The following is a 144,179-nucleotide window of genomic DNA, read 5'->3' on the forward strand; positions in this document are numbered from 1 at the left end:
GTTTTTATAAAAAACGTAATGAATGAATGAATAAATAATTTAAAGTTTATCTACGATTATAATCAACACTTGAATTAATATTTCAATGATAATATGACAATCTTGTTGATTTTTCCCAGCATTAATTGATGATAATAAATTTTTATAAAAATGTACATAAAATCTGTATGAAACAATATTTAATGCTGGTCCTTGTCCAGACAATATTGTAAATACAGTTTGTATACAATGTAATTGTTCACGTAAACCCAAATTTTTTCTTCCATCAGTGTATTTATGATATTAACTAAATCTTGATAAAATTTAAGATTAATACAATGTGCAAATTTAGCTAGACCCTCTAAACATTATAGGTAAAACTTGACTATTCGGTGCTTGTTTTAACATTCTAAAATATATTGTAAATACAATACTTGTTATTTCAGTTAATATTTTTTGTTCTTCAACTTTATTCCAATAGCTCTTTTTCAACAGCTTCTAATTTTTTACTTTTTTCACGTTTACTCAATGAAAGTATACGTTGTTGATGGCTCATTAATTTTTTTTGTGTCATTTCATCATCACGTTCTTTATCAAGATCAATATCTTTTATTCTCAATGACAATAATACTTTAACAAGTTCAGTATGAACCAAGTGACCACGTAATTTAATATATTGGTTTAGTTTACGAATAATAACAAGTGATAATTTACCACGTTTATTATCTTTAAATATATTTTTTACACAATTAAATACTTTTTCACGAACTGATGGACGTTTATTGTCAAAAAATGATACCAAAAAATTAGCTAAATTTGTTGGATAGTTAAAATAAAATATGGATGTGTTACTAAAAGATCACTAATACTTGTTTATGTTATTTCTGGTAATGTAAATTTTCTTCTGTCACCTTTTTTTTTCTCAGCTTATGACATGTTACTCAATTTAATTGACGTATTCTATTTTGTATAATTAAATCTTTTTCTTAATCATTTGTTGTTTGTGGACTCATGTAGATAGATTAAATATGATAAATTTGATTTACTTTTAGTACTTGTGTTACTTGTCCAGATGGTAATGTAATATTGCTTGACGGTGGCAATACTTGTAATTGAAATATCTGCATTAAACTAAATTAAATTAAAAAATATATTTCACCAATAATAATGTAAAATTTAATAAATTAAAACATACTCTTGCAACAGCAGCTTGAAATAAAAAATAAGTTAATGTTGTATCATTTGAATCAACTACCAACATATTGACTTCCAATGTATTTGGTGTTTCAAATGGTTTTTTCCAAAAATTACTCAAATAGTATATATTTTCCAAATGATATTTACAAAATTAATTTATGATCCAGTAATTGCAAAAAGATTTTTATCTGTAGACACATTAACTAGTAAATCATCTTGAATACAATTGAGCTCTTCATGTAATTCTTGATTAAGTCCAAAGTATTCTTTAAACCATGCTCAAGTGTTTCTTTTAATCCTGGAACTCCAGCTGAAAATACTTTTCCCAACAACTATCTTTTTTTTTGCTCAACATTACCACTAAGATTTGATGCAACTTGTCGTGCTGCAATTTGAATATTTTCTTCTAATGTACGGATATTTTTTTTTGGTACAACAAAATCAATATAGCTTTTGTAACTAATTTTTCCTATAAATTAACAAAACATTAAATAACTGTTATTATTTTATTAGTATTATAAGAAAGTTATTTTATTTAATTTATTACCATCCAATTGATTATTACCAGTTGATTGAAATAATTGTGGTGTTTGAATTTGTCCAGTATGTCTAGTATTATTATCATTTGTTATACCAAGATCAAGACCACCCAATAAATCAAGTAAATCATTACTACTTGATGTATTTATAAAATATTATTATTGTGAATATTGTTGATTTATTTAAATTTTTATTCTAATAATCAATATATATATATTTTTTTTTTAATTATCAACAATATTTAGTTATTTATTTATTTATATTTATAATTGTTTTTATTTTTTTTTTTGACGTTTGACGTGAGAGAGTCAACGTATTCTGGAGGTTATGTATGATTAGAAATAATAACAAATTTCTGCAGTGCAGCCAATATAGTAAAGTTTTATGTGGTTTGATACCAACTGAACGAACAAAATGATTTGAGAAAAACGAAAAGACCGTAAATATCAGTTATGCTTTGAATATATATATATTAACGCAATGGAAAAATCTGATTTTTTTTTTTAAAAAAAGCTTGACATCGATTTATGGGATCATTACCAAACCTCAGCATCCTCATTCAACTCTATCATATTTTAATTAAATTTCTAATAGATTCGCGACGGAAGGGGACAAAATATTTGATGTATAATAAGGCACGGTAGTAGTAGTTAATCTCGTCTCACACATATTCTCATCAACACACATACATTTCTTTCTCATACTTGACTCGAGGCACTACCGTGTCTCTTGATCACTAGTGCAAGGCTCTGTGTAGGGTCAAAACTAGTCAAAACTATTACATATGACATCAATGGGGTGCCTGTTTGATGTTTATACCTTCATTACCTTATCGCGGCGAATGCCCCACTCCTCCATCAAAGAGATGAACTCACCGAAGGCTGCGTATGAAGCCCGATCGTAAACCTATCGAACTGTGGGCTAGGAAAGCGTGCTGCGCATGTCCGGGGGCGATAGGTAGGAGAGTGCTACTGAGTGGGGTGAGAGCTCACAGCAGCTAAGCACTGAACGTCGTCGTTAGACGACACAACTTGTCTGGCTCTCGAACTGATCACTACCTTCTCTTGACTGGCTCTCTTGGTTCACTACTGGTTCTCCCGACATCGTTTGGATCTCTCGTAAAGGTTCTCTAGGTATCAGAAGTTAAGTCCTGGTGAAACTCTGTCCGAATTTCCAATGACGGACTAATACTAATGATCACGCTATATGGTTCTCTTATTATAATAATAATTATTATATTCTCGCTACATAATGTGTATGTGTGAGTTCGCGAATGGATCGCTGTAAATAATAACAATAATAATAATATTGAGATATATTATTATTGCAATGGCAACGTATGTGTAAGACCTGGTCACGGATGGATCGCTGTATGGTTCCCTATTCAAAATACATATCTCACGTGTAGACTATTTGCTCCCACACTTACGATACTTGTGACGTAAGTATTTTACTATAGTATAGTCGCAATGTAATATAGGCGTATGTAAGACACAATGCTTGGTCCACGATAGTTCCTTCAGGTTTGGTTGCGTATTTCATAATCCAATCAGGTGGACCGCGCCCCTCTACCATTTCTAAGACTGAGTTAGGCACCCGAAATAGTTCTCGTGACTCCCACGGTTGTTGGCTTCCGAGATAACCAACATGGCTCCCCCCGGTGATTTTGAGGAGGATGGTGAGAAATCCTCGTTGTTAACCTTGGCCGATAGTTCTCGCCGCGCAGGTCAGAAAATCGGTTACACTATATAATACGATTGATGTCACATATTAGTGTTGTTGTGCAACTAAAAAAAAAAAAATCAAAAATAGATACATCCCAGCAGTACCCTGGTGGAAATATTTTTTCGCCGTTTGTCTAATTTTTTCACTTTTTTCTGAAAATGACCCAAGGATGGAGAAATGACTGAAAAATTACTGTGTCATTTCTCCAACCAAAAATTTTATTGCTTTTGAAAAAAATAAAAATTCAGACACTTTTTTTTTCAAAAAAGTTAATATACCTCAGGTGCTTGGTCTACAAAACTCTCGTGATCGTATCATGATGGAAAAAAGTTCGTTTAAATTTCAGGTAGAAAAAAGTTGGAGTAAATTCCAGGTGGAGAAAGGTTAGTAATTGTAAAAGAAATCAAGGAATTATTTTTAGATAAATAAATGGCCGAAAAGTTTAGAAAAATGGCAAGATTACGATATCCGTGGCGACAAAATGTTATGACTGAAATTAGAACGTCTTTTCGAGAGAAAAATAATGGCCGCGACAGAATTTCGATATCTCGAATACTTTTTGAGATATCGAGAGCCCAAGATATCGAACTTTTTTTTCTTGTTATTTTTTTTTAAAATAAATGGTATATAAAATAATTACTTTCAAGATCGTTTTTGGTAGTATTTTTCACGAGGAATAAGATGAATTAAACAGCAATATCGTATCTTTAATATTTTTCGAGATATTGAGCTTTAAAAGTGAAAAATATCGAAATTTGTTACTAATTTTTTATCATTTTGCTATTTTTCACTATAAATAAATTTAAAAAAAAATAAATTTATGAATGATTTTAGTAGTATTTTTTACGAGGAAAACAATGGTGATAATAGAAATTCAAGTGAAAAATTAAGCTGGTAAAATTATGTAGGTATTGTATGTTTGGCTGAAATTGAGACTACGTGAAATATCTAGCTAAGGAAAAGATGTAGCTAAGGAAAAGATGTAGCTAAGGAAAAGATGTAGCTAAGGAAAAGAGGTAGCTAAGTAAAATATTTTGCTAAGTAAAATATTTAGCTAAGTGAAAAATTAAGCTGGTAAAATTATGTAGGTATTGTGTGTTTGGCTAAAATTGAGACTACGTGAAATATCTAGCTAAGGAAAAAATGTAGCTAAGTAAAATATTTAGCTGAGTAAAAAATTAAGCTGGTAAAATTATGTAGGTATTGTGTGTTTGGCTAAAATTGAGACTACGTGAAATATCTAGCTAAGGAAATAATGTAGCTAAGTAAAATATTTAGCTGAGTGAAAAATTAAGCTGGTAAAATTATGTAGGTATTGTGTGTTTGGCTAAAATTGAGACTACGTAAAATATCTAGCTAAGTGAAATATTTAGCTAAGTAAAAGATGTAGCTAAGTAAAATTTTAAGCTACGTAAAAAATGTAGCACTTAATCATTTTTCTTTATCCAAGTCCAAATATAACTATGAAATCTAGTTTTTTCTGGTGACATTTCGTTATTTTATAAATATATCGATATTTTGAATTTTCAATAATTTATATTTCAAAATTATTAAAGATATTGAATTTCTATTATCACCATTATTTTCCTCGTAAAAAATACTACTAAAATCATTCATAAATTTATTTTTTTTTAAATTTATTTATAGTGAAAAATAGCAAAATAATAAAAAATTAGTACAAAATTTCGATATTTTTCACCTTTAAAGCTTAATATCTCGAAAAATATTGAAGATACGATAAACAGCAGTTCAATCCATATTATTCCTCGTAAAAAATACTACTAAAATCGATCTTAAAGTTAATTTTTTTATATACCATTTATTTATAAAAAAAATAACAAAAAAAAAAATTTCGATATCTTGGGCCCTCGATATCTCAAAAAGTATTCGAGATATCGAAATTCTGTCGCGGCCATTATTTTTCTCTCGAAAAGACGTTCTAATTTCAGCTGTCATATTTTGTCGCCACGGATATCGTAATATTGCCAGAAAAATGGTGGAGAATGGTTGGAAAAAAGTTGGAATAAATTTTCGGTATTGAAAGCTTGGTTGAAGGGTGAAGATACGGTGGGAAAAGTTAAAATAAAGTTTAGGTGGAGAACAGTTGAGAAAAGATCGGATAGATGGAGGGAAATAGTCGGAATAAATTTTAGGTGGAAAGAGGTTGGGAAATATTTCCACCGTTTCTCCAACTATCGGTCATTTTCGAAAAAAGTGGAGAAAAGGCAGGAAATCATGGTAGAAATGACGGACAAACAGTAGAGGAATATTTTTTCCAGGGTATGCTATATGGCAGCAAGTTAATCGGTTGCCTTTATGTTCATAAATCAAAACGATTTCAAAAATTGTCCAGAAGTTTAAATTTGTAAGTCGTTGCGTACGCTGTTTATTATCCAGTTCTAGTCTTCAAAAACGTCTGAAAATTTATGATTAAAAAGAAAACGCACCAATCGAGAATTTTCGGAAACTTTACTTGAAAAAAAACAATTACGGAGGCTAGGAGCCGAAAGGCTCAGCCGCAGTATTGGATTGATCCCTCAAAAAAAGAAAACGTTTATAACTTTTAAACTAATTGTCGTAAAGACTTCGGATTTGGCTTAGAAGGAATCGAGCGATTTGGAATTGCTTTCTTCTAACTTTTTAAATTCTCTGTTTTTACTCATTTTGTTGTACCATGATTTTAGACTGTCAATGTCAAATATTTATTTATGAAATAGTCGAATTCGATTTTATTTATTTGATTTACTTTTTTCCCTCGGTTAAATCAGGATTTAACGTTTTAGTTGTTGTTGAAGTCATATTATATTTTTTTTTTTTGCCAAAATAATTTTACCTGCAAATGAATTAATTGGTAGATGTATGATTTCTTGTATTTTTTTAAACTCGAAATTAATTTTTGGTATATTTTCATTTTCCTCATCGTCTCCGAATTTTATATTAGCTTCTACTGGTATCATTATTTCTTTATTATTTATTAATGAGTATTGTTTATTAACTTTTCTCACTGATTCTCCCATAATCGTATATATTTTGTTTAACTTGAATATTTAATAATTTATCATGTAAATTATTTTTTTTTCTGAAACCTTTTTGTTTTATACACATATTATTGATAACGGTACCTCAATCGATCTTCGATATTTATTCGCAGCTTTTTCAAAAAAAATACATCTTATTTTGTCACTTTCATCACATATATCCATCGTAAATTTTTTACCAGTTCTTCGTTCGTTTTTCCATTCCTTTATTTCACTTTTATGTATAATTCATGCCCGAATTGTATCACTGTATTGAATTTTTAATTTAATTTTTCATGTAAATTCTATTCATTTCTAATGAATGATATTTTCTATATTGATCGTACTTTTTTTCATATTCAGTAATTTTTCCTTGATATTTTCCTATATTTTTCTATATTACGTAGGCGGAAGCCTACTAGTATTGTTTTCACTATATGAATTTAGAAAAATGTTCATATCTTCTGAAATAATATAGATAGAATGTTCGTATTCGAACCAAATTAAAGCCTAGAAGAAATATTACAACCGAGAATAGAAAAAAAAATATTCTCATTGTTAATAAATTAGTTGTCAACAAAAAATGTTTTTGCAAAAATTTTGAAATCAAAATATTAAGAAAACTAAAAACAAATCGTGGATGCGATTTTTTTCCTAGGCATTTAAAATTGCAAAATCTATATAATTAAGAGGTAGTTTTTTTTTTGCTATTGTTATAAATTTGTTAATTAACAAAAAAACAAAATTTACGTGTTTTTATACCTCGCATAACTTTTTAAAAAATTAACTTATATACTTCCATTTAGTCTCAAATTGTTGGCCTTTTAAATACCGAGAGCCACACTATCTTGATAAAAAACGCTCCGAGCTCGCGTTAATTAGTTATCAACAATTGTTTATAATAATAAGTAGTGTCTGGTATGTTCTGATAAAAAAATAGACATGAAGGATTGCTTTTAACGATTTTTTAGAAGAGAGTGTGGCTCTCAGAAATTTAAACCGGAATTTTTTGGGCTTTACAAATTTTTTTTATGTTTATTTGTTCAAAAGTTATTGAAAGTATAAACAACTAATAATTTAAATTTTAACACTGTTTTTTGACAAAAAAAGGATGCGCGCATGCGTAAAAGTTTCTTTGCTGTGGTTATAATCTGCTTGATCGATAAAATAGTCATTTAAATTATCACGTTATTAAAAAAAAAAAAAAAAATTGCCACGGAAAAATTTTTATAAATAAAAGTATTAAACAAAATGATTTGAAAAAAAAAATTTGTTTAGTTAAAAAAAAAGTAAATTGAACGATTTATTTTTTAGATATTTGTATTGATTTATTTCTTGAACAAATCTAATAGAATCATTGATGTCAATACCTACATGAAGTATAACCTCAAATTTGTTTTATATATCTGTATTTTGATTTGTGTACATAAATTAAACTGTAATGAATTTGGAATAATCGAGATAAACCACACGGGCTTTCGCCGGAGTTTTGAAAATTTTCAATTTTCAATAGAACGAATTCGTTACTAAAAATTTTTTTTCCTTTATATTTACTGATATTTTCCTGTAATTATAGTATTTTTCTTTATATTCAGTGATTTTTCCATCATATTTACTGTTATTTTCTATATTTATCGTACTTTTCTTTATATTCAGTAATTTTTCCTTGATATTTTCCTATATTTTTCTATATTTCCCTTTATATTCACCGATATCTTCCTGATATTTTCCATATTTATTGTATTAAGATTAAAGGACTTAGAAAGGGGGGGAGGTGTCTACCATGGTTGAGGGGAGGGGGGGGGGGGGTCCAGAAGAAAAGCGAAAACAATAGGAAATTAAAATTCCCTAAAAAATGTACTATTATTGTATTGTTACTTTCAAAAATCATTCAACAGATAAAATTTAACACGGCCCTAGCCGGAGTATTGAAAATTTTCAATTTTCAACGGTAACGCGGGCCACATGCCCCAAAAAACGTTACTCGATCTTTTTTATGAATATATTTTTTCCATTTATAATGAACATTGAATGGAATACTCATTGAACAATAATATTGAGGATGTGTTTGATTGCGTTTTCTTATTTGTACTCTGATAATAATTTAAAAAAAAGATGCTTTAAAAATTATCAATTAACAATCGCATGTCACCGGAAAAAAATGAATATTTTCCAATAGTTTTTTTTATCTTGAAGAAACACATGGGTAATTTGGACTTATAAAATTAAAATGAGGCCTGGAATAGTTAAGTAAGAAAAACGTATTTAAAAAAAATTATTAATTAACAATTGCATAATGCATGTAACAATTAAAATTTTCGAATATTTTTTTTTGTTTCTCCCAGAAAATCACCAGGGATAATTTTTACTGATAAAATTGAAATTTGAATTTTAATAATAACAAAAAGCATTGTAAATTAAAAGTTTGGAATAAACTGTTTTTTTTTTTTAACATCAGAGTACCAATTTCACTTTTATCACTATTAATCTACTAACCTGGTTTTTTTTGAAATGAGGAAAAATGTTCGAAAATCTTTATTTTTTTTTAGCACCATAAAATTGTTAATGATAAATTGTTAATTAAAATTGAATGAATCTTTGAAAAATGAATATTTTTATTCTGAAAAAAAAACGTGGGCTCAATCTTACTACTAAAATTTTTCTTCAACTCGTAATAGTCTAATAGAATGAAATCTTCTGCATTAGAATTTTATGCCTTGAAAAATGAATATTATCGAATAGTTTTATTTATATCTTTAATAAAATCGGGTGGGTTTATTTATACCGATCCATTATTCTAATAATAAAAAAAAAAAAAAAAAAATGGTTTACTCGAAACCTTAAATACGCAATACTATGTTAAAATGGCTCAAGTACTCGTTCTTTTTTCATTGATATAAATTACCTGATATAAGTTTCTGGTTTTTTTAAAAAAGTGAATTGACGGATAGAAGGACGTCGGAGTAAACTTGATGGAACTTTGAAAAAATAAGAAGCCCTGTGGTCTAAAAGTCAAGGCGTTTGCCCGGTAAGCAAAAAACCCGGGTTCGATTCCCGGTGGGGGAACTTCTTTATTTTTTCTAAGTTTCTGGTTTTTTTCAAACATCAGTGATTGTAAGATCATAAAAAAAAAAAAACCTAGTTTTTTTTACAGAAAGAAGCGTCAAGTATTGGAAATCATTTAGCTATTTTATTTTTTTAATACAAAAAGATGTGGTACCAAAAAAAGTCAAGAATTAAATATATTTTTACCGCATATAATTAAGTCTCAACTGTTGACAGAATTTTAAACTTGACCCCACCTGGTTCAATATATATTATATATAAATATGGAATTCAAATTGGGAGAAAAAGGTGGGGTCAAGCTTAAAATTTTGTCAACAGTTAAGACTTAATCATACGCATCAAAAATATATTTAATTCTTGACTTTTTTTGGTACCACATCTCTTTGCATTAAAAAAATAAAATAGCTAAACGATTTCGAATACTTGACGCTTTTTTTTGTAAAAAAAACTAGGTTTCTTTTTCGTTATGATATCACATCTTTTTGTAAAGTTGTAATAATAATATTTTTTTTTTGTCATACGTTAATTTATTATTTATTCTCTCAACCAGTGCGTATTATCACCAGTAACGGCGCTAGTAAGTCGAATGCACAAAGTCACATGTTGTTTTTGTTTATTTTTTTTCCATCAAGTTCAATGAGTTTTTTTTTTTTTTTTTTTGTGTTCATATATACAATTAACTATAGTTGAATCAATTCATTGATAAATTTTAATTTTTAAGTGTGAATTATTTTTTTAATTGTCAGTCAATAATTATTTCTATTTTCTAATAAAATGTAGGCCAAAATGTCAACGATTTATTGATGTAACATCCGGAAAATCTAAATGTCGTATTTTTATCATTACAATCATCATCATCTTGATTTTTAGGACAGTTGAATGTTGAGTTTGGAGATAGTTCTAAATGAATACTGTCATTAATGTTTTGATTTTCTTCTAAATAATAATATGAGTCTGAATCTTGTTACAATGCATAGCGTAGATGATTGGGCAAATTAGTATCATATGTAGCATTAGAAATTAATGATTTTCTAACTGATGGTGTTGATAATGCACTTTTAAATTCACTTGATGTGAATGTTTCATTATTTTTATTTTTTTTTTTGACATACTATCTAATGATTCCGTGAATATCTCATTATTGTCTATTGACATATTATTTGATAAACATGTATCAACAATTTTGTTATATTTTGTTGATATAACATCAACTAGTTCAGTGAATGTGCCATAATTTGTTTTTTTAAATGAAGTTAAAGTCTCAAATTTTTACTATTAGAAACATTTAATGATTCAGTAAAAGTATTATTATTTTTTCTTGCCGAATACATTTAACGCTTTAGACGTAAAAGTATTATTTGTACACGGAGAGAAATCCGCAGCAAATAATGCTGTAGAGTATCAAACAAATTTTACTGTAGTCTACTGGAAATTGAGAAGTTGCGTGGGGAGGCCACCAGGATCGACTAGAATTTCCTACTACACTACAGTAATTTTAATCAAAACGAAACAAAAAAACAACACAAAAAATTAAATAAAACCTTATTGTTTAAACATCAAAATAAAAATGTAACGTGTTTATTAATTTAAAAAAAAATAAACCATTTTATAATTTTCATGTGTTTCACCGCATTTTTATTTAGATTCAATAATAAAATAAAAACATTAATAAATTATTAATAAACTTTATTAGAAGAGGTTAGGAACACACTTGATTTCCAATAAATATTCGTGTCATCTGGCGGGAAAACTTGCTGTACACTACAGTAATTTCTGGCATAAAGTATACCATTAACTCAAGATTTCCAAAAATTCCGGTAGACTACAGTAAAAAATTTAGATGAAATATAATAATAATCATTATAATAAGTGGGAATTAGTCGCTTTAATGACGTCAGCTATGATTTTTACGATACCACTACAGTAATATTTGCTGCGGATTTCTCTCCGTGTATTAGTAAGAGTTTTACTGTGAAAACTATCCTCAATTTTACCATTTAAATTATCCAAATAATCTTTTGAAAATAGATTACTTCCAGAAACATCACTAAACATACTTATTTGCATCATTGATTCAGTTGAAATTTGTGAAACAGCCATTGCTAAACAATCACCAATGTCATCGTTACATTGTGAATATTTTAATCCATTGTAAATTTATTATTGTTAATTTCGTTTTCATTAATTTTATCAATATCTGTTGTTGATGTATCTAAAAAAAATTGGTCTTGATGTGTTCATAATTGTTGCATCCTCAAAATCAGTTGTTAAATTGATAAAAGAATAAATACCATTTGGTTGTGACACATTTAAAAATACAACAAGACTTTCTTGACCATTTGATAATGACGATAATATTAATAACGTGCCTGACACTGATGGTCTCAACATTGCTGACACATGTTCTTTGTCTTTTTGATTTTTATTATCATTTTCATTATTTATTTTTATTGATGATTCTTGTTGATAATTTAATTTCCAAACATTATTACTTGTTGGCGATGTTATTTCCATTATTAATTCCAAACTCATTCTTCCATTTTTTTCGGTCTCGTAAAAGTCCTCATATCAATCGTTTTTGTTGTATCATTTGACAAATCATTAAGTGAACTTACTGTTAAATTTTTTCTTAACCAAGCTTGAAGATCTTCGACACTTGATAATGATGTTCTGTCACTCACTGACAGCAGTGCCGTAACAAGGGGTGGGCAAGAGGGGCAACTGCCCAGGGCGCAGTGTAAAGAGGGGCGCACTTAGAAGCGCGTGACAAGAAAAAAAATATTCTTTTTAAAACAATTGAAAAAAAAATTTTATTTTCAGGAAATAAATTGACTACAGTCATTTATGATTATTCGGGTATTACATAAACATGATTGTCTTTCTAAATTTGAAGGTAATCGTCCTTATTATTGCCATTGTTCGTTTAGAGACAATCGTCCAAAAACAATATTAAAAATGCAAAATACGACGTAAAATAAAAAATACTTAATAATTTCGATTGAAATTTTTTTTTGTTTCTTCTGACAACGGCCAAGACACGATCCTCTATACTTTAAAATTCTACCTAATTCTACCTATCACTAACATCGTACTTTAACAGACTTAACCACGAACGCAGGTTAAATGATGGACCGATTTTTATTCTACTTGTATTGACTATATGCCGAAGGTTTGCTTATCATTTTTTTATTGACATAAATTGAGATGATTATGGCAAATGGCTGAGAAATTAATTCAGATTACGAATTTTTTTATTTGGTCACATCCTTTTCTTAGCAACATTTGCCATAATTAATTAATAAAAAAGCTATTGCCAAATATTGCTGAGGAAAGAATGTGTAACCAAATATATTATTTCCTAGTCTAAATAAATTCTTTAGCTATTTTAGACAATAATTTCAATTTATGATAGGAGATATTGCTAAAAAATCAATTTAGACTAGGAATTAATATATTTAGTTACATTCTTTCCCTAGATACATTTGCCATAATTAATTAATCAAAAAGAGCTATTGGCAACTTTTGCTAAGAATTGGATGTAACCAAATAAATTATTTCATAATCTAGATCAATTTCTCTGCAATTTTTTCTATAATAAAATAGAATCATTGTGCCAAATTGATTGTATCTTCAATAGACTTCGATGACATCATGATAGATGAATACAAATGAAACACAAAACAATTGAAACACCTCACAGGAGGCACCATAGATGAATTTTCCAGCGACAATGCTAGAAGACAAAAACTGTTTTGATTTCGTGATGATTCATTCTTCATCTACATCACCCTGGTAGAAATAATCTCTCCGGATTTTCTCCAGATTATCTACGGCTTTCTACGGATTTCTCCGGATCTCTCTGGATTTTGTCTGGATTTCTCCGGATTTTCTACGCAATTGGGACTTCCGGAGATATTATTCAGGAGTTTTTTCGGGTTTTCTCCGGATTTTTTCAGAAAAAATTTCTTTTTTATTTTTCGTATGTAAACTCTTATTTCTACTTTTTCTTATTAATTTTTCCATTTTTTTGTGTTTGTTTTTCTAAGTCAATATTCCGGAAAAAATCCGGAGATATTATAGAAATAGTCTGGAGATTACTCCGTAAATATCTCCGAAAGTCTCAATTACGTAGGAAATCCGGAGAGATCCGGAGAAATCATGAGAAATCCGAAGAGATTATTTCTACCAGGGTACACCTAACAAATGATTTTTTTTTATATATTACATCGATAAAAATAGGGCGCAAAATATAATTTTGCCCAGGGCGCGAAAATTCTTTGTTACGGCACTGACTGACAGCAACCATCTTTCATTGACATCATCAAAATTAACATGTGATATATCAATTATAGGGTTCTGACCTATTCGCCATGGCATCTGGTGGCGCACAGTGAACTATTTTCAAATGATTGAATTCACATTGAAAATTTTATATGGTATAGTTTGTTGACCATAGCATACTATAGTAAAATCGTTGGGAATGCGCCATATTGCCTCACAGATAAGCTTTGACACAATAAATGTGTGTGTGACCGGTCAAACCCCGCCCATAGGTCAGATCCCTATACCATCGAGAAACTCATTGATAATGATGTCTTGGGCATCATCGTTTTGAATATTATTCACTTTATCTGACATTTTATTATTATTAATATTTGTTACTCAAACTTACTAAATAGTTGTGCATCACAAAAAAATATACAAGTCAAAAATAGTATTTACAAATATGATAGCTTTTTTGTTCTATAGAGGCAGATGCTTCTGGCAGCTGATTTAGATATTCAAAAATAAATCCTTTTACATACAACTTAATGTAAAAACAAAAACTCATTAAACTTGATGAAAAGAAAAATAAACAATAACAACAACATGTGACTTAGAAACATAGCTTAAAGCAGCTTACAGTATCATTATTGAATTCGCACCATTGCAAATATTGCTGAGAAATCAATGAAGATTACAAATTCATTTATTTGGCTACATCCATTCCTGAGAAACATTTGCCAATAGCTTATTAATTAATTAATTATGGCAAATGTTGCTAAGGAAAGAATGTTGTTCAAACGAAGAACATGCTCTAGAATGTAGCTCAACTAGGTTACACCAGAGCTGACTATTCAATTTTACGATCGAGTTTTTGGATGATGATCCACAATCAATTCTTATAAATTTGTGAAAATTATTTTTTGGTAGGTATACACTGAAAAATCAAAAAAATATGTAATATTATATATATATAATGAGAAAAAGTTGTACTTCACGTGAGAATTCCGTGAATATAATCAAGCTTTTTCTGTTAAAGTTTAAACTATATAAAATTTTAATAAATGTTTATTTCAATTTCATTTAAATTAACAAATTAATAATGATTTAATATTTGTTAAATATATATAAATATATATGTAACTGTATATAAATAAATAATATTTTTATAGGTTTTTTTTATTATCGATAAGATGCTCCGAGCAGTGAAATTTATTTTTTTTCTTCGGGGAAAAGAATATGATTATAAACATTAATAGTGTTTCGTATGAATTTCCTTGAGTAGAAGAAAAACTTGCATATGATGTCAGTATTGCTTGATTATCGAGATACAGCAGGATCGATTCCACTCTTTTTTTCAGTGGAATAATGTGCTTTGTAAATATTATCTCGATCACTTTTTTATGCAATAATAGAATAAACTAGGTTAAAAAAAAACAATAAATAAATATATACGAATTCTGACGCCTTACTGAGTGAACAAACGAGGCGTTATTTTCAGTTATCAAATAGATCTACGATCTCTGACATTTCCATATTTGCGAATGGCTTCTTCAATATTTGGATTAGTATTTTCCAATGATCTTCCATATCCCGAGTGAGGAGGTGTTGGATGAACTTCTTCGGTGCTGTATGTATGAGGAGCTGTGTAAACTGGCTTGCTTACAATTTCATAAGTCGTTTTTTTTTCTGCTCCGCCTGTTAATGTTTTAAGTCCGACAATAGCTGACAACATCAATGCCATCAAACCAGTCATAAGAGCTTTTCCAGCAAGCATTGCAAGTGCACCGAAACTAATAGCACCCAAAGTACCTTTCATCATCATGAGCCCAGCCATCAAAGTTCCTCCATATCCATTTTTGTCTTTTTTACGACCTGTTTAAAAGTTCATTCACATAATTACACACTGTATTATTATCTATATAGATGATAGTAGCAGTTTACATCGGAATATTAAGATAAAAGAGTATACCGGCTCTCAAGTAAGTAGATTCTATATAGTTTATATTACTACAAAGTCAAAATTCTAAAAACAACATGATAAATAATGAATAAAGAAAAAGAAATTCATTTCACCTATTTTCAGTACATAATTATTCTAATATAATATGAAAGACGCTAAAAGAATCCCATAGTCTATGTTGAGAATGCCATGAAAGAAAATTAATGAATTACAAAAATAAAATAAAAACTTGATTATGTTAAATTTTCAACATTCATAAAATTATAATGTCACAAAAAATTTCAATTTATGAACTTTTTTATTCATTTGTCATTTTTTAAAATTTCAGACATAAATATATTGATAATCGGTAAAATTGAAAAATATGTTGACCCAAAAAAAAAATGGATAGGAATATAAAAAACAATATTCATAAAAACAAATATAAACTTAATAAAATAATAAATTATAAATTATAGGGTGGTTATTTATCGTCACAATTAGGGTGCAACGAACTTTACAATCAATCATTTATATATATATATATATATACGAAATGTAAAAATATTATTAATATTTACCACTTTCAGTATTTGAATTTCCGTATAATCCAAAATGACCTGATAAATCATTATTTAAATTTCTAGCAGCTTCGAATGTTTTTTCGTCAAATAATTTTATTGATATCGAATGGGTACTTAGATAAGTGCCAATTTTATGCAAAATAAAAGCATCTAATCTTTTGTCCATGTCATTTGGAAAACTTCTTGCTAGATTAGCAACCACATCAGACGAGGATGATTCACTAGATATATTTTCTTTGACAACCAAGACACCAGGAAGTACACCCAGATATTTTTCCTCAGATATTTTATCAACAAACGATACGATATCAAGTTTGAAACACGTGAAATTATATGATTTGCTACAATCTTTTTTTATCGCTTCATCGAAATTACCATGTGTTTCTTGAATGATTTGACTGCTTTTTCTGTAGTTAATTTCACTATTCACAACTTCAATAATTAGAAATAAAAATATAATAGAAACTGTATAATTACGAGTTTGTAATGGTTTTGAATTTATAAAATTCATAATGATAATTTTTTAAAAACGAAAAATACACTGAAGCGTGATCGAGTGAACTGATCGCATTTTGTATTTGTTGCTGTATATATAGCCACAACGAATGTTGTCAGGTCCTTTTCCTTTTTTTTTGTTTTGTTTTCAAAGTACTTTTTTCCTTTTTTGTTTTTTTTTTTTTAAATTTTTTTTCTACAGTCATACATTCTAGAAGCTAGAGCAATTGAACAGAGAGATGCTAATGTGACTTGGTTCCACCTTAGTGGTCTGACATTCGTTTCATCTTTCTCGCGTGATTGAAAAAGTCGCTAGATTGCCATTTCTGTGTTAGGTAGGGGACATTAAATAGAGCGAAGAACACCACAGTCAAATTAACAAAAACCCCGTCATGGTTTTGTTGATCATAAAAAAAAAGCAAAAAAAAAACAAATGGTGTTTAAACGGTGAGTGGGACTAGGATGAGTGAATGGCTTGCTTTTACTAGCGTTTTATTACTTACTTGTCATTGTCTTCTTTAGTTTCTAATTTAAATACAGAAAAATACTAAGGTATCAAAATTGGAACAATATTTTTTTATTTCACTCAATTTCTTTTAACCTGAAAATAAATTCTGTTTTGTCTACCGATACTTTCATTTTCGTTTTATGTTCCATCCGTTTATATATATTATTATATTGGAAAAGTTTCGCGTCAATTATCCAAGAAAGTAAAAATTGAAATATATCTAATTATTCTATCAGTACTTCAATAAAATTTGACATCATGCCGACATACTTGTTTTGAATTAATACCATTTGGTTGTGACATGCATGAAGGAGTTTTCGTAAAAGTATAAAGGAGATTCTGTCGAATATGGTACATTATTATTCACTATTATAAATAGTTTATAAAATTATTTTAAAATTCAGTTGACTTTTGTGACAATTTATCGAAATTAATTTTTATTATTATTATTATTTGATATGTTTTACCTGAATGTTGCATACAATTGAGAACTTTTTTGAATATCTGAAAGGTAATAAATGCTTTTTTTAACTTTAGTGACAAGTTTTCTCCAAAGAAGCATGTGATCGTTGTAATCAAACGTTTTTAACTGTTTTTAAATGACTGTTATCCGAACATTTGTCACTTTTTTTTTAGTTTAGTATATTTTTGAGGTTTATTTTTTGTTTTAGTTTTTATAATACTGTTTTAGGGTATAATTTTTAATTTCCTCTTTCTACGTCCATTCGACCTGAAAAGAATTTGAACCATACGATTTTATATCTGCTTACTAACAAAAGTCATCGCTGTCGATACCATTAATGTTTGAATTTAAAGAGTGTAAAAGCTTGTCATAGAGGTAAAAATAATTTAGTCTCTCCAAGAGTTTCCCGACTGGAATTCTGTTCAGGCTAGCCTGATTTGACTTAATCAAACAGGTTAACAGGCTTAACAAGTCTCGATCAATACTTTATCAATGCTGCCTTAACTCAGGAAGCCTAATCAAGTTTCGATCAAGATGCTTGACTAACGATAACCTATTCAAGCACAGCATCAAAAAAACTAACTTATCCTGAATAAACTTGGTGAAATCAACCTTTCCTGATTTCCGCCGGACTTCTACGTCATTAAGACTTCCGGAAATAAAGTTTTCTAATAAAAAAATTACGGAGATATTTACGGAGTAATCTCGTAAAAAACCAAAGGAAAAAATATGGAAAAATTCATAAAAAAAGTCTACCCTGGTGGAAATCATTTCTCCGTAAAACTCCGGAAAAACTCCGTAAAATTCCGGAAAAACTCCTTAAAATTCCGGAAAACTCCGTATCACTCCGGAATTGACCCGTTAAAATTTTTCGGTCATTTTTTTTCCTTCATTTTACACAGGAATTTGAGTATTTTGGAATTGCAACCGATTTTTCGTATTTTTTCGAATTTTTTCTGAGTGAGCCAATTCCGGAATAATCCGGAGCAATCCGGAGGAATTCCGGAGAAATATTTCCACCAGGGTACATAGGAAACATAAATAGAGAATTTCTTTTAAAACCAAAAAAACTCCGGAAAAAATGTCTCTGGAAGGCTCAATTGCGTAGAAATCCGTAAAAAATCGAGAGATTTTTTTTTACCAGGGAAGGCCAGCTTGATCCAAACTTAATCGAAAGATTGGTTTATTCTCGCCGTTAATGTTGTATGAATTTCAGAATTATATTAAAAATTATAATTTTACTTTTAGAATAAAATTCTTTTTTTTCATCAGAAGAATTATTTTATATTCTTTGTATCATTACGATTATTTTATTTTTAAACAGTGATAAAATAGTTTCAATTGATAAAAAAGACGCTATATGTGGCCTACTAATGTCTCAAGACTGATCTAAATATATAAGGTTCGAAAAATTACCGTGTGCATTATTTCCCTCCGTGGCCGAGTGGTCTACAGAGTTCGTTCATCAAGATCATTATCAACATATTTATTAAAAAATAAAAAGGATAAGTTAAGGTTATCGTGATGCTATCCGGATCAGGCAAATTGTATTTTAAAAATTAAATTATCAGATAATTTTTACCTGATCGAATCTGGCTCCAGATTGGATCATCATGTCTCTGTTAGGGATAAGTTAAGGTTATCCTGATGCTATCCGGATCAGGCAACTTCTATTTTAAAAAATTAATTATTTGATAATTCTTACTTGATCGAATCTGGATCCAAGCTTTGTGATCAAGCTAACCAAAACGAGCAGTATTTCGAATTGCAAGGACGTTGAAAATCTTGCGTACACCATTTGTCGGTAAGTTCCGGTCATCGAAATCATAAAAATTTAAAGAGTAACTACAAAAATACCAGTAGAAAATGATACGGAAATTCAAAATGTAACTAACTTCATTAGCAACGTAACTTTAGTTTAAAATCAGAGTTATTATTTCATTATTGAGTTAAGGTTGTTTTTAAATCGCATGACCGGGCGACGTTTTGGGTTCACAGGGGTACTTACAAACGTATGTTAAATAAAAAAATTATAGCGCCCCCTCATGCCTAAAATCTTTTCACTTTACTGATGCGTCATAAGTAGTGTGAGTGTTGCCAGCTTATATTTACAGACACTAATACTACTCTAGCAATAAACATTCAGGGGGAAGTTCCAAAACCGTACAGTTCTTGTAAGAGAAGGATAGAAGAAGAGATGGAAGATTGAGCCAGAAGAGATAGAGAGAAGGATAGAGCTAGAAGAATAAAACCGAACGGCGGTATTGGAACGTACCGCAAATTTTCAATGTAATTCAGCCGGCTGAAACTCGTAAATTTAAAAAGTAATTAGCCAATATCTTTTAAACGGCACTGAGGAAATGGATAATTTTTTTTTCATTGATTTCGTATTTGTAAAGTGTACAAATCTGTAGAAAAAAATCAAAATTTAAATTAAGAGTTTTAAAAGTACAAGCGCAAACGTACCTATACTCCCTATGCTTGCGTGTTAAAGTTGTCAACTTTGACACTATTTATCTGGATTTTGACCCAGAGGAAAATTACGAAAAAATTCCACCAAATAGATAATTATTTCATTTAAACATTAAAAAAAAAAAATCGAAAATTAAATTACGGGAATTTCATTTGAAAACAACCTTAATTCCATATCCCGAGTAGAAATTTGTTCAGGATAGCCTGAACACTGATCCGGGCCAGATCAGGATATCGTAAGACTATCCCTATTCAAGTAACTCTTTCACATCCTGATCAAGTCTGGATCAGGCACCTCCATCTTTTTCTTAATAGGGATAGCCTGATCCAGTCCGGAACAGGACTTGATCAAGATAAAAGTATTAACTTTATTTATTTTTCGAATAATTTCATCTTGATCAAGTCCTGATCCAAACTGGATCAGGCTATCCCTATTAAAAATGAAGTAGAAATGGCCTGATCAAGACAGCATCCGTCTATCTCTATTACATCCTTAATAAAGATAGCCTGATTTATTCTGGATCGAAACTTGATCAAGGTAGAAGTATTAAATTTTATTTTTTTTTAAACAATTTTTTCTTGATCACGTCTTGTTCTAAAAAAGATCAGGCTATCTTTATTACGGATGGAGTAAGGCTAACCGGATCTAACATGGATGCAGAAAAAACTAAAAAAGTATTGAAGTTATTTCTATAAATTTTACAAATTGCCTGATCAGGATAGCATCAGGCCATCTCTATTTTAACCTCAATGGGTTGCCTGATCTATTCTGGATCAAGACTCGATCAAGAAAAAAATATTTAAAAAAAATTAAATTTAATACTTTTACCTCAGTCAAGTCTTGATCCAAAATGGATCAGGCTATCCCTATTGCGGATAAAGTAGAGATATCCTGATGCTATCCTGACCGGGCAATTTGTAAAATTTAAAGAAATGAATTTGATACTTTTGTCTTCATCCATTTTGGATCGGGCTAGCTTTACCACGTCTTCAATAGAGATATCCTGATTCATTATCAAGACTTGATCTACATAAAAGTATTGAATTTATTTTTTTTTCAAATGATTTTTTTCTTGATCAAGTCTTGATCCAGAATGAATCAGGCTATCCCTATTAGGGATGGAGTAAGGCTAGCTGGATCCAAAATGGATGATGATAAAAGTATTGCATTTATTCATATAAATTTTACAAACTGCCTGGTCAGGAAAGCATCAAGCTATCTCTACGTTATCGTTAATAAGGATAGCTTGATCTATTCTGGATCAAGACTTGACCAAGGTAAAAGTATTAAATTTATTTTTTTTTGGCCGAGCGGGCTGGAATTGCCCGTTTGTCAAACGGGTGTTTCTCGCCCGCTCGGCCAAAAAATTGTATGTGTCACGCGGACGCCATGTGAGTGATCCTCTCTCGCACTCTCTTGTTGCACAATATACTATTCTTGATCAAGTCTTGATTTACCGTGTTTGTACTAGTACTAGCGTTGTAATCCTGTGTCGAAGGGTTCAAACCCAGTCGTAGCAATATTTAGTTAGGTAGGTAGGATTATCGGTTAGGTCAGTTTGTATTGGTGAAGGTTTATCCGTTTTCTATTAAACGTTAGTATTCAAATTAAAAAAAATAAATTTGAAAATTTTATTTTTTTTTATTTTTGAAAAAATCATGTATCCCAATCAAGTTAGGATCCAGAATCTGGATCCATTGTGGATCATGTTCTTTACCACAGCCTGATCAGGTATCCTGATCCAATCCAGATCCAAACCTTACGAAAAAGCGTTACATCCTGATCAAGTTTGAATCCAGAATCTGAATCCAAGCTGGATTTTTTTTCAGGCAAGCCTGATCAGGTCCCGATCCGAACCTGACCTGAATTACTACTCAGGTATATTTATTCATATATTTGCTATACAAGTTCTGAAGATATACACTGACAGAATTCAGTAATACGCGTCAGAACGTAATACGCAACGTGAAAACGGAGATGTATCTTTAGATAATATTTCGGATCGGGGCGACGTAAAAATTAGTCGACAGTGTAAAAAAACGAGCAGACTTTCACCTCGCGGAGATCCGTTCAGAGATGATTATTAATTAGGATCTTCAAGATGGTGGACGTCAGTGCTTATCTAAGTTGCTGGGTTAAATCGCCACCATCTTGAAGATCTGAATCAATGATAATTTCTGAACAGACCCCAGAGCGGTTGAAAAAGCTGCGCGCCCTATATGTAGAACTACTCGAGAAAAATATGTTTGACTGCGATCTGACATACTGCATGCATACTTACTGTTAACGAAAATAAAAAGAAAAAGAATGTGATACAGTGTAAAAAAAGCGTTCAGTTGTTATCAATAGTCCCGTTGAAAGTCGGTTGAGCACTTGTACGCAAACGTTAGGAAAAAAACATGGGTATAGATGAGAAAATAGGCATTCGGTTGGGATAGATGGAAAATCGCGAAAAAATTAAAAATTATAAAATAATTTGATGAAAATATTGACAATAAAATAATAGAAAAATTTTTTTTTCATTTATTTAAATTAATTATTTTTTGAAAGTTTATAACCATTAAAATAATTGTTTAAAAAAAAACTCGTGGTAGGTTGTCGATTCGTTTTTTGTTGAGATCATTTGATCTGTGGTCATTTTTGTGATTTAACCCCTTTTACTTCGTACAATGACTCGACCTCGGAAAAAATAAAGAAAATAAGTATTCAAAAAATTTATAACTTTTGAAATAATTGTTTAAAAAAAAATTCATGATAAGCTGTCTATTCGTTTTTTTATGTAGATCATTTCATGTCAAGTAAATTTCGCGATTTACCCCCCCCCCCCCCTACAATGACTCGAACTCGGAAAAATAAAAAAAAATTATTATTTAAAAAATTCAAAAATTTATAATTTTCAAAATAATTGTTAAAAAAAAGATCGTGATAGGCTGTCAGTTCGTTTTTTTATTTAGATAATTTGATCTAAGTCATTTTCGTGATTTAATCCCTTTTTTCCCCGTATAATTGCTCCAACTTGGAGAAAAAAAAAACCGTTTTATATTTAATAATTTGACCGTTAAATGCAATTATAAAATGAAAAAAAAAAATGGTATTCTTTTATTATTTTATTTATTTATTTATTTATTTATTTTAAATTTAATTGTTTATACCCAAAAAAAAAAAAGTTTTCTTTTATTCTATTGTCAATATTTTCATCGAATTATTATAAATCTATAAATATTTTTAGTAACAATTAAAAATATTATGAACAATATATTATTCAAACAATAAAATACTTGGTAAATTTAAAAATCTTGAAATTAAAATACTTCAAACGTTGAATGAAACACAGTATACATATAGCATAGGCAACGCAACATGAAGCATTGCATGAAACGTAAAATGAAACACAGTTTACATATAGCATAGGCAACGCAACATAAAAAAATTACATATCACAAAGTATATCTTGAATTCCTAACATAATTACCGTATTAACTTAATATATAAATTTTACTAGTTAATAAAATGAACAATAATATGAATACCGACCGTAATATAAATTGTCAAAAACAACGGAAAAATCAACAATTTGCTACAATTACAGCTAAGTAAAAAATTTAGTTTAGCCTTGGCTACGACAAGAGCGTTTTTTGAGAGTTGCGTGGTGACACAAACTAGACCAAGACCAAGTTGCGGGGTGACACAAGCTATCCAAGACCCAAGATCCAATTAAACCGCGTGGTGACACAGGTTAATCCAACAACCCATATCAATTGCGTGGTGACACAGATTGCACCAAATTTAGACGTGAAGTTAGGGAGAGGGTTATTGAACGCGTCACGTATTTTATCATTTTTCTTTGTAATAAATTTTATATTCGTTTTTGCTATTAATAACTTGTGTTGTCTAATTGATTTAACCAGTAAAGACCTTGGACCACTTACTTATACTGAGCCAGGCAATAATATAATAACTTTTTGTACGAACCTATCCATGATCTACGATTTCAAGAGAAATGGTAGTGTACTGTAGTTATAATTATTAGTAGAGTCATTATTTATAATAAAACTATTATAAATAAATTGAAAAATAACAATTTTAGGTATTTTTTATCTTTTTTTAGAAAGAAACCTTGGGTCAACCTTGTTTTGACGTCAAATAGCGTATAACATTTCGACATAGAATCGAGCTCGGCTTTCGCTGTAAATGTATGTAATTGTTAATGTTACGTAATTGCATGGTGCCCCGAAAAATAAAGATTTTCGAATAATTTTTTTTACCTAGGATAATTGTGACCGATAAAATTAAAATTTGTACTTTAATAATAGTAACAAAGTATTGGAAAATCAAACTTCAGAATAACATTTTTTTTTCAATATTAGAATACTGACTTCACTTAAACAACCGTTAACTTACCCGAGTAGATATGTGTTCAGGATAGACTGGACACTAATTCAGGCCAGATCAGGATATCGTAAGACTATCCCTTTTCAAAGAACTCTATCACATCCTGATCAAGTCTGGATCAGGCACCTACATCTTTTCCTCAATAGGGATAGCCTGATTCAGTCCGAAACAGAACTTGATCAAGATAAAAGTATTAAATTTTTTTTTTTTTTTCAAATATTCTTTTCTTGATCAAGTTTTCATCCAGAATGGATCAGGCTATCTGTATTAAGGATGAAGTAGAAATAGACTGATGCTGTCCTGACCAGGCACTTTGTAAAATTTATAGAAATAACTATGATACTTCTTTCTTCATCCATTTTGGATCTAGCTAGCCTTACTCCATCCCTAATAAGGATATCCTGATCCATTCTGGATCGAGACTCGATCAAGAAAAAAATATTCGAAAAAAAAATCAAGTTCATACTTTTACCTTGATCAAGAGTCGATCCAGAATCGATCAGGGTATCCCTATTAAGGATAAAGTAGAGATAGCCTGATGCTATCTTGACTAGGCAATACCAAATTATAATATTGACTAGCCTCCGTTGGTCCGGATCACCATGTCTCATTTTTTTCAATTCAATTTTCGATAATGATTTATGTATTTATTCTCCTTTATTTGTTGATATCATATATTTTTTTTTAATACCGGAAAACATATGAGAACAAACACTTAGTACCGAATATCGAATGCCTTAATGGCCGAGGGTGTCGAGTACTAGCGTTTTAATCCCATGTCGAAGGGTTTGAATCTCAGTCGTAGCAAAATTTAGTTCGGTAGATTATCGGTTAGGTTAGTTTGTATTGATGAAGGTTATCCATGATTCATTAGACATTAGTAGAATGAAAGAATTATGTTGTATTCAAATTGGAAAGTTCGGATCGAGGATCTGGATCTATTATGGATCATGTATCTTTACTACAGCCTGATCAGGAATCCTGATCCAATCTGGATTCAAACCTTACGAAAAAGCGTTACATCCTAATCAAGTTTGAATCCAGTATCTGGATCCAGGCTGGATTTTTTCAGGCAAGCCTGATCAGGTCCTGATCGTAACCTGACCTGAATTTCTACTCGGGAACTTCACAGTCACAAGCATGCATATAGAAACTTTTTGACGATACGATACGAGACAATACGGCTCATAAAAATTACGATACTTATCGCGGCATCATTAATGACTTTCAGATTAATCAATAGTTTAAGAGATATTGAATATTAAAATACAAAACTAAAAAATTCTGTCATAAACACTCCTAATGATTTGAATGTGTCAATCGTAATAATAAAGTACTATTAATATAAAATTAACAATAATTGAGGGTCTGGATGCAAGAACAAGCTTTTGTGGTCCCTATACGTCTGAGATCAAATATTTATTAAATTTATTAAATTATATATTAATAATACTTTATTTATGTAAAAACATTCAATTTATACTTTTTTTTATTTTTTTTTTTTTAATTTAAAAACGCCAAAATTATAAATAGTTTTAATAAATAGGAAAAAATAAGTAATAAAATATAGTGAAAGAAAAAAAATAGTTTATAGTTTTTTTTTCATTTTTTAAACAACAAAATTTAAAGTGTCAAACCTCAATATTTTTTTTTCTTAAATTATGTAACAACATAAATACCGATTTTACCGATCGAGCAAGCAAGGTAAAGAAGGTTTGCAGCATAAACGCGAGTCGTTCTAAAAAAATATAAAAAACCGAATTGACAATGTTGTTTAGGCATTGAATAACTTTTGAACAAATAAACGTAGAAAAATTTTATAAAGCTGAAAAATTCTTTGAGAGCCACACCGTTTTCAAACAAACCGTTAAAATCAATCCTTCATGGTTATTTTTTCATTATAAGATGGTGCATAGTACTTATTGTTATAAACAATTGATAATAGCTCATTAATTTGAGCTCGGAGTGATTTTTATCAAAAGAGTGTGGCTCTCGTTATTCGAAAAACTAACAATTTGAGACTTAATTGAAGTTTTGAAGTTCAATTTTTCAAAAGTTATACAAAATCTAAAAAAACGTTTAATGAGTATGATTATTTCTTAATTAAATAGATTTTTTGATTTCAAGAATTCTGGAAAAAATCGCATGCATGATTTGTTTTTAGTTTTCTTAATAATTTTTCTTAAAAATTCATCAACAATCTTCTTTTGTTAATAATAAATTAATAATGAATTAAGCGAACTTCTATCATATCCTTGGTTATAGTATTTTGTCTAAGGTTTGATTTGTTGCTAGTACGAACTTTCAATCTACTTTACTTTAGGAGATATGATCATTTTTTCATTTGGTCGTACAAAAAACAATACTAGTACGCTTACGCCTACGTAAAACGAAAAAAAAAATGTGTGTGTTAGCAGTACGCGCGAGGGAAGTGAAACTTCTTTCGCAGTCTGTCAAGTATTTGTAACATTTTTAAAAATATCAACAATCAATCAATTAATGATGATAATAATAATATTATTGATGATATTAATAATATTGATAATGTTCATAAAGTAAATGATGATATTAATATGATATTTCTAATAACAATATCAATCATATTAATAATATTATCAATATTATATCGTTATTAATATTATTATTATTATCAATACCATTGATATTATAAATTTTTAATATTATTAAAATTGTTGTTATGATCATTATTTATATATATTCATAGTATAAATGATAATAATAACAACAATTATATCAGCTATTGCTCGTAAATAATCTTCAATATCAAAGTGATTGAAAGACTTGACAATATTTTTAATCCGTGCATTATGATCAACGTATACAGCTCGTTTTTAGCAGCAATACATTGACCACTTTTAAATTGAGCAATTTGTAATTCAACTAAACTCTGTTAGTAGTATACATAGGAGAGTTCTGGCTCAGCCCCCCGCTGTGCCCCCCCTTCCCCCGCGATCCGCGGTTGATTTCGCGGAATCCGCAATTAACCCTTTGATCACCGCAGGGGTCCTTGAATTAATTAATTATGTCAGTCAATTAATTAATTTGGTCAAATCGCCGCGGGGGTCCTTGAATTAATTAATTAGATCAATGTCGCCATGAGGGGTCCGATTTTTCCGTAAGACGCCATATTGGTTTTTTTCCGTAAGTCGCCATATTGGATTTTTTGACGTCATATCGGTTCTTTATTTAGTATGACGTCGCATCACATCATTATTATTATTATCCAGAAGATGTCATAATGTTTTTTTGGAAGACGCCATATTGCATTTCGCAAAGGTAATTATTGTTGTTATTGTTCATTTATTTTTTTGTTAATAAATTTAAGTAACTTTTAAATAATGTTTTTTTATTATTATTATATTATATATTATTATTATATTATATATTATTATTATATTATAATATATTATTATTTTTCATCAATAACAATAATAATAATAATAATTTAATAATTGAATAACTTCCAAAATGTTAATATTTTCAAAATTCCCGCAAAATGTAGGTAATGTATTTCCCGTTTTTATCTTTGAGTTCATATGATATGTTTAGTAAGGTGCTGCAGTCTCGTTTTGTCAGCGCTCTATGTTTTGCGAATATCCACGATTTTCTTAAAGTTTGGTTCGTCAAGGGATGCGGTTTTTTGAGAATAATTTTAAAGGAAAATACAAAATGAGTGGAAAAGTTACTAGAAAGGTAAGTCATTCATTTTATTATACAATTAATTGGTTTTCTTTTAATTCATTTTATTTTATTTATTTTTATTTAATAAATTAGTTGTGTGGCTTTTTTATTATATATTTTTTCTTTGCTGAACGTGTGTGCAATCAAGAGATTTACCCCCGTGTTTTGCAAAGAAAAAAATATATAATATAAAAAAAAAAAAAAAAAAAGCCACACCACTAATTTATTAAATGAAAATAATTAAATTTTTTATTCAAAAGAAATTATAATAAACATGAAAATTAATATGAAAAAACAAAAAAAGAATGGTTAGAACGCATGCTTGAAAAATTGCATCACGCAAGCACGTTTTCTAACCTTTTTTGTTTTTCTTATCAATTTTAATGCATTTTCTTTTAATTTATTTTGTTCTATGAATTTTATTTTATTTATTTATTTTTATTTAATAAATGAACAGTTTTTCTATTATATTTTTTCTTTACGCTGTACACGTGTGCAATCTCTTTTACGCACGTGTTTTGCAAAGAGAAAAATATAATAGAAAAACTGCTTATTAATTTAATAAAAATAAATTAAATTAAATTAATGGAATAAAATAAAATAAAAGAAAATACAATAAAATTGATAAGAAAAACAAAAAAGGTTGGTTAGAATGCATGCTTGAAAAATTGCATCACGCAAGCACGTGTTCTCATCAATCCTTTTTGTTTTTATTATTAATTTTATTGTATTTTATTCTAATTTATTTTATTCTTCCAATTAATATCATATCATTTTTATTTATTTTTATTTCCAGCGTGTAGGTCTATGGAGAAGACTTCTAGAACGAAATTTGAGGGTCCGATGTAATGCAATGTCCAGGTCGGAGCAAGATAAGCTGGACCAGGTGTCATCCGGACAAGCCACTGTCCCAGTTCTTACTAACGAAGGTAATTTTTTATATTTTTATATTTTTATTTTCAATTATTTTATTAATTTCATTGACTAATTTTTATATATGTATATATATTTTTTTTTGTTGCAGATGACACTGGATATGATGGTGGTGATGAGGCAGCAATGGATCATGAGGTAATTATTTCTTTTCTAATTCATTTATATTTTTATTTTTTTAAATTTTATTTCATAATTTTATTTCATAATTTTTTTTCTTTTTCTGAATAGAATTCAACATAACCAGGAGGTATCAACAAGAAAAAAATAAATAAAAAAATTGAATAATTGAAAAATTAAAAATCAAATCAGGTTCTCGATTTTATTTGCTTGCACGGTTTTAACTTTTTTAAATTTTCTAAGCTTTAAACTGTCAATATATTCATTATAATTTTTTTTAGTAATATTCCACACTTTCAAAAAATCTGTAGTAGCTATATTTTTACATTCAACTCTCAAACATATTTCAGGCAATAATCCTTTAATAAATTGGCGTATAGTTTTTTCCTCAATTTTAGATTTACTCATTGTTCCAAAACCATCATTATCACCCTCATTGCAATCAATTAAATCATTATATAATTTCAACACTCTACTTCCATACTCATCAACATTCTCATTATCATTCATTAATACAATAGATATTTCATTCCAAAGTGACTCAAAACTTTTTCCCGTGTATGTAACTGTACGGAGCAATCTTTCTAGCTCATCAAGAGATGAAAATTCTATGTTAGCAATTAGACTGATTTTAGGATCTGTAATTTTATTTTTGATTGAAAGTATAAAAGCTTTTGTCCATTGTGGATCCAAAAGTTCCAAAGCTGAACGGCAACTACTAATATATCCACGAATAGGATTTGTTTTACCGTCGTATTTAGGAATTACATCAAGAGCGTCCCGTAAAGAACATTTACCGACAGTAATTATCTCGACTGGCTCTACTAAATTTTTGTCTGATTTTTTATGATTAATTAAAAAATATAATGGTTCATTTAACTGTGAACTTGGACGTTCTGTTTTGAAAGTAGAATTTACTTGTGTATCATTGTTATCATTGAAAAACTTTGGGTTGCAATTGTCTTTACTTTGTTGATTAAAATGTTTAGTAAATGAAATTCAGTCATCTTCAATTTGTAAATCTTTTTTCAAGGTCTCATTCTCACATTGCAGCTGATTAATTGTCTCACTTAAAACATTTTCTCTCTCACTTGTCATCATATGGTTATATGTTTCACGGTCATTCATTAATTTCTCAAGTTGCTGACGACAATCATTCTTTTCCTCACTCAAAGTACTATTTCTATCTCTTAAAATTTTATTTTCCTGAATCAATTCAATCCCTCTCTTTTTTTCACCACAACATTTTTTTGTTAGATTTTCAATAGTTTCTTTAGTATTTGCATATTCGATCCCATCAATATTTTTTTCTAAATCGACCTCCCCGAGGGTAAGAATAATTTGAACAAAATCATTTGCACATATTTGTAATTCAGTAATTAACGTTTTTATCTTTTCCGCATCTACTTTTCTCCTCCTCATTGCTTTAGCGTGTCAGGTCTATCTCTTCATAAATATGAGAGATCGGTGATCTCGTTTCCGACCGATATGATGGCATTTTTTGCTAAGTATTATTTCCGACGGACAAAAGAAATGATAAAAAAAAAATTTAATTCAATAAAATATTTTTAAAAATTAATGCATATTAAATTTAACGCAATTGAATATAAAATTTAAGTTTGTTTGTTTATGTAAAAAATAAAAATATAAAAGATACATATTTATATTGATAATAATAAAAAAATTCAGTGACTCCTGCGACGAAGTAAAAAAAAAATTTAATAAAATTTATAGATATATATATGAATATTTTTATTTTCTTTATGTAAAAAAAAATTATGTAAGTGTATAGTGTACCCAAAATATTTTATAGCAAAAAATTTTTATCTACACTGAGTTTAAGAATCTACCCTACACATTACAAGAATCACACTTCTGACACCAATTTTGTTACGTACCAAGTCGAAAAATTAAAATTAAACTATGAAATAACAAAAAAAAGAAAGAATATGTAAAACCAAAATTAGATAGGCAAATAATCATAGAATAATTAAAATAAATCAACTTGGTATTTCACGTTAATATTATAAAATCCTCTTATTTTGTTATTCCCTACAGGGTAACGGGTTAGGAGGGAATGTGTATAAATGTAGATCTACTTTTGTTGTAAGAATAATCCGAAACAATTGTTGTTGAGAGCGTGTCAATCTGGATGGTCGCCTTTTGATGTTGGTAGTCTCAAATAATCCAAACGGTAAAATAAACTCGAAGCACAGAAAACAACACCCCGGAGAAATGTCACAGTCAATTATTTTATAGTGTTAGGAACAGTCAATTTATAAAGGAAAAACAATAATTTTATCACACAGATTATTTAATTTGAATTCACTTAAAGTCAGAGACTCGAAAATTTGATCTCGAGCTTTCTATCAGGAAAAATCACGTATATATAGAGTAGTAAATGTTACAACTTAGTGGAGGATATTATCAATGTAATTAAAATAAGTAAAAAAATTGAAGATGTAGCGAAGGAAAAATTAGCAATATATATTTAGAAATTGGTCTTAGAACCGACGTCATTAATATTTTTTACTACTGGACTTCAGTAATTTTTACTCACAACTTCTCTCCTTGTACCAGTTGTTAATACAACAAATATGTGTTTACTGATCGAACAATCAAATTCAATATCATGCTTCGGATACATTACAGATAACCATAAGTTAGATGAGAACGCGGAAAATTAAAAAAATTAACTATTATTAATGGATTTGGTTGGAAACTGCTTGAAACTCTTCATCTTAAAATCCAAATAAATGATTACATACTACTGCAAGGTGGTAATTTATCATTCGTTGAAATGCCATCATGGATACTGAAAACACACTCAGCTGTAAACGTAAAAAATTCTGATAATTTTTGTTTCGTATGGTCAGTTTTAGCATGTTTATAAAAAGTGCAAAAAATAGTGAGCGTGTGAGTCATTATATGAAACATCGTGATAAAATAAATTGTAGCGGACTAATTTTCCCGATAACATGGGAAAAAAGTTTTCGAAAAACAAAATATTAATATTTATGGTATAGATGATGATGATGATGATGATGATGATGATGATGATGATGATGATGATGATGATGATGATGATGATGATGATGATGATGATGATGATGATAATGATGATACGGGTTGTACCATATTATATAAGCAAAAAAGAATCAGATCATGAAACGATTCATCTTTTATCGGTTGAAAGAGAAGTAGAAGCGGAAGACGATGATGATGATGATGTTGTTGTTAATGATTTCAATTCACGAAAAAATTTGTCACAATATCATTTTCCATGGATCAAAAACTTATCGAGATTAGTGAGCTCACAAATTTCTAAACATAATGGGAAGAAATCAATTTGTGATCGCTGCTTATGTCATTTTCAATCTCAAAAATCACGGGATAATCATGAAAAACTTTGTAGCGAAAAATGTAAAAGTGCAATGAGATTACCGACTGCAAAAAATAATATTTTACAATTTAAAAGTTATAAACATCAATTAAGGGTACCGTTTATAATTTATGGTGATTTGGAATTTTTATTGGAAAAAGTGCAGAGTAAAGAACTTGAAAAAAACATGTTCCAAGTAGTGCAGCATATTATTTAAAGTGTAGTTATGATGACTCACTTTCCAAGTTTAATCTTCATAGAGGTAAAAATTCAATTGAATGGTTTATTACAGAGCTTGAACAAATTGCTCATCAAGTCAATAAAATTCTGTTCCTTGATCCACATGAAGATTTTTGCATATTCGACCTTTTTTTAATATTGATTTCATTGCTGCTGATAACTCTTTTCCAGTTTTATTTTCAAGTCCAACAGCCCAGCTGAATTTTGAAAAAATATCAATGGCTGTTAAAATATAATTGAATCTAGAATTGACGTTTGAATGTTCAATCATTTCTACAAGATCAGCTTGCCATGTTTCATCCTTATCACGAATGTCAACTTCACGTCGTAAAAAATTTTTTCTTGCTGGAGCATGTAACTCACGCACAACGTCTCTTTTATAATCAGTCATAGTTCACTGACGGATGTATATAGACTGATTTTTTATATTAATACAATACAATTATAATACAATTATAATAAGTACAAGCAGCAAAACAAGCAATAAAGGGATCAAATAATTCATCAGTTGCAATTAAATCAGCAATAAACGTTGCGAGAGCAGCTATTACAACGAATGGTGGCAAGAAAGCTAAGACAGTACCTAGAGTTTTACCAGTTGCTAAACATATCGGTGGCGCACTACCACTTTTAATCCCGATTTTCTCAGCTATATCAGCATTAGGAAGGTAAGTTGGTGGAGCATCTGGTGTTGTCAAAGCTATCAATGCAGTAAAGACGAGTAAAGAACAATTAAATGAAAATAAGCGACATAATAAAATGATGGAATCGATTGCCATCGGGAAAGGACTTTATTTAACACCACATAAAAGTGGTATGGGACTTTATCTGTCTCCAAAAAACTTCAACTGATGCGACCACAAAAAGCTTTAACTGACACTGATTTATTAAAATTTGCTAAACAATCAAAAATTGCTAATTTCCGTGGAGTTTTTATGCGAAATGATATGCCAAAAGATGGACTATGGAAACAGAATGTGGGATCATTAATTTAGATGATAAAAGTAATCCTCAAACACATTGGGTAGCATATAAAAAAACTCAATAAAAATTCAGCAATATACTTTGATAGTTTTGGTAACTTACAACCACCGAAAGATCCTGTCAGTTTTGTTATGTTGGTAGCATCAATTATAATCATAAACGTTATCAAGATTGGAATATGTATAATTGTGGACATTTAAGTCTCGCATTTCTCACTGGAAAACTATACAAGCAGAGGAAAAAAAAATTTTCAATTAGTTATTTATCGACCTTGAGAATGAACGATACATTTACTTTAACTCCCACCAGTAAATCTTCGGTCTTAGAAACTGATTACTTTCCACTAATACAATTATCAAGTGAAAAAAATTATTCATCAGCACTAATTTCATTTCTATCCTTCAATTCATTACCAAATGATGATCATGAAAATAATATAATTTCATATTTTAACAGTTATGATACAATTGAAATACCAACTGGAAGTAATGAAATAGATGATCTAGCTGCTTACTTAGGAGAATATCAAATCAAAATTGCATATAATAAAAATACTCTACATTCATATATTACGAGTGAAAGAGACATTGATTTTGTAAAACCAAAATCACCAGCACGTTTATTGTGATTTACACCGAGACTATTGAGAGCTAATATAAAACATGAATCAAATGACCCGATTAATATTTTAAAAGTGAATTGACATTGAGAATCGAGTGCAACATTACAACATGAGCTTACGTAAATCAACAAAAAGTTCCTACAATATATAACTTTTTTCCTGCTGTACCACCTGGTTATAAAATAATTGAAGTACCAGCTAATCCAATTTATTTACCAATTATTGTTAAAACCATTGATCATTTGCAATTAAAGATTGTTGATCAAAACGGTAAATTAGTAAATTTCCGGGGTGAAACAATAACCATTACGTTACATGGAAAATCATAGGAATGGGAATTTGCTTCAATTCACGAGCTATAAAACGTGGGTCATCGTATAAAAGCAACACATCATGGACACCTCCAGTCAGTCTGAATCGAGCAGTCAAGAAGTTGACACCTCAGAATATAAATTACCTGCAGAGTCTAGGTCTAAAAGTAAAAAAAATTTTGGAACTTTAATTGGATAAATATAACTTGTCTTAATTGTTTTACACGTCAAAATGAGTGATGAAAATATTTTCGATATAAACGCGCCAGTCCAATTTAACAATGAAATATCCAACTATGAGCTACATGCTCATCAGTCATTTGAATCAACCAGTTTCGATAATAGTGATGGAATAAGAATATCAATACAGAATCGAGACTTGTTTGTTCTACCATCAAAAAGCTATATACGTATGAGTGGAAAATTAACGCAACAACGTGCTGCTGCTGCAGATGCAGAAGATCCACTTGCTAATATTTTATCTTTAACATTAGTAAATAATGCTATGTGTTTTTTGTTTGATGAAATGCGTTATGAATTAAATTGAACTTTAATTGATAAATCAAAGAATGTTGGTATAACATCTACAATGAAAAATTATTTGTCATTAAGTTCAAGAATGAACTATGAAAATGCAGGGTGGATAAATCAAAATGGTATGAAATTAATAAATGATGATGGATATTTTGATATATGCGTTCCATTAAATATGATTTTTGGCTTTGCTGAAATTTATCGAATAATAATTGTCAATGCGAAACATAAACTCATTATGATACAATCACGTTCAAATATTAATGCGATCGTACGAGATAATGAGACAGTTCCTGATATGCCAGAATTTGATTTAAAACTTACGAAAATTGAATGGCTTGTACCGTATATAATGTTATCGAACAAAAATAAAATTGATATAATGAAATATATACAAAAAGATCCTGTCATTTCTATTGGATTTAGAAGTTGGGATTTATATGAATATCCGTTGCTGTCACAAACAACTCATCATATATAGACAGTGAAAACTGCAACTCAACTGGAAAAGCCACGTTATGTTATGTTATTCTTGGTTTTCAATCAAATAGAAAAAATGATTGGCAAAAAGATGTAACACATTTTGATCATTGTAAAATAACAAATGCTAAACTTTATCTTAATTCTCATATTTTTCCATATGGTAATTTAAATCTTGATATTGAAAAAAATCAATTTGATTTATTATACGATATGTATGCTAATTTTGCAGAGTCTTACTATGGCTCAATAATAGATTTAGCGTCAAAACATTAGTGAAGAAAGTTTTATTAAAAAATCTTCATTAATTGTTATTGATTGTAGTAAACAAAATGAGTTTTTAAAGACTGGTGCTGTAGAGGTACGTTTAGAATTTAAACCAAAAGAAAACTTCCCTCAAGGAACGACAGCAAATTGCTTAATTTTACATGATAAAATAATTGAATATAGACCAATAAGTGAAATAGTAGATAAGTTAATATAAATTGATTGTAACTAATGATTTTTAATAAATAAAAAAACAATTGAAAATAATTTGGTTTTACTGTATTTGTTTATTTAATTTATTCACATTTCCTCATCATCATCATCGAAATCGCGTAGATTATATGTACACAGTAAAAAAAAGTTGGTAATTCGTTTGTAATTTGTAGACTTCAGTCGTTTGTCAAATTTTTGTTTGTTAATTTAACAAAAAAAAATTTGTAAAATCTTTTGACAAATTTTATTTGTTAATTTTACAAACAAAAAATTTGTAAAATATTTTTACAAACTCCGTTTGTTAATTTTACAAACTCTGTTTGTTAATTTTACAAACAAAAAATTTGTAAAATGTTTTTACAAACTCCGTTTGCTAATTTTACCAACAAAAAATTTGTAAAATGTTTTTACAAACTCCGTTTGTTGATTTTACAAATTTCGTTTGTTAATTTTACAAATTTTTTTTTGTAAAATTAACTCGTAACATATAAATGAAGATTTAATGTAAAAATAAGAAGAATATCTGAAAAAATGTTGCATACGGTCGGATTGAGTCGGACGATGTGTGTTTTTATAAGCAGCTGATAATAGACAACACGTGAAGTATTTTTTTTCTTCAAAAACAAATAAATAATTATTAAATTATAATTATAATAAATCAATAATTCGTGTTTTCAATGACTTTATCAAGTAAGTTAATTTAAAGTGATTTATAAATCCCTTTAAGATTATTTATAAATGTTATTTTATATTTTTAATTAATTCTTAATCAATAATATAATAACAATATGCTTGTTGACAATATTTTCGAAGCTACTTAGTTGATAATTAATTAATTGTTAAATATCAGGTAATATTGTAAGAATATGAATGGATTAGAAGAATTTCCTGATCGATGTCAATTCTCGAATGAGCAAATGTGTTTTTATTATTGTTCAGTATAAAAATGAAAAAAAATGGGTACAGCTGTCAGAGCATTTTACATATGCTGATATCATCCACAAAGGTTTATTACTTATTTATTTTGTTTAATTCACTTAAGAATTTGTTTGATTCATAAATACTTTTTTCAATTTCAAAGTATATGAAATATTTGCATTACCTAAGAAGCAAGATATTGAGATGACTGATCTAAATGATGTTTTAATTGATAAAGATATATCGTGTAATTTTATACGTTCAAGTGGTCATAGCTTGACATCTGAACTTAGACAGAAAATAGTCAATTTGTTAGATATATGTAAGATTTTTTTGCTTTTTTATTTTATTGAAATGATTAACTAAAAAATTGATTATTTGTTGACATTATCATATTATGTGATGTTTTTCAGCTAAAAATATAGTTGCTAATGTTACACAAACTCATGGATTGAAGCATGCTGATAGTAGTACAAGTGCGATGTTATACCAGTACCATCAGATAAACCAATTGATCTCAATAATGACAAAGAGCCTTTACCAAAAAAAACCAAAATTAAAAAAAAAAATAACTGGTGACGTGGTTTCAGCTAAAGTTAGTTTATAAGAAAAAATTTGAATTGTATTTTTTTATCTTTACTTTACTGAATATTTAGATATTTTTTTATTTTATCAAGCAATTGAAAGAACTTCTTATAATCACACTAATATGGAGATGAAATATTTGAATCATACAATGATTTAGGATATTTAACAAAAAAAAATGTAGAAAAGTTATTGTCAATATTGTAGCAAGTGAACTTTTAAAACATAAAAAAATAACCCAGAGATGTGGTTTTATTTCAAGATAAATTTCATCAACAATGTTTGACTAAAAAATTTTCTGATAATAATTATTAAGTACAAAACGTATACAAAAGTTACATAGATGGTAGTGTATTTAAAAATAATACATTTTTTCAAATAAATAAAATTTCAATTCATCTACAAATTTATTATGACGAGTTTGAGGTTTGCAACCCTTCGAGTCCGAAAGCAGGTATACACAAAATTGGTGCTTTTTATTTTTCCATTTTAAATTTACCTTAACATATGCTTTCAAAATTAGACAATTTTCGTTTACTTGCCCTCGGTTATGATTTTGATATTTAAAGTTTTGGTATAAATCCAGTTTTAAAATAATAGTTAATGATTCAAAAATTTTCGAAACAGATGATTGTCACCGAGATATAAAATATGTACTTAAATATTTGATCAAGATAGGTATTGTCGATCTGTCTAATTTAAATAATAAAATATCAACTTTTGATTATGGCTTACATAAAAGATCTAACCATCCATGTCCAATAGATTTAAATAAAAACGCAAATTTAGTAGGTCAGCGTGGTGCTCAAATGTTTTATTTGATAACTTATTTACCACTTCTTTTAACTGATGAAATAACGAAATTGATTCATGAGGGCACAAAAAAATGGAGAGTTATTTTATTGTTAATAGAAATTATGAAAATTGTATTTGCTCCAACAATAAGCTATGATATGTTAGATAGACTAACAGTTTTAATTAAAGACCATCATAGTCTTATTATTAATGAATTTAATTTATCATTGATAATGAAAGATCATTTGATAACACATCTTCCAATGATTATAAATAAAATGGGATCACCAAGAATTCATTGGACCATGAAATACGAAAGTAAAAATGGATTTTTAAAAAGTTTCGTATACAAGTTGAAAAATTTCAAAGACATAGCACATACACTGGCTAATCGTAATCAAAAATGTATGCTACAATCATGGAATAATAGAAAACTATATTCTGAAGACGAACCACAAATTAAAAACCGAAAATAATAAGTTTAAAGTCAAGTGAATTTTGTGATATTATTAACAAAACGTTAAATATAAATTCATATTCTATAGGTAATAGTGTTGATATTCGAGGTGAACATTTGATAATACAAAAATTTATTTGTACATCAAATACAAAAAGTTTTCCAACTTTCGGAAAAATCCTTTTGATTTTTTCACATAATTTAAAGTTTTATATCATTTGTCAAAGTTGGAAGACAGAAGGTATTTCACCATCATGCTTAGGATATATTGTAGAAAATACTTTTGAATTATGTATACATGAAGTTATCAATCTATACCTCATACAAAAAGTTAGAATATGAACGAGTCCACAGATAAAAGATTAGTTATTGTAACAGATTATTTTTTGTAAATTTTGTAATTGATAAAATAATATTGTATAAATATTCATATGTACAGAGTGAATCATTTCATTGTTTAGTTATATGAAAAATAATAAAATTTACGTATCAAAAAATATTATATAAATGAATATACATTTTTTTTTTTTGCTTAAAAAAAAAAAAAAAATTTAACAAAAAGTATTTGTTAAATTAACAAACAGCTGTTTGTAAATTTCATTTTACAAACAAAAATTTGTAAAATCAACAAACGGCTGTTTGTAAAATTCATTTTACAAACAAAAATTTGTAAAATTAACAAACAGCTGTTTGTAAATTTTATTTTACAAACAAATATTTGTAAAATTAACAAACAATTATTTGTAGACCTAATTTAACAAATAAAATGTTTGTTAAATTAACAAACGTTTTGTTGGTGGACCTAAATTAACAAACTGAATTTGTTAATTTTACCAACTATTTTTTACTGTGTACTATCATCTAATAATACATCTTGATTATTTTCGCCATCGAGAACCATGGTTAGTGTTCCTTTCTTGACAGCATTTTTTAGCTCCTTAAATTTTTGATCATCTTTATTGAAATGTGTAGCAAATCTTTTTGGTAGATATGCATAATTTTCATTCTCGATTTCAACTGTCAGCGCTGGACCATACTCTGACGTCGGAAATCTCGCTACTTTAGTAATTCTCATACTTTTCTCTTCAAATCTGTCAATGATTTGCGTTCGTTAGCTTTCTGAAGTTTCTTTGCTTAATTATAGCTTGTGCCGTTTTCATTTTTTAGGCAAACAATAACTCGTGATGAAATGGTATTAGAGACTTCATATTAGGCTTAAAACATGCGTACTCGAAAAATCTATTGCCTTTCCGAGAAAATTTTGATCTATGAATTACATTTTCATAAAAAATTTTAAAAAATCGATTTTTTTTTTTTTTTAATTGAGTTTTTTTTTTTTAAAAAAAAAGTTACTAAGCACATAATGCTCTTTCTCATGACGGGCGATGGAGTTTCAGAAGACGCGTCATTTGAGCCTAATACGAAGTCTCTATTACAATTTTATCAAAAGTTATTGCTTTCCTAGTATTCGAGTAATTTTTGAAAAACGCTCTAACTTTCGACAAAATCGTCCTAGATACTTTGTATAAGACTCAAAAAGCTTGTGTGGTAAAATCCTACAACTTTTACTCGAAACTTTTTTCAAAAAATATTAGAGTTTTTATAAAATTTTAAAAATTAGAATTTTTGAAATATTTTCGTAATTTTTTTTTCAAAAATAAAAAAAAATTGACCATTGGAATCAGGATAAACCCCTTGAGGGGCGATAGAGATTTGAAAACCACGTTTTTTGAGTCTCATTTGAAGTCATTCCGTTGACCCTAACAAAAGTTATAGCTTGCCTTAACTCTACGTAATTTGAGGGAAAAAAAAAAAAAAAAAAAAAATTGATTTTGAAAAAATTTAAAAAAAATGTACTATTATTGTATTGCTACCTTCAAAAATCATTTTACAGATAAAATTTAACACGGCCCTAGCCGGAGTATTGAAAATTTTTAATTTTTAACGGTAACGCGGGCCACACGCCCCAACAAACGTTACCAGATCTTTTTAAACAATCTTTTTCTAGTACATAATAGGATATTCCAGCTTCATCTTCCCAATCTTTTTGTATTGGATGTTTTTCGCATCGTTTTAATTTTGAAATTGTTGGATTTGAACGTTGTTCTACAGTGTAAGATGACTAAATTTATTTTTTGAGATATTAATAAATTTTGTCTTTTACGTTTGAATTATTTGAAACATTTATACACAATTTTACTTTTTAAAAAAACGAAGTAATCAATATGATGCAAACTATTAAAATACAAGACGACAAAATATATATTATTATTTGTGAGTTTGTAAGGTGGCAAAGCCACATCACCAATACAACTTTTACAAGATAGTTCGGACGCACCGTTTAGCTTGGTGGCCGGACTCGAAGAGACGAGAGAGAACTCTCAAGCGACAAGAAAAGAGAGATTTCCCTCTGACATACATATATATATACACACAAGTAACACCTCATTGACGATGTCACATGACAGGTCAATGTGGTGAGAGACATCAAATATGCGCAGGATAATTCTATCTCGCTACAACAGATGATTTTTTCCAAATTTCATCAATTTGATGTGATGTAAATTTTATGATAGCCATCACTGGAAGTGCAGCAATATCTTTTTGTGTCAATTCAGTTATATTTTCAACTGCACAAAAATGTAAAATGGATTTTTTCATGTTGGCTCTTGTTGAAAATTTTTTAATATACCAATATTGTATCTTTGTGCATTTTCATATGCACATTTGTAAGAACTGCATAAGGGATGTGAATTTATATGTCGTATTGCTGGATGTTCCGTCTCTAATATTTTTATATCTGGACAACCCAGGTCTTCCAAATTAAAAATTGTCATCGAATTAAAACGTAAAATAAATGTTAACCATTTTTTTCTATCTTCACCGTTGACAAATAAATAATTAAACTTTCCAACTAATTCTTCGATGATTATTGTTGATACGTTATTATATTGATCATGACCAGTCCCAAGATATCCCATGATAATTTTTTTTACAATTATTTACAGTTTTTTTATATTCTTCTGTTAGATGTGATTTTTCACAAGGTGGTTTGAATATCTTTATAGTTGGTGAAGATCTTGAATTTATAGGTTGGATAACCAACTCTTTTACAACAAATAAACCTTGAGGTTCTTGAAATCCTTGAAAATCAATGAATGCTGACATTTTGTTTCAATATATGTCAACTCAACTCAACTCAACTGTATAGTGACCAGTTCTGAACTGATGATATTCCTTTCATACCTCTGGATATCCACTCCCCTCTTTTTCCATCCCTTTCACTTCCTATTTACCCCTACCATTTTTACCCCCTCCACAACTTATTTCATAAACATCAAATAGATGATGAAATAATGGAATTATTCAGTTCGAACCATCATCAAGACAAATTTTTTTTTTTAATTCCATCAACATTGTTTTTATATAAAATAGAATAAAAATATATTCCTTCGGGCCGGATTCGGACCAGCAAACTCTGGATATCTCTCATATTTTAATCAAACCAATTACAGTCCATTGCTTCTACCAACTCAGCTATCGAAGGCAATTTAGTTTTTCATTATATAATTTTAGAAGGAATATTCTTTTACCGATAAGATATATCATAATCTCTTGTTTGTTCCAGAGGATAGCGTACCAAACTCTCATGCCAAAGGTCCGAGTTCAAATCTCGGTCGTGAAAAATATTTTTTTTTTCCATTAATAATAATAATAATAATAATAATAATAATAATAATAATAATAACACAAGATGGCGTCTTTCGAAAAACCAAAGATGTCGAAAAAAAATCCAATATGGCGTCTTACGAAAAAACCAATATGGCAACTTACGGAAAAAACCAATATGGCCTCGACCTCCCATGGCGACATTGCTCTATATAATTCAAGGACCTCCCGCGGCGATTTGACTTAATTAATTAATTAACTGACCCAATTAATTCAAGGACCCCTGCGGTGATCAAAAGGTTAATTTATTAGCGGACCTCCTATAGTGATATCCGCGGATTCTGCGAAATCAACCACGGATCTCTGCGGAGGGTCGCGGGTTTCGGGGGGCACAGCGGGGGTGAGCTAGAACTCTCCTATATATACTACTTCTGTTCATTTTTTAAGCAATCAATAAATTTGCCAATATCAGCATGATATCGTCCAATACGATTATTAAAACCATGGTGCCACCCCTCCATACCATTGTTGGAACGTGGAATATTATTTACCACTGTCGAATAGTAATACCAACATTCTTATTGGTATCGTGGTGGACGACGTCCATTTTTAGATACAGAGCCTATCCAAGTCGACTTAAAATAATCAAAAAATTTTGTGAGCCATCTAGACTCGCGGGTTTATCATGTGTAAACATCTTCGGCGTGTTTCTACGAAAAATTCCTACAAATGCGCAAAGTAGTTAAAAATGGAGTTGAAATATGAAAAAAAACGGCTATTTATCGGTTATATGTCGTATAGTGATTGAAATACGATTAATTCTCAAATTCAATAATGGTAATCAATAGAGATCGTCAGGAAGAAGAATATGTCTTTAAAAAAATTTCAATATCTCGAATAAGTAGTGTACCTAATAGAGTTCTATGACAGAGGGTGGTCGAAAAAAGGTAGATCGGCGAGAGGACAGGGGACTGCAACTCGGTCGGTAAAACAGAGATGGTAAAGAAATTTGTCATTTGAATTCCCAGTTGTCGGTAATGCAGAGATGGTAAAGAAATTTATCATTCTTACCCTGGGTCGGTAATACAGATTTGACCGGGAAAATTATATTTTGTCATTTTAAAGTGCAATTTCTCATGTCCTATGTCTTATGTTCCCAATCCGTATGAACCCATGTCTTATGCCCTGTCTCATTAAATAACAAAAAAAAACATTCCTTCGAGCCGGGTTTCAACCAACGACCAATGGATAACTTTTTAAATTGTTTATAACAATATGCAATTACAGTCCAGTGCTCTACCAACTGAGCTATCGAAGGTTATTTGTAGGACTTCTCACGTTTCATGTCCCATACATAAATATTTTTAAAATACAATTTTGCGAAAAAAAAATTGCTGACTCTCCATACGTGTTATTTTTTTTTCAAATCGACCATTGTATATATAAATACAACTTTGCAAAAAAATTAGCTGACTCTTGATACGTGGAATTTTCGAATATAAACTAATAAAATGCTGTCGTAGTATTTAATTGTTTATGATAAAAAATAAATATTAATTAATATGCACGTGAGAATTTGCTGACTGTAAATACGTGTCATTTGAATAGGTACTCCTTCTACTATTCTATTGTATTTATCCCTATATAAATATTTCTGAAATTTTATCATTCGAATATCAAGACTGTAAGGAAAGGTAAGAAAGCAATTTAATAATATACATATATACATTGATAATTAGTATTATATTTTATACATATTTATTTGCTTGAAATTAAAATGTTTGTAGAAAAACAGCATTCAATAGAAATGGAACAACAATTAAATAATGTTGCTAAAATGGAAAGCAAATTGGATGTCAAAAAAATGTCTGAGTTGGAGGTTAATAGAGAGTACAAAGTAACAGCTCTACAGAAGATTCATAATGAATACAATGGAGTTATGGCTACATTAAATGATGAATTTAATGTCTTTCTACCCAGCAGAATCGCCAAGTTTATGAAAAATAATGATTATTTTACAAAAATCGAGAAAGCAGCGATCGATGGATGCTTGGATCTTCTTTTTTTGGGAGGAAAATACAACAAATGTGAGTTCATTTTCTCATAAAACGAAAAAAATTAGAAAAAGTTTGTGAGCTCTTCTTCAAATGTAATTATTATTATCTAGACAAAAAAAATGATTATAATATAAAACTGATAAACACCAAGACTAAGCGACTTTCAAAAAATTGTAAATTATTGAAAGATTTGACAAAAGATGTTTACTATGCTGTAACAAAAATTCAAAGTTACTGTGGAAAAAAGTCTGGTGCAAGACTATCAGTCGAAATAAATAATAAATATACTGTTTTCTTACCGAAAAATAATGCTGAATATTATTTTTATAATAAAAAAAAGTTCCTTGAATTAGAGGATGGTATTAAAAGAAGAGTTTTAACATTACAATGTATTGGAGAAAATAATCAAGTTGTATTATTAGAAAATTGGCCTAAGCCTATACACACAATATTCAATAAATAAATTACATTTGAAAAAATTTATTTTGTTATAATTTTTTATTAAAAAATTCTTATACCTATATACATTGTAAATATAATTATTCATAATTCTGATTCATTTTCCCATGTATCATGTTCAGAATCGAAACCTAACCATCTTACAAGTACTTTATTTTTACGTTTTTTTAAAATTTTTTCAACAAGATATATATCTGGATAGCGTACTGGACTCAGTTCTTCTTGATAAAAACATCCTTCAACATTGTTATCTTGATAGTCAGCAAGCTTGTAAGTTATCGGTATTGTATTCAATACTTTTGTGATTGTAAAAACTTCAGTTGTCCAATTGGGAGTGTAGCCTTTTTCGAAAATTTTTTTATATTTACTTATTCGCACTTTATCACCAATTTTAAATTTTTTTTTCAACTTTGATGTGACACAAAACATTGGATTTTGATTATGATATATTTCCCTCAATATATCCTTTTCATTGTTTTTAGTTACATTTTTTGGTTTCATTTTTATAGTTCTGTGCTTTGTATTATTATAATTTCTAATCAATTCAGGAAGTATAGTCAACCATTTATAACTGCCTTGGAATGTAAATCTTTCCCACATTTGATTTTTCAGGGTTCTATTAAACCTTTCGACTATACTTGCTTTTAAAGTACTATATGTTGAGTACATATTTATATTATATTTTTTCATGAGATTCTTAAATTCACTGTTGTAAAATTCTTTGCCTTGATCGACATGTGAATGTTTTTTTGGATATCGACCTTTCAGGAAAACAGATTTCATCGCTGCAGTAACATCTTTTGCACTTTTTGTCTTGAGTGGTACAGCAATTGCATATTTGGAAAAATTATCAATTATTGCAAGTACAAACTTGTAATTTTCATTTACGGAAGCATATGCACTCATGTCGACAAGATCACATTGCCATGTTTCATCGAGAGCTCTAATGTCGACATGTCTACGTTGATAATATCTGCGAGCAGGCTTGTGTAGCTCATGTGCCACAACGCTTCTCAAATAGTTATTGTCTTCTTTTTTATTATTTTTTTTTGTTTTATTCATTTTTATTTTTGATTTTCTAAACGTACTCCCAAATTTTCTGTCAAATAGTGAGATATACTTGCAACTTCTGTGCTCAGCTCATCTACGTGATTTTTCAACACTTTTTTGCAATGTGTCCACTTTGATTGTCAGTTTACTAATGACTTCAGTGATATATTTTTGACTATCTTGCATTATTCTAAGTAGATTATTAGTTTTATTTTTAATTAGAATCAGTGCTACTTTTTTTGAGACAGCATCATTCATGTCTTGATCATCGGCAATGTGACATAATTTTTTTTCTGCAATGTCATAATTTCCGTCTTCTGTAAATTTGAAACCTTCTCCAGGTGGTCCTCTTATTGTATCGCCATCACTTTTTCCTCCGATAGAATATTTTCGTTTATTTGATAATTGACGTCCGAATATATCAACACTAGACATTATTCCACTCCAATGTCCTTTTAATGACTGTACATTAAAGACTGAATGAACATATATATTAACAAATAATACCAGCTTCTCTTAATTCTTCAATAATTGAAAGAATTTCATTAGCGTGACTATTATTGCCAGCTTTTTCTGAAGCTACAAGTAATTGAAGACGATTGACAAGCTCATTGGGATCATCCCAATATATATAATTTGTATTATTTATTTTCTTATTTTTTTGTAGTGTTTTGTATTTTGGTAATACAAGTGCTGAACCTTTTTTGCTCTCTAATTTTTGTTTTCTTCAAGACTTCACAAACAGTGATACATAATTTTTATATTTTTGTGTCCTGTTTGTCAGAAATGCACCATCAGGTTTGAAATTTTTACGATGTGCATTTGTTAATTTTATAATTTCAATAAAAATTTCTCGATCAACTTTCCGAATAATAGATGCATTAGGTGATTGTTGAAATAATAACTCCAAGAGACCTTGAGTAGCCGGATAAATTTTATCTTTCACATAAATATGATGATTTTTTATTTCAATCATTGAATTACCAAACAATAATTTATTGTTTTTTAATTTTTGAATGGTGTACATTGTATTTTGAGCCTTGTCATGAGAATTTATTGATTTTTGCCTTTCAAGGTGCTTCTTCATCATCCAAATTTTTTTTTTTTTCTCCGTTATATCTTCGTCTGTGTCATCATCATCAGCATCACTAACATTATTCTTATGAAAAGTTAACGGATCAATATCAATTTTTTCGTCATTATTTTATATATATATATATCATATATCGTATAATATTACTCTAAATTATCTGATATTTTTTTAGATAGTAGATGTACCAGTGGTGGTAGCAGAGGGAGAAACTGTATTTTCAGCAGAATCGTTTGTAATGTTAATATAACAATCAAAACCTCTCCTGTATCGGCCATTATTAATGTCACTATCTTTGTCAATCACAAGGAATCCATATTTATCTTTATTCCAACATGTCGAGCATATATTGCGGAATTTTACAAATTCCATGTCAGTATTTACATGATCATTGTATATATGCTTTAAATTTCTTTCATCTTGACGAAAAAGTACAAAAAAATTGGCATTATCTCTCACCAAATGTTTGGGTATGTGAGCATAGGTCTGAGATAAATAAAAACTATCAACTGCTTGATGTCTACCCATGCAGAAAAATGCTCGAACATTATCTTGTTTTTCTGTAGATATATCATCGAAAATCATCAGTGAATTTGGTCTAGCCTCTTCAGGTTGAATAACTTTCTCATGTTCATTGAATGGAAAATAACCAATTTCTTCAACATTATTAATAATTTTTTCGAGAAATTTGTACTTTGGCTGATTCAGCGATTTGGAATACACATAAACATTCTCAAATCTTAATCCATTTGGGTGAATTATTATTGCAAAAAGAGCGTTTGTTTTGCCAGAATTTGAAGGTCCACAAAATACACCTCTCACACTATTCGGTAATAAACTTCCATGTCTTTTTTCAGATGGTTTTTTTGGAGCAGTTTTTTGCACAATTTGATCAAAATTGATGACTGGCAACTTTAATGGTTGTTCTTGAAATTCCATGTTTTATTTTTACAACTGAACAAGCTGCTAGCTTAATCTGTACTAACGTGAAAACATATAAATACTCGGGATTTTATTGAATGCAGTTAGTTCTTCAAAGACAATGATTGAGCATCAACGTGCAAAAAAAAAAATAAAAAAAAAAAGGAAGGGGTCTGTTGAACAGTATCATCAATAGCCTGCCATTTGAATTACACGTTCCACAGTATAATTATTGTGGTCCGGGTACAAAGCTCGATAAAAGATTAGCTCGTGGTGATCGCGGTGTTAATCCGTTGGATGAACATTGTCGTGAGCATGATATAAGCTACTCAAAAAATCCTGACAATCTCGAAGAACGACATAAAGCTGATAAAATACTTGCCGATAAAGCTTGGCAACGTGTATTTGCCAAAGATTCGTCACTTGGTGAAAGAGCCGTAGCTTGGGGTGTGACAACTGCAATGAATTTGAAAACGAAACTTGGTATGGGTTTAAATAGAAGCAAAAAGAATAAAAAAATTCATCATAAAATCAAGAAAATACAAACAACTGAAAAGAATGATAAAAAAGTTAAAATCATCCCAAAACAAAAATATAAAAAGTATTTAACAAGTCTCAACAGGATTATAGATATATCAAAACAATCTATAAAGCCTGGAATCACTGATCCAATAAAGACGGTTCTGGAAAGTGCACGTGTTGCTGTCAAAAAAGTTGGTGGAAAAAAAAAAATTCGTTTACCACGAATTTTACCTCTTCCATTAAATAAAGAAAATAACAGTGATGGTAGTATACTACCATTTTTAATACCACTTAAGTTATCTGGTGGACGGGTGGTGCAGCAGCAATTTCAAAGACAATAAATGTTGTACATGCAGCAAAAAAATTACTACGAGAAAATCAACGTCATAATAAAAAAATGGAATCAATTGTATTGGGCAAAGGATTATTATTATCTCCCTACAAAAGAGGACTAGGTCTCTTTTTAAAGCCTGCAAAAAAAGTAAATAAGAAAAAAAACTTGTAATGCTACCACATCGAGCTCTCACAAATATTGATATCATCAAATACGCCAAAGCTTTTAAAATTCCTTATTTCCGAGGAGTTTTCATGAGAAATGATTTACCAATAACTGGTCCTCGTAAAAATGAATCAGCAATTGTAAATCTTGATGATAAAGATGGTGCTGGTACACATTGGGTTGCATACAAAAAACGGCAAAATGATGTCATTTATTTCGATAGCTTTGGTGATTTGAAGCCTCCACAAGAACTGATTAATTATCTCGGTGTTGGTAGCATTAAATATAATTATGAAAAATATCAAAATTATAATACAATTGTTTGCGGTCATTTATGTCTCAAATTTCTGGCTGGCAAGAGACTATAAATAATCATGACACATGCTAAAATAATCATTAGTCATGGATGATTCATTTACGTTGACATTGTCGGGCAGGTCATCGACTCTTGAAACACAATACTTCCCGCCGATTGAGTTGTCAGCAAATAAAAATTATGTTGCTGGGCTTGTCGAGTTTACAACATCTAATTCTATACCGAATATTGACGTTGGTAACAATAAAGTCTACATTGAAGGTTGTAAACTAATCACAATTCCAACAGGAAGTTATGAAATTGAGGATATTGAAAGTTATATCCAAAAAGCAATATGTCAGAATGACGTTACTATAAGTATTAAACCAAATAACAATGAACTACATAGTGAGGTTAAATGTAACAAACGTATTCATTTTGAAATAGAAGACTCGATTGGAAAATTGTTGGGCTTTACAAAACGAATCCTCGAAGCTGATATTCTACATAAATCTGACTTGCCTGTTGCCATATTAAAGGTCAATACACTCCAAATTCAGTGTAACATAACAACTGGTGCATATATGAATCAGCACAAAGTTCACACAATACATGAATTTTTCCCAGTTGTGCCTCCTGGATATAAGATTGTTGAAGTACCATCTCATGTCATTTATCTGCCAGTCACAGTGCAAGCAATACATCAATTGCAATTAAAAATTGTCGATCAGGATGGTGAAATTGTGAATTTCCGTGGAGAAACGATTACAATTCGACTACACATTAAAAGTGTCAAATAGGACAAAAAAATATGGGCATCGTTTTTAAAAAAAAAAAAGAAAAAAAGAATAAACATAATAATAAAATAATTGGGCAAAGCTATAAATGCGAGACATTATGCCAAAAAAAAATCAGTCAAAAGCAAGGAAGCAAAGCGATAACACATCAGAGTATTCAGTTTCTCAAGAGTCTCGGTCTCAGTCCACGTCAACAACATCTACGGAAATAAAAGTGTCATTTTGTTGCTTTTTTTGTATTATACCATGGATGAAATTTTAAGTATACAAGAACCGATCATTTTCGATGAATCGATTGCCCATTGTGAGTTACATGCTCATCAGCCTTATGGCTCTTCAACATTCAATAACAACGATGAAATCCGGATTGGAATTCAACATCAAGATTTATGTGTACTACCAAGTAAAAGTTCACTACATATTACTGGACGATTTCTTACAAGTGACAAAAAATCTGTGCCAAAAACAACTTCATTGGTACGAATGGCAATAGCACACATGTTTAAAGAAATTCGCTATGAGATAAATGCAATTGAAATTGGTCGGAGCAAAAATGTTGGTCTTACGACTCTTATGAAAGGATATATTTCCTCAAGTCTAAATCAAAAATCATTATTGGAGAATGCCGGATGGTTAATGTCTGATGAAGAATCATTATTCGATTCGAGTGGTTATTTCGATATATCAATACCATTGAGCCTGCTGCTAGGATTTGCTGAAGATTATAAAAAAATAATTATCAATGCAAAACATGAACTCATCCTAATAAGAGCAAATAGTGATGTGAATGCCTGTCTACAAGAACAACCTGCGGAAGGAAAAAGTGGCGAAAAAATACAAATTAAACTTCAAAAAGTGGAATGGATTGTTCCATATATCAAAGTGTCTGATAAGCAGAAAATACAACTTTTAAATTACATTGCCAAGGATCCATCCATAGCAATCAGTTTTCGTACATGGGAATTGTACGAGTATCCACTATAACCTGCAACTACAAAGTAAAATTGGAGTGTGAAAACATCAACACAATTGGAAAAACCGAGATACATAATTTTAGGCTTCCAAACAGGACGAAAAAACTCTGTAACAAACAATTCAAGTGTTTTTGATCATTGTAACTTGCGTGATGTTAAGCTGTTTTTAAATTCACAATCATATCCTTATGGAAATTTAAATATTGATTTTACTCATAATCAATTCTCATTATTATATGATATGTTTGCATATTTCCAAGCTTCCTACTATTACACAGAAACACCACAACCATTATTTACAAGACAAAAATTTTTGGAAGAAGCTCCACTTATTGTCATAGATTGTTCAAAGCAAAATGAATTTTTAAAATCTGGACCAGTAGATATTCGACTCGAATTTGAATCAACAACACAATTTCTAGCTCAAACATCAGCTTATTGTTTGATTTTACATGATCGAATTGTTGAATATAATCCAATTAGTGGTTCAGTACGCAAGCTCGTTTAATATATGCCTGTAAACTTACCAATCCTATATTTATAATAATAATAATATGTAAAAGAAAAAAAAAATAAATAAATCAAATAATGTACATGAAAAATTGTTGTATATATTATTTTCTCCTTACTGAAAATCATAAATTGTTATTATAATAAATGAACCAACAATGTATGTTAAAAATTTTTTTTTCATTTATTTTTATTTTGACATAATGTACAATCTTTTATCATGGGTGATGGCCCGTCAAATTCATCTGATTTTTCGTCTTGATGATGATAATGTTCAATGCAGCGTTTATATTGAAAAAAATCTTTTTTTGTTTTAAAGTTTTCTGGCAATTTGTCCCATACAGCATCAATTGAGTTTGGTGTAAGCAGAAAAATATATCTCTCTGGTAAATTTGCAATATCTTCTGTTGCCATTTTTTCCAGACTCTCAAGATGACAAAATAGCTGAATCGATTTTTTCAATGATGAAACTGATCCCCAGGTAGTTCGGAACCATGCTCTCAATTTTTGTACATTATCCAATGCACAAGTAAGAGTCCATAAATTGAGATGATAACTCAGATGGTGAACATAGTTTTTTTGACATACCTTAGTTGGTAGTTTGCCATGCGCTGGACAATCCATATCAATCAAATCAATAATAGTTTTATCGTCTTTTAAAATATTGCTGAGCCATTTTTTTTTCTCATGACCTTTTACATATACGTAAATTAAAGACTCAAGACTATCATTTATAATTTTTCCATGTTCAGCATAATCAACATCTCCTGAGTTCCATAACAGTCCATGATGATTGTTTGTTAACCAATTATTTGTCAGTTTGCAAGCAGATGATAATGTACTCATGGCACATGGAGGCTTGAATACTACCGACTTGATATCATCTTCTTGATTCAAATTTGCTATTGCAAATTCTTTCACAATAAAACTTTGATCAGTATCATAAAATCCTTGAACATCAACAATATATTCAACCATTATGACTGAAATCTTATTCAAGACTGAAATATTTTTTTTCTTTGGTACTCATATACAAAAGAGTAAAGACGCGCGCACTTTGGTATCAAATTTCTAATTTTGTTTATAAAATAGTTTAAAAAAAAATAAAACGTCAGCACTTTCTACTTCAAATTCTATGAAATATAAACAATATAACTCTCAACTTAGTATCAAATTTCTAATTTTGTTTATAAAATAGTTTAAAAAAAAATAAAACGTCAGCACTTTCTACTTCAAATTCTATGAAATATAAACAATATAACTCGCAACTTAGTATCAAATTTCCATTTTTGTTTATAAAATAATTTGAAAAATAAAACGTCAGCACTTTTTTATATATATATATATATATTATAACTATTATTTATAATAAATATATTTATTATTTATGATTATTCGGGGTCATAGCCCCAAGGTAAGGTATCAGTTCCACCATTTTGATCAAGAGCTCGTTTGTCATCAGCCCAGCTGAGTGCAATTTTACTCTGCACAATTGTCTTCACTTGATGGTCTTTACTTCTGATTAAATGTTGATTTTTTTTCAATATTTGATGATCAAAAAGACATGACATGTAATTATTAAAATTTATGTCTTTTAAAACTGAACCCTTGACACCTTTGGCTTTTTTGTAAGTTTTATCATCATCATTGTTCATGACTTTATAACTATACAATTTGGCTCTTAAACCAGCAAATTCAGTCATAATTTTGCCATTATTTTCGTCTTTCATAAGACCAATAACTTTTTTGTTGACTCTTGGCATGTTATAAATATTATTTGTTGAATAATGTGATGTGTCAAATCTTTCCAAATTTTCTTTCATTTTTTCATAAATATCAGGAACTTTAAAATTTAAAATGAGTGAATCAGTATCCATGTAAAGTGCTTTGACATCATTGTGATTGAATTTTTTCTTGATATAATTATAATAAAAATCATAGATCCAGATTTTTGAAAGATCCAACATTGTAAATCCAGAATAAATTGGCTTATTGAAAATTATTTTCACTCGTGACATTTCAATAATTGCAATGTCATCTTTATAAATTGAACAACTGTGAAAATTCGGTTTTGCAATCAATGATCTAGCTCCATAGCGACCTTCCCATTTTGTCACTATTTTAACATCTTTTTCTTTCCTTACATTTTGCATCGTTTTACCATATACACTGTTGTTCATTAATTTGAAAAAATTTTTACCAAAATCTGTGGTCGCTTGCTGACGCATACCAGTATTGAGATCAATATATTTTTTCAACCATGAGCTTTGTTTAAATTTTAATACTCGATGAATTTTGTTCAACTTCATGCCAAGACCCAAATATAGTTTTAAATTTCTATAATGTATGACATAATTTTTTTTCGGATATAATGTTGTCATTAATTTTGATTGTGTTGAATTTGGTGCTGTGAATTGCTCTGGACACAACGGTAAATCTTTATGCTATTCATGTAAATATTTTGGATAATCCAAGTCAACCTCTAAGATATATCCAATATCAGCTTCATCTGATATATTTGTCACATCAATATTTAAATTGTCTTCCCATTAGAAAACTTCCATAAGGCAAATATTGACTCATGCCAGCACCATATAAATTATTTACATCAAAATACATGATGTATGATTCTTCTTCTTTTGGATTGTATTTTTCACCCATATATCGGTTGTTGGCTTTGGCATATCTATTCATACATTCTGCTACACCACCTCGAATTCCTTTCTCAATGAAGAGATGCATTGCTGGATCTGTCAAAAGTTCAAGTTTCACTCCTGTATACTTTAACATTGCATCAAATGCTAGACCTGATGCAGTAAAATAATGAAGTGCATCTAGGCTGTATGTTGATAAACAGCTCAAACGAAAATTTTCAAAGATATCTGCCAACAAAAGCACATCAGTTTTCAAATATAAATCAGAATATTCACCCAATGTATTTATTTGAAATTTTTCCCAAATATTTTTGGCATGTTCATAGTCTGCATCTGATATATCAGAATTATTCAATTTTGAGAAAAATTCTTTTTTCGGTGGCAGAGTTGTTTCAGCTAATTTTTCCCATGAGTCAATAAATTCATAGGGAAATACTCCTTTTCTACACAATAAATCAAAGTATTCGCTATTGCATTCACTACGTGTTATAATTTTTTGATCATTGCTCAAATCAGATGATAATCTATCAATACTACTAGACATAAATCTAAATGAGTCAATGAATCTTAAACTTACAACAGTATTATCCACTTTTTTTGTGAATGAAATGTATTTTTCTTTGTTTATTGGTAGTATATGTATGCGACCATCGAATGCCTTGCAAAGTTCTTGTATTAAAAAGTGTGAGTCGTATCCCGATAAATTGTGCATGACTATAGGTATGTTGTGAGACTTTGTATAATTAATATTGCATCTAGCATGAGCTGGACCTCGATATGTTCCCCGGAAATGGTCGTGATCATGGTGCTTAACGTCTTGCTCCAGGAAAATCTCCTCACATATATGACATATTGTTGCATTTTGAAATTCTTGCTCCTGTTGCCCAGTCAATTTTTCCATTGGTATTGGATTTAAGAGTATATCATTGACCTGGTGAGCTAATTTTTCCAATTCTCCAATAAACCATTCAATACAATTCTCACTACGATTCATTCTGTAGAATGATAATGTATTATCATAGGTACATTTAACATAGTACGCAGCACTATGTGGAATATGTTCTTCAGAGTCAGTATTATCAATTGGTTTTAAAAAACACTCCAAATCAGCATAGACGACAAAAGGTACAAGTTCTCTGTATCGATGATTTTTAAATTTCAGTATATTGGCATCTATTCTTGGCATAATCATCCGTGCATGATTAATTTGACAACAGTCAGCTAAATGTTTTTCCAAATAAAGCTCTGACGAGAAATGATTTAGACATCTGTCACATATGTATAAACGACCATTACCTTGTCTGGCTTGTGAACTGACGAGACGTGATAAATTTTTAATTAATGCAAAATGGAAAATTTTTTTTCCTTTTTTCTGCTTTTGAACATAATTTTCATATTCGTCATCAACTTCCATTTTATTGTCATCATCGTCATCATCATCTTCATCATCGTCGTCAGCCGAAAAACATTCATCATCAAAAATACTGTCATTAGTATTGGTAACTTTTTTTTTTTTATCATTTTCATTTTTATCCACCGCCAACAGATGAATCGTTTGACTGTCACAAATATTATCACTCAAAAATATAGGAGCAATAATACTTTTTTTCGGATTGCTGGAAACTATTGCGTAAATATTTATTTTCAAATTGTTGAGTTTTTCAAATTTTTGTATGTCTCGCAACTTTATTGGAAAAGATATTTCATCATATGATGACACTGTACTAAAATGTGGATATGATGCAACACGACACACATTTTCTTGTGCAGGATGCAAAGCTGCAGTCACACACCACAAAAAACAAAAATTATCTCTATTTTCTATATTCAAAACTGCTCTTTTTTTTTTGATGTCATCAGGCATTTCAACAAACGTAGAATCACCACCACGCAACGGTTGATATTTGCATACAGTGAAGATAATGCTCTGAATTTTTTTCAAGCTCCAGCCGGAAATACGAAGATTAAACTCCTCAATTTTCTTTAATAATGGATCGAAAAAATGTTCATTAAACCACTCATCCAGGTCTGTTGTTGGAAGTATAACAGCATTTTTTGTAATAAAAGATTTGATTTCTCTCACTTCTGTATCATCTTTTAAAACTTCATATTCACAATGTAAACATGAATTGATCTTGAGATTAATTTTTTTTTTCAAAAAAGCTTTTAGTTTTTTGCTGACAACAGTTTGAGCATCTCTCAAAAAATTTTCAATTCCTATATGATAAAGATTTGTTACACTTCCGGTTATGATATTTCCTTTAAAAATATTCTCCAAGTCATTCCATTTTACTCTGTCATGCAATGTTGGTTCATCATGATGAGTACTCATACCAGCACCATGATGTAATGTCTTTTCTCTTTTCACTTGCAGCTTTTCAATTATTGTTGTAAGTCTAACAACTACTAATTGGATTCTTTTTTTTGTACCGACTGAATCAGCTGAATTTTTCAAAAATTTATTCAATAGTTTTACATTTACACTACCCCATTTGATCCATCGATCAATATTTTCAATAGTATTTGCAGATGAATAACCCGCACTTAAAATGTTAACAAGCTTCTCACACCTTTCGATAGAATACATTTTTAAATATATAATTTTTTTTTAATAATCAGGAGGAAGTAGTTGCCGCGAGATCAACTGACCACTGACTAATGAAAGATGAATAATTTACCGTGCAATCAACATAAAATATATTTAATAAATAAAAAGAACAATACATTTGTCTTGAAAAGAAAAATAAAAATGTGCAAAGTAAGCAAAAAATAAAAAGCGATGCATGATTAAGACAATCTACAATGACCGCGCGTGCTTGTTGTACGTCATGGATCATGTTTCGATGCCCCGTTCAAATCATTGTCTTCACGTTGGACGTGATTTATATTATTTTAGAAAAATAAAAAATATAGTTGACTTTACTTTTTTGATGACTCTTCATTTTTTTATCTTTGAATACATTCTACGAGAATCATTTTTTTGTAATTTCATGTTGAATTGATATTCAAGTTAAAAAACTGAATGATGACGTCAGCTTACAATCCTATGATAGTATTGAAAAATGAATGAATAATAATAAAAAATTAATATTTCGAGTAAATTTATTGCTGACAAGGAAAATTTTTAGGAGTCGATCTAAAATAAAGAATATTTTTGGATAATTTCCAAAATTTTTTTTGAAATTTCTGAAAAAATTTTATTACATATTTGGTTGACTCTCGAAGCTTGGTCAAATCTACTTTACCATCGGTCGGTGAAGAAGGAATCTTCATTACCGACCGCGGTGAAAGTTTCATGTGTCATCCAAAAATACAATAAAATTTTTTTAATTTTCATTTTAACTTTTCTTTGATACAGCAACATTCAATATAAAAATATATATGGGGCATTCCAGGTCAAAACACCGAGTCATCGGCCTGACCTCTACCAATTCACTTGAAAATTTTTTTGCTAGGTGTATTTTGGACCGAAAAAAAACCTTTTTTTTTTCAATTTTTCTCCACCATTTTTACACCATAAAATAATTTTTTTTTTCCTACTATCGAGTATTTCTCAAATTAGACCAGGTTTAAAATTCTGAAATTTTTCTTATATTATCTCGAGGTAAAAACAAGTCACCCATAAAAATTTGGGAATGGGCCGAGAATAATTACTAATTTTTTTATAACTGATTAAAAAAAAATTTTTTTACCAATTTTAAGATAATCTAATTTTAGAATAATCGAATAATGGTTTCTTGTAGAGAAAAAAAAATAAAAATAAATGATATCCGGGCAAATTTTGGTTCTTTCCATATTTCGAGGGTAAAAGCTTCAAAAATTGAATTTTAATCATCGCAGTTTTCCTATCTTTCCATCCTTAAATATAGGGAAAAACAAAATTCATCGAGATATCATTTATTTTTGATTTCTCTACAAGAAACCATTATTAAGTTTTTCTATTTTTAAAATTCGTAAAAAAATTTTTTTTCAATCAGTTATAAAAAAATTAGTAATTATTATCGGCCCATTCCCAAAATTTTATGGGTGACTTGTTTTTACCTCGAGATGATATGGGAAAAATTTCAGAATTTTAAACCTGGTCTAATTTGAGAAATACTCGATAGTAGGAAAAAAAAATTATTTTATGGTGTAAAAATGGTGGAAAAAAATTGAAAAAAAATAAGTTCGTTTTTTGGTCCAAAATACACCTAGAAAAAAATTTCCAAGTGAATCGGTAGGAGTCAGGCCGATGACTCGGTGATTTGACTTGGAATGCCCCATATGTACAATATGAACTTTACTTCGCCTAACAAATGCAAGTATAACTAATAAATACAAATAAAATACTTGTATATTAATATATACAACGGCGCATATAATAAATAAATTAAATATAAAAATACGCGCATTTAAATTCATCTATACTACAGAACACCTGATGGTAACGGTTACCGACCGATTACCATGGCGCTGCAAGGCGCAATGTAGACTGACAGAAAATGGATTCCTGCCCAGATCCGTTACCGGATCTGACGTCTAAACTCTATGTTTTTTCCTTTTACTCATACCCAACCCGCGCCTAAAGATGTTTACACATCAAAAATTTGGAAATTTCATTTCCTCCATATACAATGGCATCAGTTGCACATATAATATCATAACCTGCGACAACATCCCGAGTAGAAATTTAAGTCAGGTCCTGATCAGGACCTGATCAGGATATCCTGATTTCAAATCCATTCCGGATCCAGATTCTGGATCCGAAATGGATCAGGATGGTAATGTTTTTTGGTAAGGTTCGGATCCGGATTGGATCAGGTATACCTGATGTCGTCTTCAGGATAACGTACGGATACATGATCCAAAACGGATCCGGGATCTGGATCCCATCCTGATCAGGATACATGATCCGGAATGGACCAGGGAACATTTGCATTTTCGAGAGAAAAAAAAATTTTTTTTTTCATATTTTTTCTTATAACATATAGTGGTTAATATATGACGGATGTATGAACGTTACATTATGGAACTAAACCTAAACCTAAAGCTAAAGATTCTGCTCTTAAACTTGATCCAAATCAATTTACAGTGACCGGGTCTCGAACCCTCGTACGCGGAATTGAAAATATGCGGGTGACGCTCTACCCACTGAGCCATTCTGACAAACGATACTCGAGAAAATTTTTTCATTCTTATGAATTAATAAATAATAAATAAATAAGTTAGTAGATGAATAAACAAAAAATATAAATAAATAATAATTAACTATTAAAAATATAAAGAAAAAATCAAAATATAAAATAATTATTTTTTTTGTACGTGTTCAGTCCGAAATATATAAATTACTCTATCAGTTTGAGATAAAGACATAGTTACAATAAAAATACGGAATTCAGCCAATTTTTGAATACATAATTACATATATATACATAAATAAAACGTTATGTTTATGTATAATAAATGTATATGTTAAGGGTGTAATAAGTTATCCTGATACTATTTTTAACAAGAACATGGTGAAAAATTAACTTATTCTTTCAATATTTTTACTTCAGCAAGTCTGGATCAAGATTGGATCGATATATCCTTAGTAAGGATAAGTTAAGGTTATCCTGATCTAGAATGAATCAAGCAAATAGTATTGAAAGATATAAGTTACGTGATCACTTTTACCTGATCAAGACTGGATCCAGATTGGATCAAGATATCCTTATTAAGGATAAGGTAAGGTTATCCTGATGCTATCCGGATCAGGCAAATTGTACTTTAAAAAATGAATTATGTTTTAATTTTTACTTGATCAAATCTGGATCCAGATTGGATCAAGATGTCTCTGTTAAGGATAAGTTAAGGTTATCCAGGTGCTATCCGGATGAGGCAAATTGTACTTTAAAAAATGAATTATGTCTTAATTTTTACTTGATCAAATCTGGATCCAGATTGGATCAAGATGTCTCTGTTAAGGATAAGTTAAGGTTATCCTGATGCTATCCGGATTAGGCAAATTGTACTTTAAAAAATGAATTATGTGATAATTTTTACTTGATCAAATCTGGATCTAGATTTGATCAAGATGTCCCTATTAAGGATAAGTTAAGGTTATCCAGATGCTATCCGGATTAGGCAAATTGTACTTTAAAAAATGAATTATGTCTTAATTTTTACTTGATCAAATCTGGATCCAGATTGGATCAAGATGTCTCTGTTAAGGATAAGTTAAGGTTATCCTGATGCTATCCGGATCAGGCAAATTGTATTTTAAAAAATAAATTGTGTGGTAATTTTTACCTGATCAAGACTGGATCCAGATTGGGTCAAGATGTCCCTGTCAACTCGTATACGAAACTTTTTAAAAAGCCATTTTTACTTTCGATGTGTTATCAAATGATCTTTCATTATCAATGATGAATTAAATTCATTAATATCAAGACTATGATGATCTTTAATTAAAACTGTTAGTCTATCTAACATATCATAGCTTTATTTTGGAGCAAAAACAATTTTCATAATTTCTAATAAAATAACTCTCCATATTTTTGTACCCGCATGATTTATTACGTTATTTCATCAGTTGAAAGAAGTGGTAAATAAGTTATCAAACAAAAAATTTGAGCACCACGCTGACCTACTAAATTTGCGTTTTTATTTTAATCTATTGGACATGGATGGTTAGATCTATTATGTAAGCCATAATCAAAAGTTGATATTTTATTATTTAAATTTGACAGATCTTGATAAAATATTTAAATACATATTTTATATCTCAACTATCAACGAAATCATAAAATTTCAACTCTACCCAAAATTTTTTTTCTTTTATACCATAAAAATTAAATGTATTATTATTACAATATTCTAACTGATGATATAATGAAATGATTAAGTTCACAACAGACTCATTTAATGAAACACTTTTTTTTAGCTTTTTTTATAGTTATTTTACAAATTCTACAAGAATACGTGTCTACGAAAGATTCATTCATACCTATTATGTTTGCTCCTCCCAAATTATCACAACTTACAGATATTAAACTACCTTTGACAAAAGAATTAAGTCCTTCTATAAATATATCATCTGTTTCTAAAATTTTTGAATCATTAACTATTATTTTTAAAACTGGATTTATACCAAAACTTTATATATCAAAATCATAACCGAGGGCAAGTAAACAAATATTGTCTAATTTTGAAAGCATATGTAAAGGTACATTCAAAATGGAAAAATAAAAAGCACCAATTTTGTGTATACCTGCTTTCGGACTCGAAGGGTTGCAAACCTCAAACTCGTCATAATAAATTTGTAGATGAATTAAAATTTTATTTATTTGGAAAAATATATTATTTTTTAATACACTACCATCTTTGTAACTTTTGTATACGTTTTGTACTTAATAATTATTATCAGAAAATTTTTTAGTCAAACATTGTTGATGAAATTTATCTTGAAATAAAACCACATCTCTGAGTTATTTTTTTATGTTTTAAAAGTTCATTCGCCACAATATTGACAATAACTTTTCTACATTTTTTTTTGTTAAATATCCTAAATCATTGTATGATTCAAATATTCCATCTCCATATTAGTGTGATTATAGGAAGTTCTTTCAATTGCTTGATAAAATAAAAAAATACCTAAATAATCAGTAAAGTGAAAAAAAAAAATACAATTCAAATTCTTTCTTAACAACTAACTTTAGCTGAAACCACGTCACCAGTTATTTTTTTTTTTTAATTTTGGTTCTTTTGGTAAAGGCTCTTTGTCATCATTGAGATCAATTGGTTTATCTGATGGTACTGGTATAACATCAGCAGTTGTACTACCACAGCATGCTTTAATCCATGAGTTTGTGTAACATTAGCAACTATATTTTTAGCTGAAAAAACATCACATAATATGATAATGTCAACAAATAATCAATTTTTCAGTAAATAATTTCAATAGAATAAAAAAGCAAAAAAATCTTACATATATCTAACAAATTGACTATTTTCTGTCTAAGTTTAGATGTCAAGCTATGACCACTTGAACGTATAAAATTACACGATATATCTTTATCAATTAAAACATCATTTAGATCAGTCATCTCAATATCTTGCTTCTCAGGTAATGCAAATATTTCATATACTTTGAAATTGAAAAAAATATTCATAAATCAAACAAATTCTTAAGTGAATTAAACAAAATAAATAAGTAATAAACCTTTGTGAATGATATCAGCATATGTAAAATGCTCTGATAGCTGTACCCATTTTTTTTCATTTTTATACTGAACAATGATAAAAACGGATGGAGATGACATTTGCTAATTCGAGAATTGACATTGATCAGGAAATTCTTCTAATCCATTCATATTCATACAATATTACCTGATATTTAACAATTAAATTATCGAGTAAGTAGCTTCGAAAATAATGTCAAAAAGCATATTGTTATTAAGTTATTAATTAAGAATTAATTAAAAATATAAAATAACATTTATAAATAATCTTGAAGGGATTTATAAATCGCTTTAAATTAACTTACTTGATGAAGTTATCGGAAACACGAATTATTTATTTATTATTATTTAATTAATTATTTATTTGTTTTTGAAGAAAAAAAATACTTCACGTGTTGTCTATTATCAGCTGCTTATAAAAACACACATCGTCCGACTCAATCCGACCGTATGCGAGATTTTTTCAGATATTCTTCTTATTTTCACATTAAATCTTCATTTATATGTTACGAGTTAATTTAACACAAAAAAATTTGTAAAATTAACAAACAGAGTTTGTAAAAGCATTTTACAAATTTTTTGTTGGTAAAATTAACAAACGGAGTTGGTAAAAACATTTTACAAATTTTTTGTTTGTAAAATTAACAAATAAAATTTGTCAAAAGATTTTACAAATTTTTTTTTGTTAAATTAACAAACAAAAATTTGACAAACGACTGAAGTCTACAAATTACAAACAAATTATCAACTTTTTTTTACTGTGCAAAATACAAGAAATTTTTGAGCAAATTATGAGTTTAGCATTTTCATAACTTTTTGAGATACGAATAAGTAAAGAGTGAAAAACACGGTCCTGCGTGCCGCTCGACTATATATAGATATACACTTCCATGAGAGACAGCGCGCAGACCGTGTTTTTCACTCTTTATTTATTCGTATCTCAAAAAGTTATGAAAATGCTAAACTCATAATTTGCTCAAAAATTTCTTGTATTTTAAGGATTATTTATTGATAAAAAAAAAAAAAATAAAAAAGGGGCCAAGTTTGAGAAAAATCGATTTCAATCGTTTACTTAATAAATAATGGTAGAAAAATTGTTTAAACAATTTTATAAAGTTTTTATTTGTAAACTATAAATAAAAGTTAAACTTTTTTGTCTTTATAATTTTTTTGATTCAGTCAATAGTTTTTGAGTAAAAAGCATGCAAAATCTGGTATATTTCTTAAAAAGTCCTCAAAAATCAAAACTAAAAAAATCACAAGTCAAAATTTTTTGGAAAAAAAAAAAAAACACGTATTGTTTATTTTTCGCTAAAAAATAATAAAAAAAATATTTTGGACGAATCTATTTTTTAAATTTAAATAACACGTGGAACTAGCCATACATATAGCACAGGCAACGCAACATGAAACGTTTCATGAAACACAGTATACATATAAACTGTGAAATATTTCTTCTGAATTTTAGAAGAAAACTTCCTTAGCAAAAAATGGTTCAAAATAAAAAAAAAATTATTTATTTTATTAAATGTTTGTTTGAAGATACAAAAAATTCTCGTTTTAAATAATAAATTGTTTACAATATTGAGATAGAGTCTTATTAAAAACGATAGATGGTTCGCGTCAAGAAGAAAAACTTCTAAACGTAATCCCCACTACTCCTTGACAGAAGCACTGTTATGGCTAATATATTCATAAGGTTCTCGTTTCAAACGGCAGAGAGATTTTTTTAAGAAGAAAACTTCTGAAGTTATGCCACATGATGTTTGACGTAAACGTTGGCTGTTTCTAAAAAGACAATTGTCATTTGTTTAAAACGATATACTGTTTGTTTCAAATGACAGATGACTCAATAAAAACAATCAAAGTAATGAATTAAAGTTGTATGTAAATCGCATGATCGGGCGACTTTTTGGGTCCACAAGGGTGCTTATAAACTCATATTAAAAAAAAAAAATTATAGCGCCCTCTCATGCCTAAAATCTTTTCACTTTACTGATGCGTCATAAGTAGTGTGAGTGTTGCCGGCTTATATTTACAGACACTAATACTACTCCAGCAATAAACATGCAGGGGGAAGTTCCAAAACCGTAGATTTCTTCTAAGAGAAGGATAGAAGAAGAGATGGAAGATTGAGCCAGAAGAGATAGAGAGAAGGATAGAGCTAGAAGAATAAAACCGAACGGTGGTATTGGAACGTACCCCAAATTTTCAATGTAATTCAGCCGGCTGAAACCCGTAAATTTCAAAAGTAATTAGCCAATATCTTTGAAACGGTGTTGAGGAAATGAATAATTTTTTTTTCATAACTTTTGGAATTCTACAAAGTACAAATCTGTAGAAAAAAATCAAAATTTAAATTAAGAGTTTTAAAAATACAAGCGCAAACGTACCTATACTCCCTATGCTTGCGTGTTAAAGTTGCCAACTTTGACACTAATTATCTGGATTTTCGCGATAGAGGAAAATTACGAAAAAATTCCACCAAATAGATAATTATTTCCTTTAAACATTAAAAAAAAAAATCGAAAATTAAATTCAGGGAAATCCATTTACATACAACCTTAAGATAAATTGAATTTTGTTATAAACAAAAAGGGTTTTGGAGGAATCAATGTTTGGTTTGATACAAACTGATACATATGTTGAAAATGTGAAAAAAAAAAAAATTAAAAATTTTATTTTTTTTTTTATACTGAATTATTTATATTATTATTAATTTTATCCAACTCTAAGATTGATTTTCTTTTTTTTTTCCTAAATTGAACGACTTATACGGGGATCGAACCGGGATCCTTTGAGGCGGAAAGCGAGCGCGTTATCCGATCGACTGCGAGATCGAATGTAGAATCCAAATTTCAATTCTGTCACATAGAGAACTTTGAAATTGCCGGGAATAATAACTTTTTTTTTTGAATAACATCTCAATTAATTAATTCCAAATTGATTGATTATAGTTAAAATATTGTAAAATGACGGAAAAATTGTTTGTATCATCAGAAATCTCTGATGAATCTAAAATGGATAATGATCCCAACAAATTGAATGTTGATCAAAATAATGAAAACATATAAATGGTAATATTAATACTTATTCTTCAACACTTGATTCAAATTGTAATTCAAAAATATTATTAATATAATAGGTATTCTTGAAAAAACAAAAACCGATCTAACTCTATTACTCGTTGAAGCTCAAGTTTCCCATCCTGATTGAACTGATCAAAAACCCCAGGAAAATCCTGCGAAAAAATCAAGACCATTAAGTACTGAACGTGTACGACAATATCGTAATAGACAACGTTAAAAAAAATTACAGGAAAACCCTTATGCTCTATTAGCTTCAACATCTTCACCTGTTTCAAGCACTTAACGTTTACGACAATACCGTGCTAGACAACGTGAAAAAAAAATTACAGGTAAATCCTATTGCCATATCAGCCCTAACACCTACCATTTTATCAAGTACTGAACGTTCACGGCGATATCCTTCTAGACAACGATAATTTATAACAAAAAAATTTATAATAAATAGTTAATAAAAAGAACAATAATATGAATACTGACCGTAATATAAATTGTCAAAAACAACGAAAAAATCAATAAAATAAACTTATAGAGTCATAACCGCAATCACTCCAAAAGAAGTTTCACTTCAACCGCGCGTACTCGCAACACGCATAATTTTTTTTTAATCATATAACTCAAGACAACTTCTTTAAAAATTAATAAATTGACTTGAAAATTTAACTGTAGCTTTATTATTAGCTAGCGATTGCATCAGTATCATCAAAAAACTCATTTATTAATATTGTTTGATTTTTATTATATGATTATTTAATGTCGATGAAAAAATTCAATATGTTCAACAGTATATTAAGAAGTTTTATACGAATTTTTAGATATTTTTGAAGTGAAACTTCTTTACGGAGGGTAGCGAAAAAATTTGAGGCCCTGCTAGCATCACGCTGAGTGTCACACGCTCTCTCACACACTCGGTCACACATGCTGCGTTACACTCTATGTCGCAAGCGGATAAAGAGGGGAGAATTATATATAGATTGATTGATTGATTGATTGATGAAAAATTTTATTGTCTAAATTTTAAACAAAATTTTCGAGTTGTTACATATTAGAGTGTATAGTGTATGTGTAGAGCTATTTTTGTGAGTGTGTGAGTATAGTATTGAGTATATATATATAGTTTATTATTAAGATTTACATATAATGTTTTTATTGTTGTTGTTCTTTTGAAGATGTTACAGGTTTGATTTTCATGTTGCCGATATATTGATATTTTAAGTGAGTTGTGATGATTAGTGTGAGTAAGTTTGTGTGAATATGAGTATGAATTGTTGTGATCGACTTAATATCAGCAAGATAACGAGAGAGTGTGATTGTTTGATATTTTGCTTCAATTTTACTGCAATCATATATTTGTCCATTAGAATGATTGTATTGTGAGAGTAAGTGAGAGAGACTGAGTGAGCGTGTTTGTGCTAGTGTGTTTGTGATAAGAAGTGGATGTAAGTGATTGAGACAACATAGTTAAGGTAGTTTGAAGAGAGTCCATTGAGAGAGCGTGTATTTGAGAGTTGATTTTTACCTTAACTATGCTGAATGACAGACTATTTATGTTTGTGTGGGTGAGAATGTTTATATGTGTGCGAGTGTGTGTTTGTAAAAAGTGATGTTGATAGTGATTAATGATGATGGTGAGGTGGCGCCGCTGGTGGTCGAAACTGCAAGCTAGCATCCATGGTTGACTATCCAGATGGCAGTGTAGTCAGATGAATTGTAATAAGAATAACCTCAAAATTACCACGATGCTTTTTTTGGACACTTTTAATCGATGTAATTAACAATTTGCGTAACTTCACCAGTTGTTATTATGATTACCACTTAAAGTTCGCAAATAGGCGCTTGCGATAAACCCAAAGTGTAAATGCCCGAGGGCAGATTACTGCAGAAACTTGTTTTCAAGCTGGACGTGACAGAATTGATGTGTACTATACTCACAGGTCAGAGAGAGAGAGAGAAAGGAAGCCGGCAAGCATACAACATGTACTATATATATACTACCATAGCGTATGATAGCGTACAAATTCAGAGCGTCAGCTGGTTTGTGTGTATGCGTGTGCGACTTGAAACTTTTTCCTTTTATATTAATATTATTGAACAGTATAACTGAGTATTGATCATATTCAAAATATTAATATTGATAATATTATCAATATTATATCGTAATTAATATTACGGAGGCTAGGAGCCATAAGGCTCAGCCGCAGTATTGAAATCATCGGCAAAAAAAAAACCGTTATAACTTATAAAATAATTGTCCTAGAGAGTTCGTTTAGGGCTCAAAGGATGCGTCTCTGAGAACACTATCGCACGTGATAGAAAACATTTCTTCATTATTTTTTTTTTTTTAAGAAAACTTAAGAAAACTTAAAACTAGATGATTTTTTTCATCATTCAAAAAATTATAGAGTGAAAACTAATGAAGTTAGACTATCAATCATGTGATGTTTTTTCTTCCAGAGATTCAGCTGTATAAGAATAAGTTCATAAAAGATATTTTTGGGCAGGAATGGATGCAATAATGACGGTTTTAAGGCAATTTTAGGGAATTCTTAAAAACAGGAACCTCGATAACTCTTGATAGAATTGTCGTAGAGTTTTCGTATATAGCTTAAAAAATGCGTCTTTCGAATACCATATATTTTTCTACAAAATTTTTTCTTTTTTAGTTATAGTTTTCGAGAAAAAAAAAAAAAACTGTTTTTTTCGATTTTTAGTTTTTTTTTTTTTTTCACTAAAAAGTATAAATAATTAAAAAGTAATTTTGTAGGTAGGTGAAAGGTATTGAAAGTACGCTTCTTTTAGGCCTAACATAACCTCCCTAGGATTATGTTATTGAGACGATATCGTGTAAAAACGTCATATTGCAAAAATTATAAATTCGATAACTCTCGATAGGATCATCGTAGAGACTTCATCTTAGACTCAAAAAAAGCGTTTTCAAAAACTCTAGAGCCGCATCGAAAAACTATCCCTCCAGGCAAAATAGTTTTTGAGAAAAAAAAAAAAAAAAAAATTTCACGTTTTATTTTTTATTATTTTCGCGAAAAACAATAATGCCTAGGAGAGTGGTTCTTAAACGCGGCTCTAGAGTTTTTGAAGACGCTTTTTTTAAGCCTAGAATGAAGTCTTTCCGATAATCCTATCGAGAGTTATCGAATTTATAGTTTTTTCGCTATTCGATTTTCGTACGATATTACATGATATCTCTGGATAGCATAATCGTAGCAAGGTCATGTTAGGCTTCCAGGAAGCGTCTTTCCAATACCTTTTACCTACCTACAAAATTACTTTTTAATTATTTATACTTTTTAGTGAAAAAAAAAAAAAACTAAAAATCGAAAAAAACAGTTTTTTTTTTTTTTTTCTCGAAAACTATAATTCAAAAAAAAAAAATTTTGTATAAAAATATATGGTATTCAAAAGACGCATTCTTTGAGCTATATACGAAAACCCTACGACAATTCTATCAAGAGTTATCGAGGTTCCCGTTGTTATTACATGGTTAGCGTAACGTTACTCAATCGATAACTCTCGAATAAATAATCGCAGTGACTTCATGTAGGGCCCGAAAGATACGTCTTTCAAATACTCATCACTTGTATATAAAATTATTTTTCTATGATTTATAATTTTTCATTTTTCGATTTCGATGTATTTTACTTGGAAAAAAAAAATTAATAACGAGTTGGATCTGTTAGACCGTGATAGAGTTTTAAATGACGCTGACTTAAAGCCTAATATTTTTTCTTTTTTTTTTTTCAAAAAAAATATTATTCATTAGCACTAATTTTTTTAATCTAATTTTTATTTTTTATCTGAAAAACAGGATAAATTCTTTATCTTCAGGATTTGATATCGTCATTTTAATATAAGGAATGATTCTAAGTAATAACAACAGTAGAACTGATGAAGACCGATAATCGAAAACTCAATCGTTACAAAAAAAAAAAAAATTAATATATAAATATTTATGTACTTGTTGCTTTTTATTTATTATTTTTTTTCTTATGGTATTATTGTACATATATTAACAAACATTTTAAAACTAATAAAATATTTTTTAACGATTGGAAAACTAAATAAAAAAGTTTTAAATGAATTTATAATTTTGGAAGTTATTTGTCTATTTTCTTTATTTTTTAGTATTTAATGTCTAGCAGCAATAGCCATTATAGAACGTAAGCATTTTAATAAATTTATTGAAAAAAATTTTATTTACAAAATCGCGTAACACGGCCACGCAATGGCCCTAGCCGGAGTATTGAAAATTTTCAATTTTCAATGGGTAACGCGGGCCACCAGCCCCAACACACGTTACCAGATCTTTTTATTATTATTATTAATACCATTGATATTATAGTTTTTAATATTATTGAAACTATTATTATTATTATTATTTATGAAATTATTGTTATTATTATTATTCATACTATAAATATATATAAATGATGATAATTATCACAACAATAATTTCGATTATATTATCAATTATTCACAATAGTATTGATATTAATAATAATATCTATAATAACAATATTTTAAGTATAAATACTAATAATTATCAATATTTATATATGAATGTTATCGTCAATATTATTATTAATATTATTAATATTACTGATATCATTAGAAATCGATTTTTTTAGATATTTTTATTAATTATTTACAGAGTTATTAATTTAACAACAAAATTGCACGTATACTGTTTGTATTTATATAGATATACAAACGCGCGAACATAGGCGTTCGCGAGAGAGGGGGCTGACGATCACAGCAGCTCGCATTTTGTTGTTAAATTAATAACTCTGTAAATAATTCATAAAAATATCTAAAAATTTGTATAAAACTTCTTTATATACTGCTCAAGAATATTGCCACTGACAAGTTACTCAATTTTTCGACTCTTTTTTCATTTAAAGTTAGACAAATTGAATTTTTCATCGACATTAAACAATCATATAATAAAAATTGAATAATATTAATGAATGAGATTTTTGATAATACTGATGAAATTGCTAGCTAATAATAAAGCTATACAGTTATTAATTTTCAAGTCAATTTATTAATTTTTAAAGAAGTTGTTTCGAGTTATGTGATTAAAAAAAAAGTATTTTTTTCAAAAAAAAAAACGAAATCGTTATTGGCACTCATACGGGGAAATTTACGGGAAATACGGGGACATTTACGGGTTTCACACACAATGTAATCAGTCCTACACATACAACGGTGGCTATGTTTACCGTAAATTTTCTCGTAACCTGCATAAATGTCCCCGTAAATTTCCCCGTATTGAGTGCCAATAGCTTTACCGAAAAAAAAAACTTTGTTTTTATTTTTCATCGCGTCAACTAATTATCATAAAAAAAAATCTATTTGGAGAAAAATATGTATTTTTCAATTCTATCAACGACTGTATCTTTATTTTTTTTTATTTTCAATTTCAATTTTTCTTATTGTCCACCCACAGCATAACATAGCGTTTTCTTGTCTTTGAGCGCTCGACTTGTTATTCCATCCGGACCCTCAATTATTATTATTTATAGGCATACTAATTAATACAACTAAAAGAAAGAAAATGAAAGCTCAATGGGTTATCTGCTTGCATCATGGGTTGATAAAATTTCCTCGCAGAATCGATTGCCTCATGGTTTTTATAATTTCTATAATTTCTAATCAAAAGAAATTATTTGAAATTTCAAACATTTCATTGATTGTGAAGATTTCTCAGAGATTTCACGTTCATTTCTCACAATCATAAAAATTATTGATTTCTCGTATTAATAAAAATAAAAAGAACTTTTTTTTTATTTTTATCGTGAAAAAACACACCTATATGAAGTTAACATCAAAATAAGTTTTTTGTGAATTCTGTTAAATTTGACAGATGTTATAGTAACAATTGATGAATTTTAAAAAAGATGTCAAATGATTTTTGACTGAGCGGACAAAAAATTACCTAAATCGATAGCTTCACGTAAAGATTCATTTCTAAAAACATATTGTTTATTAATCTTATTCAAAATAGAGAATTATTTATAAATGTATGTATATACTTTATTTAAATTTAAAGAAAAAGTTAGAAAATTTACAAATTGATATAGCTTTAGCTAACAAAATAGAGTTCAATATTCTCAGAATAGAGAGTTCAATGCTCCCGAGGGAGGTCTCATATAAGTTGTTGGACTGGGAATGCCATTCACTTCCGCGTAACCGGGGAATATATATCCAAACAGACATCAACATGAGCTCCTACCACCGGAGCAAACTATCTCTTTGTTGATCACAACCGATGCCGTTGTCTGTGCCTTTTCTCCCTTCTACTCTTTGGTTCTCGAATGCGATCGGAATGTAAAAAATACTTAAGTGGGAGCTGAGTTACCTTGCTATTACTTTAGTACCTCGCTCACTAAGCAGCAAGCTTTATTAGTGGGCGTCATCATCGATGAAATTTTTATTTTCCTGAGTTCGAGAATCAGGCCACAAAGGTAATGACACACTGACCTTGATATACACGCGACAGCACTCGGAGTAAGGAAAGAGTGACGGAAGAATTTTTATGACCATCTCTTCAGGCCTACAAAAAAGAGGGGAAGGACAATGGTAGTGTCGAAGTTATTTCCTACTTCTTGTAATCTACTGACCCAGTTTCATTCTTCCACCGACATTTTTTCTACCTTTATGATCTTTTATTAATAAATAAATGAATATCAAAATGAAAAAAAAATTAAATTAAATTAATTAACCATACTTAATGACAATAATAATGCAGGTTCTAGTATAGCGATAAATGAAATATTTGAAAATAAAAAAAATTAAATTACAAGAATTTTTAAATATTCAATAAATATATATATATTAAAATAATACAATAATTTAAAAATAAATAACCAAACAATTTCAATGACGTTGGAATTTCATTTGAAACATAACTTTTTTTTACTTTATAGATCTGGATAGAAATAAGGATCAGTATTGTATTCTGGTGGCAAATTTCTGAAAGGTTGATTAATTTCTTCTTGTATTCGATGCCAGTGATCATGATGGACTTCTGGCTTTAAAATTCCATAGCTCACTCGTGCTGGATACTGTGGACGTGGTGATGTCAACAATGATTTAAGGGCAATCGATCCTGATAATAGTAATGATAACATTCCAGCTGTTAGCCCTTTTAATCCCACAATAGCTATAATAGTTATAATAATAGGAAAGATGATTGAAGTCTTCAATTTAAGAGCCAACAGTAGTGGAAGAAAGATTTTTTTTATTTTTGTCCTGGCTGAAACAATTAATTATATCATTTTCAATCATTAAAAATATTCAATCAAAATTTATTCATTTATTCGATATAAAATTGAATATTTTCATATTAAAAAATGAAAGAAAGAAAATTTATAAAAATTGCAACAGGTTATTTGTTTTACATTTTTCGATCAACACGACACTCTCGTTCAAGGACACACGTCAAGCATCGCTTAATTAAATTCAATGTTATTTATTTGTTTCCCCTGCAACCCATATAAAATGGTTGTTCTACAAACCTAGAATTTTTATCGATATCTATGACTCTTTCTCCGTGTCATAAATGATTTCTATCTGTAGTTTCTATATATATATATATATACGTATAGTATATACATACTCCTTTCATTTCGTCACACAATCATAAAAAATCCATGTGGTATAATGTCCAAAATTCTTTTCAAATTTAATATACTCTCTATGTATTCTAATGATTCTTTTTGAATAAAATTTAAAGTTCGTATTTTTTATTTGAATTTGTAATTTATAAAAAATCAAACAATTAAATGTTATTTTATGGGTTCAATTAGGAACGAATATTATTTAAATATTATCCAAAGATGCGTAAAAAAGTTTGCCTTCATGAAAAGCAGTTACTTAACCTACTTATCGTCCAATAACAGTTTCATGTAGTTAACCTCCTTTTTGCTTATTGGCGGCTCGTCATCAGCTTATAGACTATATAAGAATTTGCCATGGTGACGCTTCTCTTATTTCAAGTTGAGATGTCGAATAAGAAGTTGATTCATATTCAACCATAAATAAAGTTCATCAAACATTTGAGTATCATATTATACTTGGAATTCGTTGTAATTCTAATTGATATATTAGGTTTTTTTTATTCTTTATTTTTAATCATGCTATAGATTATTCATTTTTTCAAAGCGATTGAATAATAAACGGTACCGTTTATGGTGAAAAAAAATTTTTTTAATCAATTTGTTATGTATATATACATTAATTATTTGTATATAAATACATAATTTTTTGGTTGATCTATTGTTATAATCCTGTATTCATAAAATTATGTGTTCAACTTGAATTTCATTTCGAGAATTAGCATGATCATTTATGTTTGGGATACTTCATAATTTTTCGATAATACATCTATGTATAATTAATTATATACATAGTATATAATTTCTATATAATAATATGATCTGCAGAAAATTTTGTTTAAAATTATCTTTATCGTGAAATAATAATGATTAGCAATAGTTATCTGTATTTTCTCCGTTTTTTATACTGATAGCCTAAATAGAAAAAAAAATTATCTAGATATGAGCGAAGGCTATTGTGGCAGTCATATGGCAGTCAGTGATGCAGTGCCGTAACAAGGAATTTTTGTGCCGTGGGCAAAATTATATTTTGCGCCCTATTTTTATTGATATAATATATAAAAAAGACATCATTTGTTAGGTGTATTTAACAATAATAAATATAACAAGCAAAACTGCCAGAATATATTGAAATTATTTTTTTTTTTTTACATAAAAATTGTTGTGAATAATAATATTAAAGACAAAATATTTTAAAAGTGATATAGATGAAGAATGAATCATTACAAAACCAAAACGGTTTTTGTCTTCTGGCGTTGTCACTGAAAAATTCATCTATGATATTATCGAAGTCTATTGAAGATACAATCAATTTGGCTCAATGATTTTATTTTATTATAAAAATATTGCAGAGAAATTAATCTAGATTATGAAATGATTTATTTGGTTACATCCATTCCTTAGCAACAGTTGCCAATAGCTTTTTGATTAATAAATTATGGCAAAGGTTTCTAAGGAAAGGATGTAACCAAATAAATTAATTTGAAATCTAGATTAATTTCTCAGCAATATTTTTTATATTAAATAAAAACTTCTGTGTCAAATGGCTGAGGAATAAATCTAAACTAATAGTCATTTTATTTTGTTTCATTCTTTCCCTTAGAAACATTTGCCATAATTAATTCATTGAAAAGCTTTTGACAAATATTGCTGAAGAAAGGATGTAACTAAATAAATTAATTGAAAATCCAGATCAATTCCTCAGCCATTTAGCACAATAGGTTTAATTTAATATAGAAAATATTGCTGAGAATTAATTTAGACTGAGAATTAATTTATTTGGTTACATTATTCCCTTAGCAACATTTGCCAATAGCTTTTCAATGAAATAATTACGGCAAAATTAGCTGCGGAAAGTATGTCACCAAATAAGTTAATTCATAATCTAGATTATTTCCCCAGCATTATTTTATATATCAAATCAAAATTATTGTGTCAAATGGCTGTGGAATTAATCTAGATTATAAATCATTTTATTTGGTTACATCCTTTCCTTAGCAACATTTGCCAACAGCTTTTTCAGTAATCAATTGTGAGAAATGTTAATAAGAAAAGGATGTGACCAAATAAATAAATTCGTAATCTGAATTAATTTCTTAGCCACATCATCTAAATTTATGTCAATAAAAAAATGATAGGCAAACCTTTAGCATATAGTCAATACAAGTAGAATAAAAATCGGTCCATTATTTTAACTTGCGTTCGTGATTAAGTCGGTTAAAATACGATGTTAGTAATAGGTAAAATTAGGTAGAATTTTAGAGTATAGAGGATCGTGTGTTGGCCGTTGTCAGATGAAACAGAAAAAAAATTTCAATCGAAATTATTAAGTATTTTTTATTTTACGTTTTATTTTGCATTTTAAATATTGTTTTAGGACGAGTGTCTCTAAACGAAAAATAACAATTATAAGGACGATTATCTTCAAATTTAGAAAGACAATCATGTTTATGTAATATCCGAATGATCATAAATGACAGTAGTCAATTTATTTCCTGAAAATATAATTTTTTTTTTTTTAATTGTTTTAAAAAAAATATTTTTTTTCTCGTAACGCGCCTCTAAGTGCGCCCCCCATTACACTGCGCCCTGGGCAGTTGCCCCTCTTGCCCACCCCTTGTTACGGCACTGCAGTGATGAAAAAGTGGAAGTCGACAGTTTGGCAGTTATGGTGTCACTTAAAACCACAATAAATAGACAGTAAAAAAATAATGTAAAATAAATGTTGAAAACTCCCTGGTAGAATTCTGTCCAGTTTGGTGAGATTGAATCTCGTGACTAGCTATTTGTGATAGCTAAAAAATGTATACAGTTTCGATGGACAATAACTGGCCAGTGAATATCTATTTTACCTACAAATTAAATATATAATTTTTATAAAAACAAAATCAGATCAATCATAATTTTTTCATACAAATTTTATAATAAAATATAATATGAACAGAAGCAAAAATACTTTGCGTATTGAAAGACATCGCACGTTAAACGAAATCCGAGATTGGTAGAGTTCCGTCTATAGTTCGGTTAGATTGAATCTTGTAACTAGCTATTAACAAGCTATAAAATGTATACTAGAAAAAAGGATTTGTTGCCAGAAAATAATTAAACAATAAACGATTCAAAATAAAAAAAAAGACCTGGTAACGTTTGTTAGGGCATGTGGCCCGCGTTACCCGTTGAAAATATTGAAAACTTTCAATACTCCGGCTAGGGCCATGGTTATCTTAATTTTTCAGATATAATAAAATTATGGTTTTTAAATAATTTTATGGTTTATTAAAATAAATTTTTATGTTTACTGTTTTTTTTTTCAAAAAATTGAATAGAAAAAACTCACAATGCGGGCGATGGAGTTTTTTGAGACGCAAAATATAAATCTATTACGGAGTCTCTACTCCAATTTTATTTTGAGTTATTCAATATCTAATTTTTTTATATTTGTTTAAAACCGTTATAACTTTATTGGGATAATAAAGATAGACCCCAGGTAGGAATTCTCGGGCTTGACGACCGTGTCAGGCTTGTGCAAGGGCTGTGTATCAAGCCTTGGTAGCCATAGCGGAAAAAACCCACAATGTGGGCGATAGAGTTTTTTGAGACTCAAAATTAGAGCCTATTACGAAGTCTTCAATTCAATTCTACACGGAAAAAAATTTATAGTTTTTATTACTATACTTATAGTAAATTCGGACAGCGACAAAAGTATGGTTGAATTTACTATACCGTATAGTAATAAAAACTATAAATACAATTTTGGTCACTATACCAGTATAGTAATACTTACTATACTGGTATAGTATATACATGAAAAACGTTAAAAAGTACAGTTACTATTACTATACTGTATCGTAAATATTACCATACTGTATGGTAAATATTATTGTACTGTATTGTAATCATTATTATACTGGTACAGTTCTTTATTTATATGAATAAATTTATTTAATAAAAAAGAAAATTTTTACCAAATAAATCATTTGAATAAGTTGCTTAAAGAAAACAAAAAATAAATTTAAGGCAAGACATTCAAAAATATTTAATAAAATTTAAATTTATTTATAATAAAAAATAAAAAAAAACTATAACGAATAATTACTCGAATTTGTAGTTTTTTTTTTTTTTCTTCAATTTTCTTAGTTTTATTTATAATTTAGCTCAATTTATTATTTGATTACGTAAAAAATTACAAGTGAATTTAGAATTCCGTGTCTCAAAAATTCAACAATATTATTTCATATAAAAACACTTTGTAAATAGGAGAAATTGTTCAAGTGGGCTGAATTAAATTGCAATAAAATATATTGGTCACATCGTAGTTTTGAAAGACATCGACTGAGTGATCATGACACTGATCAACATGTTGAAAATATAAATAGCCATATATAAAATCTGTTTCAATAAAAAATTTATCAATATAGATACTGATAAATTAGAAGAGGATAGCTCTGATGAAAGATGTGCTGAATCATTAGAAAATTTTCTATTTAGATTTAGATAAACAAGCAACCTTATTCGTTTCTAAATTATATAATCTTTATGAATTACCACGAGTCAAAATTACTGAAATTATTATTGAAGTGAAAAAATTATTAAAACTGGAAGCTACTAATATTTGAAATCAGTTAACTAATGAAATATCAAAAACTGATTCTCTATGGAAAAAAAAATTTAAAATTTATATATTTTTTGACGTATATCTGAATTACTCAATTACAAAAAAATAAAATAAATCATTTCCGTGCTGGAGGCAATAACTTCTGAATTTATTAACAATATTCATGACAATTGGTTTATTCACCACTGGACAAATTTGAAACTGAACAACGTGCTTTTGAATTTCGTGAACAAAATAATATATAAGTATTTTCCTCGTAAGGATTTCGTTTCAATTATTCCATCAGAAAAAGGACCATGTTTTTATTTGGTATACATTGTATATCATATTAAAAATTGAAAATAAAATTTGTATTGTAGTAAAAAAAATCAATTGATATTGAATGAGATGAAATTAAATGAGATTTTGTCAGGTAATGCAGTTATTACGTACGTAATAACCGTAAACAATCAGAAAAATTTTATACCTAAGCTGTAGTTATACTTGTATAAAATGTATAGTTTTTTAATGAATATTTTTTATTTTAAAAAGTAAATAAAAAATATATATTTTTTAGATTTGATTTAAAAATTTATCAAATCCCATATATTATTAACATTGTTTTTTCTGAATATTAATATTTATTGAATTTTATCTTCATTATTATTTAACTATTAATATTGATTATAAATTTTTTTTTTTTCAATCAACTATAATGTTTTACTTAGTTAAAATATTTTTTTATTTTTTAATTAATTTTTTTAAAAAAAAAACATAAATTTACTATACTGTATGGTAAAATATACTATAAGTACAGTTAAATTTACTATACCAGTATAGTAAATCTGTATAAAATTTTCTTTTTGTTTTACTATACCGGTATAGTTTTAATTACCATACCAGTATAGTAACCTTAACTATACTTTCTAGTAAATCTAATTATACTTTTGCCATTGTCCAACTTTACTATAAGTATAGTAAATTTAATCATAAAACATAGTAATAAAAACTATAAATTTTTTTCCGTGTACGTTGAGTTATTTATTGCCTAATTTTTCAAAATTGTTAAAAAAATTAGAGATGCCGCGATAATCGATATTATCGCAAGACGATACGATAATCCGATTTTTTGTCGAATTTTTAGACGATACAATACAATAATCAGCCAATTATCGTATCGTATCGCGGCATCTCTAAAAAAATTGATTAAAAATGCTATAACTATTTGAAATTGCGCCCTGTAGAAAAATGGCACTATCACAACTGATAAGGGCCAAAAATTGAAAATAAATATGATGATTGCTTTTGGGAAAAAAATGGAACCTAATGGGCTTCATAGAAGCCAATTCGATTGATAACTTTTATTTTTATCGCGAAATAACAAAAAGTCACACGAAAAGTGAAAACATAAGTGTCCTACGGAACACTAATAATCATAAATTCTACCGACATTGCCAAAGTTATATTATCATTGCCCAACAAAAATTTAAATGGACTAGACAATTTATCATCAAACATAATTAAAATATGTCCTGATGCATTATTGTGTCCTTTAGAATATATATTCAATCTTGCCATCAATCAAGGAGTATACCCCAGTTGTTTTAAAAATTCACTTGTTATACCACTACCTAAATAGGGTGACCAACAACTGATAGCAAATAATAGGTAAATATCAATCTTACCAGTATGTTCAAAAATATTTGAGAAGTTACTTTACAACATAATTTTCTCACATTTTAGCCAATATTTATCAAAAACACAACATGGGTTCACCCTGCGCCGTAGTACCTGTTCCAACTTTGTGGAATTTACTGAGTTTGTAATGTCTAGAGTCAGGAATAAATATCAGGTATACGTGATCTACACTGATATGTCAAAAGCTTTTAATAAGTTAGATTGGCTCATTTTAATTCGCAAACTTATGTACATTCAATTTCCAAATGGTATAATCAAACTAATCTGGTCTTACTTAAACGAACGTAAATGCTTTGTAAACGTAAATGGTACATTGTCATTTTCATAAACGCCTTCGTCTGGAGTTCCACAAGGTTCGAACCTAGGTCCTCTGTTATTTAATATATATATAAATAATCTAGCTGAATATGTAAACTGTTATTCATTGATGTATGCCGATGATGTTAAATTATTCATGACTATAAATAATGTTAATGACTGCCATTACCTTCAATATAATATTAATAAATTTTCATATTGTTGTGATCAAAATAAATTAACAGTCAACACAAGTAAATGCTATATAGTAAATTATGTTAGAACAAGAAAAGTTATCAAATACAATTATAATATCAATAACACAATTATAAATAATGTTAATGAGACCACAGATTTAGGGGTAATATTTGATAATAAACTGCTGTTTGACAGACATATTGAATACACCGTTAAAAGAGCAATGTGTGCTTTGTCATTTATCATAAAAATAACACAAAACTTCACAAAAATGTCAATAATTGACATGTTATATTGCTCCCTGGTCAGGAGTAAAATCTAATACTGTCTTAACACTTACTTGATTAGAAATAAAAAACAATTAAAACTCATCAACTCAGTACAACGTAGGTATCTCAAGCAATTGTTATTTAAGAAAGAAGGTGTCTACCCACCAAATGGTATTGATGATGAAATTCTTATTAATAAAACTGGAATTACTCCATTAGCATTAAGACGTGAGGCAGCAATGCTGATGTTCTTCATCAAACTTTTAAATGGCCTGATAGACTGTCCTGAACTAATTACTAATATTAAAATTGTGACTACAGCCAGAAATTTACGATCTACAACACCATTTGTTTTAGCCTCACCTCTTAATACTGTCCAATCATCATTACCAATGAAAAATATTGTTAACTTAATGAACAAAGTGTGTAATAAAACAAACTTATTAGACAGAGTATGTGAGTTTAATAATGTACAATACAAATACTTGCTCAAATGCATACGCATATCACACCAATAGTTAAATCATATAAGATAAGAGGAAAAAAAAAAAATAATAATAAATAAAAAAAATATATTATGTTAACTTTAATTAATTATTTTTAAGTACAATTTGTTAAATTTATATACATAAATTATATAAATTTTACCCTACAACCCTGTTACTGGTCTTGTACTGTTGGGTTGAAGAAAATAAATTAATAAAGAAATAAATGAATTCTTTTTTTATTTGTTTCTTATCTATTTCTAAGAAAATAGCAAAGGCTATAATTTGCATCAATAAAATAAAAAAATTATACCTCAATAACAATAACATAAATTGTAAAGTAAAATCATGTAGCTCATGTCTTTCTCATCAAAAATATTCACATCAAAAATAATAGGCACCATGCAATTGTTGATAAATAATTTTCGTTCAACAATTTTTTTTCTATCTATTGTCTGCCATTGCCTGCTAATAAATTCTGTTATTATCGGTACATAAATAAATTAGCAAACGTCTTTTTCTTTGAGAAAACAAAAAGAATATGTACTTCTATAAAAAATCAAAAAGAAATAGCTTACTCCAAATTTAATATCGTGTTATTATTATTGATGTACGAATCCCGATTTCATGAGTGAAAATTAACTTCTGCTATTTTCTTGAAAATAGATAAGCTTGTAATTTAAAAAATCCCACGCGTTTGTATATAAACATTTTGGAGTAAATATACATATATTTTTTTTTCGTTGTTTATAGGGAAAAAATTCAATGTTTGTAGAACAAATTAGTACAAAATATTCTGATCATTTAAGATCTAATGATTCCAAGTTACCCTAGCAAAAATGCCGATAGTCGGATTGTGCACTGATCTCATACAAAAACGACACAAAACCGACACACGACTATAAGAATTTCTAAGTCACAAAAATAAATAGTAAGAAGCATTTAAAAAATAAAATATTATGTCTAAAAATTTCTAAATAATATTTTTATAATTTAAGACACATTAGAATTTTTTTTAAATAATTTTTTTATTGAAAAAACTCAATTCTGTTTATGTATTAACAGTGAGGTTAGCTGTCAGAATCATCTATACACGACTGTGAGATTTAACAATTCTCACACAATTCCAACACAATTCCGACACACCACTGTGAGAATTGTAAATCCGACACGATTCCGACACAAATCCGACAGTATATTTTTATTTTGTATTTAATATAAAAAAAGAGCATTTTATTAATAAAAATTTTTGTTCAATATTAAAGTTATAATATTTTAATAATTTTAGGCATATTAGATTTTTTTTTTTTGAATAAATTTTGATAAAAAAAATAATTGGAACCGTCTGTGAGAATTTGCGATTTGCAAAAATTTTTGTTTAATAATAAAATTATAATCTTTTAATAATTATAGGCATATTAGATTTTTTTTAAATTATTTTATTAGAGAATTATCACTTTTGGTTTTTTATGAGGTTAATTGTGTCGGATTTACAATTATTCTCACAGTCGTGTGTCGGAATTGTGTGAGAATTGTAAAATCTCACAGTCGTGTACAGATGATTCTGACAGCTAACCTCGCTTATAATACATAAACAGAATTAAGTTTTTTCAATAAAAAAATTATTTTAAAAAAATTCTAATGTGTCTTAAATTATAAGAATATTATTTAGAAATTTTTAGACATACTATTTTATTTTTTAAATGCTTTTTACTCTTTGTTTTTGTGACTTAGAAATTCTTATAGTCGTGTGTCGGTTTTGTGTCGTTTTTGTATGAGATCAGTGCACAAACTGACTGTCGGATTGGTGTCGGATCGGTGTCGCCATTTTCGCTAGGGTAATGAAAAAAAATATGAATGTTAATCTTTTTTCACTCATTAATTTCAAGGTAAAAAAATTAATAATTGTAGTACCAATTAAAACAATCCAAAAGTCTTCCAATGATTATTTTATAAAACTTTCGCGACTGCAGATAACATGGCTTACATGAAAATTAATCTATTTTTTTTTCTTTATATTTCTTTAATTATTATTTGTTTAATTTTTTTATGGTTAACAAATCTATCGAATCATAATAAAGAATTTGTAGGTTATATTCATTAACATTTTTTTACAGATAAAACGATAATATGATTTACATATGCCACAGTCGGGGTGATACACTCGCTTCTAAAAACTAAGTTCAGATAGGTAGCTAGGTAAATAGGTTCGATCCCGGAATTTTAGTTGCTAAAATTGAGCGACATTTAATTTAATATAATGGTTAAGTCGTTTAAATTGAGGACAATATTGATTGAATTAATAGAAAATTGTTTTTATACAAAAGAAAAATGAATTAATTCAAAAAAATTATGAATCAATTTAAAACAAAAAGCGATCTAGTAAAGACACAAGTTGCTAAAATTAAGCGACACTTAATTCTAATGTGTAAAAGATCCAAGACGATAGTTGCTAAAATTGAGCGACATTTCATTTAATTTAATGGTTAAGTCGTTTAATTTAGGGAAGTTATAGATCAAATTAATAGAAAATTGTTTTTATTTTTGATTAAAAGAAATGAAAATAAAAAAAAAAAATTTTTTTATTATTTTCCCTTTTTTTTCAGGACTTATTGAATTTTACACTTGAAGAATTAATTGTAATTTTTTTTTTTTTTTTTTTTGTCCTAACCGAGCTTCGAACCTCTGCCTAATCTAAACCTATCCGAACCTATACTTTTAATAGCCAGTGCGTTACCCCCTGAACCATCGCGCGTTAACGTATCAGAGACAAAATTATGAAGTCTTTGTATCAAAAGTTTCATCATATCCCGATAAGCTGGTTGGTTTTATTTTCGTTACATGTAATTGTTTGAATTTTTATTAATACATTTTTCTGTCACTTTATTTAACTGGCTTAAAGAGAAACAAAAAAAGTACCCATCTTACTATAGGCTTTTCGTTATTTTATTTCAGATGTCTCCTTAAAATATTCCATACATATATTGTGAAATTTTTTTTTTTAAAAAACCAGTTGAATATTTATATGAAAAAATAGAGTATTAATAAAACTTTAAACAATTACATGTAACGAAAATAAAACCAACCAGCTTATCAGGATGTGATGAAACTTTTGATAGAAGGACTTCGTAATTTTGTCTCTGATACGTTAACACGCGATGGTTCAGGGGGTAACGCACTGGCTTTTAAAAGTATAGGTTTGGATAGGTTTAGATTAGGCAGAGGTTCGAAGCTTGGTTAGGACAAAAAAAAAAAAAAAAAAAAATTACAATTAATTCTTCAAGTGTAAAATTCAATAAGTCCTGAAAAAAAAGGAAAAATAAAAAAAAAAAATTTTTTTTTTTTATTTTCATTTCTTCTAATCAAAAATAAAAACAATTTTCCATTATTGAATCTATAACTTCCTCAAATTAAACGACTTAACCATTAAATTAAATGAAATGTCGCTCAATTTTAGCAACTATCGTCTTGATTAGATCGCTTTTCTGCTTTAAATTGATTCATAATTTTTTGAAATTAATCGATAATTTCCTCAAGTTAAACGACTTACACATTGAATTAAATTGAATGTCGCTTAATTTTAGCAACTTGTGTCTTTACTAGATCGCTTTTTGTTTTAAATTGATCCATAATTTTTTTGAATCAATTCATTTTTCTTTTGTATAAACACAATTTTCTATTAATTCAATCAATATTGTCCTCAATTTAAACGACTTAACCATTAAATAAAATCAATTGTCACTCAATTTTAGCAACTTTTGTCTTAACTAGACCGCGTATTTGCTTGATTTAAGGGATATTTTTGCTTCCTTTTTAGTAGAGTTTCTCTTAAATTAGTTCTCTTTTCTCTTAAATAAAAAAAAAACAGTCTCAATTTAAAGCAAATAAATTGTTTTAATTAAAAAATATTTTGCTCAAATTGATACATTTTTTTTTTAAATCAAAGCCTGAAACTTTCAAGCAAAATTTTGCTATATTTTAGCAACTTTTTCTCTCAGTGTGTATCGTGTTCTAACGTGATTTTTAATTTGTGCTTGTCTTTAGTATTTTAATTCATAAAAATAAATAGCATGTAAATGATTTGTTAAATAAATAAACGACTAAGGACAAGCAGTAGCTAAGGAAAAGATGGAGCTAAGGAGTTGATGTTGCTAAAAAAATTATGTTTTTAGCAACATTAATTCCTTAGCTACATCTCTTTCTTAGCTACCCGAGTGGAAAAATGTTCAGGATGCCCTATTTGACATCAAACCCTGATCAGAAACGGATCAGGATTCCTTATTCAGGAAACCTGACTCATTCCTGACCCGAACCTGGTCAGGACACCTTACGATTTCCTTAAGTCAGGTAACCTTATCCAATCCTGGAATAATATATAATTTAATTTTTTTTATTCAGTTTTCCTGTTCAGGAAAGGAACAGGAAACCTGAACGTATCCTGAATAAGGTTTCCTGAACAGATTCTGACCAGGATACTATCAGGAAAAATTTATCAAATAAATTAAATTTTTTTATTCAGTTTTCCTGTTGAGGAAAGGAACAGGAAACCTGAACATATCTTGAATAAGGTTTCCTGAACAGATTCTGACCAGGATACTATCAGGAAAAATTTATCAAATAAATTAATTTTTTTTATTCAGTTTTCCTGTTCAGGAAAGGAACAGGAAACCTGAACGTATCCTGAATAAGGTTTCCTGAACAGATTCTGACCAGGATACTATCAGGAAAAATTTATCAAATAAATTAATTTTTTTTATTCAGTTTTTCTGTTCAGGAAAGGAACAGGAAACCTGAACGTATCCTGAATAAGGTTTCCTGAACAGATTCTGGCCAGAATATTATCAGAAAAAATATTTTTTGGATTTAATTTTAATTTTAATTCTAAAACAAAATGTCAAGGGACAATTTAACAAATTGTCATATTTTATTTTAACGTTAAATTTACTTACGTCGCAAATTCTAATTTAAGTTTTTTTTAGTTGATGTAATTTATGAAAGCAAAAAATCACATCCGATCATCGATAGACAGCATGGCCGCGCGTGTTAAGGCCCGTAGTTGTAATCTGAACGATCCGAGTTCGCGTTCCGCTAGTGGTTAGGTAATTTAAGTTATGTTAGGTATATAAAATCTTATCATTCAACCTGTTTCATCATTAACATTGCTATAGTAAATTAGTTAGCCGATTTACAAATTATCAAATAATAAAAATTAATTTTTTTTTAGAATTACTTGATCCGTTTCAGATCAGGAATCCTGTTCCATTCCTGATCAGGTATCCTGGTCAGGTTTCCTGATCCGATTCTGATCAGAATCCTAAAAAAGAGCGTTACATTCTGATCCGTTCCTGAACAGGATTCCTGGTTATATTATAGTCAGGAATCCTGATCCATTCCTGTTCAGGTATCCTGGCTCTAACCCTACAATCTGGCCAGGTTTCCTGATCCGGTTCTGATCAGAATCCTAAAAAAGAGCGTTACATTCTGATCCGTTCCTGAACAGGCTTCCTGATCCGGTTCTGATTTGAAATCAGGTTCCCTGATCCGGTTCTGTTCAGAACCTTAACTAAATTTCCACTCGGGTACTGCTTTTTCTTGCTATTTTATTTTTCTGACAAACGTAGCTAAATAAAGTAATTACTCATCGTCATTAATTTTTCAGCCATATTTCTCAAAAGAAAATAAAAGGATTTTCGCAAATAGTAGAGGATCTCATTTGAATTTCATTATAATTCATTCAGTTTTATCCTTTTCTGAGACATTTGCCGAAACAAATTCAAATAAATCAATTCGATTTCGATTTTTAATATTTGATATTTGATTCTTTAATATGTTTAACTTTTTATTTATATGTCAATTTTTCAATGTATAATTTATCATTAAGAAAACTCATTTCTGTGTTTATTAAAGGTCATTCTTAATAAGGATGAAAATTTTCCACTTTCAACGTTAACGCGCGATGGCTTAGGGGATAGGGTATACTGGTTTAAGAAGATAGGTTTTTTATAGGTTTAGGTAGAGACTAGAGACGTAGGTTTGAATCCCGGTCAGTGCACATATCAACAAAAAAAAAAAAAAATACACAATTGTTTCATCGTGTAAAAATAAAAATAATATTTTTTTCTGTCATATTAAAAAATTTATTTTTACTCTGTCCCGAGTGGAAATTGAATCCGGCTTGGCCGGATCCTGATCCGAATCGGATCCAGATTGCCGGACTTTAATCGGACCTTATTTTTTTTTTCAAAGTTATCTCCGGGTTCAGTCAGGTTTGGCTAAGGCTAACCGGATCCGGCTTTCCTCACTCTTTCCTGATCCGAATCGGATCCAGGTTGCCGGACTTTAATCGGACCTTATTTTTTTTTTCAAAGTTATCTCCGGGTTCAGTCAGGTTTGGCTAAGGCTAACCGGATCTGGCTTTCCTTACTCTTTCCTGATATGAATCGGATCCAGATTGCCGGACTTTAATCGGACTTTATTTTTTTTTTCAAAGTTATCTCCGGGTTCGGTCAGGTTTGGCTAAGGCTAACCGGATCTGGTTTTCCTTACTCTATCCTGATCCGAATCGGATCCGGATTGCCGGAGTTTAATCGGACCTTATTTTTTTTTTCAAAGTTATCTCCGGGTTTAGTCAGGTTTGGCTAAGGCTAACCGGATCCGGTTTTCCTTACTCTATCCTGATCCGAATCGGATCTGGAATGCCGGACTTTAATTGAAGTTTGTTTTTTTTGTCAAAGTTAACTTCCGGATTCGGTAAGGCTTGGCTAAGGTAAGCCGGATCCGGTTTCCCTGATTTGAAAAAGTATTTGAAAAAAAAAAAAAAAAAAATTAATTTCAGAATGTCATTTTATTTTTTGATAATAATAAATACATTGTTGCATATATATAGTATTAATCATATCAAGTTTTTCTATTGTAATTTTGAAATAACTTTCTACACTTGTAAAGGACTTTTGATTTTATCGATTCCACGTACGCCGCCGTGGTCAATAGGATAGAGTTGCCGACTTTGAACAGAATAGCCCCGAGATCGATCCCCGCAAAATCCGGAATTTTAGTTAAGTTTAGGTTGAATTTTCTAAGATAAAAATATTGTTAATAATGATTGTTAAAAAAAATAATTGAAAAAAGCAAATATATTTTTTTTTTAAATCAAAATTTTTTTAAAACAAAATTCAGATCCGGTTTAAATATAAAATCGGATCCGATTTGGATGTAAAATCGGATCCGATTTGAATGTAAAATCGGATCCGTTTTGGATGTAAAATCGGATCCGTTTTGGATGTAAAATCGAATCCGATTTAAATGTAATTTCGGATACATAATTTGGTATCCGATTTAGCCACAGTGTCCTTATTGTAACCAGATCCGGTTCACCGGATCCGATTCGGAGCCTAGCCGGCGTTACATTTTCAGTCCGAATCGGATCCGGCCAGCCTGATCCGATTCGGATATGTAATCAGGTAAACCGGATCCGTCCTGGATCCGAATCGGACTGAAATTTCCACTCGGGGTGCCCCCGTATTATTTCACGTGAAGCTCATTTCATAACAGAGTAAAATTTGGGTTGTGTGCATTTAGGTACACTTTAGCGTTGTAACAGAGTGATTATAAAATGTGATGTTGGCCAACTTGAGTCATATGTTTGAACTATATAACGACTGTCATATACTATAATACGTCAAAATTCCTATTTTTCACGTCTACCTTTAATTATTCAAAAAAAACTAGTGTCCAAACTTTTTTTCTATATAGCTTAAAATTTTTGTCTTTTTTTCATTTCATAATATATCAGTTTTTTAGAACAGTCTCTGTATTTTTTGGTCAAGTTTCTAATCAGGTTTATGTGGAGTGTACTCGGCTGGCCATAAGAGCCTATGTATAACCTCTCGAAAAGTGTCAACTTTATTAATTAATTTAAATAAAACTAGTGTCCAAAAAATTATAAAAAAATTAGGGATCGTGTATTATTATTTAAATAATCTACTGTTGAAATTTCATAACTTCCTTTGTATTTTTACGTTTTGTTTGACATCCCTTAAATTATATCGAGAGACTCAGTAGAGACAGCTCACCTCCATTTTTGAAAACGTGAGTGAGCTTACGTTATCATTTTTAATTTATTCAATATCTTTTTAATTATTTCTTCAAAAAAAAAAAACTTGAAATAGTTTCACTATATATATTGATGCCTCTTTTTCCAATAAGCCTACTCTCACTTTTTTCCATCGAAAAACAAAAAAGATATAAGCCTGGAACAAAATCTTATTAAAAAATAAAACTTCCAAGCCAAAATGTTTACTGGATAGGTCGCGCCGTACACCCCACCTATTCTTTCTCATGAATTTTTCTCTCCATGGATATACGTATGTGTACGCAGCCACATGTGTTGGTTATTCTACCATTGATGGGGGATCTGACCTATATGGGGAGGGTTTGTTTTCCTCCCTTTGTTTTTTTTTCTTTTCTTCAAAGCATACTCGTTTTAATTATTGTATTTAAGGAAATTAGTATTTTATTGTTATTTATTATTTATCACGGTGTTCACGGTTAATTTAAAGTAGACGGATTACAAATATAAATTATTATTAGTTTCAAAAAATCGAGTGAAATAAAAACAAAACATAAATTTACGATTTATTTCCCGGAAAAACCTCAATTTTTAATTAACTGTTTATTTATAATACCTTGTATAATCAAAAGACGTAAAATATCTAAGAAAAACAGTCAAAATTTTGAAGTATAAAGTTGAACAATTTGCAGAATAGAAAAAAAAAAAAATTTCACGATAACGATTTCGATATATGTTGATAGTATTATAATAAAAGCCGCCTAATATTTTTTTTTTTTATCCAGCAAGTTATTCAACTTTATACTTTAAAATTTTGACAATTTTTTGGATTTCTTACACGGAGAGAAATCCGCAGCAAGTATTACTGTAGTGGTATCGTAAAAATCATAGCTGACGCCATTAAAGCGACTAATTCCCACTTATTATAATGATTATTATTATATTTCATCTAGATTTTTTACTGTAGTCTACCGGAATTTTTGGAAGTCTTGATTTGATGGTATACTTTACGCCAGAAATTACTGTAGTGTACAGCAGGTTTTCCCGCCAGATGACACGAATATTTATTGGAAATCAAGTGTGTTCTTCTAAAAAAGTTTATTGTTTTTATTTTAGTTATGAATCTAAATAAAAATGCGGTGTAACACATGAAAATTATAAAATGGGTTATTTTTTGAAAATTAATAAACACGTTACATTTTTATTTTGATGTTTAAACAATAAGGTTTTATTGAATTTTTTGTGTTGTTTTTTTGTTTTGTTTTGATTAAAATTACTGTAGTGTAGTAGGAAATTCTAGTCGATCCTGGTGGCCTCCCCACGCAACTTCTCAATTTCCAGTAGACTACAGTAAAATTTGTTTGATACTCTACAGCATTATTTGCTGCGGATTTCTCTCCGTATACGTCTTTTGATTATACAAGGTATGATAAATAAACGGTTAATTAAAAATTGAGGTTTTTTGGGGACATAATTATACGTAAATTTATGTTTTGTTTATATTTATAGTGTTCTATTGCGTTTATGTGTGGCAAAAAATTTTGAAATAATAGCTATTATTTTTTTATATATTAAATTTTTTATCAGCAGCCGAGAACTTTTAATTATTTTATAAACGGTATTCTTTCACTGCCTTTCGCCTATTTTTTGAATATCTATTTCTCTTTTAGGTTGATTCCAAGTCCCATCGCCGTACCAATATTTATGCCACAAAGGGCCCGTATATTAATAACGCTATTTTTTATTCCCCGTATCCTGAAATTTTTGTGGCGCCACTGATGAAAAAACCAAGTTCTTTAGTAGTATGTGTGTGCGCGGCAACACACTAGCAAACAAAGTTTACGTCGTACGCCAAAACCATGCTTGTGTTCATGTCTGTGTGCCGCGCATCTAGCAAAATTTCGAAGTTTAAAAGTTAAATATTTATTAAAAGAAAAAGAAGAAAAAATTGAAATAATTATCAAAATTTCGTCTTGTCCAGGGCTACAATCTGATAGTAAATGTACAGTTTTGAATCAACACAAAAAAAAGTTATTCGTAAAAACATGAGGTAACGCGTATACCTTGTGTGTTAAAGTTGTCAACTTTGACAGTAAATATCTCGAAAAAAGCAAACAAGAAAAAATTCAAAAAAATTCACAATATAGATAATTATTTCATTTAGAAAATAAGCCGAAAAAATCGAAAGTCTATCAGAAATTCAGATATTCGGAATCAACCTTAACACAAAGTATCGCCTTGGTAGAACTTTGTGAGCGCCGCCCGACTTAACCTGTATATATGCTTATCTAAACAAAAAAAGAAACACAGTTTTATTTACAAAAAGGAGCGTCAAGTATTTGAAATCCCCACTAATTATATAATTATAGTAATTTTATTTTATACTAGCGGCAATACCCGGCTTCGCCCGGGAGTGGTATTTTACAGAAAATTTGATTTTTTTTATTTAAAAACAATTGAAAAAAAAAAAACAAAATAATAAATGTAAATCTGACATTAGTTCATAGGGCAGTATGTTCCCTTTTTTGACAGCAGCAAGATGAGTATTCTTGATCTTTCATATGAAGTCATGCATTATATTTTTTCTTTTTTATCTTTTGAAGAAAGGATAAATTGCAATTATGGTAAGTTTTTTTTTTTATTTTTTTTTGGTTTTGGGGGTTTCTTATAAATATGATGGTTAGAAATGAATCTGCACCAAGACTCATGTCTATATCATAATTTTAAAACAAATCTCATATTTATTTTAATTATAAATGCATAAAATTTTATTTTATCCAATGATGTAATGAATATTTTTAATAAAAAATGAACCTATAAATTAAAGTACGAACATAATTTTCATTGAGATAAAAATATTAAATATCTTACATATTAACTTATTCCAAAGCGAAGAAAATATCAATAGTAATTTATATATTTTTTTGTAATTAAATTATTTGACAAAATTGAAATTTCTTTTTTATATTGTTATTATTATTATTTATCTACCTATTATAAGACCAAGTGAATCTGATTTTATTCTACATTACCATCATGATTTCTTCATGCTAATATAAAGCCAGCATTTGATTACATATCATATGTTTTAATTTATTTTTTGTTTTTATTTAAATTTTATTCGGTATTTTTTTTTTTTAAACTCTTGAATGTAACAAGTTGTGACATTATAAATTATTTATATTAAATGTATAATAATAAATTTATAAAATGCTTTTCCAGTTTGCAAATCATGGCACCAAGTTAATCAATTGAAATGGACTGACATAAAATGTTCGAATTTACTTGATTTCAATCGCAAACAGCACATATATTTATTGAAGAAATGTCCCAATTTATATTCTATGAAAACTATTAAAAGAATATATTTGCTAAAAGAATATACTTATAATAAACAATATCTACATAAAAAATATATTTACGATTTTACCTCTGGTATATCAGGATTTATTTTTATGATTGATGTCGGTATTAGTGACAAATTTTTCAACTATTGATATTCGTTAATTTTGACTCTTTGTATCACTATATCATTTATTTTTCCTTTAAAATCTTCGATATTCTCATTCAACAAATTTAAAACGATCTATTGTTGTTTAAAAAATATTTTTAAATTAATGATATATAATATATTCAAACATCATTAATTTACCTTATTGTCTTTATTATCTTGTAATATTATTTCTTTTTTTTCATATTGTTTTTTGTAAATACTTTCAATTTTTTCGGTTTCCTTAATTTCAAATATTTTTGCAATAATATCTATTTTGTTGAAATGTTGAAATTTTATTATTATCTAGTCAATGTTTGATGATAAAAAATTGAAAAAAAAGTATTTATGAATTATAGTATTTATTTTAGTATTATAAATTGTTCGAAATTTTGTAAAATTATAAGAATTTGTATCTGAACGATAAAATTTAAATTCTTTTTCATCCATTGTTTTTCCTATCTGTCCATACCATTTTTGAAGTCTTTAAATATAGTTAAATATAGATATATTATATAATTATTAGTGGTATAATTATATAATTACAAATACTTACTTAATAGCTTCCGATATATCAGGATTCATTATTGTAATTGATGTTTTTATGGAAATCAAATTGAGATCACTATTAAAATTGTTAATTTTAACATTTTTTATAGCAATTATATCATTCATTTATCCTTCAAATTCGTCGAATTGATTCGACCAAAGCATCAAAGTTATCTGTCAACATTAATATATATTTGTAATAATTATATTGTTTTTTAAAAATTTATAATTACTTTTGCTTTTGAATCATCATTTAGGATTTTTTCTTGTCTTTTCAACTGTTTACCATTTTTCTTGTCTTGTATATATTCATGCATATGCCTTGGACTACCGATGAAACTTGCTGGTAAAATAAATGTTTGCCCTATACTATTTACATTTTAATCATTTTCGAATGCATCTTTTAAATGAATGTATTGTTCTACTTTAAGAGTTTTTTGATTACATCGAATATAACGTAAACGTTCACTTTCAATTTTTGCATACATATCAACGACAAACTGATTTAACAATTGAGTGTCTGGATGCAATAACACGTTGAGCGCTCGAAGACAAGAAAACGCGACGTTGTTTGGGTGAAAGCTTAAAATTGAAAAATAAAAATAAAAAAAAAAAAATAGTCATCTATAAAATTTAGGATCATACATTTCCTTTCAAATGAATGTTTTTTTATAATAATTAGTTTTTATAATAAAAAATAAAAACAAAAATTTTTTTTTTGGAAAAAATACTTTTTGTAAACATATAACTTGTGACAACGTCTTTAAAAATTAATGAATTGTCTTGAAAATTGAATCATAGCTTTACTATAGGCTAGCGATGGTAACAGTGATATTAGAAAACTCATTTATTTATATTGTTCAATTTTTTTTATTTATTGTATTATTCCGATGAAAAATTCAATTTGTCTAACTTCAAATGAAAAAAGAGTCGGAGAAATTTCAAACTTGAGTATTTTGTCAGTGGCAATATTGTTGAGTAGGATATCAAGAAGTTTCATAAAAATTTTTAGATATTTTTGTTAATTATTTACTGAGTTATTAATTTATTAACAAATAGCGCGTATACCGTTTGTATTTATATGGATATACGAACGCACGAACATAGGCGTTCGCGAGAGAGCGGGCTAACAATCATACATATATAGCCTTATCGGTGGCTCTCAATTTGTTGTTTTCTAATATCACTGTTACCATCGCTAGCCTATAATAAAGCTATGATTAAATTTTCAGGACAATTTATTAATTTTTAAAGACGTTGTCACAAGTTATATGTTTACAAAAAAAATTTTTGTTTTTATTTTTTATTATAAAAATTAATTATTATGAAAAAACATTTATTTGAAAGAAAATGTATGATTTTGAATTTTATAGATGACTGTATTTTTTTTATTTTTATTTTTCAATTTAATTTTTTCACCCAAACAACGTCGCGTTCTCTGATCTTCGAGCGCTTAACGTGTTATTGCATCCAGACCCTCAATTGCTTATAACATAATAAATAATTTTTTGGATTATTACGTATCATAAGTTTTTGTGCATAAAAATTCATTGCTGAAACTTTTTTATTTGTAGTTAATCCAGTATTAGGGTTTATTTGCTTCAACTCAAAACGATATCCATCTTCTCCTTGCCAAAAGATTAGTGGATATTGTAGAGCATCATATGAGTTTCTTGAACGATTTCGAATTCGTTACTACGTTTTCGTAATATATAATATCACGTTTTATAAATTCATTTCCATTGATTATTGCAGCTACTTCTTGAACAACAGGTAAATTGAAACGTCGTTTATGTTCATTTGAAGGGATTTTATCAGCTCGGAGTACTATTTTGCATTCATCTATTGGCATATTTTCTAATGAGATTTTGAATAATTTTATCAATAAATTATGTTTATGCAAATAGTTTTGTAAAGAATCGATAATTTCTTGTTGAACATTTGGGACAATTGAGCACCTACGTTCTGACTTTATCTGATCATCACCAATAAAATATATTTGCAAAAAAGCAGATTCATCGCCATCATCAGGAACAAGGGACCCTATTCTATGATAAATTTGTCCTTTAATTTCGAAGGTAGTTTGATAACCTGACTCTTTTTTTCCATTTGCACCAAATGAAGTCATGACTGTTAAAACATGAATTATATTTTCTTATATTATCTAAATAATGCTTCGAATAATCTGTTAAACCAGATAAGAAGTGAATAAAGGCTCTTCAGGCTCACTTAAAAAAGGCAATGTTATTTTTCCGTTTGCACAACACATACTATCAGATTCATCTTTAAATCTCAAAGCATGGCAATGTTTACATTCAACATCCATATTACCAATAGAAATACGACAATCATCATCATATATATCGCTATAAGTATAGTTAAATGCTTTCATGTCCAGAATTATTTTAGATTTTTTTTTGTTGTGTATTATGAGGTTCTTTAAATTTTTTCAATCTTTTTGCCAACAAAGATTTTCGTCCAATATTCTTTTTCCTTTTAGGCATAATAAGAATATTATTTGTATACTACTGATAGTTTTGTTCAAATTAAATTCATTGATACGGTTAGTTTGTTGCTATTGAACTTTCGTAAACTTGTATGAGTTTTAATATAGGTTAATCTTATTGACAGCTTATACTTTTTAAAATCGATCGTTTTTTATCTTATATTGTATACATATCTGAAGTAGGCTGTATACTTGAAAAAACAGTTATCCGAAGTTCCCAAATAAAATATCATATCTTCTAATAAACCATAAAAAAAAATATCATATCTGTTAATAGACCAGAAAAAAAAAACAAATTATATATTATCAAATTGAAAAAACCCTGAGGATGATAAGAAAATCAGTTTTCACCTCCTGGTGATCACAAATCTTATTGATGGTTATTTTTTTTTTGGTCATCTACATGATCATACAACCAAACAGCATATACATATGTTATTTTAAATCAATCGGAAATAAAAAAAATGTGAATAATTATTATTTTTTCTATACCATAAAGCAATAATCAAAAACTCATGAATAAAATATCATATCTTCCAATAGACCAGGAAAATTATATCATCTTTGAGTAAACCAGAAAAAAAAATAGATAATATACTATCAAATTGAGAAAATCCTGAAGATGATGGAAAAATAAGTTTTTGACTCCTGGTGATTGCAAAAAGTCGCCAGGGTAATTTTATTTGTCATCTGAACAATCAGATAGCCAAACTGAATAACTATGTTAAATCTCAAGTAAATCGGACGAGTAGTCTGCATAAAACTGCGTTTCCAAGAAATTGGTCCCTTTTTTATTGTATAGATTGATATTTATTAATTTTTTAGATACAAAAAGATATAATACCAAAATAAGTCAAGAAGGAAATATTTAACGCATATAATTAAGTCTTAATCTTTGACAAAATTTTATACTTGACCCCGCCCGGTTCTTCCCAAATAAAATTTGAAGCCGACACACGTCTCGACAACAGAGTTAATGGTATTTTCCAATTATCCATTATTAAATATATATACCTTTATATACCTTGTTACCTTGCCGGTGTGTTTAAAAAAATATATATACACAATGTATATATATACCTCTATACATATATATATATATACTTATTTCGTCAATCAACAATTCAATAATGAATGCGTATGACACAATATTACACGAGCGCCGAATATATATTTTACAGTGTAAAAGGTGGTGTCCACTATGCAATTTTCCCAGATATCAGCAAAAAATCTAAATGAATTCAGTTACAATGCTAATAAGCTAAGGGTTTAAACTCACGATAAGCCTAGTTTCGCTTGTAAAGCGCACTGAGCACGCGCAACGAGTTGGGTTGTGTCGAACTTGTAAACATGGCCGTCCTAATTCCCATGAAACTAGTAATATGTCCCCAGCCATCGTGGTTTTTCTAGTAATTTTACGTGTTGCGCATGCTTAGATCACTCAGAATTACGTCAGCCATGTTTACAAGCAAAAGTTAGCTTGTCGTGCATTTGAGCTCTAAGACATTAATTTAATATAATTCAAATACTTTTCATAGATTTTCAAAAAAATCACACTTGTCACGCTCTATTCTCGTCTTTTTTATATGAAACTACTATAATAAAGTTGCAAGGTTGTGACTGCGCATACATTTATGTTGAAAGTGAACGACTACTAAATTTCAGTAGATCTGCATTAGTGTGAAAGTCTTTAAATTTTATTTGGGAAGAACCGGGCGGGGTCAAGTATAAAATTTTGTCAAAGATTAAGACTTAATTATATGCGTTAAATATTTCCTTCTTGACTTATTTTGGTATTATATCTTTTTGTATCTAAAAAATTAATAAATATCAATATAAAATAAAATTACTATAATCATATAATTAGTGGGGATTTCGAATACTTGACGCTCCTTTTTGTAAAAAAAACTGTGTTTCTTTTTTTGTTTAGATATCACATCTTTTTGTAAAGTCCTTCAATCATTCGATAGAAAAAACTATAATATTAAGAAGTATATAAAATTACTTGGTACCATCCGTATTAATTTTTGTTCGTTCTAAAAAAAAAAATATGTAAGCATTTTTTGCATTACTTCACCAGTTTTTGCTAGCAACGAACAAATTATCAATTTTTATCCAGCTAGTATTTTTGCGGAAATAACTGACAAAATAACTAACATTATACGTAGAACCCAATCAGCGCCAAATTGGCAAATTTAAGAAGCTCGAGGTACAGGACATATTTTGTCCCATTTCCAATGTACGGAGTTGACTCTTCTTCTTTCTAGTCTTCTTGGTAGAACCACAAATGTGAATTTTAGAAGTGGGTATTCCTTTGATTAAGCAATTATCATTTTTACTTGACCATTTAAATTTATTGATGTAGAGTAGACTTAAAACAATGATATCATTAATTTTGAGGACTTCAATCTTTCTTAGAATTTTCGTTGATCTAAAACAATCGACACATGTACCAACCCCTTCGTGCCACAATGATAGTGATTGATCGATAAGTTTCTTGTAAAGTGGATGTGTTATTTTTATTTGGTATTAAAAGATTTATCATAAATTCGTGTGACAAGGAAACATTTGCATATGAACACGACTCACATTTTTCTAAATACTTTTGTTCGTAGCTACAATTGTAGATTGCTAATGAAAAATGAATAACACCATAGAGCTGTGAAGTTGTAGAGACCGAGCGGAGACTCGATTCGTCAGTGAGCGAGAAAACTTACCGATGAGATCACTCATTCATGAAGCATAAAGCATTGCAGCAAAAACTTGCGTGTGAACACACAGCTCTAAAATTGAATACACTTGACAACAATGGAAAAATATATAAAATATCGATAATTGATAAAACAATAATAAAAAAATATTAATAAGCCAAAAATAACAAAATATAAAATACACTTTATTTAACATGGAAATATTTCAAAAACAGTTTTTTTTCGAAAATTAAGGGTTTTCTACAATCAAATAACCAATACTTGACATCAATTTTAGGGTGCGAACTCATGACAAGCTAAAATTTCCGCTTGTAAACATGGTGGCTATAAAAATCACCAAAAAGTAACTAAATTTACTAAATTTATCGCGAATCCGTGATTTTAGAACAAGCTTGGTGGTGTCAAGCTTGTTCTGCAGTCACGGCGAGACACCACGGATTTGCAGTCAATTCAGTAAATAGTAGTTAATTCAGTGATAATTTAGTGAATTTAATTACTTTTTGGTTATTTTTATAGCCGCCATGTTTATAAGTGGAAATTTTAGCTTGTCGTGAGTTCGCACCCTTACTTTGATTATTATTGTCAGGATCTTTAACACCTGTAACATCCATCATAGATGGACATACAGTGGTTTTGAATTTTTTAAAGTTGCAGTTGCAGATGTATTGTCTTTTGGTGTTGGAATTACTAAAACTCTGCTTTTCGTATCTTTTATTATAAAGGTGCAGCCTTTTTAGTTTTAACTCTACCCTTCCAATCCATGAAATCTGTATAAATAATATATTTTACAATGAATAAATATAATTTATATTAAAAAATATCACACTAATTATTATTAATGAAATGAATAAATGAACAAATAACATTGTAATCACTATTATCATTAAGAAAAGCGAATTCTTCCATCTTCACTGGATAATGATGCTTGTTTCAAATGTGTTTTCTCAGTTTTAAATAAGTATACTCATATATATTCACAGATTCATCACAACCTACGAATGGACAATTTATAGTTTGATACTCTGAGACTTGATGACAATGTGAATAGTGATAATACAAGTTTGTTTTATTTGCATATTCTTCATCACAGTATACACAAGTTTCGTTTTCAGTTATTGTCTTAACCAGCTCAATTTTATGAATTCAACTTGTATAAGCATGAAGACTTCTTTTTCCACTAAAAATTTTATTGCACTGGTTACATTTAATTTCATTCTTTTCTTCTATTGTTTTTCATTTGTAAATGTAAATGAATTGTCACCAAAATATCACACAATTGCACACAATACAAATTTATAAAATTTACTTAATTACTATATGCATCAATCTATATTGATATTATTTATTTATTGTATTATTATAATATTAATTACCTTGACAATTAATATCCAAATTCAAATCAAATAAATATATAATTATGAATATTTTTTATATAATAACATAATAATATATATATATTCCCAAAAGCACAATAAATACGAAAAGATATATAAACAAAAGGTTACGTTCATCAGGAAACATGTGTATGTTGTATATATTAGCATAATTAGCATGACAGGATTTGCAGGTATGTGAAGTTAGCACAATCGAACCGGGCTATATCAGGAGTTACGTGCGAATTATATGCGTTTTTTGTGCGGAATCCGCAATTTTTGTGCGTTTTTTTTTTTTTATATTAATGTATGTGCTAACTTTACAGACCTGGGATTCGCGCCTATATCCCAACAACATATGGCGCACGCACCATCGATGCGATATTAAATACTATACTGACATAAAGGATTTTTTACACCATCTAAATATGTTAGTTTTTTTGCTCTATAGACAGATGCTTTTAGCAGCTGATTTTGATATTGAAAAATAAATCCTTTCGTAAATAATTTCGTAAATAAAAATATTTCATATTTCTATTTACATATCCTGTAAAAAAAAAAACTCATTAAACTTGACGGAAAGAAAAATAAACAATAACAACATGAGACTTGGGAACATAGGTTGAAATATCATTATTTGATTCGCGCCATCGATGCGATATTGAATACTATACTGACATATATAAAGGTTTTTTCACACCATCTAAATATGTTAGCTTTCTTGCTCTATAGACCGATGCTTCTGGCAGCTGATTTAGATAATCGAAAATAAATCCTTTCGTAAATAAAAATATTTTATATTTTTGTTTACACATGATGTAAAAAAAAAAACTCATTAAACTTAATGGAAAAAAAAATAAACAATAACATGTGACTTGGGAACATAGCTTAACTTATCATTATTTAATTTGCGCCATCGATGCGATATTGGATACTGTGGTAAATATAAAGGTTTCCCACACCATCTACTACTACCTTGCACAATTTCATTTTTATAATGTTGTCAAATTGCTCTGGACTTGGAAACCATATTGCTTTGATCTGATTTGGTTTTATAATATTTGTCAGAGTGCAGTAAAGTTTTAAATAATCTTCAAGAAAAACGCAATTTCTAAAAATGATTTTAAAGTTTAAAAAAAAGGTATACATCTCAAAAATCTGTTTTTATTTTTATTAAAAAGATTCAATTAATTTATAAGATGATCAGAAAACAGAATATTTTTCACATCAATCAAATAATATATTCCAAAAGGCACAAGAAACAAGGGCACGATAAAGACAAAAAAGTGTATAAACAAAAGGTTACGTTTATCAGCTGATGTAAGCATGTGTATGTTGTATATTAGCACACATTAGCACTCCTGATGAGTAGGATTCGCGCCTATATCCCAACGGCATATGGCGCGCGCACCATCGCTGCGATATTGAATACTGTAGCACCAACGATGCGATATTGAATACTGTATATGATATAAATAAAGGTTCTTTCACACCATTCTACTATTCTTGCTCAATTTTTATTTTATAAGGTTGTGAATTGCTCTGGACTTGGCAGCCATAATGCTTTGATCTGATTTTGGTTTTATAATGTTTGTCAGAGTGCGGTAAGGTTTTATAAGAATTTCAAGAAAAGCGCAATTTCTAAAAATGATTTTGAAGTTTAAAAGAAAAGTATACATCTAAAAAATCTGTTTTTTTTTTATAAAAAAGTGTGATATTAATTTAATAAAATGATCAGAAGACATAATATATTTATCTGATCAATCATATTTTAAAATAATTTCCCGAGGAATTGGAGGGTTAGGGTTAGCTTTGTGTCGATAATATATAGGCACGGTAGTTAAATCTCGTTTCTCCCACTTTTTTTTTTTTCTCATACTTGACGCGAGGCACTACCGTGCCTCTTGATACATGTAAAGTCGGGCCAATAAGTCGGGCCGACGGAACTTTTCTACCAGGGCGTACTTTCTGAAAATTCGATTAAGCAGATCACTCACCTTCAAATGAACCCTCAGTCAAATTTCTAAGTTCAATGTCCATTTTTTGTTCTTCTAGTGCCCTTCCGAATGAATCAGCTACTGAGCCATCGTTCGGCAATTTTATTCGAATTTTTCTAGTTTTAAAGAAATCATCAACTTTTGCAATAAATAAATCTTCATCGAAGCTACTTTCATTTTCATCAACTGTTTTTTTTTAATTAATTATTTTGTCACTATCTGACGTTTCAATTGTCACAATGTCTCCAAAAACATGTATATTATGTGTTTTACATAGCTCATCAATTTTTTTAATCATTTCTGTTTCAATTGAGTCAACTTCGATAAATTGGTTATTTTTAATTGGACTTAAATTACTTGTAGCCACACCAATCAGGCACAGTAACAAAATTACGAGTTTCATATTAAAAGCAAAATTTTCGTAAATGACTGTATTTTCGTTAACCTTGATCAAGGCTTTGTACTTTAACTGTTTGCCACTGATCATTTCTTCGCTTTTATATAAGCTGATACTTCATATGGTGGGGTAGTCTGGACTGAACTATTTGGCAAACAAATGCAACGACCACGTTCTTCAAGAATTTAAATATATTTTTCTTTATGAATACCTATCACGTATCTTTACAAATACGTGAGATATCGTCAAGCACGTGACTTTATTCTATTATTTGATGTCCCAGGTAGAAATCTGATGTGCTGCAGACGTCAAAAGACGTCCGATTTTTACATTAAAACGTCAGGTGGACGTCTGCTCAGATGTCATACAGACGTCAAAGTGTTACGCTTTAGGACGTCAAATAGACGGCAAAAAAATAAAATATACCTCATTGTTAGATTAGATGGTTAATTTATACATTGTAAACTACTTTATGAGTAAACAATAGGTTTCATTAACATTTTGAAAGATATTATGATTGTGAGATATAAGCGTTATTGTTTCAAGATAGTTTTTTCAGAAAATTTAAGCATGATAAGTGGTTCTCAAATGCATGTTAAAGACAAAAAAAAATTTCCTATAAACATATTTTATCATTATATTATACAGTTAATAATGCGAATATGTGAATGTCGATTTATAATTATTATTATGATTATTTTAACCACACTTTTGCAATTTTAAATCAGTCCGAAACCAAAAAAGGCAAAGATTACAAAAGCCAATCACCGTTTATGCAGGTGATATCAGATAGTTTAATTTATCTTTAATGATAAAGTAATAATAAATTATTATTGATTTGTGAATAAATTTATTAATTAATCTATTTATTATTATTTATACTTATTAAATGGTTATTATTTGTATAAGACTGATTAATAAGTGTATTCGATTAAATCATTTATAAAAATTTTTTTCTTTTGCATTTTAATTTTTCACAATCCATCTTTTCCTTAGCTACTGCTTTTCCTTGGGCATTTTTACTTTTTCTAAATAAAAATACATGTATTTCATCTATTTAATAAATTAAAATGTCCAGGGAAAAGCAGTAGCTAAGGAAAAAATGTAGCTAAGGAATTACAGTCGCCAAAAAAATTATATTTCAAGCTACATAATTTTCTTAAAACATAATTCTTTGGCAACATTAATTCCTCAGCTACATATTTTCCATAGCTACTGCTTTTCCTTGAACATTTTTATTTTTTTTAAATAAAAATACATGTATTTTATATATTTAATAAATTAAAATGTCCAAGGAAAAGCAGTAGCTAAAGAAAAAATAGAGCTTAGGAATTACAGTTGCCAAAAAAATTATGTTTTAAGCTACAATAATTAGCTGTTGCTTGTCTTTGACGACTTTATCTAAATTTATTTTTGATAAAATAATAGGTATATATTAATTATAGTATATAATAATAATAATATTCTATAATCATAATTAATAATAATATTATAATTTTCTTATAAACTATAAAATGTTGCTCAATGAAGAACCCCTTGTCTCTCAATCTTTCTCAAAGAATTATATCAGGGCTCCCTCTGGATTGACGTCGAATTGACCTCTTCTATCAGACCTCAGTTTTCGACATCTGGTGCACGTTGACTGTCGAAACTTGACTCTTATTTCTACCTGGGGTATTCGATATTATTATTTGTATTTTTCATTATTAAAAAAAGACAATCAAAAGAAACAACGAGTGAAAAAAAAAATTTCCATTTATTTTTTATATCTTTTGAATATTTGAAAATACATATTATACACGGAGAGAAATCCGCAGCATATATTACTGTAGTGGTATCGTAAAAATCATAGCCGACGTCATTAAAGCGACTAATTCACACTTATTATAATGATTATTATTTTATTTTATCTAAATTTTTTACTGTAGTCTACCGGAATTTTTGGAAGTCTTTGAGTTCATGGTATACTTTACGCCAGAAATTACTGTAATGTACAGCAGGTTTTCCCGCCAGATGACACGAATATTTATTGGAAATCAAGTGTGTTCTTCTAAAAAAGTTTATTGTTTTTATTTTATTTATGAATCTAAATAAAAATGCGGTGAAACACATGAAAATTATAAAATGGGTTATTTTTTAAAAATTAATAAACACGTTACATTTTTATTTTGATGTTCAAACAATAAAGTTTTATTTAATTTTTTGTGTTGTTTTTTTGTTTTGTTTTGATTAAAATTACTGTAGTGTAGTAGGAAATTTTAGTCGATCCTGGTGGCCTCCCCGCGCAACTTCTCAATTTTCAGTAGACTACAGTAAAATTTGTTTGATACTCTACAGCATTGTTTGCTGCGTATTTCTCTCCGTGTAAAAACAAGTTTTAATTGATTGTATGGGGAAATAGTACATTTCGATACTAGGGCGTTTTGGAGGTTTTATTGTGACGAGGACGATGTTTTCAACACGAACCGTAATTGAGGCAGAAGAGCTACCCCTCCTCTGTTGCCGAGCTGGAGGTGTGTGTTGACAACATCGTCTGAGTTGCAATAATCTCCAATGCCCATGTGTTGAACTTTATTTTTCTTTAGGTAGGTATGAAAAAGAGCCAAAATAAAGAAAACAATCAAGTTGCTATGTCGGAAAATACCACGTGTTTTACCACAGGAAGTGGTCGACCTATTAATTATTCTTTTGAATCATTATTACAAGCACAAAAAACATTCACAGAAGTAAGCACTGAATGAGAGGTTAGCAATGAATTAAAAAAAACACTGAAACAATAGAAAAAAAAAATTTATTAAATTGTGAAACAGAAGAAATAAAATTGTGTTGCCAATCATTTGAAAATGACGAAAAATGTTGCAATGAAATGTCAAAAATTAATTCAACTGATACATGTGGTAAGTACAATTAACTTTGTTTTTGTTTTTGTGTAACTTGAAAAAAAAAAAAATAGAAAAAAAATTGATTGTCAAGGACATGACTATAATCACTTAACTATGTTTTGATATGATGATAATTTTTATTTTTTTAATTTAGAGGTAATCACACATTTACTGGTGAAGAACTTCAGGATGTATTCAAAAATCAATGCAAAAATTATGCTGTTGAAAATGACAGTGATTGGGGCCACCCATGAAAACTTTTTCTACTGGTCTTGGTAATAAACTGTCATGCATTACTAAAACTAATCAAGCAAATAACAAAAAAAAAAAATTTGGATTAAATTATTTTAATTGGTCTCCAAAAAAAAAATCATGTGTCAACCCCAGACAATCACCAGTACAATCAACATCAATAACACCACTTCATTCATCAACTTTGAAACAAATAAAATCAGCCACTTTACCAGGACCAGTAGAATTAATACCACCACCAACTACTACTATAATATCAACAACAACAACAACAAATAGTACTTCTTCTGCAACGATTACAATAATTACAACAGTAACAACAACAACAATAACGTCTCCAACACCAAGTAATAGGTTAGATAAACCTGCAGTTCAAGATCACTCAATTAATTAAAATGACGAAATTGTATTTTCAAAATTGTTAGATGATGATGAAGATCTATTTTTCAAAATTTAATTTATTAGTTTTTTTTTATTTGTTCATTGTTTTCCTGGTAGTACAAATTAAAAAAGAAAGAAGTACAAATTAATGACCAAAAATATTGAGCGATAAAATTTTTATTTTATTAATCATATAATTTATTCTTTGTAAATGGAACTCTATCTTTATAAATTATAAATAATAATATTAAATAATATTAAATAATAAAATAATATAATAATTGCCCCCAATACTGCTTCACTTGCTTCAGCAATTTCTGGTGGTGTTTGTGGTTCAGTATAATCTATTTCTTCAGACGTTTCCATTTTTTTTTTATTATATGTAATTTTTTTATTTTTTGACACACCAAAATCTTTTAACCATAAATATTTTTTATGATGAAAAAAAAAAAGATATTGTAAAAACATGCGCGTGCACGGAAAACAAACGTATTAACAATTCTAAAAACATTCGCTACTTATTGGTCGCGTCTGATTGGTGCAAATATGACACTAGATGGTGCGGCAGCTCAGTGTTAGAGTAGCTCAACGTGAAGAAAAAATAATGCAAAAGTCACGGACGTGACTTTTAGAGACTTTTTCTACACTCTGACCTACCGAAAAAATCAATAAGTTTTTTTTTTTCACCATGGGTGAAAAATCGCTTATGTTAAGCTTCCGGAGAGTGTAAAAATAGCGTCTTTTTCATGCAGTAAAGAAAAAGTTTTTATTTTTATTAAACTACAGTTTAGCTTTATTGACTGAAAATAACTATTATTACCCAGGTAGGAGTTCTCGGTCTTGAACAACTGTGCCAGGCTTGTGCGAGGGTCATGTATCAAGCCTTGGGAGCACAGGCTTGACACAAGCTTGTGCCCACTGTTTTCCCTGGCCTCACACGAGCCTTGTTAACACAGGTTTGAGACAAGACTGTCCCCGTTGTTTTCAACCGGCCTCACACAGGCCTCAATAATCCAAGCCTGTGTCAAGCCTGTGTTTTTTGTTTTCCCCGGCCTCACACGAGCCTTGTTAACACAGGCTTAACACAAGACTGACCCCGTTGTTTTCAACCGGCTTCACACGAGCCTTGTTAACACAGGCTTGACACAAGACTGACCCCGTTGTTTTCAACCGGCCTCACACAGGCCTCAATAGTCCAAGCCGGTGTCAAACCTGTTTTTTTTGCTTTCCCCGGCCTCACACAAGCCTCGTTAACACAGGCTTGACACAAGACTGTCCCTGTTGTTTTTCCCCGTCTCACACAGGCCTCAATAGTCCAAGCCGGTGTCAAGCTTGTTATTTTGTTTTCTCCGGCCTCACACGAGCCTTGTGTCAAGCCCGTTCTACCAAGCCTCACACGGGACTTGACTTGTGCATATATTCAATTAAAAAAAAAAAATTATATTAATTAGATCTATAAATTGTAAATAGAAATTTTAAATAACAATTATTAGGTTTTGACTATCGTGCCAGGCTTTTACAAGGACTGTGAATTGACTCTCGAATAAATTCATTCATATAAAAAATTTTGATTGACTCTTTCATTAATACCCCGGTGGTTGACTTGATAGAGCATTGGAGTTCCACGTGAGTGACCTAGGATCAATCCCCCGTTACGCCGTTTATTTTCGTCCATATATTTATCGTTAATTCAAATTGTATCGCGCAAAAAATAATAATGTCAACTTAATAAATTAATAATAATTGTTTATTTATATTTTTTTATAATTTTTTTTGCAAGCCGGTGTCAAGCCTGGGAACACAAGACTGTGTCAAGCCTGGTGACACAAGACTGTATCGAGCCTGGGAACACAAGCCTGTGTCAAGCCCGATACACTAGTCCGACACCAGCAAATACATCGTGAACATTCCAGACTTGACACAGGCTTGTGTCTCAGGCCCGACACCGGCCCGTGAGCCGGGTAATCAGGCTTGTCCCAGGCTTGTGCCCGTCGTCACTTCCTACCTGGGTAGGTGCATGAAAACAATTTCGTTAAGATATTTTTCTTACATATGAACAAAGTCAGTATTAATAGGTTATTAATAAGTACGAACATTTACTGATTTTTGTCCATGTATACATGGACAAAAATAATTCATTTTCTATAGAATATGAACAACCAGAAAGAATAATCCAAAGATAATCTGCAAGAAATCTACGAAACGAATCTGTAAAAAATTTTAAATATTACTGCACGAACGAGAAGTACGACTAACATTAGCCAGTATGAAATTAAATTTTTGGGAGAAAAAAAATGATTACGTGAAGCGCCACATTTACTTATGAAACAAAGACTGTTTGTGTGGGTGCGTTTGTTTTTAGTTGAAGAAATTTATCTAATCAAATGATAACCATATTCTTAATTGAATTTCGGATAGATTTTTTTTTTTTGTTTTTTTTTTAAATGAAATAATTATCTATCTTGTAAATTTTTTTTAATTTTTTTTTGACGTAGTTTTTTTGTGATAATGGGTGTCAAAGTTAGAAACTTTTACACACATTTTATTTTTATTTTTAGCTAGTTCGCTGTCTGATAGGAATCTTTAAAATTACGATCAAATTGAAGTGTTTTAAAAAATAAATAACTTTAAGATATTAAAACTAGATGCGCGGCACACAGACATGAACGCGAGCATGGTTTTGGTACGGAAGCCGGGTAGAGACATTGAGTGCTTACGTGCAATCGTACGAACGCACACAGAAAACATCGAAATTTGCGTACTTGCAATCGTACAATTGCACGTACGCACGCAAGAAAAAAATAAAAATCGGCGCGTGCATGCTTTATTTGCCATATTATATTCAATATTGTTATTATTATTAATAAACAAATCACAAAAATATAGTCAAGTCCCCCAAGGTGCACCCTAAGTGTTCCGTAGGATTTTTTTTTTTTTTTCTTGTTGTTTGATTTGTTTTTTCGTTTTATTGTAAAATAAATGACTATTTTTTTTGTTTTGTTTTATTTTCTAATGTTGTTTATTTCTGTTGTTTAATAAAAAAAAAAATAAACGACCGAAAAATTTCAAAAAAATATCGTACAGTCTACAGATGAAGCGTCGTCGATTGAATCATTGCCGGATCCGATCCGTCAATATTTGAAATTGCGCCCTGTAGAAAAATGGCACTATCACAACTGATAAGGGCCAAAAATTGAAAATAAATATGATGATTGCTTTTGGGAAAAAAAATGGAACCTAATGGGCTTCATAGAAGCCAATTCGATTGATAACTTTTATTTTTATCGCGAAATAACAAAAAGTCACACGAAAAGTGAAAACATAAGTGTCCTACGGAACACTAACAAATGGTTTGTATATGGTATGCCATATTCAGTGATAATTGTTTATCGAATTATTTTGTTTAAATTGATAAGACGGTGACAACAATTTGGATAATATACAATATCTATACCTAATAATCCACCATTGAGGGAAATTATCATAATAAATGTATGTGCTTGGGATATTGTTGAGACGCTGTCAACGCTGTCAAGATTATGTCCATAATTACCCGAGATGAAATTTTGTCTCTGAAAACAGCCTCTGAAAACTCTGCAGCCTCTAAACACTGTCTCTAAAGTGGCCAAATTAGAAGTAGAAGTAGAAGTAGTTCAGAAGCTGCCTCTCGATCAGCCTCTGAAAAATTCTAAAATATTATCTGCGTGATACAGAGATGATTGCCTCTGCAATCGAGTCTCTATTTTAGATTCAACCCTGGCCAGTGGTCACTTTGTTAGACTATATAAAAAGGATAACTATTTATAGTTCAACATTATGCTTGGTCTATAACTGACTATTAAATATTATTATAAATTAAAAAAAAAAAAAAAAAACGTAATTTTTACGTAGGCGTAAGCCTACTAGTATTGTTTTTTGGACGACCAAATGAAAAAATAATTATATCTCCAAAAGTAAAGTAGATAGAAAGTTCGTATTAGCACCAAATTGAACCTTCGAAAAATTACCATAACCAGCGATATGATGGAAGTTTGCGTAATTTTTTATTAGTTTATTATTAACAAAAGAAGATTGTTGATAAATTTTTAAGATGAATTATTAAGAAAACTAAAAACTAAAAATAAAGATTAATTTCGAATTGAAAAAATACAAGAAATCATCTACCAAATAACTCATATGCAGGTAAAATTATTTTAGCAAAAAAAAAAGAAAAAAAAAAATTTCAATGCTTTAAAAGTTGGACATTTTTTGTGCTAAGTTCGGTAGTTTGTGCCGAATTAGTAATTGTGAATTTAGATTCACGGAAAAGAATACGGTTTAAAGAATAAAAAAAAAACTATCAACTATTTTTTTTCTGTCACTATATTTTAATACTTAATTTCTCTTTTTTATTAAAACTTTTTATAATTTTGCCGTTTTTAAATTAAAAAAAAAAACTAAAAAAAAGTATAAATTGAATGTTTTTCCATAAATAAAGTGTTATTAATATAAAATTTAATAAATCTAATAAATATTTGATCTCAGAGCTGTAGGGACCACAAAGGCTTTCGCCGAAGTTTTGAAAATTTTCAATTTTCAACCGGGAACGAATTCGTTATCAAAATTTTTTTAGACTTGATTTTATTAATACTATAAATGTCGGCGAGACTGATTCAATGAATTGGAAGAAAAAATTACACAGAAAACGACACCTAATTAATTACATTTAGTCGGACGCGAACCCTCAACCTTTCAATTACTAAACAAGGGCCTTAAGGGATTTGGACGATTTTTTAAAACGAAGAGAGAGACATCATTTTTTCTCTGTTTTTTGTCTTTTTCGCACTCATAGAAATATTGTGTTTCTAGAAGTCATCCGCAAGAGGTCTCTAGTGATTTTTCAATAATTCCTCATAAAAATCCATTTTTTCATACTTTAATTATTAATTGTAAAAAAACTATGCTCCAAACCTCTTTTATTTTTTTTCTGTACGTTTTCTTTTGTCTCATTTTATAACCCGATAGTTTTTTTTTCATGATGTCATATTGTCGATTGGAGATATTGGTATTTTAATGGATTTTTTTTTGACGAAAATCGCATTCTCCGTAAGAGCCAATGTTAAAAGTTGTCAACTTTAAAAATTAATAAAAAAAAAACGAGCTTCCAAACAATTACCAAAAAATCACATAAAATGTATTAGTATTTCAAAAATCTACTGTATAAATTTCATTTCTTTCTCATATTCCGAAAAAAATCGTCCAAATCCCTTAACACACTCAGCTATTTCAACGGCTGTTTAATTTGTATTCAGCTTATATAGTTCTTCTCTTTCATTTGTCTCTGAGACGCTCTGTGATTTTGAAAGTTAAAGTTGTTGCTACCTTGCTCGAGAAATTTGCCTCTACGATTCTCTGTAATTTTTAAACCATGAAAAAAAATTAATTATTTTCAAAGTTAAAAATCGTAGAGACTTCCAGAGACAGACTAGAGATTCTTCAGAGATTGCCAGAGATTGCAGAGACATCTCTCTCTGTTCTAGAGTCTTGCACAAATTGACTGTATCTAAAAAAATTTTTTGTAGAGGCTAGAGAGATTGAGCAGAGGCCATTTCAGAGTTCGCAGAGTCAGAGAGAGGCTAGTTGGAGATAGTGATACCGCGATACGATACGATACGATATGAGGCCTCTGTTTCCATAAGCCACCACATTCTGTTGAAAGTGGTAATAGTTGGCTACTATGTTTTTGATGTAATGTTGAATTAATTCATTTTTACTTCATTGGAATTCCAATACAGTACACTAAAAAAGATGAAGTAAAAATCAATTTTTCCCGACTGCGCTGACATCGTATGCTATGCAAAAGTTCGAGACCTGAATCTTTTTCTTTTACAAACGAGTATTTATGTATATAAGTAAAATTCGTTTGTTTGAAAACAATATGTATTATGGAACTTATTATATAGGTGCAGTATGGTGGTGTTTATTTTCGAGTTTTAAATGATTCACAAACATATGGATCAATGTGATTCACAATGACATCAAAATAAGAAACAAAATATTTTTTTTTTTATGAAAGAATTTTATTTGATCAAATAATTTAAATTAACATAAATTAAATTATAAAAGTATGAAACGCTACTTTGATTTGTATAAAATAAATACACGTTTATTATAAATACTAACTTAGCAGTCGTGTTGATCTCCACTGAATCTTTATTAAATTTCACATTCTAAGAACTTGGATTATTATCAGCAGAAACATGAGCAGAATAAGCAAGATTTTGGGCTATTTTTTGATCGTCAATGCTACGTTTGTAGTATCCTCCTTGAGTTGGTTGAGCAGCTGGTGCTTGGTTTTGCCATGCTTGATTAGCATTATCGTAGTATGTGCTAGCTGGCTGTACTTTGTTCAAAAGGTTTGATGCATAAGATCCCACATTACTGCCTGATCCAAAGAATTTTTGGAAGCCAAGTACTCCAGCGAGAATAAGAGCCAATTTACTGAAGAAAAGAGATTTCAATACAAGAAGACTGAGTCCACCGAAGACAACTGGCAGAATGAGGAAGAAGAATTTTGCTCCAAGTGCACCGATTATTGGGAAGAGTTGAGTCTTCTTGAGCTTAGTGCGTGCTGGAAGAAAATTCAAAAGTTCTATTTTTTAATTAATTAAAATTACAGCAAAAATAACAGTGGTGGTATGAATATTCATTTATCAAAATGTATTGTGAAATCAAATCATTGAAACAGAAAATAAAATATTTAATAAAGCATATAAAATGAATTGACCTGTCAATAAAAAACGAGTGAAAGTAACAAGTGAAATCTTATTGAGTTTGCCATTTTATAATGGAAATTTTGATAACATAATGATGACACAATTTCATTTTGATTGAAAAAATATTGTCAAATTTATGAATTGACAAAAAATTCATAAAAAAAATTATCAAGATGTTATACCTTCTTCGAATGAACGGGAGATGGAACTTTCAGATAAATCAACTTTCAGACTGTGACTGTTCAATAATGATGATGCAGATTCATAAAGTTTTGAAGCAAGTTGGACAGTTTGGTTGACTGGATCATCCGAAAGTTTGCCCATTACCTCTTTTTCAGTTTCAGTTTCTAAAGATTTAGCTGAACGTTCCACTTATGAGTAAAACAAAAGACACAAACAAAATTAATAACAAATATAATAGGTTCAATTGCTACATATCAGAAAAAAGTAGATGTATATCTATACAAATAAAAAAACAATAACTTACATGGTTTGTCTGCGACAAGGTGGACTCCTGGGATAATGTTAATATTGCTTGATCGTGCAGCTCTTGCGATCATACTGTTAGCCTTGACAGCTAGGCAAGGTAACAATGAATCCTCGTGATCAAAACAGTTTAATTTCTCATTATCTGCTTCTGGCATTGGCACAGCCATTGCAACAGCAACAAAAAGTCCAAAAATAATAAATGTCTTCATGTTTATGGAGATTTATTTTTTTTCTTTGAAAATAATCACTCGAGATATTATCCAAATATTAAGGACTGATTTTATAATTTTCTTTACTGATGGAACTGTTTCCAGAAAATATTCGGAGACGAGTGTGTCTTGGCCCTCTCAAACATGAATCTTTATAGTCCTGCTTGGGCGTCTCCCACTCTAACACTCAAACTATGACTACGTTTCATCTTCTTTGTCATACACACACATATATGATTCAAACTTTCGTTGATAATTTTTTAAACAAACTAAGATACACACACAGATATATGTAAATATGCCTATGGTTTTCTCATTGGGCTGCCTAGTGTCACTTCTTACTCTCAGGTGTGTCTCTTCGTCGTGTTGGGCTAAATCACAAGATTAGGACTTGCTTAGATTCAGGTCAAAAGGGGGGAAATGATCAAAACTTGAATTAACATCAAAAATATTTTCGTCTTTTTTTTTTTTTTTATTGAATAAAATATTGGGGTTGTTGTATACTTAAATTCAACTGTGGAATTTTTATTCTTGTCTGTCGTATGCTTAACGTTTTTTATTTTTTCATTATTGAATTTTTTTTTATAACAAAACCGTATTAGCCGATCTATAACAAAAAAGTAATGTTCATGAAGTTTGAGTTTTTCTTGAGAATAATTTTTCCTAATTATATAAATAATTCAGTAAAACATATAGCATCATTTGCGCAGTACATTCTAATATTTGGAAAAATTTTTTTGTATTTTTTTCCCGGTTTAAGTCAAAACATCTGGTTACAAAAAATTGAGATATATTCTTATAAATTCATTCATCCTTTTTATTTTTGAATAAATGAGAGAGCCAATCAGCCAAAAGTTCTATACATTTTCAAATAAAGTAAAGATAACAATGTCATATAAATTTTAGGTCCGACAATGTTTTCTACGTACTTTGCATTATGCATGAATAAGTAACAATTTACACATTTTCTCATTTAACTTTATTTTTTTAAATATTTTTTTCTCTAGTTTAAAGCAAAGCTAAAGTAAGATTGGTAGTTTTCTTTTTACGAAGAAATTATTATTGTGCCGACCTATATTTCTTTTGTCATTGCTTTTCAAAAGTTTGTTTATATTCGAAATATATTTATGTCATATACGTTAATATACTTCACTTTTCTGTCTTTCTTCTTCTCTCATATGTCATCATTTTTGATAAATATTTATTTATTTATAAATTTTAATTAATGTATTATTTATATCTTTTTGGATTTTTGGTTCAATAAAATTTGTTTTCATTTTAGAATGATATATATGCACCTGTTAGACGAAGAGAAAGATAGATGGGTAAATGAAGTCCAGGTAGATACTTTCGACCCTAGTGCATTAACTGGTTGCAGTATGTTACGAGGCCGTTTACCTTGACCCAGAGACCACGAACAGGTAGGAAGTTAATACATGGATTACATTCGACATCCAGTTAAAACCTTACGTAATCAAACAAAAGAATCCTTTTTATCTTTTCAGATTTTGTTTTCTTTCTTTTTTAATAATGTTGTAGCTGTTGTTCTGTTGATTTAATAAAATTGACAGCTGAATTTTAGTGCAACTATTTAATTATTTTAAATGCAGATTGCATTTTCTTACAAAGGTATACTATTGATAATTATTTTTAATTCCAAGTTAACGAACTTTTGTTTAACTATAATCTATAATATTATATATTATACTATAATAATATATAGTATTTCATTCTATTTTTTGAAACGTGAAAGTTATTGAAACATCAATCAAAACGTGTGAATTCAGAAAATATATATCGACTTTATCTTTAAAATACATACTGACAGTTATTATTATTCTTGTTAATATTCTTGGTATCGTTATTTTCAGATGTATTATGTGAATGTCTAAATCTTTGCGTACTGTTGTCATTTAGCTTGACAACATTATATTAATCATTTATTCATTTATAATTTTACTTTGTTCAGGACAATTAAGAGAAAATTTATGAGGCTATTGTGCATTTCGACGGATCTCCAAATATTTAATGAAGAAATTTTTACGGACAAAAGAATACATGTAAATATGTATAAATAATATGTATATACACATGTATGTATATATATATATATATATATATTTACTACACAAGAACTCTTTTTAAATTTGTCACCAAATATTTTTTTTAACGGTAAATGTAAAGATATATTTTATTAGCCAATGGAGAATTCAAATTGAGGTTAATATACGAATTATTTATGAAAAAAGGAGTGACGAAAAATTCACTTCCGTTTTCATTTTTATTTTTTGTCGACTGATGTTCACGGAATTTCGGCCAGTTGAAAGTTATAGCTATTCTGTGAGTCTCAAACATATTTATTTATACATACAATACACTGAGAGAAAAAGTTTTCATGACTGGAAAAAAATTCTTGAACTAAGAAGTTGTTTTTACAATTTGGGAAAATTTTTCTTCTTTCAAAAAAAAAATTACGAATTTAAATAAAGTAGATTTCTTTTATCCTTTCTATTTCAAATAGACATAAAAATTATTAATTTAAAAAATAATTTTTCAATAATAAAGAATACAAACCTGTATTTAGCATCACCTTGAGTTTATGGAAAACAATAACATGTTTGGTCTGTGTTAAACAGAAAAATGAAGAAGATAACAATTATAGGTAAAAAAAAAGAATAATCTTTGAAACTTAAATCTTTTACATATTCTTTTCTCTACATACTTTTCTCCTCCTGTATACCTTGATGTTTTTTATTTTACATTTAGATAAATTTTTGAATAAATTTGGAGACATATAATTTTCAGAGGCAACTAAGATCATTGACCCCAATATAATATAATCTTAGAACCTTGTGGTCACGTGAGGTTTTCGGTGCAGCATTGACCTCATTCTCATCGTCTCTTCCCTAAATTTTAATCCCACACATATCCACGTACTAAAATCAACTTTTTCAAATCGTTTCAAACGAGTTTCAGAGCTTCGAAAATTTTTTATCGCCACAACATTCTTTCGAAAAGGAATCAGAAATAATCTAATATTCAAAATAATCATACACTGACAGAATTATTTGGTGATATGAGCTAAATAAGTTTTATCTGATTCAAAATTTTCTTTCAGTTCATAAAATCAATAATTATATTAAATAGCGTTGAAAAATAGTTATTCCATTAAAAAATCAGCATCCTAATAATATGGTTGATATAACAATATAACTAAAAACCTGGTCAGTTTATATTACCAAAATATTTAGTTATTTTAACTTAATGGTGGTCGATCACATACCAAGTTATAATAATTTTTTTTTTTCTTATTTCCATCTTTGTTTCCAAATAAAATAATAATATTATTCACAACCATGAAAATTATTATTAATGTACGAAATATTATTATTATAAAGGCTATACCGTTAACACATTTATCTATGAGAGAAAAAAGAGTATTAATGTTTGGATCTCTAATTTATGTCGGTTTCATGTTGAATCTGTAGCAGAAATTGTAAGATCTGACAATAACAAGGAATTTTATTATTTTATTATGAGGTCTCAATATTACTGATTTTTTTCTTAGCCTGTTAATCCCACCCAAATAGGAAAATATATATAAAGTATATGAGAAATGAATTCAAAATATATTGAAATGAAATAATTATAGATATTGATACATATAAGTTTATTTCTTTAAATTATATTTTACTTATATTTAAAAAAAAAGTTAATAATTTGAGAAAATCGTACGTGGCAAGTAACGCCATTTCCAGTTGTCATAGGACCGTTTGATTCTTTTGTTCATTCAGAAACTGGTACCCTATACTCGCATTTAGAAACTCAGAAACTACGACACCACATCTTCCAGCGTTCAGAAACCAGGCCATCGAGAGGCCCGAGATAAAATTATTTCAGAGACATTGATTTGTGCAAGACTCTAGAACAAAGTCTCTGTAACCTTCGGCAATCTCTGAAAAATCTCTAATCTGTCTCTGAAAGTATCTACAATTTTTAATTTTGAAAATAAATAATTTTTTTTCAAAGTTTAAAAATTACAGAGACTTGTAGAAGCAATAGTTTTTAGCGGCAAAAATTTCATCTTGGGGCAAGGGGGGGGGGGTCATTAAATAATCTATTGTAAATTAACTTTCATCTTTATGCATAATTAAAACTGTTTCTATTAACTTTAAACTATTGTATTAATTAATAAAAATTTGAAACCTAGAGGTCTTTTTTTTTTTATCCCAGGTAGGAAGTGACGACGGGCACAAGCCTGGGACAAGCCTGATTACCCGGCTCTCGGGCCTGTGTCAGGCCTGTGACACAAGCCTGTGTCAAGTCTGGAATGTTCACGATGTATTTACTGGTGTCGGACTAGTGTATCAGGCTTGGCACAGGCTTGTGTTCCCAGGCTTGACACAGTCTTGTGTTCCCAGGCTTGACACCGGCTTGCAAAAAAAATTATAAAAAAATATAAATAAACAATTATTATTAATTTATTAATTTGACATTATTATTTTTTACGCGATACAATTTGAATTAACGATGATTATATGAACGAAAATAAACGGCGTAACGGGGGATCGATCCTAGGTCTCTCACGTGGAACTCCAATGCTCTATCAAGTCGACCACGGGGGATTCATGAAAGAGTCAGTCAAAATTTTTTATATGGATGAATTTATTCGAGAGTCAATACACAGTCCTTGTAAAAGCCTGGCACGATAGTCAAAACCTAATAATTTTTATTTAAAATGTCTATTCACAATTTATAGATCTAATTAATTAATTTTTTTTTTTTAATTGAATATATGCACAAGTCAAGTTCCGTGTGAGGCTTGGTAAAACGGGCTTGACACAAGGCTCGTGTGAGGCCGGGGAAAGCAAAAAAAACAGGCTTGACACCGGCTTGGACTATTGAAGCCTGTGTGAGGCCGGTTGAAAACAACGGGGACAGTCTTGTGTCAAGCCTGTGTTAACAAGGCTCGTGTGAGGCCGGGGAAAACAAAAAACACAGGCTTGACACTGGCTTGAATTATTGAGGCCTGTGTGAGGCTGGTTGAAAACAACGGGGACAGTCTTGTGTCAAGCCTGTGTTAACAAGGCTCGTGTGAGGCCGGGGAAAACAAAAAACACAGGCTTGACACCGGCTTGAATTATTGAGGCCTGTGTGAGGCCGGTTAAAGACAACGGGGACAATCTTGTGTCAAGCCTGTGTTAACGAGGCTCGTGTGAGGCCGGGGAAAACAAAAAACACAGGCTTGACACCGGCTTGAATTATTGAGGCCTGTGTGAGGCCGGTTAAAGACAACGGGGACAGTCTTGTGTCAAGCCTGTGTTAACGAGGCTCGTGTAAGGCCGGAGAAAACAATGGGCACAAGCTTGTGTCAAGCCTGTGCTCCCCAGGCTCGATACACGACCCTCGCACAAGCCTGGCACAGTTGTTCAAGCCCGAGAACTCCTACCTGGGATATATGTATCACTTTATATGATCCCGAGACGAAATTTTGTCTCTGAAAACAGCCTCTAATAGCCTTTTCAAGCCTATAACTGTCTCCAACTAGCCTCTCTCTGACGCTGCGAACTCTGAAATGGCCTCTGCTTAATCTCTGTCCACTGAGAAAAAAAATTGCTACAGTTTAGCAAATTTTTTCTTGGAACTTTTTTGTCTTAAGTTGAAAAAAAAAATAACCAATTCGAGAAAAAATGTCTTTCAATCTACATTATTTTTGAAATAGCATGATAAATTTAAGGATATTTTGACTTTTGATTTGAGAAAAAATTTGCTAAAAAAAAAATGACATATACCTACCTCAATTTGAGAGACAAGTCATTTGATCTAAGGCAACAAGCGATCAAGTTGAGAGAAAATTTGATAAAATAAAATAATATATGCCTCAATTCAAAACAGTATTGATTTTTTTTATGTAAAATATTTGTTAATTAAAATCACTTGAGAATTAAATCAAAGCAACAAACAATCAATTTGAAAAAAAATTTGCTAAAATAAAATGACCTATACCTTAATTTGAAAGACGAGTCATTCAATTTGAAGCAGCGAGCGATCAAGTTGAGAGAAAATTCGCTAAAATGAAATCAAATTTGCTCTATTTATATCATTATTCACTCGACTTAAATATGTTTTTTTCTCAACTTAAATGATTTTTGTCTCAACTTAAATTAATAAATAATCAAAAGTTTAAAAAAATACATTTTTTAATTAAAAAAAAAAAAAAAATTATTATTTTTCGTTCACTGAGAACTTCATTCCGTTTTTTGTTTATATCATATTTTTTTCTTTTTGTAAATCACTGTGTCCCAAGCGCGATTCGAACCTATCTCCCTAAAAACCTATCTAAACCTATATTCCAAACGCCAGTGTGTTATCCCCTAAGCCATCGCTCGTTAACTGAAAGCGAGGAAACTTTCATTCTCATTAAGAATGACCTTCTTTCACATATATTATTTATTGAATATATAAAAAACTTGACGTCTTATAATACATTTATTTGAATAAAGTTTATTTTTATTTATTTTTTTTTAGACAAATAACAAAATTTAAGTGGGTATGTAATTTAATTTATTATAAAATACATACTCTAATTGAAATAAGTTTAATATATATATCTATGTAGTAAAAAAAGAAAATATATGATTGACTTTGTTAACTACAGTAAACAGTTAACTACATTAATAAATTACAGAGACTCGTAGAGGCAAATTTCTCGGACAAGGTAGCAACAACTTTAACTTTAAAATCACAGAGCCTCTCAGAGACAAATGAGAGAGAAGAACTATATAAGCTAAATACAAATTAAACAGCCGTGTCACCAAAAGTTGAAATAGCTGAGTGTGTTAGGGCCCTTGTCAAGTAATCGAAAGGTTGAGGGTTCGCGTCCGACTAGAGGTAATTAATTAGGTTTCGTTTTCTGTGTAATTCTTTCTTCCAATTCATTGAATCAGTCTCACCGACATTCATAGTATTAATAAAATCAAGTCTAAAAAATTAAGTTTTTTTTTTTTTTTTCAATTTATAATAATATTTAATAGTCAGTTATAGACCAAGCATAATGTTGAACTATAAATAGTTATCCTTTTTATATAGTCTAACAAAGTGACCACTGGCCAGGATTGAATCTAAAATAGAGACTCGATTGCAGAGGCAATCATCTCTGTATCACGCAGACAATGTTTTAGAATTTTTCAGAGGCTGATCGAGAGGCAGCTTCTGAACTACCTCTACTTTGGCCACTTAGAGACAGTGTTTAGAGGCTGCAGAGTTTTCAGAGACAAAATTTCATCTCGGGTTGATACTTGAAATTGTGTTTCTGAGCGCCATTAAAAGTACTTTTCGAATATCGATCGGAAAGTATTTTTAAATGGATAATTATATTTGACGAGTATTTGAAATACAATTGTATCCGGTTAAAATACTTGCTCGGGATACTCAAAAATACAATCCTAGGATTTCTCTAAAGTTCTGATATCTTGAAGTACATTCAGCCTTTAAAAAGTAAATTTCAAAATGTTGAAAACTTTTGTTTCTAAATTCAATTTTCATTGAACTTTTTAGTCTAAGGCATGAAAATTATGATTGATACGAAAGTAACGTGCCTTGAGGCATGTGACAAGTTCACTTGAATGAGAGATGAAAAGAAAGTGCCCTAAAAAAAAGATGTATAGATAGTTTTTTAAAATTCAATGTTTATACAAGTTCCTTCATTAAATGTAGTGTATCTGGCAAAGCCATTTATAAATGAATTATTAATAAATCTCCAGGTCATAATTATTAAAAATCAAAAATTTTAGTACTGTTAAAAAAAGTTTACGGTTATAACAATTAGATGCTACGACAAGATTTGAAAAATTTTGGTTTGAAATATGAAAATAATGCTACACCATAAGTTTGTTTCTCTTGAATCGAAATCTGCTCATGAAATTTTTCTATCATATCGGCTTTTTCTAGAAAAATAATAGTAAAGTGGCTTTAACTCACAAAAACAAGACAATATAACTGTAAAATATCGGTGAAATATATTTTAAATGAAACTGCTTTTTTTCTTATTTAAAGATCATATTTATCAATTTAAGACTGATTTCATTTTTAAGTGGTTCATATATATAAATTGTCCACCCCCAGATGAAATTTTGTCTCTGAAAACAGCCTCTGAAAACTCTGCAGCCTCTAAACACTGTCTCTAAAGTGGCCAAATTAGAGGTAGTTCAGAGGCTGCCTTTCGATCAGCCTCTGAAAAATTCTAAAATATTATCTGCGTGATACAGAGATGATTGCCTCTGCAATCGAGTCTCTATTTTAGATTCAATCCTGGCCAGTGGTCACTTTGTTAGATTATATAAAAAGGATAACTATTTATAGTTCAACATTATGCTTGGTCTATAACTGACTATTAAGTATTATTATAAATAAAAAAAAAAAAAAAAACTTAATTTTTTAGACTTGATTTTATTAATACTATGAATGTCGGCGAGACTGATTCAATGAATTGGAAGAAAGAATTACACAGAAAACGAAACCTAAATAATTACCTCTAGTCGGACGCGAACTCTTAACCTTTCGATTACTAAACAAGGGCCTTAACACACTCAGCTATTTCAACTTTAGGTGACACGGCTGTTTAATTGGTATTTAGCTTGTATCTCGGGTAGGAATTGCCAAGACTCACAACACGGCCAAGTCTTGTCCCAATGCCTGGCAGCCAATCGTGCGCCATCCATGGGCCAAAGCTTGGCTGACTCATGGCTGGTTATTTGCTTACCAAGGCTTGTATTCCAATGCTTGGCCGACCATTGGTTGAAGAAGAGGTGCTCTTATCAAGCCATTTATCGGCCGAGTCTTGGTAAATTATTGGGCGGCAAAGACTGGAAACAAATGATTAAGCCAAGGCTTGGCTCGTTAAGGGCTGTCCAGCCATTGATCAACCATTCATCGGCCAAGCCTTGGTAAATTATTGGGTGGCCAAGACGTGATACAGATGATTAAGCCAAGGCTTGGCTTATTAAGGGCTGGCCAGCCATTGATCAACCAATCATCGGCCAAGTCTTGGTTAATTACTGGGTGGCCAAGACTGGGAATATACATTAAGCCAAGAGTTGGCACATTAAAAATGGCTGTACCCAAATTCAGCCCCGTAGCACCCCATGGTGCCCCCCGTGGCGGGTTATCGTGGATTATTAGCCTTTCTACTATCCGTATTTCCCATTGCCTTCATCTTGTTTTGGCTAGTTTTGCCAAGTTTCAAAATACGGGACTTAGTTTTTTTTTCGTGAAAAGTTTTTTTTCAATATTTTTATTCTAAGTTTTTTTTTTGCTACAATTGCAGCTAAGTAATAAATCCAGCCAAGTAAAAAGTCTAGCTAAGTAATTACTTAACTGGTAAAATAATGTAGATATTGATTGTTTGGCTACAATTACAGCTAAGTAAAACATCTAGCTAAGTAAAATAATGTAGATATTGATTGTTTTGTTACAATTACAGCTAAGTAAAATAATGTAGCGACATAAAAAAAAAAACTTGGTTTTTTTTTTGTAAAATTTATCTTTTTTTCTAAGTCCATTATTTTGAACTTGGCAAAACTAGACGGAACAAGTCAAAAAATAAAAATGACTACGGACGGTCATGGAAGCCAGAATGGACGATAAGTCCCGTCCCTCACCGTGGGAGTGCCACGGGGCTGAATTGGGATATTGCCGTCGGCCGAGTGTCGATTCTTCTTTGGGTCACCAAAATTGATTATTTTTTATTCGACATACGTGAATATATATTAAGAGCCGTTGTTATGTATGTAATATTGAAAAATTTTTATTCAATTATATACTGTATAACAGCTACTCATTTATTTTCTTACATAACGAAAATTTCAAGAAAAAAAATTTTTTTTTCATAAATTATTAAAATATATTCCGGGATTAATGAAACAAATAAAATTTATATATCGGCTGATTCTTGGATTGCCATGATTATAATGTAAATTCAAGTAGAACAAATTTTCTTCATATCTAATTGTTGCTACTATGGTTATATAACTATGGTTGCTACTATGGTTGCTACTATGGTTGCTACTATGGTTATACTTATAAGTAAGTAAGGCTCTAGAGTTTCAAATCGAAGATACCGTGTTCAAGTCCTGGTGATGTCAAGTATTTATGGTGTAGTTTTTTCAGTCAAATAAAACATCAAGTATATAAATAAAAAAATTGAATAGTTTAAGAAATTAAAATTTTTTTTTTTTTTATAAAATTATTAAATTTTTGGAAGTCTTGGCCGAGTATTGGCAGCCAATGCTTGGCCCAGTATTGGTAGCCAAGCTTAAATTGGTGTCAATCCCCAAGCCTGGTGCAAGCACTGACCAAGACTTGGCAACATTGTGCCAGGCTTGGCCCAATGCTTGGCCATGTTGTTTTCTCCTTCACGGGAAATTGACTGTCTCTGAAAAAAATTTTTATAGAGGCTACAGAGATTAAGCAGAGGCTATTTCAGAGTTCGTAGAGTCAGAGAGAGGCTAGTTGGAGACAGTTATAGGCTTAAAGAGACTATTAGAGGCTGTTTTCAGAGACAAAATTTCATCTCGAGATAAACACAATTGTGTTTCGTCAAAATACCTCAATTTTTTCATCTTGGGCTAATAAAACAATTTCATTTCATCATCAGTGACTGATCATTCAAAGATAAAACAGTAAAAGATCGTCCTTTTTAATTAGTAGAATCAACCTGCTCTAAATTTTTGTGTATATTTAATACAGATGTGAATACATGTTATAATATTAGCAAATAGAAAATGTGGAAAAATGTATTGGAAACTTTTTTTAAAACAAATTATATATTAGTTCAAGACTACAAAATGTTGAACTACATTCGAACCCAACTATATGTATTTTAACTCAAAATTAAATATGAAAACAGTCTTAATTCAACATTTAAAATAATCAAAAAAACTATTCTAACATTCCAATTGTTAAAAATGAAGTTTTAAGTGTCACAACTAATAAGTGATAAATTAACATCTCCGGGTTCAGCAACTTTGACAAAAAAATTTTTACACATATTTTTTTGTTTTTATATTGTTTTATAATATATTTATTATATACTTTTTGTCGTTCATAGATTCTTTTCGTTTGAACTCAATAGATATTACCCAAATGGAAGGAGTATATATATACAATTATACATACATTATATGTATATCCAATATATATATTTGAATAATAATATCAGATATATATATCTACAGATAGAGGTATATTTACTAGTATTTATAAGTATTTTTTTCATATATATATCTCGTCAACGTTCTTAATTACTTTTACTTCTTCGAAAAATATATTTTCTACACATTTTATAGCATAAATGTTGCGTGAAATTTAAAGGTAATGATGACTAATTTATTCAAGTTTAATCTCAAATGAAAAGAAATAAATTAACGAAAAATCTTTTTTTTTACTTTTTATCTTTGTTAGGATCACAATCACGATAGTATTTGTATGGTTCAGAGCCTTCATATGATGGACCTTCATCAATTATTTCATCTTCTTTACGTCTGTATTTACTGTAAGCCGTTGGACCAAGATTACTGAAAGGAAGACCAGGTATTCCACCAATCGCACTGACCAATCTTCGTAATCCCATTATTGCCGCCAGAACGAGACTCATCAGACTCAATAAAAATGCTTTTCCACTTAAAACTGCAAGTGCTTTCAATACAACCGGTAAAACTAGTGATTTTATAACTACCCATATAATTAACATTGGAATTATAAATTTCATTACTTTTTTCTTGAATTTTTTTTTCTTCTTCTTGTTACCTGTAAAAAATAATTTATCATTTTTCGTTCTTTTTCAAAATAATAATTTGATAGTATTGCACTTAAAAGCGAAGGATTATTAACTGTCGTCGTCCCTGTGGTATTTTTTATATATTATTGTAGTCAACTGGTAGATGGTAATTACTGATAGCCGAAAATCATGACTCAAAATAAAAGATGTTGTTGGTGACATTTGCTCTGTTCTGTCATCGTATCTAATAATTTGTAATAACTATGTAGAATTATCTTAATCGACATTACATGAAAATTGATGTTATAAACAGATCTAAGTCTAGTATGAAAAATATGTGTGATACTAAACTGAAATAAAACATTTCAAAGAATAATTGTGAAGAATAAATGCAGATTAAAACTACAAAATCATTTGAATTTTTATTTTTTTTTTGAGTCATTTTAGTTTGCCATTACTAAAGTAAGACCAGTTCGAAAATATTTTTTGACGAAAGTTTTTGAAATAAAAAATCTAGCTATGAAAGAATGTGATATTGATCGTTTGGCTATAATTAAAGCTATGAAAACTTGCTAAGTGAATAATCTAGCTGACAAAATAATGTAATATTGGTTTGTATGGCTATCATTAAGCAAGTAAAAATTTCAAGTAACAATGTTCATATTGATTGTGTATTAAAAATTACAGCTTCAAAAATCTAGCTTTTCAAAATAATGTAGATATTGATTGATGCAGAATTACAGCTAAGTAAAAATCTATCTGTTGTAAAAAATTTTGCAAATTATATAATGTAGATATCTAAGTTTGTTTGCTTGATAAAAAATTGGTTCTAAGTAATAATTTTCATTGAATTTTCAGTATTACAATAAATAAAAATAAACTCGGTCATCAATATAGAATAATGATAAGTAACGTTAAACATCTTCTGAGTCTTAGTTGAAAAATATGTGTATCGCGAGTAAAAATTATTTCAAAGAATAATTGTGAAGAATAAATGTTATCGAAAAAACTACAAAATATTTGAATTCGTGTGAGTATTTATTTTTATTTTATTATAAGTCATTATAATCAGTCATTACCAGTACGAAAAAATTTTATCGGAAAATATTAATTGACGATAGCAAAATGTAAATAAATTAAACTGAGTGTCATGAAATTGTTATCTGTAATCACATAAGATATGACATCTGTGACAGTCATATTAATTACGTTCTGACTATACTTTGTAATCATGACTAATTTGGCTATTGAATATGTCTTCATTCAGTACTTTATTTTTGTTTAAAAAAAAAATTCATATGTATTTTACATACCCAAATGTCGAGCTTCACTTCCATTTGGTTCAATATTATATGGATCGGATGCATCAACAATATTTATAACATTATCACCAATAAACTTGCCAAGTTTTGTACTATAATTTTCAGTTAGTGTTGCTTGATCAAAAACATCTGGTGCAGTAATAATCTTCATTGAATTTTCAGTATTACAAAATAAAATAAACTCTAGCACAATATAAATAATATAATAAAAGTAATATTTCAGCATTCTTTTATTTGTTTTTTTTTTTTAATTTTTAAGAAATAATTGATGGATTTTAAAAGATTATTAGTCAATGCTTTTAACTGTGGTCTTAACATATTTGTCTCTTTGTAACGTTGCTGCCCTTTATTTATATACAAATCGTACGGAGAAAATGAGAGTAGGAGCAGTTTATTTAACTTGGTATCGATGCAGAACGAAATTCTGCATTGTAGCGTTTCAAGTTTGTATTTACTATTATAAATTTGTTTTCATTGATTAGTGGTTTTCACATAGGATACGACTTTAAAATTCGTCTCGAGCGTGTCCAGATGCATCATCAACCTGCACAGTCGTCGATTATTAACTTCGTGGGAGAGTGCTTGGTTATTACTAATAGTGGTATTGTATTTACACTTGACTTGCGTTTATTGATGAATTTTCCGTATAATCATTGGAAACCTCATTGGTTGATACCAATAATATTGTACCGTGTCTAATTTTACGCTACTTTAGAAGACTTCAGAAGACAATTTTCAATCGTAAATTGATATTGCAAAGTAAAATGATATTCAATAACTATTCAATTCGCAAACCATTGATACAAAATTTCGATATCTATATTCTATAGTTGATTATACGAAATTCTTGTCTTGAATTTCATCTCTTATTGATTATCCTCCATCAGCAATAAAAGAAAGAGAGAAGTCGAGATATTGAGTTGTGTGACAAATTTTTAATAATAATAATAATACACATAATAATAATAATAATAATAATAATAATAATAATAATAATAATAATAATAATAATAATAATAATAATAATAATAATAATAATAATAATAATAATAATAATAATAATAATAATAATAATAATAATAATAATAATACACACATACACAATAATAATAATAATAATAATAATAATAATAATAATAATAATAATAATAATAATAATAATAATAATAATAATAATAATAATAATAATAATAATAATAATAATAATAATAATAATAATAATAATAATAATAATAATAATAATAATAATAATAATAATAATAATAATAATAATAATAATAATAATAATAATAATAATAATAATAATAATAATAATAATAATAATACATAATACATACATACATACATAATAATAATAATAATAATAATACACATACATATAATAATAATAATAATAATAATAATAATAATAATAATAATAATAATAATAATAATAATAATAATAATAATAATAATAATAATAATAATAATAATAATAATAATAATAATAATAATAATTCATAGTAATTTAATAATAGTATTTCATAGTTTTTATTATGTTTGATATTGATGTATTGATGTTTGTAATATTACTTGGGGTAGACTTTTGATAGTCAGTTACGTTTTTTACCAAGTTTCTGCATGAAAATAGTTTCACATTTTTAGGGGTAAATTGTAGATTTAAGTTGAGATATATATCTTGTTAGTATAATAAAAGGAAAGTTATTTATACCACTTGAAGTTTTATTTGATTTTTTCACGAATATTTAGAATATCATTTGTTGTACATAGCTTTAGTTTGTTATTTTTTGATCCAGGCAAGTTCTGTTTTAAATGGGCATTTTAAAAAATTTTACCCGATTTTGATGAAAAAATTATTTTAAGGGTATTTCGACCTTCCGATTTCAATACAAATATTTAAAAAATTCTATCCCCCCGAGAAAGGGTTAAAAAAAATTAATTAAAATTAAAATAATCAATTCCGCGATTCCTGTTAGAATTAGGAAGAAAAGTTTCAAATAAAAGTTGTAGAGAATAATTTTTTAGGGGAGGTAGGTCTTATAAGTTTTTTTTTTTTACCATCTGTTTTCGCGTAATTAATTTTTAAAGTTTTATATTTTTTGATTAACGCGTTACCCTTCATGAACCCCCACGCAAAACTCTCCTACGCGACCGCGATAGATATATAAAAAAGAGAGATAGTTTTATTTTGACCAAGGATGGGCATGTATAAAACATAATGTTTTAAACCATGTTTTAAACATCCTTAGTTTTTTATTAACAAAATGTACAAATGTATAAAAAAAATATACAGCCTGGGTACCAGCCCATATGGTCATCTATCGGCTATTTACAAATTTACAGAAATTTACCATAATTATTTTTCCTTCTTCTCTTTTTTTTTTTTTTTTTTTTTTAATTAAAAATAAATTTTGGTTTTATATAGTTTTATTTCGACCCGACGCTACTCGACTGTACCCGACTCGACGCTCACACACACGCACAGCTGTTGTATTTACACGCACCGTGAAAGTATTAGTAACATAAACTTTGAAATTCGATTTCTATCAATTATTCTCGCAATTCTCGCGTCGTCGGCTCGGACTAACAACAAAAGCAATTGTTAATAAAAAAAGAATTTTAACAAATAGCCCCACCAGTCAAAAATGCATCGATTTTAAAAATTTTTTTTTCGTCATACTATAAATAAAATAAACTATCGTATGCGCATAATAATATTGCTATTTCTATTTTCTCGCGGCCGGTAATTATTTTTGGTGGAAAAGGGGTGGTTTTTTTCGTGAAAATGCCCTACAACGAAATTAATGTACTACAATTAAAGAAAGATTTCCCGTTTTTATTTTATTTTTCGGTCAATTATTTAAATAGTTATTCGATATTACTCCGACAAAAATATTTTTTTTTTTTTTTATACTTTTCGCGACGCGTAACTATTTTTGGGAGAAAAGGGGTGGTTTTTTCGTGAAAATGCTCGACAACGAAATCAATGTACTACAATTGAAGAAAATTTTCCCCTTTTTTATTTTATTTTTTGGTCAATTATTTAAAGAGTTATTCGATATTTTTCCGGCAAAAATATTTTTTTTTCTATTCTTTTCGCGACGCGTAATTATTTTTTGGGGAAAAGGGGTGGTTATTTCGCGAAAATGCTTTGTATCGAAATTAATGTACACAAATCGAAGAAAATTTTCCTGTTATTATTTTATTTTTCGGTCAATTATTTAAAGAGTTATTTGATATTTCTCCGGCAAAAATATTTTTGATGTGTAAACATCTTTAGGCGCGGGTTGGGTATGGAGTAAAAGGAAAAAAATTGAGTTGAGACGTCAGATCCGGTAACGGATCTGGGCAGGACTCCATTTTCTGTCAGTCTACATTGCGCCATGCAGCGCCATGGTAATCGGTCGGTAACCGTTACCATCAGACGTTCTGTAGTATAGATGAATTTAAATGCGAGTATTTATATATTTATTTATTTATTGTTATATATATACCGTTGTATATATTTATGTACAAGTATTTCATTTGTATTTATTAGTCATGCTTGCATTTGTTAGGTGAAGTAAAGTTCATATTGTACATATATATGTATACATGCATATGCAAGTATTTTTCATTTACATTAATTTACAAGATTAATATTGTAAGATTAGTATATCAATATACTATTGTTTATATAAAATAATATTTCTAAACTCAAAACAAAATATTGAATTATTATACAATAATGACTAATTTCATGTTTTAAAAAAAGAGAAATAGACATTGATGTGTTAGTTTGAAAAAGAAAATTATTATTGTAATTGTACAATAATTTCACAATATAATTTATTTATACTTTTTTAATCGAAGTAAAGAAAAAATGGTATACTTGATAGATATATATATATATTTATAATTATTAAGTTTATTATAGTGAATTAAAAAAAGGTACTTTTTAGTTTAAAAAATAATTTTTCATTTAAACTAAAAAGTACCTTTTTTTAAATAAGTTTAATATATTACGTATAAAAAAACACAGTGATATTCAAAGTTTTAATATCGATATTATGAGGATCTAACTATGTATTATATTTCATCCGTCGATATTTATTGATTTCCAATTATTCAAGTTCATTTAGCATACTAAATGCGAAATAAAGTTTGTAGAATATAATTTGGGAACTGAACTATCGAGGTGCTGTAATGTATAGGTACACGGCGTATAAAAGTGAAGACGTATTAATATAAAAAAAAATCAAAAAATATTAATAAAACAAATACAAATCTATTATATCGACACTTTCAGAGGATTATCATATTCCAGACAACATGTTTTTTTATTCAGTTTTTATAAAAAATTTTCTCACGATTACGGGAAAAATACGGAAAAAATTCCTACACATGCGCAAAGTTGTTAAAAATGGAGTTGAAGTTTGTAAAAAACGGCTATTTATCGGTTATGTATCGTATAGTTATTAAAATAACGATTAATTATAAAATTTATTAATATCGATCAATAAAGCTCGTCAAGGAAAAAAAAATGTTTCGATAAAAATTTAGATAATAATTTATAAATTTTAATATATATACATATATTTTTTGCAAATATAATAATGGCAGTCGATAAAACTCTGAGTAAAAAAGAAAGTCAAAATAAAAATTTCGATATATTAAATTTTTCTTTTTTTTTTAAACCGCTAGATTTAACTAAGCCACTAGATTTTCTACTTAGCCGCTAGACTTTTCACTTAGTCTCCGTTATAGCCAAATATATTTTTATCAGCTTAATTTTTCCTTCAGCTACATCTTTTCCTTAGCTAAATTTTTTTTTTAGCTAGATTTTTTCCTTAGCTACATTATTTACTTAGCCGTTTGATCTTTTACTTAGTCTTAATTATAGCCAAACACACAATATCTTTATAATTTTACCGGCTTAGTTTTTCTCTCAGCTACATCTTCTCCTTAGCTAGATTTTTTACTTAGCTACATTTTTTACTTAGCCACTTAATCTTTTTTTTAGTCTCAATTATAACTGAACACACAATATTTACATAATTTTATCAGCTTAATAATTCCCTCAGCTACATCTTTTCCATAGCTAAATTTTCCCTTAGCTATATTTTTCATTTAGTCTCAATTATAGCCAAACAAACAATACCTACATATTTTTACCAGCCGTTCGGAATATATTAAAAAACTTTATTTGAACTCTTTTTTCTACTTCATGTGTTTTATCAATCGTTATTATAAAATTAGGAACAAAAAATCGATATATCGAAATCCTAAAATTATTGATTATTGAAAATTACTGAACAACAATAATTGTATGAAAATGGAAAAAAATGAAATAAAAACAAACAATATTTTTATAAATGAATGAAAAAAATTTGTTTAAATGTGTACTTATTATTATTGTATTCAATTACAACAACACGCCGAAGATGTTTACACATAATAAACCCGCGAGTCTAGATGGCCCACAAAATTTTTTTTTTTTTTATTCTTTTCGCGACGCGTAATTTTTTTTGAGGGAAAAAGGGGTAGTTATTTCGCGAATAAAAAAATTGTAATATATAGTAGAAAATGTGTAGATTTTTATCAAATCAATCAATTTTTGTGTCTTTCTTTATTAACAATAGATATTTACATAAACAAAAAAAAGGAAAAAAATTTGATTATTCAAAGAATTTTATTTGTTTATGCAAATATTAATTATTTATTAGGAAAGACACAAAAATTCATTTATTCTATAAAAATCTACACATTTTCTACTATATATTACAATTTTTTTTATTGTTAATATCCCAAGATTGAATTGTTTAAATAATTTAACAACTAGAAAAAAGTGTATAAATTTAATAATTTTAAGTTGTTAAATTGTTTAAACAATTTAATCGCGAGATATTTACAATAAAAAAAATAGTAATGTATAGTAAACAATATGTAGATTATTATAAAGTAAATAAATTCTTGTGTCTTGCCTAATAAATAATTAATATTTGCATGAACAAATAAAATTCTTTAAATAATCGAGTTTTTTTCTTTTATTTGTTTATGTAAATATCTATTGTTAATAAGGAAAGACACAAAAATTTATTTATTTGATAATAATCTACACATTTTCTAGTATATATTACAATTTATTTTATTCGCGAAATAACCACCCCTTTTTTCCCTCAAAAATAATTACGCGTCGCGAAAAGAATAGAAAAAAAAAATATTTTTGCCGGAGAAATATCAAATAACTCTTGAAATAATTGACCGAAAAATAAAATAAAAACAGGAAAATTTTCTTCGACTTATGTACATTAATTTCGATGAAGAGCATTTTCGCGAAATAACCACCCCTTTTCCCCCAAAAATAATTACGCGTCGCGAAAAGAATAGAAAAAAAAATATTTTTGCCGGAGAAATCATGAATAACTTTTTTAATAATCGACGGAAAAAAAAAATAAAAACGGGAAAATTTTCTTCAATTGTAGTACATTGATTTCGTTGTCGGGCATTTTCACGAAAAAACCACCCCTTTTCCCCAAAAAATTATTACGCGTCGCGAAAAGTATAAAAAAAAAAAAATATTTTTGTCGGAGTAATATCGAATAACTCTTTAAATAATTGACCGAAAAATAAAATAAAAACGGGAAATCTTTCTTTAATTGTAGTACATTAATTTCGTTGTAGGGCATTTTCACGAAAAAACCACTCTTTTTCCCCCAAAAATAATTATGGGCCGCGAGAAAATAAAAATAGCAATATTATTATGCACATACGATAGTTTATTTAATTAATAATATGACGAAAAAAAAATTTTTTAAATCGATGCATTTTTGACTGGTGGGGCTATTTGTTAAGATTCTTTTTTTATTAACAATTGCTTTTGTTGTTAGTCCGAGCCGACGACACGAGAATTGCGAGAATTGATAGAAATCGAATTTAAAAGTTTATGTTACTAATACTTTCATGGTGCGTGTAAATACAACAGCTGTGCGTATGTGTGAGCGTCGAGTCGGGTACAGTCGAGTAGCGTCGGGTCGTAATCACAGATGGGCTTGTTATGAGTTTTTGAGTTGTTTACAATTATCCATGGATAAAACGTTTAAAACGTTTAAAACAGGATAAAACGGATAAAACCCACGTGATCTCTCAGTAACTCAAATTTTAACCATATAATTTTATTTAGCTACATCTTTTCCTCAGCTAATGTTTGTCCTTAATGATTTATTTATTTAACAAATAAAATACATGTTATTCATTTTTAAAAAATAAAAAAGTTCAAGGAAAAGCAGTAGCTAAGAAAAAGATGTAGCTAAAGAATTAATGTGGCTAGAAAAATTATGGTTTAAGCAACATAAATTCCTTAGCCACATCCTTTCTGTAGCTACTGCTTTTCCTTGGTCATTTTTATTTTTTAAAAATAAAATAACATGTATTTTATTTATTAAATAAATGAATGACTAAGGACAAGCAGTAGCTAAGAGAAAGATGAAGCTAAGGAATTAATCTGGCCAGAAAAATCATGTTTTAAGTAACATCAATTCCTTAGCTACATCTTTTTCTTAGCTACATTTTTTCCTTAGCTACTGCTTGTCTTAAATATTTCACATCAATTCCTGAGCTCTTTTTCGAGATTGTAATTCATTTTGGTTACTTTTGATGATAGTTCCAAGTTTCACCGCTAGAGGGAGATATTTTATACAAATGGATAAAACTAAGGATGAAGGGAAGAAAACATTAATCAAGGACATTGAACTTTATGTCAATACAAAAGAAAGAAGGATGACAGAAGCCCTAGGGAAGTTTTTGAGTGAAACCAAAATTTATTTTTAATTAAAAAAAAAAAAAAGAGAAGAAGGAAAAATAATTATGGTAAATTTCTGTAAAAATGCCCATTTAAAACAGAACTTGCCTGGATCATCTGGTTTAAGTTGTATTGGGTTGAATTGTGAACTGGATTTTTTTCGTTAAATTTTGTTATTGTTATATTACTCATTCTGTTTTCTTTTAGTTAATTTTTTTAATTTTCCGCGTTCTCATCTAACTTATGGTTATCTGTAATGTATCCGAAGCATGATATTGAATTTGATTGTTCGATCAGTAAACACATATTTGTTGTATTAACAACTGGTACAAGGAGAGAAGTTGTGAGTAAAAATTACTGAAGTCCAGTAGTAAAAAATATTAATGACGTCGGTTCTAAGACCAATTTCTAAATATATATTGCTAATTTTTCCTTCGCTACATCTTCAATTTTTTTACTTATTTTAATTACATTGATAATATCCTCCACTAAGTTGTAACATTTACTACTCTATATATACGTGATTTTTCCTGATAGAAAGCTCGAGATCAAATTTTCGAGTCTCTGACTTTAAGTGAATTCAAATTAAATAATCTGTGTGATAAAATTATTGTTTTTCCTTTATAAATTGACTGTTCCTAACACTATAAAATAATTGACTGTGACATTTCTCCGGGGTGTTGTTTTCTGTGCTTCGAGTTTATTTTACCGTTTGGATTATTTGAGACTACCAACATCAAAAGGCGACCATCCAGATTGACACGCTCTCAACAACAATTGTTTCGGATTATTCTTACATCAAGGTACATCTACAATCATACACATTCCCTCCTAACCCGTTACCCTGTAGGGAATAACAAAATAAGAGGATTTTTTATATTAACGTGAAATACCAAGTTGATTTATTTTAATTATTCTATGATTATTTGCCTATTTAATTTTGGTTTTACATATTCTTCCTTTTTTTTGTTATTTTATAGTTTAATTTTGATTTTTCAACTTGGTACGTAACAACATACTTCAACTCTCATATAAATACAATGAAAAAAATATCTCCACAAAATTACCTTCATCTTTTCAACAGTATTATCAGCTGAAGAATTTTTTAAAATCATTAGGCCAGAAAGAATTATATTTTGTGAATTATAATCAGCAGTATATTTCCAGAAATTATTAAAAAATATTTCTTGATGTGATTGATTGACTTTATCAAAACATTTTTTGGGGCAACAAGACTCGACATCTTTAAAAATTTTAGCTAGTATTGATGTTTGTATACTAGTATTTATATTTCGAATACTATTATAAATTTTATTATTAATATCGTCGCATCCCGACTAGAAATTTTTATAGGGGCCTTATTAGGACCAAATTGGGTTGCTCCCTAATTGAGATTGAGTACCAACAGCTCGTTGATGTAACGCATAGCCTTCATTGGGTACCGAATTAGGGTAAAGATTGGTACCTAACTATTTTCCCAAATATTACCCAATTTTTTTCTGAAATTTAACCCAACTATTCCCTAACTACCAAAAACAATTAGTTTTATTAAATGTTTCTGAAAAAATACACACATTTTTTATGATAATGATTATATGAATAAATTTTATTTTACATAAGCATTTTCTTGGTATTACACAGTAAAAAAAAAGTGTTAAAAATTCGACATTTAAAAAAATGTAAATTGTCTTGAAGAAATTATGCATATAAATATGATTATGTTTCAAATTATTTATTTCAATCTTTTCTTAATTATAAAATTACAAACAATCACACAAAATATTATTAATAATATTAATATTCACAAAATAAATTTATTTGTAGCAAAATCGATATATAATATTTAAAAAAATTGACACAAACGAGCACAAACGAGCAAAATCATAGGTTAAGTATGACATATTGATAATAAAAAGTAAATAATTATTCATTTCGAATGGATATGATCTCGATAAAACAAAAAAAAAGATGAACTGAAGAATAACTTATGTTTTGTAACTTCTTTAATTATATTATTTATTTTTATAATATGTATCAAACTTATTTCTGCAACTCAAAGTTTTATTTGGCGTCGTTCACTGGTAGAAGCGAGCGAATAATGGAAAATAATTAACGCAACTCGCAAGACCTAGCAGTCATCTCTTAACTAATTTTTAACATTTGAAAAATGTCAAATTCAAAATTTAACATTTTTTTAAGTGTTAATTTTATGTGTAAAATAAATTGACATTTTTTCTAATTTTTACATTTTTTCAGATATCAAAGATGAAAAAATGATGAATTTCCATTTAACTGTGTGTACTCTCTCTTACTTCGCGATTTATTTCTTGATATATTTTCTTTTCCCAGTCTTTTACATTATATAAAAAATGTTCCCCAACGTTACCCTACTAAATCCCTAAAAAGATATTTTTGCATTTCTCGAAAAATGCTCCCCAACGTTACACTACCAAATCCCTAAAGAGATACTTTTGCATTTTTTCAAAAAAATGTAACCCAACGACAACCCAATTGGGACCCAATAGAGTTACCCAATTTTCGTCTACCCAACAAAAACCGGACTGGGTCCCAATGCCGTGTTGGGAGGATTTCTAGTCAGGATTAATGGAAGAAGGGCGTAAGCACCATTTTTGGGGATTTTTTTTTATTGAAAGAAAAAGGGCGTAAATGCAAATTCATAAATTTTCGGGTTTTTCATCTAATTTTAAGGTTAAAAAAAAAAGGAAGAAGGGCGTAACAACCTTCTATAAAGGATAAAGGGCGTATGTTCAGGGACTTATGCTTTCTTTTTTACTATTGTTACGTACTGGTAATTTTATATTTAAAAATAATTAATTAATAAATAATATTTGGTAAATTCAAGGGATAGAGAACAATATCGAGTAGCACATAAATTTTTTTCTTTTTATTTTTAATAATTATATTTCACTTTTAGCATCATGGACATTTTTTATTTAAATATTATTTACTTTTTCAATATAATTTTTCAATTTAAATTTTATTTTCTCAAGCTGCAGTTGCATTTTTAAATCAGCAACTCGATATTTAACATCCGTTGAATTTATTAATTATTTAGAATAATATCTCAGCAACAATTAAATGCTGACTATCATGAGAACCATCAATTATGATTGGTCAAAGATGTTACCACCTAAGATCATCCCTACTTTTTAATTTAATTTTTATGGGAATTATTATTTATAATTTTTAAGGAGCTTCACTCTTGCGACAACTTTCGTTCTATTAAAATCATTAAAAATTAAATTAAAAATTTAAAATAAAAATCTAAAATTTAATCAAACACATCTGATAAAAATTAAATAAAATCAATTGAACTTTTACGTTTTGAATAAATAACATTTTTCGAGTGAATTTAAAATTAATTAATATTTGTGATAAATTATTATTTCTCGTGTTATTTAACCTCCCCCAATCCTATATAAAACATTATTGACTGTGACATTTCTCCGGGGTGTTGTTTTCTGTGCTTTGAATTCATTTTACGTTTGGATTATTCGAAACTACCAACAACAACAGGCGACCATCCAGATTGACACGCTCTCAACAACAATTGTTTCGAATTATTCTTACAACAAAGGTAGATCTACATTTATACACATTCCCTCCTAACCCGTTACCCTTTAGGGAATAACAAAATAAGAGGATTTTTAATTTTAACGTGAAATACCGGGTTGATTTATTATAATTATTCTATGATTATTTACTTATTAAATTTTGGCTTTAAACATTCTTTCTTTTTTTGTTATTTCATAGTTAAATTTTAATTCTTCAACTTGGTACGTAACACTATCGAAATTATTTTTAATAAAAGATGAAGATTTGTAATTATTTTCATTTTTTTTTTTATTTATAATAAATTATTTATTTTTATCAGTAAACAATTAATAATTTAAAAAATTCTGCCATTGAATAAATTTTAAATAAAATTGGAAATACGACCTTCATCTTTTATCAAAAATTATTTTGATAACGGAAAAAAGGCGTAAATCCTTAGACATACGCTCTTTATCCTTTATCAAAGGTTGTTATGCCCTTTATCTCTTTTTTTTTAAGTCTTGAATTGAGATGAAGAACCCTATATTTATGAACTTGCACATACGCTCTTTTTCCTTTAAAATTGACGTTTTTGGGATTTACGCCCTTCATCCTTTAATGCGACGATATAATTTATACCATTGATATTACTAATATTATATTAATATTATTGTTAATCATAATATTATTGGAATTATTGTTATTTATAATAATATTATTCATATATAACCATAGTATGAATAAAATACCCTGGTGAAAAAAATCTGGCAGATTCTGTTAGATTCTGGTAGATTCTGGCAGATTCTGCCAGCCAAATATTCGGCTTTCAACATTCTGCCAGATTCTGTCAGGTATTGCCAGTCAAATACTCGACTTTCAACAGTCTGCCAGATTCTGTCAGATTCTTCCAGATTCTGTCAGATTTTGCCAGCCAAATACTCGATCTTGACAGTCTGCCAGATTCTTACAGATTCTGCCAGATTCTGTCAGCCACATATTTGATTTCCAACAGTCTGCCAGATTCGGCCAGATTCTGCCAGCCACATATTTGACTATTAACAGTCTGCCAGATTCTGCCAGTTCAATTGATAAATATTGTTTTTTTTCAATAAATTGATTTTTTTGAATTAATAGAACTGATTAGGAAACATCAAGTCGTCATCGAACTATTAGTATGTTATAATTTATTCTTTTATAGCTCATTTATCATTATTTTACGTTAGTTGTTATTCAACGATTCTCACATGTGCTCAGGTCAGAGTTAATTCACATATATAGGAACTGAGATTATGATACTTATAAAAATTTATAAAAATATATTCGAGTTTAAAAAAAAAAATGCAACGCTTCGAGATTGAAGTTTCTTGATACCTTACCGTGATGTTTGTAATAACCACAATCATTCGTCCAGAATTTTTTTTTTTTTTTAGAATTTTTTCGTAAAAAAAGTCTGGCAGATTCTTACAGATTCTCACAGATTCTGGCAGATTATGACAGATTATGACAGATTATGGCAGATTCTGGCAGATTATGACAGATTCTGGCAGATTATGACAGATTCTGGCAGATTCTTACAGATTATGGCAGATAATGACAGATTCTTACAGATTATGGCAGATTCTTTCAGATTTAGACCGGTTTTTGGAACAACTGCCAGATTCTGCCAGTTTTTTTTCACCAGGGTAACAATGATTCCAAAAATATCATCGATGATAATAATATCAATATAATATTAGCAATAATAATAATGTTATCAACCATATTAATAATAATATTGATATCAATAATAATAATAATAATATATAATACTCATAACAATAATAAGAATCATAATAATATTGGCAATACCAGTCATATATGTGGCGTTCTTAGCCAATCCACGGGGTTTGTGGCCTGACCCTCTGCGATTTCGCTCATTTTTTGATATGTTGTAGATTTTGGCCTAAAAAAAAACCCGTATTTGTTTTTTTTTTTTTTGCTGAATTTTTTGTCACAAATTCGAGGACGCAAAACATGTATTTTAAGCCCTTCACTAGAGTGGGCACTCAATGGGAAGTAGCACGGGCCGCGTGGTAAAGGGAAAAATTTTTTTTCACATCACTGAGTGATGCAACAATGCTTGATAATTATTGTTTAAAAAAAAGCAATAATTATTTTACCGGGTGGTCAAGCATTGTCGAGTTGATCGAAAGATCATAATTTTTCTTTTTTACAAACCACGCGGTAAATTAATTGCGTTTAATTTTCTGGTTATGTCAGACCATATGGTCATGAGAGTTGTGCACATATTTGAGTACACGCTAGTATTACTCAAAGGGCACAAAGAGTCATTATTATCTTTTAAGTTGTTTAAAAAATAATAATAAAATTATGGGGATATTTTTGTAAAAAAATATATATTGTAACCAGAAATTTACGAGTTTGCTCAAGGTTGAAAAGGTGTTCATTTTTCAATATGTCTTGGCTCCTATGTTCCTAATCCAATGTCCAGTATTTATTCCATGTTATATACACTTGATTTTAAATATGGTCATGTGATTTCACTGTCGTGAATTAAAATATTGTTTATAAACATTTTCTAATTGTTTTCAATATATTTAAAGGAAATGGCAGAAGGAGAGGGTACATCCGGTGCTTCAGGTGGTTCAAGTGGATCCACTGAGGAAGTTAAATCGCCGGAGTACAAGATAGCCATGACTGCAGAGCAATTACAAGCCGCTCATGACATCGACGTCATTAAGTCGTATCTCAACGAGTCATATGTCACACAACAATCACTTTCTGATCGCCTCACCAGAATTTACAATTAGGTTGTGACTGGTAAAAAAGAGGGTAAAGTTTTTACCATCAGTCAGTTGTCAGTACGTGACGAGGAAGCCAAGAGGGTTTTCCACCAACACACAGATACTGACAGACTCATGCTTGCCAAATGATAGAGCAAAATTAGAGCTTGACAATAGGTCATATTGGAAGAACAACAAGTCAGTCATGGTTGAGGAAGGTTACTATGACACCTCGGCCATGATCAAAGAGTTACTCAACACACTTGTTGTTCCAACATCCAATGCCGTCTTTGTAGGCAACTCAAATGAGCTGCCACCATTGGATGTACCAACCTTCAATGGTGATTTCACCAAATGGCTAGAATACATATCATGGCAACTGTTGGTTTATTAATTGAGAGTGTTAAGAGTTATTTATTTAAAATTTAAATTTCGATCTCCTTTCTGATTAATAATAATATTGAATTACTTGTATCATACTAGACGTGGTATGACATGGTTGTTTGCTATATATATACATGTGCATGTGTCATACTGTTAAAAGGCACCATGTACATTAGGGTGTTTTTTTTTTTTTCGATATTTTTTTTTCTCTTCGCCCATCTTTATACAAGTTTATACAACTCTAAATCATGCCCAGAAAAAATTTGAACTCAATTGAAAAATATTTAGAGGTGGTTCAGGGGTCATTTGTTTTTTCCATTTAATTAACATGGGGTTAATACACTTCATTCACTATTTTGATCATGGAGGCTTTAATTTTCGACCGTTCAAGTTCGCGTTGGTCTCATTTTATACAGTATTAAATTCTATAGCATATAATATTCATAGTTTTGATCATTTACAATTAAAAAAAATAGTGAAATAATGCTTCAAAAAGGTAGTATTTACAATTTTTCTGAAAAACAAAATTGTAAATGATCAAAACTATGAATATTATATGCTATAAAATTCAATACTCTATAAAATGAGACCAACGCAAACTTGAACGGTCGAAAATTAAAGCCTCCATGATCAAAATGGTAATGAATGAGTATATTCCCTATGTTATCAAATGGAAAAACAAACTGTTCAATTGAATAAATACAGGGCATGATTTAGAGCTGTATAAACTTATATGTTGATGGGTGAAGAGAAAAAAAAATATTGAAAAAAAAAAAAACACCCTAATGTACATGTATACTTGTATACTTATTGAGCACATACGAGTACAAAGCTGCATTAATATCGAGCTGGAATCAGAATCTTTAGGCGTTTATCTTGCTTATTATTGTCATCAGCTGTCTATGAGATTGTTTCATTTTATTTTCTATTCTTGAACATGTACAAAGGCACAGGTGTGGTACTCAATGGCCAAGAGTACCAATTAGAGTTGTAGTATTTTGGTTACGTGGTAACACATACTACAATATGATGAGAAATTAAATTTAAGTTAATTCATTAGTGGGATTAGTATATTAAGGAGCTAAATTTTACTAATATGTTTTAACAGGTGGAGAATCATCCACAAGTCCTGGTAGAGACAGCTAACCCTCGACCACCAGTACTGCTGACAACAGCCATTACGGATTCACTTGATCGCTGGGGTAGGGTTGTCACTGCTCGAGCATTGCTGGATCAAGGATCCGAGATTTCACTGGTGTCGGAGGCTCTGGCAAATAGACTAGGACTTAGTCGAACGTCATCACGTCTTGCTGTGGTGGGCATTGGCCAACATACAATGCAGGCAAGAGGTGCGATTGATATTAAGGTGATATCGAGAGTGTCACCATATAAAGGTCTAGTGAAGGCATTGGTAATGCCAAAACTAACAGGGTTATTACCATCAGTTGCGAGACAGCTGGGCCCACATAAAACATTTTCAGCTTGCTGATCCCGAGTTTTATGTACCAGCTCCAATTGATGCTATCTTTGGTGCTGATGTATACAGCACAGTACTAAAAGATGGTGTCAAAAAAGGACCAGAGGGTCAACCAACCGCTCAGAGTACAGAGCTCGGTTGGGTTTTATCTGGTAACACCCTGAATTTGGGAAATAATACCTCTCTCTGTACAGCATCAAAAAATTATCATCAAGGAGTTTCCTGCCAGAGAGAGGAAGAGTTGTACAACCTTGTCAAAAGATTTTGGCTGCAAGAAGAGCAGTTTGACACTACAGAGTCATCAGGATTTTCTGATGACATCTGTATGAGTTATTTCATATCAAATTACGAGAGAGATACTCATGGTCGTTTTGTGGTAAGGTATCAATTTAAAAAACCTGTAGACACTTTTGGTAACTCGTTTGAGTTGGCATTGAGAATGCTTCATAACCAAGAGAAGAGAATGGTCAAAAATCCAACTCTTCAACAGGCATATTGTGAATTCATGACTGAGTATGAATCACAGGGTCACATGGTAAAAGCATCACCTGTTGAAGACCATTCTAAGTGTTATTATTTTCCACATCACAGTGTCATAAAAGAGTCGAGTACATCAACAAAATTGAGAGTTGTATTCAATGGTTCACAAAAAACAAATACAGGGAAATCATTGAATGACAACTTATACGAGGGTCCAAAGTTATTAAACTCTCTGGTATCAGTCCTGACACAGTGGAGAAAGTCACGTTTTGTCTTTTCTTGTGATATCAGGCAAATGTTCAGGCAGATCTTAATACATCCTGAAGATCGAAAATATCAGAGAATACTTTGGAGAGATACACTCGACTCACCAGTTCAAGAGTATGAGCTTACCACGGTAACTTATGGTACCAAGCCAGCCCCATTCCTGGCTTTGGCTACACTGAGACAACTTGAACTGGAAGAGGGAGATAAATTTCCACTTGTAAAGTCAGCAATATCACAAGGATCATATATGGATGATATAAATGTTGGTGCTGACAATTTACAACAAGGAATTGACAAGGCTGTACAAATTCAAAAGATGCCTCACTCTGGTGGTTTTGAATTGCGAAAATGGATAAGCAATTCAAAGAAGTTACTATGTAATATCCCAAAGGATTTCCGCGAGAAATCAACCAACCATTTGAGTGAAGATCATGAGATTTTCAGGACACTTGGGCTTAACTGAGATACGACGTCTGACTGTTTTAGTTACATTCCTATAACATTCAAGGAGCCTAAAACAGTTACTAAAAGAGTCGTGTTAGCTCAAGTGGCTCAAATTTTTGACCCACTTGGCTAGATTTCCCCAGTAGTTGTAAAGGGTAAATTATACATGCAGTCATTGTGGAAAATCAAACTTGATTGGGATGAGCAAATTCCTGAGAATTTATTGGGTCCATGGAGAGATTTTATCTCACAACTGAGTCATTTGTCAGAGATAAAAATACCACGGTGGTTGAATATCACACCAACAGTCACTTCAATGGAGATTCATGGATTTGGTGATGCATCTGATGCAGCAATTGGTGCTGTGGTTTACTTGGTGACTATTGATTCTCTTGGTGTTGCTAAGAGTACTATAATAGCATCCAAATCGAAACTTGCACCTATCAAATCAGACTCCAACAGCTCCAATAAGAAGAAATGTAAAGTTTCAACACCAAGATTGGAGTTGTCAGCAGCAGTACTGTTGGTTAAATTAGTGAGAGATATTCAACAGAGTTTGGATTGTCAGTCAGCAAACATACACTTGTGGACTGACTCATCCATTACATATTATTGGATAACTGGTGACGTTAATCGTTGGAAAACATTTGTCCATAATAGAGTGGTATTTATACAAAATACATTGACACAGGCAACCTGGCATCAC

At 29.2% G+C, this 144,179-nt stretch overlaps 8 protein-coding genes across 9 annotated transcripts; 1 reads left to right on the top strand and 7 right to left on the bottom strand.

Moving 5' to 3' along the window:
• Positions 1-14,951: 14,951 nt before the first annotated feature.
• On the bottom strand, positions 14,952-16,878 carry LOC122859496. Its single transcript, XM_044163111.1, has 2 exons — positions 16,311-16,878; positions 14,952-15,662 (listed from the first exon to the last, which is right to left on the bottom strand). The coding sequence occupies exons 1-2, from the start codon at positions 16,822-16,824 to the stop codon at positions 15,292-15,294; spliced, it is 885 nt and encodes a 294-aa protein (XP_044019046.1). The 5' UTR covers positions 16,825-16,878; the 3' UTR covers positions 14,952-15,291.
• A 27,640-nt stretch (positions 16,879-44,518) lies between these two features.
• On the top strand, positions 44,519-45,376 carry LOC122859853. Its single transcript, XM_044163532.1, has 3 exons — positions 44,519-44,550; positions 44,644-44,943; positions 45,024-45,376. The coding sequence occupies exons 2-3, from the start codon at positions 44,664-44,666 to the stop codon at positions 45,374-45,376; spliced, it is 633 nt and encodes a 210-aa protein (XP_044019467.1). The 5' UTR covers positions 44,519-44,550; positions 44,644-44,663.
• An 80-nt stretch (positions 45,377-45,456) lies between these two features.
• On the bottom strand, positions 45,457-46,278 carry LOC122859854. Its single transcript, XM_044163534.1, has 2 exons — positions 46,011-46,278; positions 45,457-45,713 (listed from the first exon to the last, which is right to left on the bottom strand). The coding sequence occupies exons 1-2, from the start codon at positions 46,276-46,278 to the stop codon at positions 45,457-45,459; spliced, it is 525 nt and encodes a 174-aa protein (XP_044019469.1).
• Positions 46,279-46,915: 637 nt separating this feature from the next.
• On the bottom strand, positions 46,916-47,590 carry LOC122859855. Its single transcript, XM_044163535.1, has 2 exons — positions 47,174-47,590; positions 46,916-47,131 (listed from the first exon to the last, which is right to left on the bottom strand). The coding sequence occupies exons 1-2, from the start codon at positions 47,510-47,512 to the stop codon at positions 46,916-46,918; spliced, it is 555 nt and encodes a 184-aa protein (XP_044019470.1). The 5' UTR covers positions 47,513-47,590.
• A 4,659-nt stretch (positions 47,591-52,249) lies between these two features.
• Positions 52,250-53,104, bottom strand: LOC122859499. Its single transcript, XM_044163114.1, has 2 exons — positions 52,619-53,104; positions 52,250-52,548 (listed from the first exon to the last, which is right to left on the bottom strand). Exons 1-2 carry the CDS (start codon positions 53,006-53,008, stop codon positions 52,531-52,533), a joined length of 408 nt encoding a protein of 135 aa, XP_044019049.1. The 5' UTR covers positions 53,009-53,104; the 3' UTR covers positions 52,250-52,530.
• Positions 53,105-72,881: 19,777 nt separating this feature from the next.
• Positions 72,882-102,295, bottom strand: LOC122859500. The gene is made up of 2 exons (XM_044163116.1): positions 101,841-102,295; positions 72,882-73,244 (listed from the first exon to the last, which is right to left on the bottom strand). Exons 1-2 carry the CDS (start codon positions 101,881-101,883, stop codon positions 72,910-72,912), a joined length of 378 nt encoding a protein of 125 aa, XP_044019051.1. The 5' UTR covers positions 101,884-102,295; the 3' UTR covers positions 72,882-72,909.
• Positions 102,296-111,850: 9,555 nt separating this feature from the next.
• LOC122859498 lies at positions 111,851-113,340 on the bottom strand. Of its 2 annotated transcripts, none has more exons than XM_044163112.1 (3): positions 112,995-113,340; positions 112,690-112,878; positions 111,851-112,383 (listed from the first exon to the last, which is right to left on the bottom strand). In XM_044163112.1, exons 1-3 carry the CDS (start codon positions 113,203-113,205, stop codon positions 111,962-111,964), a joined length of 822 nt encoding a protein of 273 aa, XP_044019047.1. In that variant the 5' UTR covers positions 113,206-113,340; the 3' UTR covers positions 111,851-111,961. The 2 variants fall into 2 exon arrangements, with proteins under 2 accessions (XP_044019047.1, XP_044019048.1); XM_044163113.1 differs by having other exon boundaries at positions 111,852-112,362; positions 112,995-113,339.
• An 11,222-nt stretch (positions 113,341-124,562) lies between these two features.
• LOC122859856 lies at positions 124,563-126,454 on the bottom strand. Its single transcript, XM_044163536.1, has 2 exons — positions 126,295-126,454; positions 124,563-125,010 (listed from the first exon to the last, which is right to left on the bottom strand). Exons 1-2 carry the CDS (start codon positions 126,452-126,454, stop codon positions 124,646-124,648), a joined length of 525 nt encoding a protein of 174 aa, XP_044019471.1. The 3' UTR covers positions 124,563-124,645.
• Positions 126,455-144,179: the final 17,725 nt, after the last annotated feature.

The sequence above is a fragment of the Aphidius gifuensis genome, linkage group LG6 (assembly GCF_014905175.1).
Source record: "Aphidius gifuensis isolate YNYX2018 linkage group LG6, ASM1490517v1, whole genome shotgun sequence".
Lineage (NCBI taxonomy): Eukaryota > Metazoa > Arthropoda > Insecta > Hymenoptera > Braconidae > Aphidius > Aphidius gifuensis.

What these genes read in the sequence shown, in the direction of transcription:
- LOC122859496 (XM_044163111.1), bottom strand. Translation starts at nt 16,824, where the DNA reads ATGAATTTTATAAATTCAAAACCATTACAAACTCGTAATTATACAGTT. An exon ending in AAATTCAAATACTGAAAGTG is followed by an intron (nt 15,663 to 16,310) that starts GTAAATATTAAT and finishes ACTTTTAAACAG; the next exon opens with GTCGTAAAAAAGACAAAAAT.
- LOC122859853 (XM_044163532.1), top strand. Translation starts at nt 44,664, where the DNA reads ATGGAACAACAATTAAATAATGTTGCTAAAATGGAAAGCAAATTGGAT. An exon ending in GGGAGGAAAATACAACAAAT is followed by an intron (nt 44,944 to 45,023) that starts GTGAGTTCATTT and finishes ATTATTATCTAG; the next exon opens with ACAAAAAAAATGATTATAAT.
- LOC122859854 (XM_044163534.1), bottom strand. Translation starts at nt 46,278, where the DNA reads ATGAGTGCATATGCTTCCGTAAATGAAAATTACAAGTTTGTACTTGCA. An exon ending in ATATAGTACTTTAAAAGCAA is followed by an intron (nt 45,714 to 46,010) that starts GTATAGTCGAAA and finishes TTTTCGAAAAAG; the next exon opens with GCTACACTCCCAATTGGACA.
- LOC122859855 (XM_044163535.1), bottom strand. Translation starts at nt 47,512, where the DNA reads ATGATGAAGAAGCACCTTGAAAGGCAAAAATCAATAAATTCTCATGAC. An exon ending in CACAAAAATATAAAAATTAT is followed by an intron (nt 47,132 to 47,173) that starts GTATCACTGTTT and finishes CAAAAATTAGAG; the next exon opens with AGCAAAAAAGGTTCAGCACT.
- LOC122859499 (XM_044163114.1), bottom strand. Translation starts at nt 53,008, where the DNA reads ATGGTTGAATATATTGTTGATGTTCAAGGATTTTATGATACTGATCAA.
- LOC122859500 (XM_044163116.1), bottom strand. Translation starts at nt 101,883, where the DNA reads ATGGACATTGAACTTAGAAATTTGACTGAGGGTTCATTTGAAG. An exon ending in GACTGAGGGTTCATTTGAAG is followed by an intron (nt 73,245 to 101,840) that starts GTGAGTGATCTG and finishes TAATTGTTTCAG; the next exon opens with CCAGGACAAAAATAAAAAAA.
- LOC122859498 (XM_044163112.1), bottom strand. Translation starts at nt 113,205, where the DNA reads ATGAAGACATTTATTATTTTTGGACTTTTTGTTGCTGTTGCAATGGCT. An exon ending in CCTTGTCGCAGACAAACCAT is followed by an intron (nt 112,879 to 112,994) that starts GTAAGTTATTGT and finishes TTTACTCATAAG; the next exon opens with TGGAACGTTCAGCTAAATCT. An exon ending in CTCCCGTTCATTCGAAGAAG is followed by an intron (nt 112,384 to 112,689) that starts GTATAACATCTT and finishes ATTAAAAAATAG; the next exon opens with AACTTTTGAATTTTCTTCCA.
- LOC122859856 (XM_044163536.1), bottom strand. Translation starts at nt 126,454, where the DNA reads ATGAAGATTATTACTGCACCAGATGTTTTTGATCAAGCAACACTAACT. An exon ending in AAGTGAAGCTCGACATTTGG is followed by an intron (nt 125,011 to 126,294) that starts GTATGTAAAATA and finishes TATTTTTTACAG; the next exon opens with GTAACAAGAAGAAGAAAAAA.